This window comes from Triturus cristatus, chromosome 12 (assembly GCF_964204655.1).
Source record: "Triturus cristatus chromosome 12, aTriCri1.1, whole genome shotgun sequence".
Lineage (NCBI taxonomy): Eukaryota > Metazoa > Chordata > Amphibia > Caudata > Salamandridae > Triturus > Triturus cristatus.
In genome coordinates, this window is record NC_140595.1 from 859,034,678 (window position 1) to 859,156,573 (window position 121,896).

Consider the following 121,896-nt stretch of genomic DNA (forward strand, 5'->3'; position numbering starts at 1 on the left):
CTGGAGTGGCACGGGGTACAAAGCGCGGGGCTCCCGGACGGGTCAGACGTGACCGGGGAGCTCCGCTGGCCTCACTGGGGGTTCTGGGGATCTTCTTGCGGCTGCAGGGGTCCGCGCTCGCAGCCGCCAATGGCAGGGCGGTCTGCGGGGGCGCGGCCCTATCCACCAATGGCGCTGCGGCGGGGGCGGCGTTTGGCAGTCCGCCCCCGTCAGGTGATGCGAGTGCTTGGCCTCAGGCCTACGCGGCCGCGGCGAGACGCCTGGGCCCAACGAGGCCTTCCCGGTGCCGGGGATCGCGATTCTTTGGCTGCGACGGCAGCGGCGGGGCCCCGGGCTTCTCCGCGGGCCCCGGTGATGACAGGGGGGCAGTTTCCCGGCCCCGGGCCGCAGCGGTGAGTGCGCCTCGAATTCCCCAGGCAGGGGGGCTGAAATTAAGCGGCGACTTCGGCGACCAGCGCCTGGCACAGGACTGACTAGGGGGATCCCAGGCAAGGTCGGGGAGCGCAGGGGTCACAGCGCTAGTACCTGGTTGATCCCCCAGCAGTCCAGCAGGGAATTTTGAAGAGAAAGTTCCAAGATTAAGTTTCAGCAGGAATTTCAGAAGTAGGTCTTTGCAGTCTTGGTGGCGCAGTTGGTTCTCGCGCCCTTAAAAGTTCTGTTCCTTGGGGGGGGGGGTGAGCTGGTGACTAGTTCCCTCCTAGTCAGGCTTGGCAGGTCATTCCGGGGTCTCCCTATCGCTGGGCCAGATCAGTGGGTAGTACAGGATCCCTCACTCACTTAAAGGGCAGTGCCTAAACCCTGTCACCTTCAGAGGCATAAGTCCCTGTCTAGGCCCTACCGCCTAAAACTCCTGCGTGGGTTCCCCAGGTCTGCTTTACCCCAACTAACTAGAAAAAGTTCCCTCCCTCTGTTAAGTAGCCCTAGGTCAGGTGACCACCTCCCAAGGCGGCAAAAGTAAAACCCCACCCTTCTTCCAGAAGGTTCCAGCACATTCCAGGAGCTTCCCCACTCTAGGTATAGGACAAAAAAGGCGGGCTGGTGTCGCAACATTGTTGTGGGGTTCCAGCCAGCTCCTGGCAGCTAGGGTGCTACTATGACAGGCCACTCCGCAGTAGCAGGGGCCTGTGGCAGCCATCTTGGGTGAAGGGAGCACCTGCCCCTTAACACTACAAAAACGAAAAAAATGAGGGAAAAAGGGCCAAGTCCAACAGATGGACTCCATATTCCATCACCACGGAGGTTCAGGAAGTGAAGGACCATACTTTATTGACAGGTAATCATTTTTATACAATAGGCATTACAGTGAAACAGATGCAGGAGGCGTAACAATTGATAGCAAAGATAAAACATACATGCGTAACTAAAATGGGTGTAACTGGGCGTAACTAAAGAACGTCATCAGGTATGATGTCATAAATGGGTGGTTTCATAAAGGAATTTCGCAATGTCAGCAGAAATACTTGGCAGAAATGCGCGCGCAGCAGCATGACGTGTGATTGACGTGCAACTAGGGGGTGAAGGGGACTTGACATTTAGCTCTACATGTGGAGACAGAAGTCTGGGGGGTCAAGTCAACCTAATCCCAAATCATATCTAACATCCTATGTTTAAAGAACTATGTTATCCAAAAAGAAAGGTCTTTCGAACAAAATCTATTCTATACTGACTATGAGTGCGTGTACAAGCGTCTAAGTGTCTACACTAGATGCGAGGGCAGAAATCTTCCATAGTAACAGGGCTATGAATTATTTGCATAAAGACAGAGAAGCCGGGTCCTTTGCTCGGTAGCTGGAAGAATGTTTACTTAAACTACTAGACAGGAATGCATTGGATAGGGAGCGGAGCAGATAATTTCGAAGGTGAAATACAGTTTTTGGCAGCCAACAGGCTGGAGTCAGGCACCGTTTAGCCGCGCAGGGAGTAGGACAAAGTTCATGGATACAGATGCGAGCTCAGACTGGAGCTTTCAGAGGCAGAAGGCAGGAAAAGGCTTAATGGCAGAATCAGGGCCTACTCGCCTGGACTGTAAAATGGGATAAATGAACCATATAAAGCCGGTGGCCTTTCATACTTAGGAATGGAATATCCGACCCATTCATGGCGGATCCGAAAGAGGACATGTTGACGGTGGACGCACATGTGTTTGCGTCTTCATAACTGGAACTGGAGGAAACATACATGTACTGGTGATTTATACATGAAACCGTTGGGGTCCAAGATAGGGGACATAACTGATCATAAAAATCCATATTTCCACATTCCCTCCTTGTCCCCTACTTGCCCTTAAGAGATATCAATCTTCATCAATCCGTTGATCTGTTCATATAGCATCATTTGTTCTTCTTTCTTCTTCCGTGATGAATGAAATCTTGATGGTGGAATACACGATGTGGCACACAGACCACAAATCGCTGGTCCACATTGTAGGCATAGACAGCAACTGAATAATATGAGAAAGCCAATACCTAGGAAGGATAGGACCCTCCATCCAAAGGTAGACAATACACCCCAAAACCAACCGGACCAAGTCCAGGTGCCTGGATTCTGGTGTATCTGGCTTACAATCTTATGAAGGCGAGTTATGGCTTTATATACAGATGGCGAATTTTCTGGTATGAAAATGCAACAGCTTGATCCGATGACCCTACAAGCTCCGCCCCTATCGGCCAGGATGACGTCAAGGACAAGACAATTTTGAAGCACAACAATCCGCATAGCAGACTGCTCTTCTGTTAAATTGCCTAAGGCGGAAATAGTTTCGTTCACTACTGCTTCAAGGGTTCTGGTTAATCTACGTATCAGCTTACTATTGGTAACTGTACCTATATAGGGAAAGAGACCTTTATTGAAATCTGTGTATTTTTCCCATGCTGTCTCAGTGTAATCGACTATTGGGAGATCTCTCCGTTCTCTATTGTGTACTAAATGAGTATTTCTATGATAATCAGGAGGAGCTAGGAAAACAGGTGGCAAAAGGAATCCGATGTAGCAGGTACCATCCCAATCTAGAGGCAAACGTATATATGCAGTCTGACCACATATGAAGTAGGAATGGCGAGAAGCTCTAAATGTAGACTTGCCTTGATCACTGAATTCTATTACAGTGGTGCATCTACTATGGCCCATATGTATGGAACCATTCTTTCTTACACATAATTCACCTTTAACTGGAAATACTGACATAGCGGGCAAAATTGGTGCAGCTTCGGATTCGACATTCAGGATCATGAGATTAAGCGTAAAATTACCTAATCCATATACTTCATTTTCTAGATCAGTTCCTGTTCTTTTGGGAAGTCCCTCCTTGTTAGGGTAACAGACTTTGAGTAAAACTAAGTTCAGGTTTCCCCATACCCAGTTGTCTTGATAAACTGCAGAATTCGAATCTAGGGAATTAATCAAACTAAACCATGCTCCACAGGAGCCATTGTGTGTGAACGGGTATGGAAAGAGAGGCAGAATTCCCTTATAGTTCTGATAGGGAGGGAGTCGGCCACATATCCAACAATTTGTAGCATTGCTAACCTGATGGGAATGATGTAACATACTAATAAAAGTGTTATTGCGCAGCGCAAATCTATAGGACAACTCATGTGGGGGTAATTCACTAAAAGAATGTTCAGCAGTAACATTGTAAATATGTTTAGAAATAGGATAATATATGTGCAACAATATACTTGCAGCGATTATTAAAAGACTTAAGAAAAACAAAATTAATAACGTCACTGTGCAATGACTACGCAGTGATTTACAGTACGCATGTTGTTTCAACTGTATTTTTCGGTTTCTTTCTCTATTCAGGTCTAGAGGATACATGTCAGAGACAAATTCGACCGATTCACCTTGGAGAGGACTTAAACAATCAAATTGCCTGACTTGTTAGACCGTAGTTTTAGTTTATATTGTTCCTTGTCATTCAGTTCAACCAAAGGAAGCTTTGAGTCACTCGGTGAAGACACGCGAGGTGTGTCGTTTACATCGGACGGTAGTCCATGAAATTTCTTGATATGACTTGAATGTATCCAGCCTTTTCGACCTTCGATCTTCACGGCTGTCCTCGTGGTTAACAGTACGAGTTGAGGCGATTTCCACCTAGGATCCAGCTGAGACTTCCGGTCAAAGTTCCTCACTAACACCAAGTCCCCGGGAATTACGTCATGGGGTTTCACCTCGGTGTTGTCGGGAAAGGCTGCAGCTACCTGTGAACGACAAGATTGTAGTGCAGACATCAAGGAAGCCAAGTAATCTGTCAGCATATTACAGTCAACATCAGTTATTTTGCGTGGTATAGGCGTCCCCCACATATTTGGTGGTCTACCGAAGATCACCTCATAAGGGGATAGCCCTGTTCGAGAGTGCGCTACCATTCTCATGTAAAAGAGTGCAACTGGTAAGGCTACTACCCAGTCGACACCTTTCTCTCTACATATTTTGGACAATCTAATTTTCAGAGTTTGATTATGTCGTTCCACGAGACCTGCTGCCTCGGGGTGTCGGACACAGTGAAATCTCCATTGATAGCCTAACAACAGTGAAACGTGTTTCATTAGTTCGGATGAGAACGGCTGGCCGTTATCTGAGTAGACAACACGTGGTAAACCGTACCGTGGGAAGAATTCTCGAACCAACTGTTTGGCAGTAGTCGGGGCAGTGTAATCTGAAACCGGGTATGCCTCTGTCCAACGGGAAAGAGCACAGACAACTACGAGAACATATTTGAATCCTCGACATCGTTCCATCTGGATATAATCCATCTGGAGGACTTCAAAAGGGTGATCAGGAGGCTGAAATCCACCTTGTTCTACGGGAATGCTTTTACCTGGGTTAAACTGACAACAGATCATACAGGTACGAACTTTTTGTTTAGCTGCTGCTCGTAAATGTTTGTTGAACCAAATGTGTTGAATGCTGTCTAGCATAGCTTTTTCTCCTAGGTGCGCTGGACTATGTACAGTATTAATGATAACTTGGACCATCGAATCAGGAAGGAACCATACAGATTTTTCCTTCGTCATCCATCCTTGATCCGTTTGGATCCCTCCTAATTCAGTCCATTTCTTTATTTCCTCTGGTGTAGCATGTGTCTGTATGTCAATTACGTCAAGAGCGGGATCCTTAACCATCATGCAATGTGTTGGTGTCGGGACTATTGTCTTTGTCATGTCAGATGTTTGAATTTGAGCAGTCTGTTTAGCTGTTCTGTCAGCTAGATCATTGCCTTGGGAAATGATATCAGTAACTTTCGTATGAGCTTTACATTTCATAATTGATATTGCAGTGGGTAGATGTATTGCATCTAATAAGGCATGAATGAGGGGTCCGTGCTGAATGTGGGCACCGTGAGAAGTTAAATAACCTCTCTCTCGCCACAGCACGCCGAAGTCATGTACAACTCCGAATGCATAACGTGAATCAGTGTATATGTTGACTTTTTTATTTGTGGCTTGAATACAGGCTTGTGTCAGAGCGATGAGCTCTGCGGCTTGAGCTGACAAGGTATTTATGCGATTTGTTTCAATGACTTCAGTGTCTGTTGTGACTGCGTAAGCGGCCACTAGCTCTCCTGTATTTGTTCTCATACATGAACCATCTACATACAACGTCAGGTCTGGGTCTGACAATGGGACGTCTGTCAAGTCTTGTCTGGGTTTCGTCGTGATAGTGATAACTTCAATACAATCATGTGCAAGTGGGTCTGTTCCATTTACTGGTAACAGTGTGGCAGGATTCAATGTACTACAACGTCTGATTTCTATGTGTGGCTGAAATAATGTTAATTCGTAACCAGTGAGTCTTGCTATAGTCAAGTGTTGTGTTTGTGTGCGGTTCAAGAGAACCTCTACTGCATGTGGTACTTGTACTGTCAATGGATGTCCTAACACTATGGCATCGCTTTGTCTGATTGCTAAAGCTGTCGCTGCCACTGATTTCAGGCACGCAGGCAGAGCCTGAGCTACGGGATCTAATGTACTAGAAAAATAAGCACATGGTTTGTATGAACCTGCTTGTTCCTGTGTGAGTACTGACAAGGCAGTACCTTCGCGTTCTGTAACAAAGAGTGTAAACTGTTTATTGTAACATGGTGTTGCTAAAACAGGTGCTTGGCATAAAGCTTTCTTTAGGCTTTCAAAAGCTTGTGTATGTTCCTGAGTCCAAGGGAGGACAGTCGCTGTGGCTGCCTCCTGTGTTGTCAACTGAATGAGTGGTTTTGCTAGAAATGCATACTGCGGGATCCACTGCCTACAATATGAAGTGAGGCCTATGAAAGCCTGCACCTCCTTTTGTGTCTTGGGTATTGGCATGTTAGCAATTAACTGGATGCGATCGGGTGTAAGCTGCCTTCCCTCCTTGGACAGCGAGTGCCCAAGGTAAACAACTCGCTGGACACAGAATTGCAGCTTAGAAGGGGACACCTTGTGCCCCTTTTCGGCCAAAAATTGTAAAACCGTCAGTGAGGCTTTTTCACATTCAGGTTCGCTTCTAGCGGTGATCAGCAGATCATCAACATATTGAAGCAGGGCAGTGTTGACTGGCATGTGGATACTGTCGAGTTCTCGTTTCAGTGCTTGGCTATAGATGCTGGGGCTTTCTGTGAATCCTTGAGGTGCGCGTGTGAATTTAAAGCTTCGTCCATTTAAACTAAATCCGAACAAGTATTGACTTTCCGGATCTATTGGGACGCTGAAGAAGGCATTCTAGAGATCAATTACAGTAAAGAATGTTGCTTCGGAATCAATGGCTGTCAGTAATGAAGAAATGTCTGGGACTACGGGGTATTGTGGTACAATACATTTGTTTAATTCGCGCAGATCAATAACCAATCGATATACTGGCGGGGCTGTTGGATCAGTTCGTTTAAGAATCGGAATTATCGGTGAATTACATACATTGGAGTCGGTTTCCACAACCACTCCTTGGGTAATAAGCTCGTCAATGATTTGCAGTAAAGCCACTACAGCATCTGGGGGTAACTTGTATTGTCGCATTCGTGGTAGTACCACTCCTGCCTTTAGTGTGACTCGATATGGTGTAATGTTCATGCAACCAACATCTGTAGGGCCTTGTGCCCATAAATGTGTGGGTAAAGTCTGCAGTCGGTCATCCATGTCTCGGGACACATAGTGCCCTTTGAAATCACGTAAAAACAATCTTACTCCTTCCGGAGAACAACATATTATAGCTCCTAGAGCTTTCAAAGTTTTTATGCCTAACAGGTTTTCTGGACATGATTTAGTAAGCAATAAATCTGTAGTTCGTGTCAAGGGACCAATCGTAAGTGGAAGAGGCTGTGATACTTCGTTAATGATAGGTTTTCCTGAAAAGCCAAGGGAAATATTCTGTGAGCCTGAGAGGGGTGCCCCTGGAACTTCACTACGTTTTATTGTTGTTCGGCTTGCCCCTGTATCAAGTAAAAATGTTCTATCTTGGCCTAATAGTTCACTGTGTACATAAGGTCCTTCTTGATCTACAGGGACCTCAATAAGGGGTAAGCCAACTTCCCTCTCTAGGCTGTTTCATGAGTATCGTTGATAATCAGGATAGTCATACTGTGCGGTCTGGTACATCTGTCGTGTCGTTGTTTGTGTGGCAGCAATAGGCTGCGGTGGTGGAGCTGGCATAGACTGTTGCGGAGCCGGCATGGACTGTGCATGCTGCGGGGCTCCTTGTTGGTTCTGATCCTGTCTAAGTGGCCGTGGTCTTTCTTTTGTATTACCTATGGCGATATTATGTTTTAAAACTGGACAATCGTGTACATAATGACCTGGCTGTTTACAATAGTTGCATGTCCCTTTTACAGGACCTGTTGTAACACTGGACTGTGTTATACCCTTTTTATGACCGTCAGCTGGAACTGTCTGGGAAACTAACATTTTCATTTTCGTGTCTTTCATGCGTCTTTGTTCATGTTCTTGTTCCTCTCTAATTCTATTGTGATGGTACTGTAGCATTTGTAACATTTGTGACGGAGTGTTACCTTGCCAGGTACTCTCGAATTTCAATACTCTATTCTTAACTTGGGGCAAGGAATTTTCAACTAATTTTGTCACAAACAGATGTGGATACGATTCGCTACTTGCTTTTATTCCACTATTTATACCAAAACATTTTTCGAATCGGGCATAGAAATCACTAGTGTCCTCATCTGGTTTTTGTTTACAGGCTGATATTGCACCCCAGTCTTCCTTTTTCGTAGTTAATAAACGTGGCAGTACCTGTACTAGTAAACCTGGTAGTGTTTTGGTCTTTTCCCCAAGCCCTGCACCTGGACCTCGAGCTTTTTCTTCGTTTTCTAATGCTGTCCAATCTATCTTTTGGTCTCCCACCTCCCAATCCTTTTCCTTGAGTTTTTCGTAAATGCCCGCAGGCATTAATACCTTCAATATTGTCATAATGTCGGGATAGGTATATTCTCCCATAAGCAACATGTCTTTAATTTCACGGTGGAAACCCGCTGGGTCTTTGTCATGACTGGGTACCACTTTCTTCATTTCTAATAGTTCTATTTTAGATATGGGTGTGTATACAAACACACGTTTAAACTGATTGTCCTCACCTTTTATCGGGTGAACTTCGCGTAAGGGATTCTGTCTATCCATTCTTCCTGTCTGAGCGCTTTTTCTGTACGTCTATATGATTCTTTACGCCATAATTCAATGGCATCTTTCTGTGACTGTCTAGCTTTCTTTTTCCATAATTCTTCCTCTACTTTCATGATGCAATCTGCATCCCAGGTCCCAGCTGCGGGCCACCTCTGACTTTCTGGTAATTCCTTGGTGTAGTCTACCCATAAATCCAGAAATAATATGGCGTCTAGGCCATGTTTATGATACATGAAGTACCCTGGAGTGTCCCTAGGAGGAATGGGAACAGCTTCTTCGAGTACCCCTTTTCTAGTTTTGATCTGTCTTAATTTCGAAAAGAGCGGCATATTGAGAACTGATCTGATACCTAATTTTGAACACGTTTAATACCACAAAACACAATAATGAACAGTCATTCACACCACAATATGCAGAACGTATTTAAAACATTTTAACATTTAACATTTAATGAACAACAATGATGGCCATTTAGGGAACTAGTCACTAAGCATAATACTCGGTACTAACTAGATAATTCTGAATTATATACTAGACATCCTTGATATACTGCTAAACAGTACAGATACACTGCTGAAACAGTGCAGACCGGATTTGTGTACCCAAACCCGTCTTGACCGGCACAAACTATGTGCACGTCAGAACGCCTCCCCGACAATGGTACTCACCGGGTAGCTCGGAACGGAAGGCCTCGGAACTGAACTGAACTGGACTTGAACCGGACTGGACTCGACTCGAAACTTCGGAAACTTCGGAAACTGGTGGGCCTCTGTATACCTCGGATCTTGCTCTCTCAGCTAGGCTCTGGTCGGGATACTTCGCACTTCTCACCGCCTCGTCTGGGTGTTGATCGCAGCCTCAGTTACCCCCGCTCGGCAGGAGGGAGATACAGGAAATCCTGTGGGTACGCGTTGTTGTCCGTCCAGCTGTGACAGGAGACCGGGCCTGCAACGCACCTCCGGCGCGTGAGATGAGAAAGTGTCCCTGTTCGGGCGCCATATATGTGGTAAATAATTTAATTACCGGTTCTTAATTTGATGCGGAAAATCTATAGTAATAGCTCAGTAAAATAAGAGGCAGAATCCGTGGTATTAGAGGTTCGGAACGGGCTTTATTCCAAAATCAATTCGAATTGATGGACTCCATATTCCATCACCACGGAGGTTCAGGAAGTGAAGGACCATACTTTATTGACAGGTAATCATTTTTATACAATAGGCATTACAGTGAAACAGATGCAGGAGGCGTAACAATTGATAGCAAAGATAAAACATACATGCGTAACTAAAATGGGTGTAACTGGGCGTAACTAAAGAACGTCATCAGGTATGATGTCATAAATGGGTGGTTTCATAAAGGAATTTCGCAATGTCAGCAGAAATACTTGGCAGAAATGCGCGCGCAGCAGCATGACGTGTGATTGACGTGCAACTAGGGGGTGAAGGGGACTTGACATTTAGCTCTACATGTGGAGACAGAAGTCTGGGGGGTCAAGTCAACCTAATCCCAAATCATATCTAACATCCTATGTTTAAAGAACTATGTTATCCAAAAAGAAAGGTCTTTCGAACAAAATCTATTCTATACTGACTATGAGTGCGTGTACAAGCGTCTAAGTGTCTACACTAGATGCGAGGGCAGAAATCTTCCATAGTAACAGGGCTATGAATTATTTGCATAAAGACAGAGAAGCCGGGTCCTTTGCTCGGTAGCTGGAAGAATGTTTACTTAAACTACTAGACAGGAATGCATTGGATAGGGAGCGGAGCAGATAATTTCGAAGGTGAAATACAGTTTTTGGCAGCCAACAGGCTGGAGTCAGGCACCGTTTAGCCGCGCAGGGAGTAGGACAAAGTTCATGGATACAGATGCGAGCTCAGACTGGAGCTTTCAGAGGCAGAAGGCAGGAAAAGGCTTAATGGCAGAATCAGGGCCTACTCGCCTGGACTGTAAAATGGGATAAATGAACCATATAAAGCCGGTGGCCTTTCATACTTAGGAATGGAATATCCGACCCATTCATGGCGGATCCGAAAGAGGACATGTTGACGGTGGACGCACATGTGTTTGCGTCTTCATAACTGGAACTGGAGGAAACATACATGTACTGGTGATTTATACATGAAACCGTTGGGGTCCAAGATAGGGGACATAACTGATCATAAAAATCCATATTTCCACAGTTCGCCAACGAGGGAAAACAGCGCGCCTGGGAATTTGGCTCTCAAGGAAATTAAGGTACCAGACAACCTACTATTCCATAGGGTTTGGTAAGTTCAAATGGAGGTTCGAAATGGGACAAGTGACGAGCCTCTCACAAAGAGACTCACAAAGCTACTTCGAACGGAACACCCATCCGGGTTCCACCAACGAAGTAGCGGGGATGGCGGCCCCTCGCCTCGCCACAATACCAAAGCTGAGCGAGTTCGCAGAAAAGAAGCGTGGAGCTAAAAGCACCCTTACCAGCCTCCTCAGCGTTCTAGCGCAGCTCCCGGCATGGAGTAAGCGGCACTCTGACGGTGCCCCGGAACCTCTTTGTGCGCACCGTGCCCTTGCGTCCTGACGTCACGGCCGTCGGGGAATCGCAGAGGCTCTTGGGGGTTGTAGTTCCAGCCCCTACCAGCGCGCTCGGGCGCGTTTTGTCAGTGTTCCGCGTGCCCCACTCTTATGGGACTTGACACTGGGGATGGGATGGGCATCAGTCCTAGTGACTGCATTGAGACCCCTGTAGTCTACACAAAACATCATTTCTCTCTTGCCACCACTGGTGTGAGGTTTAGGTACCAGGACTACTGGACTAGCCCAAGGGCTAACTGAGGGTTCAATCACACCCAGATCCAACATCTTTTGGACTTCAGTCCTTATACAGTCCCTGACATGGTCAGGGTGCCTGTAGATCTTATTTTTCACAGGTAGACTGTCCCCACTGTCCACTTCATGAGTGCACCAGTTGGTCTGACTTGGAGTCAGAGAAAACATATTTCTAAACTGGCTGAGAAGGTTTCTGCAGCCAGTTTGCTGCTGGGCAGTGAGGCTGGCTGCCTGCCAAGGCTACACCATCTACTGACCCATCATCAGGGTTCTGTGAAAGCAGGTTAGGGAGTGGGTCACTCTCTTCCTCCTGTCCTTCATCAGTAGCCATGAGCAAACCCATGTCTGCCCAGTCAACATATGGTTTAAGTCTTTTGACATGAAGTACCCTGTGGGGACTACTAAGGGTTCCAAGGTCTACCAAGTAGGTAACCTCCCCTTTTTGTTCAACAATAGTGTGGGGTCCACTCCACTTGTCCTGGAGAGCTGCTGGGGCCACAGGCTCCAACACCCACACTTTCTGTCCTGGCTGGTAAACAGTCAGTACAGCCTTTTGGTCATGCCAGGCTTTTTGCAGTTCCTGGCTAGCCTCAAGATTTTTGTTTGCTTTTTTCATGTACTCAGCCATCCTGGAGTGGAAACCAAGTACATAGTCCACTATGTCTTGCTTTGGGGGCTTGAGAGGTAACTCCCATCCTTCCTTCACCAAACACAATGGACCCCTGACAGGCTGATCTAACAAAAGTTCAAATGGGCTGTAGCCAACCCCCTTTTGAGGCACCTCCCTGTATGCAAATAAAAGGCAGGGCAAGAGAAGGTCCCATTTTCGCTTAAGCTTCACTGGCAGTCCTTTAATCATGCCCTTTAAGGTTTTGTTGAATCTCTCAACTAAACCATTGCATTGTGGGTGATAGGGTGTGGTAAACTTGTAGTTCACTCCACACTCCTTCCACATAGCAGTCAAGTAACTAGACAAGAAGTTTGCATCCCTGTCAGATATTACCTCCTTGGGAAAGCCTACTCCTGAGAATACACTCAAGAGAGCTCTTGCCACTACAGGTGCTGTAGTGGTCCTTAGGGGAATTGCTTCTGGGTACCTGGTGGCATGATCCACTACCACCAGTATAAACCTGTGCCCAGATGCTGTTTGGGGATCCATGGTACCATAAATGTCAATCCCTACCCTTTCAAAGGGCACCCCTACCACAGGTAGTGGTATCAGGAGGTCCTTTGTAGTACCACCTGCTTTGCCACTGGCTTGGCAGGTTACACAGGAGCGACAAAACTCCTTGGTGTCTTCAGACATGTGAGGCCAGTGATAGTGAGGAACAATTCTGTCCCAAGTCTTGTTTTGGCCTAGGTGTCCTGCTAGGGGAATATCATGGGCTAGTGTCAATAGGAAGCCCCTAAACTTCAGAGGTATAACCAACCTCCTGGATGCACCAGGATTGGGGTCTCTACTCTCTGAATATAGGAGTCCATCATCCCAATAAACGTTATGGGTGCCACTAGCATTCCCTGCAGCCTCATCAGCAGCTTGCTGTCTGAGGGTTTCAAGAGAGGGGCAGGTTTTCTGCTCCTGGCTCAGATCAGACCTGGAAGGGCCCCCTGTTCCCAAGAACTCAACCTGGTCAGGTTCAAGCTCCTCTGGGACAGTTCCTTCTTCAGGCTCAAGATCATCTCCCTGAGGAGACTGATCAGCATTCTGTCAGATGGGCAGGCTCTGCCTTGAACCTACTGCTCCTCCTCTTGTGAGGCACCTGGTCCATTATTCCAGAATCCAGGGCCTGTCAAGTATTAGACATTTTAGCTTGTGACCTGGTCACAGCAAAGACATGTGCAGGGATCCCTAACATTTCTGCATGTGCCCTGAGCTCCACTTCAGCCCAAGCTGAAGTTTCTAGATCATTGCCAAGAAAGCACTGTACTGGTAGGTCTGCACTTACCACAACCTTCTTAAGGCCAGTTACCCCTCCCCAGGAGAAGTTAACAACTGCCAGAGAATGGTCTGTTCTGACATTGCTAGCATTGGTCACTTGGTATATTTCATCAAGTATAATCTGCCCAGGATCCACAAGATCGTGTGTCACCATTGTGACACTTGCTCCTGTATCCCTGAATCCCCATGCTTCTACTCCATTTATTAAAGGCTGCTGTCTGTATTTGCCTAAATTACCGGGACTCACAAAGGGGGACATATCCATGCCCCCATCACAGACAAGCACAGCCTGAGTTTGTACTCCGACTAGGCCAGAGTCCATCTCAGAACCCAGGACCATCCCTATTACACCCTTATTTTGTGTACTCCCACCACCAATTGTAACTGCACTAGGGGGAGCAGGTGCCTTAGGGGCATTGGTGGGGACTAGAGTATTTTCTTTAGCCTTGGTGCAGTCACTAGTCCAGTGAATTTTCTGTTTACAGATTTTGCACCAAGGTTTCTTTTGGCCTTTTCCCTTTCCTGACTGTGAATCCCCACCTGAAAAAGATTTTTGGGGCCCTTGAGAAGACTTCTGGCCTTTACCCTTGTCCCCACCCTTGTCAGAGTTTTTGGAATCTTGCTTCTTTGGGTAACCACCTTGGTTCTGTACCTTCTGCCTCACCCTGGTTCCGGCCCATTTGTCTGCCTTCTTTCCCAATTCCTGGGAAGAGGTCAGATCAGAGTCTACCAGGTACTGGTGCAACAGCCGATTTTAACAGTTATTAAGAATCTGCTCCCTCATTATCAGATTGTACAATCCTTTGAAGTCACACACTTTACTGCCCAATAACCAACCTTCCAGAGCCTTAGCACACAGTCAACAAAGTCAAGCCAGTCTTGATTTTGTGCTTTTTGGGTGTCTCTAAACTTTAACCTGTATTGTTCAGTGGTTAGGCCAAACCCATCTATCGGTGCACTTTTCAAGACCTGGTAATCATCAGCATCCTCTTCTCGTACAGTGAGGAGCTTGTCTTTACCTTTATCTGCAAAGGAGAGCCATAAGATTGCTGTGATCTGACCTTGAGGGACCTTCTGTACTTTACAGGCCCTCTCCAAGGAAGTAATCCATTTGTGGATGTCATCCCCACTCTGGTAGGGAGGGACAATATTACTTAGGTTTCTATGGTCATAAGACCTCCCCCTATCTCTAGGGAAACTGCTGCCACCAAGGGACTCTAGTGCCTCCTTTTTACTAGCTCTGTAGAGCTCTAGGGCTTCCCTATCTAAGGCCATTTGCTGCTTTCTGAGGTTGAACTTGTCTTGCTCATACTTCAGCAGTCTCTCTCTCCTCTCCTGGGAGGTTTCCCTCCCTCTGTAAGAAGAGACAGAGGTCCCTATAGAGGAGTTAGACTGGACAGATCCCCTTGACAGAGATCTATCCCTTCTAGCCCTATTGTCAGGCCTACCTGGAGGAATACATGAAGGAGCATTATTGTCATCCTCCTCATCCTGGAGGTCTGTGTTCACCAGAGTCTGGTCATTGTCACCAGTCTGGTCAGCATTAGAGGTAGGGTCAGGGGAATTGCTACCCCCAGGCCCACCCTCACCTGCTGCCCCACCCACACTGTCTACCCCATCAGGCCCACTAGGCCCTGTGATATCATCCAGCTTATGTATCTTTATGAGATACTGGGTGGATGGACTTTTGCCTGTCTTCTGCTTCCTAATGGAACATAAGGACCTAAGCTGAGCAAAGGAGTGATCCTCATATTTATAGGGAAGGGGCTCACTGGTTCCTGGTAGGGACCCATTGGTTCCTGGCTGGTTAGACATTACTAATGTGGTGTGGTGTCTTGCACTACCTACACTAGTGTGGCCTACTAAACTCCCTTGAGATGTAGAAAGGGCGTGCTATCCCTTAACACACAACTCTAAGTTCAGTAGAACTTACTGTAGCTAAACTTGATATTAAATGTACCTCAGGTACCTTTAGTGGTTTTCAGTTGATCAATTCAATTGAGATTATCTGGTAAAACAATAGCAAGCTGGAATCCCACCGCTGCCACCACTGTGAGAAGGTGGCCTGATATATGCTGTCCACTAGTTCTAGTGGGCACCTTGTATCACTCCAAACAACCCCTTATGGTGATTGGTTAAAGACAACCTTTATTGAAAGCTATCCTAGTGGTAGCTATGGAGAGCAGCTTTCTGGCTAAGTCTTGAAGGAATGTAAAGCAGCTTGTTTTACCAGTCTATAATCTCTTGAATGATCAAATGAAGAGACAACCACACCAGGTATATATTTAAAATACATGTATTTGAGATAAAACACACCCCTCTAGTCTCTTTATGAGACTGGAGTTCGAAGTACCTAAGTTACAAGTGAGCAATCATCAGTAAAAGCACAAATACACGTTTGGGCCCTAGGGGCGTACCAAACCATATACCAAAAAAGTGGTATAAGAACCACGACTGAACTAGACACAAGGCCTAGAGCCTGTAGAATCGCTGGGACCCCCAAGGTAGTGACACAGGGGACCCACGGGGACTGTATGCAGTGTGAGAACACAACCGTGGATTCCCGTTATCTTCTATGGGCAATGTTGCGGTTGGAAATTTAAAGATTAGGGACACTTCTAATCGAGTCTGGACCAAACCCTTTTGGACTTTAGAAGTTCTAGGGCTAGCACCCACGGGAGCACCAGAGTACTCGAGTTACCTCACCCAGGGAAGCCGGGTGCATAGGTGTCTTTTGGTGTCGGGTCACGTCATCGATTTCAATGGGAGCCTGCAAAGAACTGCTGCTGCCGTGAAGAGGAGGTGTCCGAAGAGATCCAAGACTGGATCTAGGATGGAAGGAACCTGAAAGCAGAGGGGACAGAGTCTGGGTCACTAGTGAGTGACCGAGGGCAGGATGGACCAATGCCCACAGATGTCGGGTGCTTCAGGTGAGTTGACGGGTGTCTTGACTCTTCAGCCACGAGGTCCAGGAGGCGTCGACGAAGTCCAAGAGCCGGATTCTAACTGTCCCACAAAGTCTGTCGAGTGCTGCGGTGTCGGCGACCAGAATGGACCCAACAAGCCTTGGCAACGGCAAGTCACTAGAATTCAGAGAAAGGACTGCAGTGCAGACCAGCAAGGTCTGAGAGACTCACCCAGCGAAGGTAAATCAGGGCACGTCTGGAGCAACCAGGAAAGCACAAGTAGAAAAAAAGTTGCCTTCGTGGGGACCTGCTAGCCAACGGGGTAGTGATCGCGAAGGAGCCTCGAGCGGTCGCAGTTGAAACTGGCCCACGGGTCACTCGTGGAGTGGAGGCCAGCAATCTTCAGTGCAGGAGGTGCTCAAGGCTGGGGCTACTCGGAGCCCAAAGCACAACTTCAAGGAAGCCCAGGAAGATGCTGTTGCTGCAAAAGATCACGGTGTCCAGGAGTCACGGTTCCCCGTCATCCACGATAGCGACGTGCCTCAGCTTTGCTGTGGACTCAGGGTAGCCTCGAGGAAGTCTGGAAATCCATCTCTGGTGATGCAAAGACTTCGGTGTCCGGCGGGAACTTCAGCGATGCAGACCGGTCAGTTGCTTCTTTGGTGCCTGCCAAGCAGGGGAGTCACTCCTTGACCCCAAGGGAGATTTCTTCCGACTTCTAGTCGTGATAGAAAGTCGAAGGTCCAGGATATATGTTGCAGAGTTTCGTCCAGGGTAATCTAAAGTCTCAAGGACTGGGTATCCATACTTATACTAAGGTTGGGGGTTGGACATACTCTAGGGACCCACCTATGGGAGGGTTTGGAAAGAGGGGTGGTTACACCCATTTCCGTTGTCCAGTTTCGCGCCAGAGCAGGGGCAGGTAGCCCCTGCAACCGTTTTTAACTGGACTATGCACAGGGACACCAAGTGTGCCCTCAGTGCAGGACTTAAAAGCACCAGAGAGTGCTCCCGCCCAGCCCCAATACACATCTGCCTGTCTGGGGGAGGTGGTTACACCTCCCTTCGACAGGAAACCTATTGTCCAGGCCTTCCCTGCCGGAGTTTCGGTCAGCAGCAGGAGGCCAGACCCGTGTCTGTGGCAGAGGCATCCATTTTGTGATGCCAGGGCTCAGGAAAGTCCTACCGGGTTAGACCAGTGTGAACATGTCTCTCCCTCTATAAGGGTGGAATGCTACCCCCGCCGCCAGAATTGGCAGGGGGGGGGGTAGTATTCCAAAGCGTTTGACACCGAACACGACATGTTTTGATGCAGCCATTCCAAAGTTAGCATTTATAATGCACTTAAGAGTATATGGTATGGCTATATCACAGAACATTGTTCAGAAAAGGGAATGCACACCAATCGAATATCACTTGTTTGTCCCGTTTCTTATAACAAACTGTATGGATGTGATCTTCCGCCGAACTTGTGGAAAAAACGACCTCCGCACTGTTCCTTCTTAGCTCGGGACAAACAAGTGATATTCGATTAATGTTTATTCTATTTTGCAACATGAATAGTGGAATTTGAAGAGCATTTGATATTATATTTTTTTGCGAGTCCTTGCATCATCACACCAAAATGTTTCTGTTTAGTGAACATTGGTATAGCCATGTTTTTGACGTTCCAATTGCTGAATTGTGGGAGTTGTAGTGTTAAGGTTAGGAGGGAGGGGTGTTTTAAATAGAGAAATCTGCAGCAGGTGGTATCAATCAATTGACGGTGAACATGGGAGGGATTACAGCAACACAGTGAGTTTAAAAACGAAGGGTGAACAACAACGTTAACAATTCCTTTGAAAAAAATAGATGAAAAGGGTTGATTCACGGCAGGTACGTGTTGCAAAGAGGTTCAAATGCGGCAGGCTTTTGTAACATTTAGCTTACTGAGAACAATGGGGGCTTTGTAAATCGGCAATGCGTTATGTTTACAACAATGTGTGAGGGTGAAGGTGTGCACCACAGGGCCTAGTTTAAATGTTTTAAAGGAGGCGGATATTTAGGTGCAAGGAGCGTGACAGAGCAGAAAGAGAGAGAACATCAGAGCAGCACTAGCTGTGAATGTTTAAAAGCTGGGGAGGTAAATGAGTACGAAAGAATCAGGAAGAGGGCTGAGTGTTAAAAAAGAAGCATTTCAAGGGGAGTCAAAGGCAGAAGAAAGCTGTGTTTCTTAAATTCAGAACGGAAAGGATTAATTTGTATGGTGCCAGAGGCTGTGCAACGAAGGTTGGGGACCTCAGGGTTCAGTGTATGGATATAGTTAGAACAGTAAGCAGGTAGTGATCAGCTAGGGGTTCAGCGATTGGTATTCAGTTTTATTAACATTTATTAACATTAGAGTTTCAAAAAATGATTGTGCAACTAATATGTGTTTTCATTATTACTTGTAGAGACCCCTGACGAAGGGCTCGAGCAGCCCGAAATGCATTGGGTATTTTAATTAAAGCTGTCTTTGGATGAATTTAATGCGTCAGTACGTGTTATTGCAAAGAGGTCCGGATGGGCACATCAATGGCATTAGAAATTTGGAAAATTGACATGACACTGCACTTGTGGATCAAACGGGAGTTAAGAGAGAAAAATGAGCAAGCAAATGATTACACGTTATAAAATATGATTAATTGGTCTAAATATAAATTGAGGATTCAAGGACTTGAGCGCTGTGCCTTTGGTTGGGGCGTATGTCGCCCCAAATTGTTATTCATGTATCACAGAACAGCCATAAGGAAGGATTTCCGAAAGCTGCAGAGGGACGCAGCTCATGCTTGGGCACCCTCTCACACAAAACCAAGCACTCTGCCTTCAGGATTGTCAAGGCCTGCCATAGGAGTGACTTATAGGTTTATAGGTTTCTGTATATATATGTGGATATAGGTAGCCTATACCGCAATAAGAGGTGCAAGCACACCCTTACCCAGGCTGCAGCAGCGGAACTGTGGCGCCATTTTGGAGTGCTTCCCAGGGGTGGCATAATACATGCTTCAGACCCTAGTAGGCCTCTGAGGTACCTATGCCCTAGGTACATAGTATACCCTATACTAGGGGCTTATAAGGCACTCCAGAATCCAATTAGATATGTACCTAATGTACATGCAAACCATTTTAGTGAGCAAGCAGCTAGGCTGTGGTCCTGGTTAGCAGGGCCACAGCCAGACTAAGGTCAAAAAACAGTGAAACACCAGCAAAAAGTGGGGGTAACCATGTGAAGCAGATCCTACTCTCCTACAGACATGTGGATGGATCACAGGATTCTACCTGCTGAGGACTGGTGGACATGTGGAAGGTTCGCAGGACCCTGCCCGCTGAGGACCAATGGACATGTGGAAGGTTCGCAAGACCCTGCCCGCTGAGGACCAGTGGACATGTAGAAGGATCTCAGGACCCTTTCTGCTGCGGATAGGTGGACATGTGGAAGAATTGCAGGACCCTGCCCCCGGAGGACTGGTGGACATGTGGAAGGATCGTAGGAACCTGTCTGCTGAGGACCGGTGGACATGTGCAAGGATCGCAGGACCATGTCAGCTGAGGACCGGTAGACATGTGGAAGGATCGTAGGACCCTGTAAGCTTAGGACCTTTGGACAAGTGGCAGGATCGCAGGACCCTGCCCACTGAGGACATGTGGAAGGATCACAGGACCCAGCCCGCTGAGGACCGGTGGACATGTGGAAGGTAGCAGACAGCACTGCAGGCCACTCTTCAGAATGCGTTCTGCACCAACAGATCTGTAAACTGTAGGAAAATACTTCTGGAATTTTCTCGGACACCTCTTATTTAAGTTAATTAATTCAGATTTTTATACAAATCCATTAATCCAACATCACCAGTCATATATTTATTAAAAAATAATGCACAAATAGAAGTCAACACATCTCAATAGTGGTAATATTTATTATATATTCATTATTTAATTGGTTTAGTGAGTAGATCTTATTACCAATCTTTATGAACCCCTAATTTGTTTATTAGTGAAATATCACAGCTCACTTCTTTTACGGTCGATGGCCATTGGTAACTCGAACAGCCAAAGTGTGTCCAAGTACTCGAGCTTGCCAGTGTCTGCTGAAGTGGCTGCGATTCTGCACAAGCAGCAGCACAGACTACAGCCCTTCCAATGTAATAGTGTGCAGTAATTTATAAGCCTCGCTTTCTACAGTACTTTAAAGGAAGAGCACTCTTGCCCCAGTTCTATCACCAACTACCTAGAGTTTTACACACATAAACTTACCTCATATCTTTAAACTTTTATTAAACCTTTGACTGCTGAGATGAACTGCTGTTTTTTCCCCTCAATGGGAAAGGTAACCTTTTCTCATCCAAAAGCTGCTTCTATAGAATGAAGCATGTATTTGCACTGGGATAAGCCGTATGCCAGGTGTCTCCAACCTTTTCTGTAATAGGAGCGACTTTTGTCCAATGAAAATCATAACGACCTACTAGTACTGGGTTGCAGTAATGATCACATCAGACAAGATTACCTTTATGGCGACCCTATGCAGGATTACCAGCAGTGATCACCTCCATGCATCAGGCAGGGTCACCAGCAGCGATCACCTCCATGCATCAGGCAGTCACCAGCAGTGATCACCGACGTGCATCAGGCAGAGTCGCCACCAGTGATCACCTCCGTGCATCAAGCAGGGTCGCCAGCAGTGATCACCGCCTTGCATCAGGCAGGGTCACCAGCAGTGATCACCTCCATGCATCAGGCAGGGTCGCCAGCAGCGATCGCCTCCATGCATCAGGCAGGGTCACCAGCAGCGATCGCCTCCATGCATCAGGCAGGGTCACCAGCGGCGATCACCTCCATGCATCAGGCAGGGTCGCCAGCAGTGATCACCTTGGTGCATCAGGCAGGGTTGCCAGCAGTGATCACTGCCATGCATTGGGCAGAGTCGCCAGCAGTGATCACCGCCGTGCATCAGGCAGAGTCGCCACCATTGATCACCTCCATGCATCAGGCAGGGTCGCGAGCAGCGATCACCTCCATGCATCAGGCAGGGTCGCCACCAGTGATCACCTCCATGCATCAGGCAGGGTCACCAGCAGCGATCACCTCCATGAATCAGGCAGGGTCGTCAGCAGCGATCACCTCCATGCATCAGGCAGGGTCGCCACCAGTGATCACCTCCATGCATCAGGCAGGGTCACCAGCAGCGATCACCTCCATGAATCAGGCAGGGTCGCCAGCAGCGATCACCTCCATGTATAAGGCAGGGTCGCCAGCAGTGATTACCACCATGCATCAGGCAGAGTCGCCACCAGTGATCACCTCCATGCATCAGGCAGGGTCGCCAGCAATAATGTAAAAGAGGATTTGTCTATTTAGAAAGCGTTCACGTGAACAGCCATAACTACAATGCCCCAGGCACCTAAGCAATAATATTAGTAATAACTCTCCCCATCACCACATCATTTATCACTCATTTATCTGTTTTAAATGCATAAAGGAAAGTCAACCATTTTTCTACAATCATCAGATTTGGAGTTCTGGAAATACACAATTTTTTGTCTCAAATACACACTTCTCAATATTGGTATTTGTATATTAATTCAGCCAACCAAAAACTTCTATTTTAGTAGGCTGGGCTGCACACAGGAGAGCTACTTACTGGTAGGTTTGACCATGCATACTTGATTAAAATGTATATCGGCCAGTGCATGTGAACAAGTGTGTCCTCGCTAACATGACCACAAGTACATGCCATCTGTGTTCTTCTGGCTTGTATTTCCGAAAACAATAAAACCCACATTTTGTGTTTTAGAGAATTAACCACCAAAGACACTGGATGCATGGTCTTAAAATATCCCCAAGCCCCTTGATGTGCAGTGCCTCCATTACGATAATCTTGTGTGCGATCCTTGATGCTTCCGCATGTTTGTTGCCCGATTGAAGCGCTTTCCGCACTCCGAGCACTCGTAGGGCTTCACCCCAGTGTGGATCATCTGATGTCTCATCAGATCCGAGCTCTGGGTGAAGGTCTTCAAACACTGGGTGCAGCAGTATGGTCGACCTCCCCCATGGGACCGCAGATGCTGCTTCAGGGTTGATGCCTCCCTAAAGTAACTCCCACATTCCGTGCACTCAAGAGGCTTCTCCCCACCATGGACTTTTTGGTGCCGTTTTAGGTCCGAGGAGTGAATAAAACGTTTATCACACTTCATACATTGGTATGGTCTCTCCCCAGTGTGGCATTTTTGGTGATCAATTAGTTGTGATGTCTGGCGAAAGCACTTCCCACACTCCATGCACTCAAACGGTTTCTCCCTTGTGTGGATCCATTCGTGCTTGCAGAGATCAGCCTTCTGGGTAAAGCTCTTCGCACACTGCGTGCACTGGAAGGGTTTCTCCCCAGTGTGGATCTGGTGGTGCCGGTAAAGTTCAGATCTGCGAGTGAAACTTTTCTCACACTGCGTACACCGATACTTCCTCACCCCGGTGTGGGCCCTCTGATGCTCCCTTAGGGTTGACATCTGACTGAAGTGCCTCCCACAGTCGGTGCATTCGTAGGGCTTCTCTCCAGTATGGATCACTCGATGCTTGACCAGATCTGCCTTGGAAGAGAAGCCTTTATGGCACTCCACACACTGGAAAGGCTTCTCCCCGGTATGAACCTTCTGATGGTTCAGGAGAGCCGAACTCCAAGTGAAGCTTTTATCGCACTCTGGACACTGGTGTGGCTTCACCTCAGCATGCCTTCTTCGATGGCGATTCAAATTTGCTGCACTCCAAAACTTTTCTCCACATTCCATACACTCTAAGATCTCCCCTGTTGGATGCGTATCCTGATGTCTTCTTAGTGTTGAGGGGTGACTAAAGCTTTTCTCACAGTTGGGGCACTTGTACGGCCTCTCTCCAGTATGCGTCATCTGATGTTTGTCCAGATACCACTTTCGAGAGTAGGATTTCTCGCACTGTGTACACTGAAACGGTCTCTCACCCGTGTGAGATCTCTGATGATATATCAGGTATGAAGGATGTTTAAAATGCTTGCCGCATTCTGTACAATCATAAACCTTCTTCGGGCTGCGGCTACCCTGAAGACCATACAGATCTGTACTAAGAGTGAAGTTTTTCACACAGTCCACACACTTGTTTCGCCTCTCTCCCTCAGGCAGTCCCTCATATGTAACTAGACTCGGGGTGTAAGTGTAACATTTGCCACAGTAACTGCAGGCTATAGAAGTGCCTTCTGTGTGTATCTTTAGATGTTTCAAGAGAAGTGAGTGTTGGATGAAACTAGATTCACAGAAGGTGCAGTTATGGGATTTCTCTATAATGGGACAGCTTTGCGGCACAAGGATGCCACCAGGATCCAGCGAGGTTTCCCCACAGTCTGTAAATGTGGGAGGCATTGGGCTGTCGTCTTCTGAGGGTCTCTCCTTGACCTGTCTGTCTTCTGTGGCTTGTTTGTTCTCCTGGTGGGTCTCCCTTGCTCTATGGGGTAGCTGCAGACCCTCGGATTTGGTAAGAGATAAATTCTCTGTTGAAGGAAATAGAGGTTCCAGATATTAGTTTAAGGCATCAGACAGCCCAAGAGTTAAGCATATAACATTGAACTGTGCATGCCACTCCTTTGCCAATTAGCAACATGAGATTCATTAGCAATCTATGGTCTCTCCATCCCTTGATAAAAGCAAAGCTAGAGTCTCTTATGAATATACTTTTCAAATCTAAACTAAAACATTAGATTATTTCTAAACTTTGCAAAATGCAATTATTATCGAATCCTCTGCTTGCAGGATCAGCTTACAGCGCTTGAACAATTAAACAGGGCTAAAGGCTGCAAAGCACGTTCCTTTCTCTGCTCCCCACTGGAGTGCACGTCACATGACGAAAAATCTTCCTCTACAACCACCAACTCCAAGAGTCAAACATATAAGAGGTTGAGAGGCTTCTAATGCCCACTTTTGTAACAGAAGGCCTGGCATAAATACTTTGAGCTCCTTCCCAATGGCATTCATTTTTAAAGCAACAAATATTTCAGGATTCGCTTTGCCCAGTTCCCTCTTACTGCAAATTAATGACTATGTTCTACCATGTAACGACACATGAGACTCGTAGATATGCAAGTTTATTTCTGAAAATCAAAAACAAATGCTGAGCAGGTGCTACAAGATCATGGATGACTGGACGGCCAGTTGCTGTTCAGTCTGACTGATGCACTGGCGTCAGTACTTTTGGCAAAATGATCCCCGCTGGCATAGCTGGGATCTCTCAATTTGGTAAGACGTCTCCCACTGGGAGTGCTGGTCGAGGCCTCAAAACCACTCCGAAGTCTTTCTAAGTTCCACATAGGGAAGGAGTGAAGCCGTTGTAAAATCACCTATGGTGGCTTTCATTGCAATGTAATATAAACAGAATTTATAGAGCCCACAGTTACCAACAAGGCATCCTCACGCTATAAGGGATCATCTGGTACTGTATTTCTCTAGATTAGTAAAACACTGTCGCTATTATAAAGTCTACAATAAACAAGTTATTCTCGATACTGAAGAGCAGAAATTCACATGGGCTGCGCAAGATGTTGGTTCAAATACTGGCACTGCTATTTGGTGAACATAAAAAAATGCACACAAACATTTCATAAATTGTAAGGTAATCGTTGGGTTCTAACTGTGACAAGTCATCTGGGGAAAGAGTAGATCACACTGCAGAGTAAAGTAAGCATGTATCTGCCCTCAAACTACCCTAGGGGTAGCAATGTCCATCCAGAATACACTCTACCCTGCCAAGGGGGCAGAGCTCACCAGACACCAGTATTATACGGACATACCATCACCTTCCCTGGAATCATTACCTGGTTAACAGCGCTGAAAATATCTTCTATATGTTGGGTTGCGACTAAGCACATTTCCCAGTTCTCTGTGTTGGGCTTTCGAAGGGAGGCGCTGAGCTGGGACAGCTGCAGTCCTTCATGTCTGGATGCTGCACAGTGAGGGCTGGTGTGATGGCAAAGCCATAAGGGCTGGGTCTCACTGGCATTTAGCAAAGGACCATGGTGTCACCATTTCCTCAGCCTGAGTTGGGCTCAACTATTATAGGTTTTAGTTTTGGGCTGCAGAGTAACAGAACTTCTGTTATTAGCGTCAGACTCTTGACTGACAATACCTCAGCTATCCGTCTCCTGCTGTGGACTGACAGCGCCTCAGTTATCAGTATCAGGCTCTAGAGAGGCAGCGCCTCAGTTATCAGTCTCAGGATCTGGACTGGCAACGCTTCAGTTATCAGTCTCAGGCTCTGGACTGGTAACGCCTCAGTTATCAGTATCAGGCTCTGGACTGGTAATGCCTCAGTTATCAGTATCTGGACTGGTAACGCCTCAGTTATCAGTATCAGTCTCTGGACTGGCAGTGCCTCAGTTATCAAGCTTTAGGCTGGCAGCGCCTCAGTTATCAGTATCAGGCTCTAGACTGGCAGCGCCTTGTTATCAGTCTCAGGCTCTGGACTGGTAACGCCTCAGTTATCAGTGTCAGGCTCTGGACTGGTAACGCCTCAGTTATCAGTGTCAGGCTCTGGACTAGCAGCGCCTCAGTTATCAGTATCAGGCACTAGCCTGGCAGTGCCTCGTTATCAGTCTTAGGTTCTGGACTGGTAACGCCTCAGTTATCAGTATCAGGCTCTAGACTGGCAGCACCTCAGTTATCAGTCTCAGGCTCTGGACTGGCAGCGCATAAGTTATCAGTGTCAGGCTCTAGACTGGCAGTGCCTCAGTTTTCAGTCTCAGGCTCTGATCTGGTAACAACTCAGTTATCAGTATCAGGCTCTTGACTGGCAGCGCCTCAGTTATCAGTGTCAGGCTCTAGACTGACAGCGCCTCAGTTATCAGTATCAGGCTCTGGACTGGTAACGCCTCAGTCATCAGTATCAGGCACTAGACTGGCAACCCCTCAGTTATCAGTGTCAGGCTCTAGACTAGCAGTGACTCAGTTATCAGACTCAGACTCTAGAATGATAACGCCTCAGGTATCAGTATCAGGCTCTGGACTGGCAATGGCTCAGTTATCAGGCTCTAGACTGGCAGCGCCTCAGTTATCAGAATCAGTCTCTGGACTGGCAGTGCCTCAGTTATCAGTGTCAGGCTCTAGACTGGCAGCGCCTCGTTATCAGTCTCAGGCTCTGGACTGGTAACGCCTCAGTTATCAGTATCAGGCTCTGAACTGGTAACGCCTCACTTATCAGTATCAGGCTCTAGACTGGCAGCGCCTCAGTTATCAGTGTCAGGCTCTAGACTGGCAGTGCCTCAGTTGTCAGTATCAGTCTCTAGCCTCGCAGCGCCTCAGTTACGAGTGTGGATCTCTGTAAATTCATCTAAGAGGCACTGACAGTTGTGTGTTGAAAAGTATAAAAAATGAATCATGGAACCGGTTGGTGAAAGAGCCAAATTCCAGATTTTCTACATGAACCATTCATTGGAAATGATAGTAACGGAAATGTTATAAGTGAAGTGACCTTTCCCTCGCGCCCTCCAATCGGGGACCTTCTTGTCATCTTTTCATTAGGTTTAGAGTCCCTCAGGGGTAGGGATCTTTCAAGGGGACAGAGGTTTACATCCTAGTGTCTTCTCAGCAGTAAGGGAGGCATTTGGGCAGTAATGGTGGAACTCAGGCACCTGGCTGGTCAGAGGCCTCAAAGATGAGCAGCGGCCGAGTCATCACATGAGGGCAGTCTTAGGTGCACTGGGGATAAATATGACTACTTGGAGTGACCAGGTCCTGTACATAATGAGAGGCCGATCTCTGGTGTGACGCGTGCGCTGGCAGGACAGCGGGTGTCGCTTCAGATGTAGAATCATTGGGCAGACATATCTGGCTTACCAGACGGCCTGCTGAACAAATCTGCAAGGAATCCCCTGGCCCCAGCACTTGCCGTACTGAAATAATCTGCAGGGACCAACTACAGAAATCCAGTCAGCGCTGACATTAGGGACACTACAGAGCGCTGAAGCTAGCCTTACTGCCCACTTGTTCCTGACAGAGCACTTACACCATCCTAGACAGATGTGATCCAGGCAGGCTGATAGATTTAAACACTTTATTGGTGTTTAATAAGAAGACATTAAAGCCATTCCATTCCTGGCCCCTCGGTGTGGAAAGGGACGGAGTAACCCGGGCAGGATCGATCCATTGCACAATCTGTGGATGTAGAGGGGACAGTTTGAAGGACAGTGGATGTTAGTGGTAAAAGTCCTTCAAATAGAACTGGTCACCCTTGCAGAGAACATCTAAGTCAGAACATCTAAGTCATAACCTCTTGGAGACGCGTAAACTGTGTTTTTTGATACGTCAGATCTGAGACAAGTGAACTCAACAGGTCCTGGTTTTTGGAATCAAGTAAAACTGACACTTAAGAGATGACATTGAAGAAAAGGGAAAGGATAAGAGAGGTCACATGATGCTAATGCGATGCTTCCAAACAAGCGACGGAAGCAGACTTGGAGGGACTGACTGCCTGATGAGCTCTTGATGGGGAAACTGAAATCTCAGTCTTCAAAAGCTGCTCTTCAGCCATCCCAGGCTTGATTCAACTACCCCAGACACATCAGGCAGCATTAAGACACCTCTTGCTACACAACCACCTGTGCGTACAGAACGCATGTGTAGGGAATGTGAAAGAGAGGGAGAAATCTTCAAGAAGTTCTGAGACATTGCTTCCACCTTTGTTTTCGGGAATTGTGGATTTTACATTCCTTCCCTGTAAAGAATTATGTGCCCGGGAGAAGTCCTGCTAAGCAAAGTGTCCTGGACCCCCGGGGGGCACCTTCTGTCCTGCTCAGGACCCCCTTGAACTCGCCAGGCTATAACTTCCACCTCATCTCTGTGGATTGTTCTGACCCGACAGAACCCTTCAGTGATAGTTAGCACCCATCTGTCTCTACCTTTCATACATTATAAACCTTATACTTGGCACGTCTGCGACTCTCCCCGTCTCTTCTCTCTAAAGACTTTAGCTGACTCCTATGAGCGCAGGGTGATCCAACCGGTTATTAAGAATCTTTTCATAGAATCCCCTCTCAATCTAAATTACTATCTGGCATTAAGGAGCACCCCTGGGGAGCTCGAGCCGTAGAGGGGGGGGTAGGGGGCACGATGACTGCAGAACTCCCAGATAGCTTATGTTCTGCAGGAAATCCCTTCTCAGTAACATACTCCTCTCAAAATGAAATTCACTAATACAATGCAAGCACAAAATAAAGCTAAAAACCTTAATAATCTCATTTTAAAAAGGAGACAACTGTTACCTGAGGAGACCGACAATTCACACCCCCCTTCTTGGGTGCAGGAGTTCTGCTGTTTGTCCTCTGCCATTTCCTGTTCACTGCCAACTGTGTCTGAAAAGATATAGAGCACATTCAGAATATTAGGAGTCTGCAGTGTCAGCACCTCCCCTTTATGCACATCAGGCCTGACAGTTGCCTGATACAGAGCACATCAAAAACAACCCCTTCACAACTCCATTCATGTCACTGCAGCCAGAAAAGATTAAACTCAGCTTTTCAATCCCACCAGTGTCACTGCAGCCAGAGCACATCACACTCAGCTCTACAAGCCCACCAGTGTCACTGCAGCCAGAGCACATCACACTCAGCTCTACAAGCCCACCAGTGTCACTGCAGCCAGAGCACATCACACTCAGCTCTTTAATCCCACCAGTGTCACTGCAGCCAGAACACATCATACTCAGCTCTTCAATCCCACCAGTGTCACTGCAGCCAGAGCACATCACACTCAGCTCTACAAGCCCACCAGTGTCACTGCAACCAGAACACATCACACACAGGTCTTTAATGCTACCACTGTCACTGCAGCCAGAACACATCACACTCAGGTCTTTAATCCTACCAGTGTCACTGCAGCCAGAACACATCACACTCCGCTCTTCAATCCCACCAGTGTCACTGCAGCCAGAACACATCACACTCAGGTCTTTAATCCTACCAGTGTCACTGCAGCCAGAACACATCACACTCCGCTCTTCAATCCCACCAGTGTCACTGCAGCCAGAGCACACACTCAACTCTTCAATCCCACCAGTGTCACTGCAGCCAGAACACATCATACTCAGCTCTTCAATCCCACCAGTGTCACTGCAGACAGAACATATCACACTCCGCTCTTCAATCCCACCAGTGTCACTGCAGCCAGAGCACACACTCAACTCTTCAATCCCACCAGTGTCACTGCAGACAGAACACATCATACTCAGCTCTTCAATCCCACCAGTGTCACTGCAGCCAGAACATATCACACTCCGCTCTTCAATCCCACCAGTGTCACCGCAGCCAGAGCACACACTCAACTCTTCATCCCACCAGTGTCACTGCAGCCAGAACACATCACACACAGGTCTTTAATGCTACCACTGTCACTGCAGCCAGAACACATCACACTCAGGTCTTTAATCCTACCAGTGTCACTGCAGCCAGAACACATCACACTCCGCTCTTCAATCCCACCAGTGTCACTGCAGCCAGAACACATCACACTCAGGTCTTTAATCCTACCAGTGTCACTGCAGCCAGAACACATCACACTCCGCTCTTCAATCCCACCAGTGTCACTGCAGCCAGAACACATCACACTCCGCTCTTCAATCCCACCAGTGTCACTGCAGCCAGAGCACACACTCAACTCTTCAATCCCACCAGTGTCACTGCAGCCAGAACACATCATACTCAGCTCTTCAATCCCACCAGTGTCACTGCAGCCAGAACATATCACACTCCGCTCTTCCATCCCACCAGTGTCACTGCAGCCAGAGCACACACTCAACTCTTCAATCCCACCAGTGTCACTGCAGCCAGAACACATCACACACAGGTATTTAATGCTACCACTGTCACTGCGGTTCAGTGACTAAATATCGATGGACAAAATATAGACTATACAAAAAATCGACACTATAATATCGAGGGACAGAATATCGACTCCCTATCTACAAACAGGTAAGTACTAAAATATCGATTCCAAAATATAGACTGTCAAAATATAGTTGGCCAAAATATCGAATTTTTTTAATGTATTAAAAATAATATAAAATTAATTAAATATTAAAATCAATTAAATAAAACATATATAATATAATATGAAATAGCTTAAAATGTAAACATAATATAAGTAATTTAAAAAAAGTCGAGATTTTGTTGGATACTGAGAGCGTAAAAATTACTATTCCCACTCCAGTGAGTGCAACAGTAGGGAAAGCGTTGGATAGCGTAGGGGTAAAAATTACTATTCCCACTCCAGTGAGTGCACCAGTAGGGAAAACGTTGGATAGCGTAGGGGTAAAAATTACTATTCCCACTCCAGAGAGTGCAACAGTAGGGAAAGCGTTGGATAGCGTAGAGGTAAAAATTACTATTCCCACTCCAGTGAGTGCAACAGTAGGGAAAACGTTGGATAGCGTAGGGGTAAAAATTACTATTCCCACTCCAGAGAGTGCAACAGTAGGGAAAGAGTTGGATAGCGTAGGGGTAAAAATTACTATTCCCATTCCAGTGAGTGCAACAGTAGGGAAAACGTTGGATAGCGTAGGGGCAAAAATTACTATTCCCACTCCAGAGAGGGCAACAGTAGGGAAAGCGTTGGATAGCGTAGGGGTAAAAATTACTATTCCCACTCCAGTGAGTGCAACAGTAGGGAAAACGTTGGATAGCGTAGGGGTAAAAATTACTATTCCCACTCCAGAGAGTGCAACAGTAGGGAAAGCGTTGGATAGCGTAGAGGTAAAAATTACTATTCCCACTCCAGTGAGTGCAACAGTAGGGAAAACGTTGGATAGCGTAGGGGTAAAAATTACTATTCCAACTCCAAACGGTGCAACAGTAGGGAAAGCGTTGGATAGCGTAGAGGTAAAAATTACTATTCCCACTCCAGAGAGTGCAAAAGTAGGGAAAGTAATGATTTAAATTAAATATAAAATGACATTAATTATCAATACTGATAAAAAGAAAATTAAAAATAATTACCAATTCATAACAATTAATTACCATTTAAAAATATTAATTATCAATTGATAAAAATTTCATACCAACTAATAATAATTAATTACCAATTACAAATTAATCAATTATCAATACACATAAATAAAAAATTTATTATTTACTTTATTACAATTAATTTACTTCCCACCCAATTCCCCTACAAACCCACAACCCGCTCCTATTAATAACAAATACAATTAACATAATTATCAATTAATCAATTACTATAAATTAATTACCAATTAATAAAAATAAATTACCAATTAATAATTAATTATTAAATAATTAATTATCAAAACATATAAATATAATTAACATTTAATTAACCATAATTAAATCACTTCCCACCCTATTCCCCTATAAACCCACAACCCGCTACGGAATTAAATGACGCAATAATTAAATTACATAACATTCATTTGTTTAAATAAATTAAACATACATTACAACAATAATACATCATTTTAACACATATACCACCATACATAACACAAAAAGAAATCCGATATTATGGTAATCTATATTTTAAAATTCGATATTATGGTATTCGATATTTTTAAGGTCTATATTTTGGTAATCTATATTTTTAAGGTCTATATTTTGGTAATCGATATTTTGTACCCCAATTTCGATATTCTGACCTATCTATATTTTGTAGAGTCGATATTCTGTCCACTCTATATTTTAACTTCGATATTCTGGGCAGTAGATATTTTAGAATCGATATTTTGGGTGTTTACCGTCACTGCAGCCAGAACACATCACACTCAGGTCTTTAATCCTACCAGTGTCACTGCAGCCAGAACACATCACACTCCGCTCTTCAATCCCACCAGTGTCACTGCAGCCAGAACACATCACACTCCGCTCTTTAATCCCACCAGTGTCACTGCAGCCAGAGCACACACTCAGTTCTTTGATCCCACCAGTGTCACTGCAGTCAGAACCCATCAAACTCAGCTCTTCAATCCCACCAGTGTCACTGCAGCCAGAATAAGAAAGATTACACTCAGTTCTTCAATCCAACCAGTGTCACTGCAGCCAGAACACATCACACTCAGATCTTCAATCCCTCAAGTGCCACGGCAGCCAGAACACATCCCACTCGGCTCTTTATTCCCACCAGTGTCACTGCAGGTACAACACATCACACTCAGCTCTTTATTCCCACCAGTGTAACTGCAGCCAGAACACAACATACTCAGATCTTCAATCACTCCAGTGTCACTGCAGCCAGAACACACCACACTCAGATCTTCAATCCCTCCAGTGTCACTGCAGCCAGAACACATCACACTCAGCTCTTCAATCCCGGAAGTGTCACTGTAGCCAGAACACATCATACTCAGCTCTTTATTCCCACCAGTGTCACTGCAGCCAGAACATATCACACTCAGCTCTTTATTCCCACCAGAGTCACTGCAGCCAGAACACAACATACTCAGATCTTCAATCACTCCAGTGTCACTGCAGCCAGAACACATCACACTCAGGTCTTCAATCCCTCCAGTGTCACTGCAGCCAGAACACATCACACTCAGCTCTTCAATGCCAAAGTGTCACTGCAGCCATAGCACACACTCAACTCTTCAATCCCACCAGTGTCACTGCAGCCAGAACACATCACACTCAGCTCCTCAATCCCACCAGTGTCGCTGCAGCCAGAACACATCACACTCAGCCCTTCAATCCCGCCAGTGTCACTGCAGCCAGAACACATCACACTAAGCTCTTCAATCCTGCCAGTGTCACTGCAGCCACAGCACACCACACTCAGCTATTCTATCCCAAGTGTCAATGCAGCCAGAGCACATCACACTCAGCTCTTAAATTCCACCAGTGTCATTGCAGCCAGAACACATCACACTCAGCTCTTTATTCCCACCAGTGTCATTGCAGCCAGAACACATCACACTAAGCTCTTAATTCCCACCAGTGTCATTGCAGCCAGAACACATCACACTCAGCTCTTCAATCCCACCAGTGTCACTGCAGCCAGAACACATCACACTCAGCTCTTCAATCCCACCAGTGTCATTGCAGCCAGAACACATCACACTCGGCTCTTTATCCCCACCAGTGTCACTGCAGGTACAACACATCACACTCAGCTCTTTATTCCCACCAGTGTAACTGCAGCCAGAACACATCACACTCCGCTCTTCAATCCCACCAGTGTCAGTGCAGCCAGAACACATCACACTCAGCTCTTCAATCCCACCAGTGTCACTGCAGCCAGAACACATCACACTCAGCTCTTCAATCCCACCAGTGTCACTGCAGCCAGAACACATCACACTCAGCTCTTCAATCCCACCAGTGTCATTGCAGCCAGAACACATCACACTCAGCTCTTCAATCCCACCAGTGTCACTGCAGCCAGAACACATCACACTCAGCTCTTCAATGCCACCAGTGTCACTGCAGCCAGAACACATCACACTCAGCTCTTCAATCCTGGAAGTGTCACTGTAGCCAGAACACATCATACTCAGCTCTTTATTCCCACCGGTGTCACTGCTGTCAGAACACATCACACTCAGCTCTTTATTCCCACCAGAGTCACTGCAGTCAGAACACAACATACTCAGACCTTCAATCACTCCAGTGTCACTGCAGCCAGAACACATCACACTCAGGTCTTCAATCCCTCCAGTGTCACTGCAGCCAGAACACATCACACTCAACTCTTCAATGCCACCAGTGTCACTGCAGCCAGAGCACACACTCAACTCTTCAATGCCACCAGTGTCACTGCAGCCAGAGCACACACTCAACTCTTCAATCCCTCCAGTGTCACTGCAGCCAGAACACATAACACTCCGCTCTTCAATCCCACCAGTGTCACTGCAGCCAGAACACATCACACTCAGCTCTTCAATCCCACTAGTGTCACTGCAGCCAGAACACATCACACTCAGCTCTTCAATCCCACCAGTGTCATTGCAGCCAGAACACATCACACTCAGCTCTTCAATCCCACCACTGTCACTGCAGCCAGAGCACATCCCACTCAGCTCTTCAATCCCACCACTGTCACTGCAGCCAGAGCACATCACACTCAGCTCTTTCAATCCTGCCAGTGTCACTGCAACCACAGCAAATCGCACCCAACTCTTTAATCCCACCAGTGTCACTGCAGCCAGAACACATCACACTCAGCTCTTCAATCCCAGAAGTGTCACTGCAGCCAGAACACATCATACTCAGCTCTTTATTCCCACCAGTGTCACTGCAGCCAGAACACATCACACTCAGCTCTTTATTCCCACCAGTCACTGCAGCCAGAACACAACATACTCAGATCTTCAATCACTCCAGTGTCACTGCTGCCAGAGCACACACTCAACTCTTTAATCCCACCAGTGTCACTGCAGCCAGAACACATCACACTCCGCTCTTCAATCCCACCAGTGTCACTGCAGCCAGAGCACACACTCAGTTCTTCAATCCCACCAGTGTCACTGCAGTCAGAACCCATCAAACTCAGCTCTTCAATTCCACCAGTGTCACTGCAGCTAGAATAAGAAAGATTACACTCAGATCTTCAATCCCTCCAGTGTCACGGCAGCCAGAACACATCACACTCAGATCTTCAATCCCACCAGTGTCACTGCAGCCAGAACACATCACACTCAGTTCTTCAATCCTGCCAGTGTCACTGCAGCCAGAACACATCACACTCCGCTCTTCAATCCCGCCAGTGTCACTGCAGCCAGAACACATCACACTCCGCTCTTCAATCCCACCAGTGTCACTGCAGCCAGAACACGTCAAAATCAGGTCTTCAGTCTCATCACTGTCACTGCAGCCAGAACATATCACACTCAGCTCTTCAATCCCACCAGTGTCACTGCAGCCAGAGCACATCAAATTCAGCTCTTCAATCCCACCAGAGTCACTGCAGCCAGAGCACATCACACTCAGTGTGAGAAGGTGGCCTGATATAGGCTGTCCACTAGTTCTAGTGGGCACCTTGTATCAGTCCAAACCATTATGGTGATAGGTTAAAGACAACCTTTATTGAAAGCTATACTAGTGGTAGCTATGGAGAGCAGCCTTCAGGCTAAGTCTTGAAGGAATGTAAAGCAGCTTGTTTTACCAGTCTATAATCTCTTGAATGGTCAAATGAAAAGACAAGAACACCAGGTATATATTCAAAATATATGTTTCTAAGATAAAACACACCACTCTAGTCTCTTTATGAGACTGGACTTCGATGTGCTTAGTTTACAAGTAAGCAAGCATCAGTAAAAGCACAAATACACGTTGGGCCCTAGGGGTGTACCAAACCATATACCAAAAAAGTGGTATAAGAACCACAACTGGAATAGGCACTAGGCCTACTGCCTCTAGAATCGCTGGGACCCCAAGGAACCACCCAAGGTAGTGACACAGGGGACCCACAGGGACTGTATGCTGTGTGTAAACACAACCGCGGGCTCCTATTATCTTCTATGGGCAATGTCGCGGTTGGAATTTTGAAGATTAGGGACACTTCTAATCGAGTCAGGACCAAACCCTTTTGGACTTAAGAGGTTCTAGGGCTAGCACCCACGAGAGCACCGGAGTACTCGCGTTACCTTACCCAGGGAAGCCGGGTGCATAGGTGTCTTTTGGTGTCGGGTTGCGTCGTCTATTTCAATGGAAGCCTGCAAGGAACTGCTGTTGCCGTGAAGAGGAGAAGTGTCCGGAGAGATCCAAGCCTGGATCTGTGATGTAAGGAACCTGAAAGCAGAGGGGACAGAGTCTGGGTCACTTGCCAGTGACCTAGGGCAGGATGGACAAATGCCCACAGATGTCGGGTGCTTCAGGTGAGTGGATAGGTGTCTTGACTCTTCAGCCACGAGGTCCAGGAGGCGTCGACGAATTCCACGAGGCGGATTCGACCTATCCCACGAAGTCTGTCGAGTGCTGCGGTGTCGGCGACCAGAATGGACTCAACAAGCCTTGGAAACGGCAAGTCACTGGAATTCAGAGAAAGGACTGCGGTGCAGACCAGCAAGGTCTGAGGGACTCAACCAGTGAGGGTAAGTGAGGGTACGTCTGGAGCAAACAGGTAAGTCCAATCAGAAAAGGAGTCGCCTTTGTGGGGACCTGCTAGCCAACGGGCTAGTGATCACAAAGGAGCCTCGAGCGGTCGCACTTGAAGCTGGCCCACGGGTCACTCGTGGAGTGGAGGCCAACAATCTTCGGTGCACGAGGTGCTCAAGGCTGGGGCTACTGGGAGCCCAAAGCACAACTTCGAGGAGGACCAGGAAGATGGTGTTGCTGCAAAAGTTCACGGTGTCCAGGAGTCACGGTTCCACATCACCCACGATAGCCACAGGCCTCAGCTTTGCTGTGGACTCAGGGAAGCCACGGGGAAGGCTGGAAATCCACCTCTGGGGATGCAGAGACTTCGGCGTCCGGCGGGAGCTTCAGAATGGCAGACCGGTCAGTTGCTTCTTTGGTGCCTGCCAAGCAGGGGAGTCACTCCTTGACCCCAAGGGAGATCTCTTCAGTCTTCTAGTCAGGATAGAACGTCGAAGGTCCAGGATGTACGTTGCAGAGTTTCGTCCAGGTAATCTAAATCCCTAGGGACTGGATTCCTATACTTATAGTGAGTTTAGGGGATAGACTAACTCTAAGGCCCCACCTATGGGTGGGCCAGGAAAGATGGGTGGTTACACCCATTTCCTTTGTCCAGTTTCGCGACAGAGCAGGGGCAGGTAGCCCCTGCAACCGGTTTGAACTGGAGTATGTACAGGGACACCAAGTGTGCCCCCAGTGCAGGACTTCAAAGCACCAGAGAGTGCTCCCGCCCAGCCCCAATACACATCAGCCTGTCTGGGTTGGTGGTTACACCGCCCCTCGACAGGAAACCTATTGTCCAGGCCTTCCCTGCCGGAGTTTAGGACAGCAGCAGGAGGCCAGACCCATGTCTGTCGCAGAGGCATCCATTTTGTGATGCCAGGGCTCAGGAAAGTCCTAATGGGTTTAGCCAGTGTGAACATGTCTCTCCCTACAGAAGGGTGGAATGCTACCCCCGCCGCCAGAACTGGCGGGGGAGGGGGGGGGATAGTGTTCCAAAGCGTTTGACACCAAACACGACATGTTTTGATGCAGCCATCCCAAAGTTATCATTTACCGCGAGGTTATAATGCACTTAAGAGTATATGGTATGGCTGTATCACAGAACAGTCATAAAGAATTATTTCCAAAAGCTGCAGAGAGGCTCAGCTCATGCTTGGGCGCCCTCTCACATAAAACCAAGCAGTCTGCCTTCAGGATTGTCAAGGCCTGCCATAGGAGTGGCGGAGTGGCTTATAGGTTTATATGTGTCTGTATAGGGTAGTGATATAGGTAGCCTATACCACAGTAAGGGGTGCAAGCACACCCTTACCCAGGCTGCAGTAGCAGACCTGTGGTGTCATTTTGGAGTGCTTCCCGGGGGGGCATAATATATGCTGCAGACCCTGGTAGGCCTCTGAGGTACCTATGCCCTAGGTACATAGTATACCATATACTAGGGGCTTGTAAGGCACTCCAGAATCAAATTAGATATGTACCTAGTGTACATGGAAAACATTTTAGAGAGGAAGCAGCTAGGCTGTGGTCCTGATTAGCAGGGCCACAGCCAGACTGAGGTCGAAATACAGTGAAACACCAGCAAAAAGTGGGGGTACCCATGTGAAGCAGATCCTACTCGCCTACACTCAGCTCCTCAATCCCACCAGTGTCACTGCAGCCAGAACACATCACACTCAGGTCTTCAATCCAACCAGTGTCACTGCAGCCAGAACACATCACACTTCGCTCTTCAATCCCACCAGTGTCACTGCAGCCAGAGCACACACTGAGCTCTTCGATCCCACCATTGTCACTGCAGCCAGACGAAAGATTACACTCAGCTCTTCAATCCAACCAGTGTCACTGCAGCTAGAACACATCACACTCAGATCTTCAATCCCTCCAGTGTCACTGCACACAGAACACATCACACTCAGCTCTTTAATCCCACCAGGGTCACTGCAGCCAGACCATATCACACTCAGCTCTTCAATCCCACCAGTGTCACTGCAGCCAGAGCACATCACACCCAGCTCTTCAATCCCGCCAGTGTCACTGCAGCCAGAACACATCACACTCAGCTCTTCAATCCCGCCAGTGTCAACGCAGCCAGAACCCATCACACTCAGCTCTTCAATCCCACCAGTGTCACTGCAGCCACAGCACACCACACTCAGCTCTTCAATCCCACCAGTGTCGCTGCAGCCAGAGCACATCACACTCAGCTCTTCAATCCCACCAGTGTCACTGCAGCCAGAACACATCACACTCAGCTCTTCAATCCCGCCAGTGTCACTGCAGCCAGAACCCATCACACTCAGCTCTTCAATCCCGCCAGTGTCACTGCAGCCAGAACACATCACACTCAGCTCTTCAATCCCTCCAGTGTCACTGCAGCCAGAACACATCACACTCAGCTCTTCAATCCTGCCAGTGTCACTGCAGCCAGAACCCATCACACTCAGCTCTTCAATCCCGCCAGTGTCACTGCAGCCACAACACATCACTCAGCTCTTCAATCCTGCCAGTGTCACTGCAGCCACAGCACATCACATTCAGCTCTTCAATCCCACCAGTGTCATTCAGCCAAAACCCATCACACTCAGCTTTTCAATCCCACCAGTGTCACTGCAGCCAGAACACATCACACTCAGCTCCTTATTCCCACCAGTGTCACTGCAGTCAAAACACATCACATTCAGCTCTTTATTCCCACAAGTGTCACTGCAGTCAGAACACATCACACTCAGCTCTTTATTCCCACCAGTGTCACTGCAGCCAGAACACATCACATTCAGCTCTTTATTCCCACAAGTGTCACTGCAGTCAAAACACATCACACTCAGCTCTTTATTCCCACCAGTGTCACTGCAGCCAGAACACATCACAATCAGCTCTTTATTCCCACCAGTGTCAATGTAGCCAGAACACATCACACTCAGCTCTTCAATCCCGCCAATGTCACTGCAGCCAGAAAACATCACACTCAGCTCTTCAATCCCACCAGTGTCACTGCAGCCAGAACACATCACACTCAGCTCTTCAATCCCGCCACTGTAGCCAGAACACATCACACTCAGCTCTTTATTCCCACCACTGTCAATGCAACCAGAACACATCACACTCAGCTCTTCAATCCCGCCAGTTTCACTGCAGCCAGAGCATATCACACTCAGCTCTTCAATCCCACCAGTGTCACTGTAGCCAGAGCAAATCACACTCAGCTCTTCAATCCTGCCAGTGTCACTGCAGCCACAGCACATCGCACTCAACTCTTTAATCCCACCAGTGTCACTACAGCCAGAACACATCACACTCGGCTCTTTATTCCCGCCAGTGTCACTGCAGCCAGAACACATCACACTCAGCTCTTCAATCCCACCAGTGTCACTGCAGCCAGAACACATCACACTCAGCTCTTCAATCCCGCCAGTGTCACTGCAGCCAGAACACATCACACTCAGCTCTTCAATCCCACCAGTGTCACTGCAGCCACAGCACACCACACTCAGCTCTTCAATCCCACCAGTGTCACTGCAGCCAGAGCACATCACACTCAGCTCTTCAATCCCACCAGTGTCACTGCAGCAAGAACCCATCACACTCAGCTCTTCAATCCCGCCAGTGTCACTGCAGCCAGAACCCATCACACTCAGCTCTTCAATCCCACCAGTGTCACTGCAGCCAGAACACATCACACTCAGCTCTTCAATCCTGCCAGTGTCACTGCAGCCACAGCACATCACATTCAGCTCTTCAATCCCACCAGTGTCATTCAGCCAAAACCCATCACACTCAGCTTTTCAATCCCACCAGTGTCACTGCAGCCAGAACACATCACACTCAGCTCCTTATTCCCACCAGTGTCACTGCAGTCAGAACACATCACATTCAGCTCTATATTCCCACAAGTGTCACTGCAGCCAGAACACATCACACTCAGCTCTTTATTCCCACCAGTGTCACTGCAGCCAGAACACATCACATTCAGCTCTTTATTCCCACAAGTGTCACTGCAGTCAGAACACATCACACTCAGCTCTTTATTCCCACCAGTGTCACTGCAGCCAGAACACATCACAATCAGCTCTTTATTCCCACAAGTGTCAATGTAGCCAGAACACATCACACTCAGCTCTTCAATCCCGCCAGTGTCACTGCAGTCAGAACACATCACACTCAGCTCTTTATTCCCACCAGTGTCACTGCAGCCAGAACACATCACAATCAGCTCTTTATTCCCACCAGTGTCAATGTAGCCAGAACACATCACACTCAGCTCTTCAATCCCGCCAATGTCACTGCAGCCAGAAAACATCACACTCAGCTCTTCAATCCCACCAGTGTCACTGCAGCCAGAACACATCACACTCAGCTCTTCAATCCCGCCACTGTAGCCAGAACACATCACACTCAGCTCTTTATTCCCACCACTGTCAATGCAACCAGAACACATCACACTCAGCTCTTTATTCCCACCAGTGTCAATGCAGCCAGAACACATCACACTCAGCTCTTCAATCCCGCCAGTTTCACTGCAGCCAGAGCATATCACACTCAGCTCTTCAATCCCACCAGTGTCACTGTAGCCAGAGCAAATCACACTCAGCTCTTCAATCCTGCCAGTGTCACTGCAGCCACAGCACATCGCACTCAACTCTTTAATCCCACCAGTGTCACTACAGCCAGAACACATCACACTCGGCTCTTTATTCCCGCCAGTGTCACTGCAGCCAGAACACATCACACTCAGCTCTTCAATCCCGCCAGTGTCACTGCAGCCAGAACACATCACACTCAGCTCTTCAATCCCGCCAGTGTCACTGCAGCCAGAACACATCACACTCAGCTCTTCAATCCTGCCAGTGTCACTGCAGCCACAGCACATCGCACTCAACTCTTTAATCGCACCAGTGTCACTGCAGCCAGAACACATCACACTCGGCTCTTTATTCCCGCCAGTGTCACTGCAGCCAGAGCACATCACACTCAGCTTTTCAATCCCACCAGTGTCACTGCAGCTAGAACACATCACACTTCGCTCTTCAATCCCCACCAGTGTCACTGCAGCCAGAAACACCACATTCAGCTCTTCAATCCCACCAGTGTCACTGCAGCCAGAATACATCACACTCAGCTCTTTAATCCCACCAGTGTCTCTGCAGCCAGAGCACATCACACACAGCTCCTCAATCCCACCAGTGTCACTGCAGCCAGAACACATCACACTCAGCTCTTCAATCCCACCAGTGTCACTGCAGCCAGAGCACATCAAATTCAGCTCTTCAATCCCTCCAGGGTCACTGCAGCCAGAGCACATCACACTCAGCTCTTCAGTCCCACCAGTGTCAATGCAGCCAGAGCACATCACACTCAGAACTTCAATCCCACCAGTGTCATTGCAGCCACAGCACATCAGTCAGCTCTTCAATCCCACCAGTGTCACTGCAGCCAGAACACATCACACTCAGCTCTTCAATCCCGCCGGTGTCACTGCAGCCAGAACACATCACACTCAGCTCTTCAATCCTGCCAGTGTCACTGCAGCCACAGCACATCACACTCAGCTCGTCAATCCCACCAGTGTCAATGCAGCCAGAACACATCACACTCAGGTCTTCAATCCCGCCAGTGTCACTGCAGCCAGAACACATCACACTCAGCTCTTTATTCCCACCAGTATCACTGCAGCCAGAACACATAACACTCAGCTCTTCAATCCCGCCAGTGTCACTGCAGCCGCAGCACATCACACTCAGTTCTTCAATCCCGCCAGTGTCACTGCAGCCAGAACACATCACACTCAGCTCTTCAATCCCGCCAGTGTCACTGCAGCCAGAACACATCACAATCAGCTCTTCAATCCTGCCAGTGTCACTGCAACCAGAACACATCACACTCAGCTCTTCAATCCCGCCAGTGTCACTGCAGCCAGAACACATCACACTCAGCTCTTTAATCCCTCCAGTGTCACTGCAGCCAGACCACATCACTCAGATCTTCAATCCCGCCAAGTGTCACTGCAGCCAGAACACATCACACTCAGCACTTTATTCCCACCAGTGTCACTGCAGCCAGAACACATCACACTCAGATCTTCAATCCCGCCAAGTGTCACTGCAGCCAGAACACATCACACTCAGCTCTTCAATCCCTCCAGTGTCACTGCAGCCAGAACACATCACACTCAGCTCTTTAATCCCGCCGGTGTCACTGCAGCCAGAACACATCACACTCAGCTCTTCAAACCCGCCAAGTGCCACTGCAGCCAGAACACATCACACTCAGTTCTTCAATCCCTCCAGTGTCACTGCAGCCAGACCACTCACACTCAGATCTTTAATCCCGCCAAGTGTCACTGCAGCCAGAACACATCACTCTCAGCACTTTATTCCGACCAGTGTCACTGCAGCCAGAACCCATCACACTCAGATCTTCAATCCCGCCAAGTGTCACTGCACCCAGAACACATCACACTCAACTCTTTTTTCCCACCAGTGTCACTGCAGCCAGACACATCACACTCCGCTCTTCAATCCCACCAGTGTCACTGCAGTCAGAACCCATCACACTCAGCTCTTTATTCCCGCCAGTGTCACTGCAGCCAGACACATCACACTCCGCTCTTCAATCCCACCAGTGTCACTGCAGTCAGAACCCATCACACTCAGCTCTTTATTCCCGCCAGTGTCACTGCAGCCAGAACACATCACACTCCGCTCTTCAATCCCGCCAGTGTCACTGCAGACAGAACACATCATACTCAGCTCTTCAATCCCGCCAAGTGTCACTGCAGCCAGAACACATCACACTCAGTTCTTCAATCCCTCCAGTGTCACTGCAGCCAGACCACTCACACTCAGATCTTTAATCCCGCCAAGTGTCACTGCAGCCAGAACACATCACTCTCAGCACTTTATTCCCACCAGTGTCACTGCAGCCAGAACACATCACACTCAGATCTTCAATCCTGCCAAGTGTCACTGCAGCCAGAACACATCACACTCAGCTCTTCAATCCCTCCAGTGTCACTGCAGCCAGAACACATCACACTCAGATCTTCAATCCCGCCAAGTGTCACTGCAGCCAGAACACATCACACTCAACTCTTTTTTCCCACCAGTGTCACTGCAGCCAGACACATCACACTCCGTTCTTCAATCCCACCAGTGTCACTGCAGCCAGAACCCATCACACTCAGCTCTTTATTCCCACAAGTGTCACTGCAGTCAGAACACATCACACTCAGCTCTTTATTCCCACCAGTGTCAATGTAGCCAGAACACATCACACTCAGCTCTTCAATCCCGCCAATGTCACTGCAGCCAGAAAACATCACACTCAGCTCTTCAATCCCACCAGTGTCAGTGCAGCCAGAACACATCACACTCAGCTCTTCAATCCCACCAGTGTCACTGCAGCCACAGCACACCACACTCAGCTCTTCAATCCCACCAGTGTCGCTGCAGCCAGAGCACATCACACTCAGCTCTTCAATCCCACCAGTGTCACTGCAGCCAGAACACATCACACTCAGCTCTTCAATCCCGCCAGTGTCACTGCAGCCAGAACCCATCACACTCAGCTCTTCAATCCCGCCAGTGTCACTGCATCCAGAACACATCACACTCAGCTCTTCAATCCCTCCAGTGTCACTGCAGCCAGAACACATCACACTCAGCTCTTCAATCCTGCCAGTGTCACTGCAGCCAGAACCCATCACACTCAGCTCTTCAATCCCGCCAGTGTCACTGCAGCCAGAACACATCACTCAGCTCTTCAATCCTGCCAGTGTCACTGCAGCCACAGCACATCACATTCAGCTCTTCAATCCCACCAGTGTCATTCAGCCAAAACCCATCACACTCAGCTTTTCAATCCCACCAGTGTCACTGCAGCCAGAACACATCACACTCAGCTCCTTATTCCCACCAGTGTCACTGCAGTCAGAACACATCACATTCAGCTCTTTATTCCCACAAGTGTCACTGCAGTCAGAACACATCACACTCAGCTCTTTATTCCCACAAGTGTCACTGCAGTCAAAACACATCACACTCAGCTCTTTATTCCCACCAGTGTCACTGCAGCCAGAACACATCACAATCAGCTCTTTATTCCCACCAGTGTCAATGTAGCCAGAACACATCACACTCAGCTCTTCAATCCCGCCAATGTCACTGCAGCCAGAAAACATCACACTCAGCTCTTCAATCCCACCAGTGTCACTGCAGCCAGAACACATCACACTCAGCTCTTCAATCCCGCCACTGTAGCCAGAACACATCACACTCAGCTCTTTATTCCCACCACTGTCAATGCACCCAGAACACATCACACTCAGCTCTTCAATCCCGTCAGTGTCACTGCAGCCAGAGCACATCACACTCAGCTCTTTATTCCCACCAGTGTCAATGCAGCCAGAACACATCACACTCAGCTCTTCAATCCCGCCAGTTTTACTGCAGCCAGAGCATATCACACTCAGCTCTTCAATCCCACCAGTGTCACTGTAGCCAGAGCAAATCACACTCAGCTCTTCAATCCTGCCAGTGTCACTGCAGCCACAGCACATCGCACTCAACTCTTTAATCCCACCAGTGTCACTGCAGCCAGAGCACATCACACTCAGCTTTTCAATCCCACCAGTGTCACTGCAGCTAGAACACATCACACTTCGCTCTTCAATCCCCACCAGTGTCACTGCAGCCAGAAACACCACATTCAGCTCTTCAATCCCACCAGTGTCACTGCAGCCAGAATACATCACACTCAGCTCTTTAATCCCACCAGTGTCTCTGCAGCCAGAGCACATCACACACAGCTCCTCAATCCCACCAGTGTCACTGCAGCCAGAACACATCACACTCAGCTCTTCAATCCCACCAGTGTCACTGCAGCCAGAACACATCACACTCAGCTCTTTATTCTCGCCAGTGTAACTGCAGCCAGAACAATTCACACTCAGCTCTTTAATCCCACCACTGTCACCGCAGCCAGAGCATATCACACTCAGCTCTGCAATCCCACCAGTGTCACTGCAGCCAGAGCACATCAAATTCCGCTCTTCAATCCCTCCAGGGTCACTGCAGCCAGAGCACATCACACTCAGCTCTTCAGTCCCACCAGTGTCAATGCAGCCAGAGCACATCACACTCAGATCTTCAATCCCACCAGTGTCATTGCAGCCACAGCACATCAGTCAGCTCTTCAATCCCACCAGTGTCACTGCAGCCAGAACACATCACACTCAGCTCTTCAATCCCGCCGGTGTCACTGCAGCCAGAACACATCACACTCAGCTCTTCAATCCTGCCAGTGTCACTGCAGCCACAGCACATCACACTCAGCTCGTCAATCCCACCAGTGTCAATGCAGCCAGAACACATCACACTCAGGTCTTCAATCCCGCCAGTGTCACTGCAGCCAGAACACATCACACTCAGCTCTTTATTCCCACCAGTATCACTGCAGCCAGAACACATAACACTCAGCTCTTCAATCCCGCCAGTGTCACTGCAGCCGCAGCACATCACACTCAGTTCTTCAATCCTGCCAGTGTCACTGCAGCCAGAACACATCACACTCAGCTCTTCAATCCCGCCAGTGTCACTGCAGCCAGAACACATCACAATCAGCTCTTCAATCCTGCCAGTGTCACTGCAACCAGAACACATCACACTCAGCTCTTCAATCCCGCCAGTGTCACTGCAGCCAGAACACATCACACTCAGCTCTTTAATCCCTCCAGTGTCACTGCAGCCAGACCACATCACTCAGATCTTCAATCCCGCCAAGTGTCACTGCAGCCAGAACACATCACACTCAGCACTTTATTCCCACCAGTGTCACTGCAGCCAGAACACATCACACTCAGATCTTCAATCGCGCCAAGTGTCACTGCAGCCAGAACACATCACACTCAGCTCTTCAATCCCTCCAGTGTCACTGCAGCCAGAACACATCACACTCAGCTCTTTAATCCCGCCGGTGTCACTGCAGCCAGAACACATCACACTCAGCTCTTCAAACCCGCCAAGTGCCACTGCAGCCAGAACACATCACACTCAGTTCTTCAATCCCTCCAGTGTCACTGCAGCCAGACCACTCACACTCAGATCTTTAATCCCGCCAAGTGTCACTGCAGCCAGAACACATCACTCTCAGCACTTTATTCCGACCAGTGTCACTGCAGCCAGAACCCATCACACTCAGATCTTCAATCCCGCCAAGTGTCACTGCACCCAGAACACATCACACTCAACTCTTTTTTCCCACCAGTGTCACTGCAGCCAGACACATCACACTCCGCTCTTCAATCCCACCAGTGTCACTGCAGTCAGAACCCATCACACTCAGCTCTTTATTCCCGCCAGTGTCACTGCAGCCAGACACATCACACTCCGCTCTTCAATCCCACCAGTGTCACTGCAGTCAGAACCCATCACACTCAGCTCTTTATTCCCGCCAGTGTCACTGCAGCCAGAACACATCACACTCCGCTCTTCAATCCCGCCAGTGTCACTGCAGACAGAACACATCATACTCAGCTCTTCAATCCCGCCAAGTGTCACTGCAGCCAGAACACATCACACTCAGTTCTTCAATCCCTCCAGTGTCACTGCAGCCAGACCACTCACACTCAGATCTTTAATCCCGCCAAGTGTCACTGCAGCCAGAACACATCACTCTCAGCACTTTATTCCCACCAGTGTCACTGCAGCCAGAACACATCACACTCAGATCTTCAATCCTGCCAAGTGTCACTGCAGCCAGAACACATCACACTCAGCTCTTCAATCCCTCCAGTGTCACTGCAGCCAGAACACATCACACTCAGATCTTCAATCCCGCCAAGTGTCACTGCAGCCAGAACACATCACACTCAACTCTTTTTTCCCACCAGTGTCACTGCAGCCAGACACATCACACTCCGCTCTTCAATCCCACCAGTGTCACTGCAGCCAGAACCCATCACACTCAGCTCTTTATTCCCACAAGTGTCACTGCAGTCAGAACACATCACACTCAGCTCTTTATTCCCACCAGTGTCAATGTAGCCAGAACACATCACACTCAGCTCTTCAATCCCGCCAATGTCACTGCAGCCAGAAAACATCACACTCAGCTCTTCAATCCCACCAGTGTCAGTGCAGCCAGAACACATCACACTCAGCTCTTCAATCCCACCAGTGTCACTGCAGCCACAGCACACCACACTCAGCTCTTCAATCCCACCAGTGTCGCTGCAGCCAGAGCACATCACACTCAGCTCTTCAATCCCACCAGTGTCACTGCAGCCAGAACACATCACACTCAGCTCTTCAATCCCGCCAGTGTCACTGCAGCCAGAACCCATCACACTCAGCTCTTCAATCCCGCCAGTGTCACTGCATCCAGAACACATCACACTCAGCTCTTCAATCCCTCCAGTGTCACTGCAGCCAGAACACATCACACTCAGCTCTTCAATCCTGCCAGTGTCACTGCAGCCAGAACCCATCACACTCAGCTCTTCAATCCCGCCAGTGTCACTGCAGCCAGAACACATCACTCAGCTCTTCAATCCTCCCAGTGTCACTGCAGCCACAGCACATCACATTCAGCTCTTCAATCCCACCAGTGTCATTCAGCCAAAACCCATCACACTCAGCTTTTCAATCCCACCAGTGTCACTGCAGCCAGAACACATCACACTCAGCTCCTTATTCCCACCAGTGTCACTGCAGTCAGAACACATCACATTCAGCTCTTTATTCCCACAAGTGTCACTGCAGTCAGAACACATCACACTCAGCTCTTTATTCCCACCAGTGTCACTGCAGCCAGAACACATCACATTCAGCTCTTTATTCCCACAAGTGTCACTGCAGTCAAAACACATCACACTCAGCTCTTTATTCCCACCAGTGTCACTGCAGCCAGAACACATCACAATCAGCTCTTTATTCCCACCAGTGTCAATGTAGCCAGAACACATCACACTCAGCTCTTCAATCCCGCCAATGTCACTGCAGCCAGAAAACATCACACTCAGCTCTTCAATCCCACCAGTGTCACTGCAGCCAGAACACATCACACTCAGCTCTTCAATCCCGCCACTGTAGCCAGAACACATCACACTCAGCTCTTTATTCCCACCACTGTCAATGCAACCAGAACACATCACACTCAGCTCTTCAATCCCGTCAGTGTCACTGCAGCCAGAGCACATCACACTCAGCTCTTTATTCCCACCAGTGTCAATGCAGCCAGAACACATCACACTCAGCTCTTCAATCCCGCCAGTTTTACTGCAGCCAGAGCATATCACACTCAGCTCTTCAATCCCACCAGTGTCACTGTAGCCAGAGCAAATCACACTCAGCTCTTCAATCCTGCCAGTGTCACTGCAGCCACAGCACATCGCACTCAACTCTTTAATCCCACCAGTGTCACTACAGCCAGAACACATCACACTCAGCTCTTCAATCCCGCCAGTGTCACTGCAGCCAGAACACATCACACTCAGCTCTTCAATCCCACCAGTGTCACTGCAGCCACAGCACACCACACTCAGCTCTTCAATCCCACCAGTGTCACTGCAGCCAGAGCACATCACACTCAGCTCTTCAATCCCACCAGTGTCACTGCAGCCAGAACCCATCACACTCAGCTCTTCAATCCCGCCAGTGTCACTGCAGCCAGAACCCATCACACTCAGCTCTTCAATCCCGCCAGTGTCACTGCAGCCAGAACACATCACACTCAGCTCTTCAATCCTGCCAGTGTCACTGCAGCCACAGCACATCACATTCAGCTCTTCAATCCCACCAGTGTCATTCAGCCAAAACCCATCACACTCAGCTTTTCAATCCCACCAGTGTCACTGCAGCCAGAACACATCACACTCAGCTCCTTATTCCCACCAGTGTCACTGCAGTCAGAACACATCACATTCAGCTCTTTATTCCCACAAGTGTCACTGCAGCCAGAACACATCACACTCAGCTCTTTATTCCCACCAGTGTCACTGCAGCCAGAACACATCACATTCAGCTCTTTATTCCCACAAGTGTCACTGCAGTCAGAACACATCACACTCAGCTCTTTATTCCCACCAGTGTCACTGCAGCCAGAACACATCACAATCAGCTCTTTATTCCCACCAGTGTCAATGTAGCCAGAACACATCACACTCAGCTCTTCAATCCCGCCAATGTCACTGCAGCCAGAAAACATCACACTCAGCTCTTCAATCCCACCAGTGTCACTGCAGCCAGAACACATCACACTCAGCTCTTCAATCCCGCCACTGTAGCCAGAACACATCATACTCAGCTCTTTATTCCCACCACTGTCAATGCAACCAGAACACATCACACTCAGCTCTTTATTCCCACCAGTGTCAATGCAGCCAGAACACATCACACTCAGCTCTTCAATCCCGCCAGTTTCACTGCAGCCAGAGCATATCACACTCAGCTCTTCAATCCCACCAGTGTCACTGTAGCCAGAGCAAATCACACTCAGCTCTTCAATCCTGCCAGTGTCACTGCAGCCACAGCACATCGCACTCAACTCTTTAATCCCACCAGTGTCACTACAGCCAGAACACATCACACTCGGCTCTTTATTCCCGCCAGTGTCACTGCAGCCAGAACACATCACACTCAGCTCTTCAATCCCGCCAGTGTCACTGCAGCCAGAACACATCACACTCAGCTCTTCAATCCCGCCAGTGTCACTGCAGCCAGAACACATCACACTCAGCTCTTCAATCCTGCCAGTGTCACTGCAGCCACAGCACATCGCACTCAACTCTTTAATCGCACCAGTGTCACTGCAGCCAGAACACATCACACTCGGCTCTTTATTCCCGCCAGTGTCACTGCAGCCAGAGCACATCACACTCAGCTTTTCAATCCCACCAGTGTCACTGCAGCTAGAACACATCACACTTCGCTCTTCAATCCCCACAAGTGTCACTGCAGCCAGAAACACCACATTCAGCTCTTCAATCCCACCAGTGTCACTGCAGCCAGAATACATCACACTCAGCTCTTTAATCCCACCAGTGTCAATGCAGCCAGAACACATCACACTCAGGTCGTCAATCCCGCCAGTGTCACTGCAGCCAGAACAATTCACACTCAGCTCTTTAATCCCACCACTGTCACCGCAGCCAGAGCATATCACACTCAGCTCTGCAATCCCACCAGTGTCACTGCAGCCAGAGCACATCAAATTCAGCTCTTCAATCCATCCAGGGTCACTGCAGCCAGAGCACATCACACTCAGCTCTTCAGTCCCACCAGTGTCAATGCAGCCAGAGCACATCACACTCAGATCTTCAATCCCACCAGTGTCATTGCAGCCACAGCACATCAGTCAGCTCTTCAATCCCACCAGTGTCACTGCAGCCAGAACACATCACACTCAGCTCTTTATTCCCACCAGTATCACTGCAGCCAGAGCACACACTCAACTCTTCAATCCCACCAGTGTCACTGCAGCCAGAACACATCACACTCAGCTCTTCAATCCAGCCGGTGTCACTGCAGCCAGAACACATCACACTCAGCTCTTCAATCCTGCCAGTGTCACTGCAGCCACAGCACATCACACTCAGCTCGTCAATCCCACCAGTGTCAATGCAGCCAGAACACATCACACTCAGGTCGTCAATCCCGCCAGTGTCACTGCAGCCAGAACACATCACACTCAGCTCTTTATTCCCACCAGTATCACTGCAGCCAGAACACATAACACTCAGCTCTTCAATCCCGCCAGTGTCACTGCAGCCGCAGCACATCACACTCAGTTCTTCAATCCCGCCAGTGTCACTGCAGCCAGAACACATCACACTCAGCTCTTCAATCCCGCCAGTGTCACTGCAGCCAGAACACATCACAATCAGCTCTTCAATCCTGCCAGTGTCACTGCAACCAGAACACATCACACTCAGCTCTTCAATCCCGCCAGTGTCACTGCAGCCAGAACACATCACACTCAGCTCTTTAATCTCTCCAGTGTCACTGCAGCCAGACCACATCACTCAGATCTTCAATCCCGCCAAGTGTCACTGCAGCCAGAACACATCACACTCAGCTCTTTATTCCCACCAGTGTCACTGCAGCCAGAACACATCACACTCAGATCTTCAATCCCGCCAAGTGTCACTGCAGCCAGAACACATCACACTCAGTTCTTCAATCCCACCAGTGTCACTGCAGCCAGACACATCACACTCCGCTCTTCAATCCCACCAGTGTCACTGCAGTCAGAACCCATCACACTCAGCTCTTTATTCCCGCCAGTGTCACTGCAGCCACACATCACACTCCGCTCTTCAATCCCACCAGTATCACTGCAGTCAGAACCCATCACACTCAGCTCTTTATTCCCGCCAGTGTCACTGCAGCCAGAACACATCACACTCCGCTCTTCAATCCCGCCAGTGTCACTGCAGACAGAACACATCATACTCAGCTCTTCAATCCCGCCAAGTGTCACTGCAGCCAGAACACATCACACTCAGTTCTTCAATCCCTCCAGTGTCACTGCAGCCAGACCACTCACACTCAGATCTTTAATCCCGCCAAGTGTCACTGCAGCCAGAACACATCACTCTCAGCACTTTATTCCCACCAGTGTCACTGCAGCCAGAACACATCACACTCAGATCTTCAATCCTGCCAAGTGTCACTGCAGCCAGAACACATCACACTCAGCTCTTCAATCCCTCCAGTGTCACTGCAGCCAGAACACATCACACTCAGATCTTCAATCCCGCCAAGTGTCACTGCAGCCAGAACACATCACACTCAACTCTTTTTTCCCACCAGTGTCACTGCAGCCAGACACATCACACTCCGCTCTTCAATCCCACCAGTGTCACTGCAGCCAGAACCCATCACACTCAGCTCTTTATTCCCACAAGTGTCACTGCAGTCAGAACACATCACACTCAGCTCTTTATTCCCACCAGTGTCAATGTAGCCAGAACACATCACACTCAGCTCTTCAATCCCGCCAATGTCACTGCAGCCAGAAAACATCACACTCAGCTCTTCAATCCCACCAGTGTCAGTGCAGCCAGAACACATCACACTCAGCTCTTCAATCCTGCCAGTGTCACTGCAGCCAGAACCCATCACACTCAGCTCTTCAATCCCGCCAGTGTCACTGCAGCCAGAACACATCACTCAGCTCTTCAATCCTGCCAGTGTCACTGCAGCCACAGCACATCACATTCAGCTCTTCAATCCCGCCACTGTAGCCAGAACACATCACACTCAGCTCTTTATTCCCACCACTGTCAATGCAACCAGAACACATCACACTCAGCTCTTCAATCCCGTCAGTGTCACTGCAGCCAGAGCACATCACACTCAGCTCTTTATTCCCACCAGTGTCAATGCAGCCAGAACACATCACACTCAGCTCTTCAATCCCGTCAGTGTCACTGCAGCCAGAGCATATCACACTCAGCTCTTCAATCCCACCAGTGTCACTGTAGCCAGAGCAAATCACACTCAGCTCTTCAATCCTGCCAGTGTCACTGCAGCCACAGCACATCGCACTCAACTCTTTAATCCCACCAGTGTCACTACAGCCAGAACACATCACACTCGGCTCTTTATTCCCGCCAGTGTCACTGCAGCCAGAACACATCACACTCAGCTCTTCAATCCCACCAGTGTCACTGCAGCCAGAACACATCACACTCAGCTCTTCAATCCCGCCAGTGTCACTGCAGCCAGAACACATCACACTCAGCTCTTCAATCCCGCCAGTGTCAACGCAGCCAGAACATATCACACTCAGCTCTTCAATCCCGCCAGTGTCACTGCAGCCAGAACCCATCACACTCAGCTCTTCAATCCCACCAGTGTCACTGCAGCCACAGCACACCACACTCAGCTCTTCAATCCCACCAGTGTCACTGCAGCCAGAGCACATCACACTCAGCTCTTCAATCCCACCAGTGTCACTGCAGCCAGAACACATCACACTCAGCTCTTCAATCCCGCCAGTGTCACTGCAGCCAGAACCCATCACACTCAGCTCTTCAATCCCGCCAGTGTCACTGCAGCCAGAACACATCACACTCAGCTCTTTAATCCCACCACTGTCACCGCAGCCAGAGCATATCACACTCAGCTCTGCAATCCCACCAGTGTCACTGCAGCCAGAGCACATCAAATTCAGCTCTTCAATCCCTCCAGGGTCACTGCAGCCAGAGCACATCACACTCAGCTCTTCAGTCCCACCAGTGTCAATGCAGCCAGAGCACATCACACTCAGATCTTCAATCCCACCAGTGTCATTGCAGCCACAGCACATCAGTCAGCTCTTCAATCCCACCAGTGTCACTGCAGCCAGAACACATCACACTCAGCTCTTTATTCCCACCAGTATCACTGCAGCCAGAGCACACACTCAACTCTTCAATCCCACCAGTGTCACTGCAGCCAGAACACATCACACTCAGCTCTTCAATCCAGCCGGTGTCACTGCAGCCAGAACACATCACACTCAGCTCTTCAATCCTGCCAGTGTCACTGCAGCCACAGCACATCACACTCAGCTCGTCAATCCCACCAGTGTCAATGCAGCCAGAACACATCACACTCAGGTCGTCAATCCCGCCAGTGTCACTGCAGCCAGAACACATCACACTCAGCTCTTTATTCCCACCAGTATCACTGCAGCCAGAACACATAACACTCAGCTCTTCAATCCCGCCAGTGTCACTGCAGCCGCAGCACATCACACTCAGTTCTTCAATCCCGCCAGTGTCACTGCAGCCAGAACACATCACACTCAGCTCTTCAATCCCGCCAGTGTCACTGCAGCCAGAACACATCACAATCAGCTCTTCAATCCTGCCAGTGTCACTGCAACCAGAACACATCACACTCAGCTCTTCAATCCCGCCAGTGTCACTGCAGCCAGAACACATCACACTCAGCTCTTTAATCTCTCCAGTGTCACTGCAGCCAGACCACATCACTCAGATCTTCAATCCCGCCAAGTGTCACTGCAGCCAGAACACATCACACTCAGCTCTTTATTCCCACCAGTGTCACTGCAGCCAGAACACATCACACTCAGATCTTCAATCCCGCCAAGTGTCACTGCAGCCAGAACACATCACACTCAGTTCTTCAATCCCACCAGTGTCACTGCAGCCAGACACATCACACTCCGCTCTTCAATCCCACCAGTGTCACTGCAGTCAGAACCCATCACACTCAGCTCTTTATTCCCGCCAGTGTCACTGCAGCCACACATCACACTCCGCTCTTCAATCCCACCAGTATCACTGCAGTCAGAACCCATCACACTCAGCTCTTTATTCCCGCCAGTGTCACTGCAGCCAGAACACATCACACTCCGCTCTTCAATCCCGCCAGTGTCACTGCAGACAGAACACATCATACTCAGCTCTTCAATCCCGCCAAGTGTCACTGCAGCCAGAACACATCACACTCAGTTCTTCAATCCCTCCAGTGTCACTGCAGCCAGACCACTCACACTCAGATCTTTAATCCCGCCAAGTGTCACTGCAGCCAGAACACATCACTCTCAGCACTTTATTCCCACCAGTGTCACTGCAGCCAGAACACATCACACTCAGATCTTCAATCCTGCCAAGTGTCACTGCAGCCAGAACACATCACACTCAGCTCTTCAATCCCTCCAGTGTCACTGCAGCCAGAACACATCACACTCAGATCTTCAATCCCGCCAAGTGTCACTGCAGCCAGAACACATCACACTCAACTCTTTTTTCCCACCAGTGTCACTGCAGCCAGACACATCACACTCCGCTCTTCAATCCCACCAGTGTCACTGCAGCCAGAACCCATCACACTCAGCTCTTTATTCCCACAAGTGTCACTGCAGTCAGAACACATCACACTCAGCTCTTTATTCCCACCAGTGTCAATGTAGCCAGAACACATCACACTCAGCTCTTCAATCCCGCCAATGTCACTGCAGCCAGAAAACATCACACTCAGCTCTTCAATCCCACCAGTGTCAGTGCAGCCAGAACACATCACACTCAGCTCTTCAATCCTGCCAGTGTCACTGCAGCCAGAACCCATCACACTCAGCTCTTCAATCCCGCCAGTGTCACTGCAGCCAGAACACATCACTCAGCTCTTCAATCCTGCCAGTGTCACTGCAGCCACAGCACATCACATTCAGCTCTTCAATCCCGCCACTGTAGCCAGAACACATCACACTCAGCTCTTTATTCCCACCACTGTCAATGCAACCAGAACACATCACACTCAGCTCTTCAATCCCGTCAGTGTCACTGCAGCCAGAGCACATCACACTCAGCTCTTTATTCCCACCAGTGTCAATGCAGCCAGAACACATCACACTCAGCTCTTCAATCCCGTCAGTGTCACTGCAGCCAGAGCATATCACACTCAGCTCTTCAATCCCACCAGTGTCACTGTAGCCAGAGCAAATCACACTCAGCTCTTCAATCCTGCCAGTGTCACTGCAGCCACAGCACATCGCACTCAACTCTTTAATCCCACCAGTGTCACTACAGCCAGAACACATCACACTCGGCTCTTTATTCCCGCCAGTGTCACTGCAGCCAGAACACATCACACTCAGCTCTTCAATCCCACCAGTGTCACTGCAGCCAGAACACATCACACTCAGCTCTTCAATCCCGCCAGTGTCAACGCAGCCAGAACATATCACACTCAGCTCTTCAATCCCGCCAGTGTCACTGCAGCCAGAACCCATCACACTCAGCTCTTCAATCCCACCAGTGTCACTGCAGCCACAGCACACCACACTCAGCTCTTCAATCCCACCAGTGTCACTGCAGCCAGAGCACATCACACTCAGCTCTTCAATCCCACCAGTGTCACTGCAGCCAGAACACATCACACTCAGCTCTTCAATCCCGCCAGTGTCACTGCAGCCAGAACCCATCACACTCAGCTCTTCAATCCCGCCAGTGTCACTGCAGCCAGAACACATCACACTCAGCTCTTCAATCCCTCCAGTGTCACTGCAGCCAGAACACATCACACTCAGCTCTTCAATCCTGCCAGTGTCACTGCAGCCAGAACCCATCACACTCAGCTCTTCAATCCCGCCAGTGTCACTGCAGCCAGAACACATTACTCAGCTCTTCAATCCTGCCAGTGTCACTGCAGCCACAGCACATCACATTCAGCTCTTCAATCCCACCAGTGTCATTCAGCCAAAACCCATCACACTCAGCTTTTCAATCCCACCAGTGTCACTGCAGCCAGAACACATCACATTCAGCTCCTTATTCCCACCAGTGTCACTGCAGTCAGAACACATCACATTCAGCTCTTTATTCCCACAAGTGTCACTGCAGCCAGAACACATCACATTCAGCTCTTTATTCCCACAAGTGTCACTGCAGTCAGAACACATCACACTCAGCTCTTTATTCCCACCAGTGTCACTGCAGCCAGAACACATCACAATCAGCTCTTTATTCCCACCAGTGTCAATGTAGCCAGAACACATCACACTCAGCCCTTCAATCCCGCCAATGTCACTGCAGCCAGAAAACATCACACTCAGCTCTTCAATCCCACCAGTGTCACTGCAGCCAGAACACATCACACTCAGCTCTTCAATCCCGCCACTGTAGCCAGAACACATCACACTCAGCTCTTTATTCCCACCACTGTCAATGCAACCAGAACACATCACACTCAGCTCTTCAATCCCGTCAGTGTCACTGCAGCCAGAGCACATCACACTCAGCTCTTTATTCCCACCAGTGTCAATGCAGCCAGAACACATCACACTCAGCTCTTCAATCCCGCCAGTTTCACTGCAGCCAGAGCATATCACACTCAGCTCTTCAATCCTGCCAGTGTCACTGCAGCCACAGCACATCACACTGAACTCTTTAATCCCACCAGTGTCACTACAGCCAGAACACATCACACTCGGCTCTTTATTCCCGCCAGTGTAACTGCAGCCAGAACACATCACACTCAGCTCTTCAATCCGGCCAGTGTCACTGCAGCCAGAACACATCACACTCAGCTCTTCAATCCCGCCAGTGTCACTGCAGCCAGAACACATCACACTCAGCTCTTCAATCCCGCCAGTGTCACTGCAGCCAGAACAAATCACACTCAGCTCTTCAATCCCGCCAGTGTCACTGCAGCCAGAACACATCACACTCAGCTCTTCAATCCCGCCAGTGTCACTGCAGCCAGAACACATCATACTCAGCTCTTCAATCCCGCCAGTGTCACTGCAGCCAGAACACATCACACTTCGCTCTTCAATCCCGCCAGTCTCACTGCAGCCAGAGCACATCACACTCAGCTTTTCAATCCCACCAGTGTCACTGCAGCTAGAACACATCACACTTCGCTCTTCAATCCCCACCAGTGTCACTGCAGCCAGAACACACCACACTCCGCTCTTCAATCCTACCAGTGTCACTGCAGCCAGAACACATCACACTCAGCTCTTTAATCCCACCAGTGTCTCTGCAGCCAGAGCACATCACACACAGCTCCTCAATCCCACCAGTGTCACTGCAGCCAGAACACATCACACTCAGCTCTTCAATCCCACCAGTGTCACTGCAGCCAGAACACATCACACTCAGCTCTTTATTCTCGCCAGTGTAACTGCAGCCAGAACAATTCACACTCAGCTCTTTGATCCCGCCAGTGTCACTGCAGCCAGAACAAATCACACTCAGCTCTTCAATCCCGCCAGTGTCACTGCAGCCAGAACACATCACACTCAGCTCTTCAATCCCGTCAGTGTCACTGCAGCCAGAACACATCATACTCAGCTCTTCAATCCCGCCAGTGTCACTGCAGCCAGAACACATCACACTTCGCTCTTCAATCCCGCCAGTCTCACTGCAGCCAGAGCACATCACACTCAGCTTTTCAATCCCACCAGTGTCACTGCAGCTAGAACACATCACACTTCGCTCTTCAATCCCCACCAGTGTCACTGCAGCCAGAACACACCACACTCCGCTCTTCAATCCCACCAGTGTCACTGCAGCCAGAACACATCACACTCAGATCTTCAATCCTGCCAAGTGTCACTGCAGCCAGAACACATCACACTCAGCTCTTCAATCCCTCCAGTGTCACTGCAGCCAGAACACATCACACTCAGATCTTCAATCCCGCCAAGTGTCACTGCAGCCAGAACACATCACACTCAACTCTTTTTTCCCACCAGTGTCACTGCAGCCAGACACATCACACTCCGCTCTTCAATCCCACCAGTGTCACTGCAGCCAGAACCCATCACACTCAGCTCTTTATTCCCACAAGTGTCACTGCAGTCAGAACACATCACACTCAGCTCTTTATTCCCACCAGTGTCAATGTAGCCAGAACACATCACACTCAGCTCTTCAATCCCGCCAATGTCACTGCAGCCAGAAAACATCACACTCAGCTCTTCAATCCCACCAGTGTCAGTGCAGCCAGAACACATCACACTCAGCTCTTCAATCCTGCCAGTGTCACTGCAGCCAGAACCCATCACACTCAGCTCTTCAATCCCGCCAGTGTCACTGCAGCCAGAACACATCACTCAGCTCTTCAATCCTGCCAGTGTCACTGCAGCCACAGCACATCACATTCAGCTCTTCAATCCCGCCACTGTAGCCAGAACACATCACACTCAGCTCTTTATTCCCACCACTGTCAATGCAACCAGAACACATCACACTCAGCTCTTCAATCCCGTCAGTGTCACTGCAGCCAGAGCACATCACACTCAGCTCTTTATTCCCACCAGTGTCAATGCAGCCAGAACACATCACACTCAGCTCTTCAATCCCGTCAGTGTCACTGCAGCCAGAGCATATCACACTCAGCTCTTCAATCCCACCAGTGTCACTGTAGCCAGAGCAAATCACACTCAGCTCTTCAATCCTGCCAGTGTCACTGCAGCCACAGCACATCGCACTCAACTCTTTAATCCCACCAGTGTCACTACAGCCAGAACACATCACACTCGGCTCTTTATTCCCGCCAGTGTCACTGCAGCCAGAACACATCACACTCAGCTCTTCAATCCCACCAGTGTCACTGCAGCCAGAACACATCACACTCAGCTCTTCAATCCCGCCAGTGTCACTGCAGCCAGAACACATCACACTCAGCTCTTCAATCCCGCCAGTGTCAACGCAGCCAGAACATATCACACTCAGCTCTTCAATCCCGCCAGTGTCACTGCAGCCAGAACCCATCACACTCAGCTCTTCAATCCCACCAGTGTCACTGCAGCCACAGCACACCACACTCAGCTCTTCAATCCCACCAGTGTCACTGCAGCCAGAGCACATCACACTCAGCTCTTCAATCCCACCAGTGTCACTGCAGCCAGAACACATCACACTCAGCTCTTCAATCCCGCCAGTGTCACTGCGGCCAGAACCCATCACACTCAGCTCTTCAATCCCGCCAGTGTCACTGCAGCCAGAACACATCACACTCAGCTCTTCAATCCCTCCAGTGTCACTGCAGCCAGAACACATCACACTCAGCTCTTCAATCCTGCCAGTGTCACTGCAGCCAGAACCCATCACACTCAGCTCTTCAATCCCGCCAGTGTCACTGCAGCCAGAACACATTACTCAGCTCTTCAATCCTGCCAGTGTCACTGCAGCCACAGCACATCACATTCAGCTCTTCAATCCCACCAGTGTCATTCAGCCAAAACCCATCACACTCAGCTTTTCAATCCCACCAGTGTCACTGCAGCCAGAACACATCACATTCAGCTCCTTATTCCCACCAGTGTCACTGCAGTCAGAACACATCACATTCAGCTCTTTATTCCCACAAGTGTCACTGCAGCCAGAACACATCACATTCAGCTCTTTATTCCCACAAGTGTCACTGCAGTCAGAACACATCACACTCAGCTCTTTATTCCCACCAGTGTCACTGCAGCCAGAACACATCACAATCAGCTCTTTATTCCCACCAGTGTCAATGTAGCCAGAACACATCACACTCAGCCCTTCAATCCCGCCAATGTCACTGCAGCCAGAAAACATCACACTCAGCTCTTCAATCCCACCAGTGTCACTGCAGCCAGAACACATCACACTCAGCTCTTCAATCCCGCCACTGTAGCCAGAACACATCACACTCAGCTCTTTATTCCCACCACTGTCAATGCAACCAGAACACATCACACTCAGCTCTTCAATCCCGTCAGTGTCACTGCAGCCAGAGCACATCACACTCAGCTCTTTATTCCCACCAGTGTCAATGCAGCCAGAACACATCACACTCAGCTCTTCAATCCCGCCAGTTTCACTGCAGCCAGAGCATATCACACTCAGCTCTTCAATCCTGCCAGTGTCACTGCAGCCACAGCACATCACACTGAACTCTTTAATCCCACCAGTGTCACTACAGCCAGAACACATCACACTCGGCTCTTTATTCCCGCCAGTGTAACTGCAGCCAGAACACATCACACTCAGCTCTTCAATCCGGCCAGTGTCACTGCAGCCAGAACACATCACACTCAGCTCTTCAATCCCGCCAGTGTCACTGCAGCCAGAACACATCACACTCAGCTCTTCAATCCCGCCAGTGTCACTGCAGCCAGAACAAATCACACTCAGCTCTTCAATCCCGCCAGTGTCACTGCAGCCAGAACACATCACACTCAGCTCTTCAATCCCGCCAGTGTCACTGCAGCCAGAACACATCATACTCAGCTCTTCAATCCCGCCAGTGTCACTGCAGCCAGAACACATCACACTTCGCTCTTCAATCCCGCCAGTCTCACTGCAGCCAGAGCACATCACACTCAGCTTTTCAATCCCACCAGTGTCACTGCAGCTAGAACACATCACACTTCGCTCTTCAATCCCCACCAGTGTCACTGCAGCCAGAACACACCACACTCCGCTCTTCAATCCTACCAGTGTCACTGCAGCCAGAACACATCACACTCAGCTCTTTAATCCCACCAGTGTCTCTGCAGCCAGAGCACATCACACACAGCTCCTCAATCCCACCAGTGTCACTGCAGCCAGAACACATCACACTCAGCTCTTCAATCCCACCAGTGTCACTGCAGCCAGAACACATCACACTCAGCTCTTTATTCTCGCCAGTGTAACTGCAGCCAGAACAATTCACACTCAGCTCTTTGATCCCGCCAGTGTCACTGCAGCCAGAACAAATCACACTCAGCTCTTCAATCCCGCCAGTGTCACTGCAGCCAGAACACATCACACTCAGCTCTTCAATCCCGTCAGTGTCACTGCAGCCAGAACACATCATACTCAGCTCTTCAATCCCGCCAGTGTCACTGCAGCCAGAACACATCACACTTCGCTCTTCAATCCCGCCAGTCTCACTGCAGCCAGAGCACATCACACTCAGCTTTTCAATCCCACCAGTGTCACTGCAGCTAGAACACATCACACTTCGCTCTTCAATCCCCACCAGTGTCACTGCAGCCAGAACACACCACACTCCGCTCTTCAATCCCACCAGTGTCACTGCAGCCAGAACACATCACACTCAGCTCTTTAATCCCACCAGTGTCTCTGCAGCCAGAGCACATCACACACAGCTCCTCAATCCCACCAGTGTCACTGCAGCCAGAACACATCACACTCAGCTCTTCAATCCCACCAGTGTCACTGCAGCCAGAACACATCACACTCAGCTCTTTATTCTCGCCAGTGTAACTGCAGCCAGAACAATTCACACTCAGCTCTTTAATCCCACCACTGTCACCGCAGCCAGAGCATATAACACTCAGATCTGCAATCCCACCAGTGTCACTGCAGCCAGAGCACATCAAATTCAGCTCTTCAATCCCTCCAGTGTCACTGCAGCCAGAGCACATCACACTCAGCTCTTCAGTCCCACCAGTGTCAATGCAGCCAGAGCACATCACACTCAGCTCTTTATTCCCACCAGTGTCACTGCAGCCAGAGCACACACTCAACTCTTCAATCCCGCCGGTGTCACTGCAGCCAGAACACATCACACTCAGCTCTTCAATCCTGCCAGTGTCACTGCAGCCACAGCACATCACACTCAGCTCTTCAATTCCACCAGTGTCACTGCAGCCAGAACACATCACACTCAGCTCTTCAATCCCACCAGTGTCACTGCAGCCAGAACACATCACACTCAGCTCTTCAATCCCGGAAGTGTCACTGTAGCCAGAACACATCATACTCAGCTCTTTATTCCCACCATTGTCACTGCTGCCAGAACACATCACACTCAGCTCTTCAATCCCACCAGTGTCACTGCAGCCAGAACACATCACACTCAGCTCTTCAATCCCACTAGTGTCACTGCAGCCAGAGCACACACTCAACTCTTCAATGCCACCAGTGTCACTGCAGCCAGAGCACACACTCAACTCTTCAATCCCTCCAGTGTCACTGCAGCCAGAACACACCACACTCCGCTCTTCAATCCCACCAGTGTCACTGCAGCCAGAACACATCACACTCAGCTCTTCAATCCCACCAGTGTCACTGCAGCCAGAACACATCACACTCAGCTCTTCAATCCCACTAGTGTCACTGCAGCCATAACACATCACACTCAGCTCTTCAATCCCACCAGTGTCATTGCAGCCAGAACACATCACACTCAGCTCTTCAATCCCACTAGTGTCACTGCAGCCATAACACATCACACTCAGCTCTTCAATCCCACCAGTGTCACTGCAGCCAGAACACATCACACCCAACTCTTTAATCCCACCAGTGTCACTGCAGCCAGAACACATCACACTCAGCTCTTCAATCCCGGAAGTGTCACTGCAGCCAGAACACATCATACTCAGCTCTTTATTCCCACCAGTGTCACTGCAGCCAGAACACATCACACTCAGCTCTTTATTCCCACCAGTCACTGCAGCCAGAACACAACATACTCAGATCTTCAATCACTCCAGTGTCACTGCAGCCAGAACACATCACACTCAGGTCTTCAATGCCACCAGTGTCACTGCAGCCAGAGCACACACTCAACTCTTTAATCCCACCAGTGTCACTGCAGCCAGAACACATCACACTCCGCTCTTCAATCCCACCAGTGTCACTGCAGCCAGAGCACACACTCAGTTCTTCGATCCCACCAGTGTCACTGCAGTCAGAACCCATCAAACTCAGCTCTTCAATTCCACCAGTGTCACTGCAGCTAGAATAAGAAAGATTACACTCAGCTCTTCAATCAAACCAGTGTCACTGAAGCCAGAACACATCACACTCAGATCTTCAATCCCTCCAGTGTCACGGCAGCCAGAACACATCACACTCAGATCTTCAATCCCACCAGTGTCACTGCAGCCAGAACACATCACACTCAGTTCTTCAATCCTGCCAGTGTCACTGCAGCCAGAACACATCACACTCCGCTCTTCAATCCCGCCAGTGTCACTGCAGCCAGAACACGTCAAAATCAGGTCTTCAGTCTCATCACTGTCACTGCAGCCAGAACATATCAAACTCAGCTCTTCAATCCCACCAGTGTCACTGCAGCCAGAGCACATCAAATTCAGCTCTTCAATCCCACCAGAGTCACTGCAGCCAGAGCACATCACACTCAGTGTGAGAAGGTGGCCTGATATATGCTGTCCACTAGTTCTAGTGGGCACCTTGTATCAGTCCAAACCATTATGGTGATAGGTTAAAGACAACCTTTATTGAAAGCTATCCTAGAGGTAGCTATGGAGAGCAGCCTTCAGGCTAAGTCTTGAAGGAATGTAAAGCAGCTTGTTTTACCAGTCTATAATCTCTTGAATGATCAAATGAAAAGACAACAACACCAGGTATATATTCAATCAATCAATCAATCAATCAGTCTTTATTCGATTTAAAAATACAATCATAAAAGACACAAACATAGTACCTACAAACATACATTTCAATAAATACATTAAAATACCTTATTAAAAGTACCTTGTTAAAAAAACATTAAACAATTCAATAGACTGACATATAGTAGTAAAAAGATTTTTTGGGTTAAAATTGTCCCTGGTGCAACTTAAAAGTGGGGAAAACCCGAACGCTGGATTCATTAGGGACCATCAAGGGAGCGCTTAATTGATTTTCTCCGCAATGCCCATGCCCAGCCCAGGCACTTTGCCAATGCGATGGAGACCAATATCAAAGAGCTAGTGCGCAAAATACGTAAGGCTACAGTGCTGCTCCTTGTGCCGAGAGATCTACACATTGGTGTAAGCCAAACACGCCTTGGAATAGCAAGTGCCGGGCAGACAAACAGAAAGTGGGGAGATGTTTCCATCGCAGCCCCACATGCAGGACAATGCATTTCCGTGTTCGCGGCCCACCTTCCAGTCAAAGATCTAAGGGGCAAAGAACCAGCTCTAAACTGGAAATAGAGTTTCCTGTCACCCACATTAGTCACCACATCCCAGTATTGTTCCAGATAGGGGGATTCTTTGAACTCCAAAAATTTCCCAGACATCCCGGTTGCTTTATTCAGTACCTGGGAATCTATTCTTTCCCAGTATGCTATTTTAAGAGAACTTTTTGATGGAAACTGGGCAGGAGCTGGGTCGGTCCACAACCCTTCCATACCCATGTCTTTTAAAGACGCATGTAAGTTCTTCAGCCACTCAATTTTGTGAAAAACATCAGATTTTATAATGTCATTCAGGCCCTTGGCATAGTGGGAAAGGTCAGGAGTAGTCCAAAGCCTCCGCCAGTATAAAACCGGACGGAGTCTTGCAATATCCTTAATGGACCTCCTACCCAGATCATACCTAAGTGGGATCAGAGGGGTGCTCTGAGGAAGACCAGTAATTCTATGCAGGAATTTGTGCTCCACATTTATCAAAGCGTTACAACAAACAAATGATGGACGGAATGCTGACAATGCAGACATTCTCCCCCAGTCAAGAGATCTGGGTTAAATCCATCGTTCTTTTGCCCACTACACCACCCCAGTTTAGACATGGCCATATGCAAATCAGTCTTGACCCTGTGCCTCATGGGAACAGTCCAGCCCGAACTGCCAAGCCATGTCTTCCCTGGACCGGAATCAAGCATTCTAGGACCGGTTTCTGGCTATCAGCCGTCATCAGCCAGGATAGCTTGACTCCAGTGGCGTAGTGAGCACGGGTCCCACGTCTGGGAATACCCATCCCACTTAGGGTGAAAAGCGTTACAACAAACAAATGATGGACGGAATGCTGACAATGCAGACATTCTCCCCCAGTCAAGAGATCTGGGTTAAATCCATCGTTCTTTTGCCCACTACACCACCCCAGTTTAGACATGGCCATATGCAAATCAGTCTTGACCCTGTGCCTCATGGGAACAGTCCAGCCCGAACTGCCAAGCCATGTCTTCCCTGGACCGGAATCAAGCATTCTAGGACCGGTTTCTGGCTATCAGCCGTCATCAGCCAGGATAGCTTGACTCCAGTGGCGTAGTGAGCACGGGTCCCACGTCTGGGAATACCCATCCCACTTAGGGTGAAAAGCGTTACAACAAACAAATGATGGACGGAATGCTGACAATGCAGACATTCTCCCCCAGTCAAGAGATCTGGGTTAAATCCATCGTTCTTTTGCCCACTACACCACCCCAGTTTAGACATGGCCATATGCAAATCAGTCTTGACCCTGTGCCTCATGGGAACAGTCCAGCCCGAACTGCCAAGCCATGTCTTCCCTGGACCGGAATCAAGCATTCTAGGACCGGTTTCTGGCTATCAGCCGTCATCAGCCAGGATAGCTTGACTCCAGTGGCGTAGTGAGCACGGGTCCCACGTCTGGGAATACCCATCCCACTTAGGGTGAAAAGCGTTACAACAAACAAATGATGGACGGAATGCTGACAATGCAGACATTCTCCCCCAGTCAAGAGATCTGGGTTAAATCCATCGTTCTTTTGCCCACTACACCACCCCAGTTTAGACATGGCCATATGCAAATCAGTCTTGACCCTGTGCCTCATGGGAACAGTCCAGCCCGAACTGCCAAGCCATGTCTTCCCTGGACCGGAATCAAGCATTCTAGGACCGGTTTCTGGCTATCAGCCGTCATCAGCCAGGATAGCTTGACTCCAGTGGCGTAGTGAGCACGGGTCCCACGTCTGGAAATACCCATCCCACTTAGGGTGAAAAGCGTTACAACAAACAAATGATGGACGGAATGCTGACAATGCAGACATTCTCCCCCAGTCAAGAGATCTGGGTTAAATCCATCGTTCTTTTGCCCACTACACCACCCCAGTTTAGACATGGCCATATGCAAATCAGTCTTGACCCTGTGCCTCATGGGAACAGTCCAGCCCGAACTGCCAAGCCATGTCTTCCCTGGACCGGAATCAAGCATTCTAGGACCGGTTTCTGGCTATCAGCCGTCATCAGCCAGGATAGCTTGACTCCAGTGGCGTAGTGAGCACGGGTCCCACGTCTGGGAATACCCATCCCACTTAGGGTGAAAAGCGTTACAACAAACAAATGATGGACGGAATGCTGACAATGCAGACATTCTCCCCCAGTCAAGAGATCTGGGTTAAATCCATCGTTCTTTTGCCCACTACACCACCCCAGTTTAGACATGGCCATATGCAAATCAGTCTTGACCCTGTGCCTCATGGGAACAGTCCAGCCCGAACTGCCAAGCCATGTCTTCCCTGGACCGGAATCAAGCATTCTAGGACCGGTTTCTGGCTATCAGCCGTCATCAGCCAGGATAGCTTGACTCCAGTGGCGTAGTGAGCACGGGTCCCACGTCTGGGAATACCCATCCCACTTAGGGTGAAAAGCGTTACAACAAACAAATGATGGACGGAATGCTGACAATGCAGACATTCTCCCCCAGTCAAGAGATCTGGGTTAAATCCATCGTTCTTTTGCCCACTACACCACCCCAGTTTAGACATGGCCATATGCAAATCAGTCTTGACCCTGTGCCTCATGGGAACAGTCCAGCCCGAACTGCCAAGCCATGTCTTCCCTGGATGGGTATTCCCAGACGTGGGACCCGTGCTCACTACGCCACTGGAGTCAAGCTATCCTGGCTGATGATGGCTGATAGCCAGATACCGGTCCTAGGATGCTTGATTCCGGTCCAGGGAAGACATGGCTTGGCAGTTCGGGCTGGACTGTTCCCATGAGGCACAGGGTCAAGACTGATTTGCATATGGCCATGTCTAAACTGGGGTGGTGTAGTGGGCAAAAGAACGATGGATTTAACCCAGATCTCTTGACTGGGGGAGAATGTATGCATCGTCAGCATTCCGTCCATCATTTGTTTGTTGTAACGCTTTTCGCCCTAAGTGGGATGGGTATTCCCAGACGTGGGACCCGTGCTCGCTACGCCACTGGAGTCAAGCTATCCTGGCTGATGATGGCTGATAGCCAGAAACCGGTCCTAGGATGCTTGATTCCGGTCCAGGGAAGACATGGCTTGGCAGTTCGGGCTGGACTGTTCCCATGAGGCACAGGGTCAAGACTGATTTGCATATGGCCATGTCTAAACTGGGGTGGTGTAGTGGGCAAAAGAACGATGGATTTAACCCAGATCTCTTGACTGGGGGAGAATGTATGCATCGTCAGCATTCCGTCCATCATTTGTTTGTTGTAACGCTTTTCGCCCTAAGTGGGATGGGTATTCCCAGACGTGGGACCCGTGCTCACTACGCCACTGGAGTCAAGCTATCCTGGCTGATGATGGCTGATAGCCAGAAACCGGTCCTAGGATGCTTGATTCCGGTCCAGGGAAGACATGGCTTGGCAGTTCGGGCTGGACTGTTCCCATGAGGCACAGGGTCAAGACTGATTTGCATATGGCCATGTCTAAACTGGGGTGGTGTAGTGGGCAAAAGAACGATGGATTTAACCCAGATCTCTTGACTGGGGGAGAATGTATGCATCGTCAGCATTCCGTCCATCATTTGTTTGTTGTAACGCTTTTCGCCCTAAGTGGGATGGGTATTCCCAGACGTGGGACCCGTGCTCACTACGCCACTGGAGTCAAGCTATCCTGGCTGATGATGGCTGATAGCCAGAAACCGGTCCTAGGATGCTTGATTCCGGTCCAGGGAAGACATGGCTTGGCAGTTCGGGCTGGACTGTTCCCATGAGGCACAGGGTCAAGACTGATTTGCATATGGCCATGTCTAAACTGGGGTGGTGTAGTGGGCAAAAGAACGATGGATTTAACCCAGATCTCTTGACTGGGGGAGAATGTATGCATCGTCAGCATTCCGTCCATCATTTGTTTGTTGTAACGCTTTTCGCCCTAAGTGGGATGGGTATTCCCAGACGTGGGACCCGTGCTCACTACGCCACTGGAGTCAAGCTATCCTGGCTGATGATGGCTGATAGCCAGAAACCGGTCCTAGGATGCTTGATTCCGGTCCAGGGAAGACATGGCTTGGCAGTTCGGGCTGGACTGTTCCCATGAGGCACAGGGTCAAGACTGATTTGCATATGGCCATGTCTAAACTGGGGTGGTGTAGTGGGCAAAAGAACGATGGATTTAACCCAGATCTCTTGACTGGGGGAGAATGTATGCATCGTCAGCATTCCGTCCATCATTTGTTTGTTGTAACCACATTTATCAAAGTCGCTAGTTGTTCAAAGCCCCAGAGTTCCGCCCCATAGAGGACAGAGTTTAGGGCCTTAGCTTCATAAACTTGCAAAACCGGGCTTATAGGTTTCGTGAATGACCTACTAAATTCTCTGGTCAAAGCACCAGTAATCTGCTTAAATCTTAGGGAGGCCATTTCCAGATGTCTGCGCCAATTATTTTTATTTGAGATTTGCAACCCAAGATACGTAAAACTGGTCACTAATTCTAAGGGTTGCCTATTCATAAATACTCTTTTCCCTTGGAAACTGCTATGAGGGTTAAAGGCCATAAACTTCGTTTTTGCCACATTAACCTCTAAACCATGATCAAGGCAAAACTCATCAAACAGGCGAAGGGCTTTTTGCAGACCATTAGATGTTCTGGATACGATAAGCGTATCGTCTGCAAACAATAATATGGGGATGGAAACACCAGCCAACCTTGGAGCGTCGGTATTAGCAGAAAGCATAAGTTCAACTATCCCATTAATATAAAGTGAGAAGAGCGTGGGTGCCATAGTACAACCCTGTCTCACACCACGCTCGACTGGGAACTCAGATGTGTCTTCACCCGCTCCACCCCACTGAATCCTAGCATAGTTAGACTCGTGCAGACGCATCACCATAGTCAGAATTTCTTTCGGGAGTCCTAGCCTCTCTAGGACTGCCCACAGCCGGTGTCGTGGTACAAGATCAAAGGCAGCCCTTAAATATAAATATATGTTTCTAAGATAAAACACACCACTCTAGTCTCTTTATGAGACTGGACTTCGATGTACTTAGTTTAAAAGTGAGCAAGCATCAGTAAAAGCACAAATACACGTTGGGCCCTAGGGGTGTACCAAACCATATACCAAAAAAGCGGTATAAGAACCACGACTGGAATAGGCACTAGGCCTACTGCCTCTAGAATCGCTGGGACCCCAAGGAACCACCCAAGGTAGTGACACAGGGGACCCACAGGGACTGTATGCTGTGTGTAAACACAACCGCGGGCTCCTATTATCTTCTATGGGCAATGTCGCGGTTGGAATTTTGAAGATTAGGGACACTTCTAATCGAGTCAGGACCAAACCCTTTTGGACTTAAGAGGTTCTAGGGCTAGCACCCACGAGAGAACCGGAGTACTCGCGTTACCTTACCCAGGGAAGCCGGGTGCATAGGTGTCTTTTGGTGTCGGGTTGCGTCGTCTATTTCAATGGAAGCCTGCAAGGAACTGCTGTTGCCGTGAAGAGGAGAAGTGTCCGGAGAGATCCAAGCCTGGATCTGTGATGTAAGGAACCTGAAAGCAGAGGGGACAGAGTCTGGGTCACTTGCCAGTGACCTAGGGCAGGATGGACAAATGCCCACAGATGTCGGGTGCTTCAGGTGAGTGGATAGGTGTCTTGACTCTTCAGCCACGAGGTCCAGGAGGCGTCGACGAATTCCACGAGGCGGATTCGACCTATCCCACGAAGTCTGTCGAGTGCTGCGGTGTCGGCGACCAGAATGGACTCAACAAGCCTTGGAAACGGCAAGTCACTGGAATTCAGAGAAAGGACTGCGGTGCAGACCAGCAAGGTCTGAGGGACTCACCCAGTGAGGGTAAGTGAGGGTACGTCTGGAGCAAACCGGTAAGCCCAATCAGAAAAGGAGTCGCCTTTGTGGGGACATGCTAGCCAACGGGCTAGTGATCACAAAGGAGCCTCGAGCGGTCGCACTTGAAGCTGGCCCACGGGCCACTCGTGGAGTGGAGGCCAACAATCTTCGGTGCACGAGGTGCTCAAGGCTGGGGCTACTGGGAGCCCAAAGCACAACTTAGAGGAGGACCAGGAAGATGGTGTTGCTGCAAAAGTTCACGGTGTCCAGGAGTCACGGTTCCACGTCACCCACGATAGCCACAGGCCTCAGCTTTGCCGTGGACTCAGGGTAGCCTCGGGGAAGGCTGGAAATCCACCTCTGGGGATGCAGAGACTTCGGCGTCCGGCGGGAGCTTCAGAATGGCAGACCGGTCAGTTGCTTCTTTGGTGCCTGCCAAGCAGGGGAGTCACTCCTTGACCCCAAGGGAGATCTCTTCAGTCTTCTAGTCAGGATAGAACGTCGAAGGTCCAGGATGTACGTTGCAGAGTTTCGTCCAGGTAATCTAAATCCCTAGGGACTGGATTCCTATACTTATAGTGAGTTTAGGGGATAGACTAACTCTAAGGCCCCACCTATGGGTGGGCCAGGAAAGATGGGTGGTTACACCCATTTCCTTTGTCCAGTTTCGCGACAGAGCAGGGGCAGGTAGCCCCTGCAACCGGTTTGAACTGGAGTATGTACAGGGACACCAAGTGTGCCCCCAGTGCAGGACTTCAAAGCACCAGAGAGTGCTCCCGCCCAGCCCCAAAACACATCAGCCTGTCTGGGTTGGTGGTTACACCGCCCCTCGACAGGAAACCTATTGTCCAGGCCTTCCCTGCCGGAGTTTAGGACAGCAGCAGGAGGCCAGACCCATGTCTGTCGCAGAGGCATCCATTTTGTGATGCCAGGGCTCAGGAAAGTCCTAACGGGTTTAGCCAGTGTGAACATGTCTCTCCCTACAGAAGGGTGGAATGCTACCCCCGCCGCCAGAACTGGCGGGGGAGGGGGGGGGGATAGTGTTCCAAAGCGTTTGACACCAAACACGACATGTTTTGATGCAGCCATTCCAAAGTTATCATTTACCGCGAGGTTATAATGCACTTAAGAGTATATGGTATGGCTGTATCACAGAACAGTCATAAGGAATTATTTCCAAAAGCTGCAGAGGGGCTCAGCTCATGCTTGGGCGCCCTCTCACATAAAACCAAGCAGTCTGCCTTCAGGATTGTCAAGGCCTGCCATAGGAGTGGCGGAGTGGCTTATAGGTTTATATGTGTCTGTATAGGGTAGTGATATAGGTAGCCTATACCACAGTAAGGGGTGCAAGCACACCCTTACCCAGGCTGCAGTAGCAGACCTGTGGTGTCATTTTGAAGTGCTTCCCGGGGGGGCATAATATATGCTGCAGACCCTGGTAGGCCTCTGAGGTACCTATGCCCTAGGTACATAGTATACCATATACTAGGGGCTTGTAAGGCACTCCAGAATCCAATTAGATATGTACCTAGTGTACATGGAAAACATTTTAGAGAGGAAGCAGCTAGGCTGTGGTCCTGATTAGCAGGGCCACAGCCAGACTAAGGTCGAAATACAGTGAAACACCAGCAAAACGTGGGGGTACCCACGTGAAGCAGATCCTACTCGCCTACACTCAGCTCCTCAATCCCACCAGTGTCACTGCAGCCAGAACACATCACACTCAGGTCTTCAATCCAACCAGTGTCACTGCAGCCAGAACACATCACACTTCGCTCTTCAATCCCACCAGTGTCACTGCAGCCAGAATAAAGATTACACTCAGCTCTTCAATCAAACCAGTGTCACTGCAGCTAGAACACATCACACTCAGATCTTCAATCCCTCCAGTGTCACTGCACCCAGAACACATCACACTCAGCTCTTTAATCCCACCAGGGTCACTGCAGCCAGACCATATCACACTCAGCTCTTCAATCCCACCAGTGTCACTGCAGCCAGAGCACATCACACTCAGCTCTTCAATCCCGCCAGTGTCACTGCAGCCAGAACACATCACACTCAGCTCTTCAATCCCGCCAGTGTCAACGCAGACAGAACATATCACACTCAGCTCTTCAATCCCGCCAGTGTCACTGCAGCCAGAACACATCACACTCAGCTCTTCAATCCCACCAGTGTCACTGCAGCCACAGCACACCACACTCAGCTCTTCAATCCCACCAGTGTCACTGCAGCCAGAGCACATCACACTCAGCTCTTCAATCCCACCAGTGTCACTGCAGCCAGAACACATCACACTCAGCTCTTCAATCCCGCCAGTGTCACTGCAGCCAGAACACATCACACTCAGCTCTTCAATCCCTCCAGTGTCACTGCAGCCAGAACACATCACACTCAGCTCTTCAATCCTGCCAGTGTCACTGCAGCCAGAACCCATCACACTCAGCTCTTCAATCCCGCCAGTGTCACTGCAGCCAGAACACATCACATTCAGCTCTTCAATCCCACCAGTGTCATTCAGCCAAAACCCATCACACTCAGCTTTTCAATCCCACCAGTGTCACTGCAGCCAGAACACATCACACTCAGCTCCTTATTCCCACCAGTGTCACTGCAGTCAGAACACATCACATTCAGCTCTTTATTCCCACAAGTGTCACTGCAGTCAGAACACATCACACTCAGCTCTTTATTCCCACCAGTGTCACTGCAGCCAGAACACATCACAATCAGCTCTTTATTCCCACCAGTGTCAATGTAGCCAGAACACATCACACTCAGCTCTTCAATCCCGCCAATGTCACTGCAGCCAGAAAACATCACACTCAGCTCTTCAATCCCACCAGTGTCACTGCAGCCAGAACACATCACACTCAGCTCTTCAATCCCGCCACTGTAGCCAGAACACATCACACTCAGCTCTTTATTCCCACCACTGTCAATGCAACCAGAACACATCACACTCAGCTCTTCAATCCCGTCAGTGTCACTGCAGCCAGAGCACATCACACTCAGCTCTTTATTCCCACCAGTGTCAATGCAGCCAGAAAACATCACACTCAGTTCTTCAATCCCGCCAGTTTCACTGCAGCCAGAGCATATCACACTCAGCTCTTCAATCCCACCAGTGTCACTGTAGCCAGAGCAAATCACACTCAGCTCTTCAATCCTGCCAGTGTCACTGCAGCCACAGCACATCGCACTCAACTCTTTAATCCCACCAGTGTCACTACAGCCAGAACACATCACACTCGGCTCTTTATTCCCGCCAGTGTCACTGCAGCCAGAACACATCACACTCAGCTCTTCAATCCCACCAGTGTCAACGCAGCCAGAACATATCACACTCAGCTCTTCAATCCCGCCAGTGTCACTGCAGCCAGAACCCATCACACTCAGCTCTTCAATCCCACCAGTGTCACTGCAGCCACAGCACACCACACTCAGCTCTTCAATCCCACCAGTGTCACTGCAGCCAGAGCACATCACACTCAGCTCTTCAATCTCACCAGTGTCACTGCAGCCAGAACCCATCACACTCAGCTCTTCAATCCCGCCAGTGTCACTGCAGCCAGAACACATCACACTCAGCTCTTCAATCCTGCCAGTGTCACTGCAGCCACAGCACATCACATTCAGCTCTTCAATCCCACCAGTGTCATTCAGCCAAAACCCATCACACTCAGCTTTTTAATCCCACCAGTGTCACTGCAGCCAGAACACATCACACTCAGCTCCTTATTCCCACCAGTGTCACTGCAGTCAGAACACATCACATTCAGCTCTTTATTCCCACAAGTGTCACTGCAGCCAGAACACATCACACTCAGCTCTTTATTCCCACCAGTGTCACTGCAGCCAGAACACATCACATTCAGCTCTTTATTCCCACAAGTGTCACTGCAGTCAGAACACATCACACTCAGCTCTTTATTCCCACCAGTGTCACTGCAGCCAGAACACATCACAATCAGCTCTTCAATTCCACCAGTGTCACTGCAGCTAGAATAAGAAAGATTACACTCAGCTCTTCAATCAAACCAGTGTCACTGAAGCCAGAACACATCACACTCAGATCTTCAATCCCTCCAGTGTCACGGCAGCCAGAACACATCACACTCAGATCTTCAATCCCACCAGTGTCACTGCAGCCAGAACACATCACACTCAGTTCTTCAATCCTGCCAGTGTCACTGCAGCCAGAACACATCACACTCCGCTCTTCAATCCCGCCAGTGTCACTGCAGCCAGAACACGTCAAAATCAGGTCTTCAGTCTCATCACTGTCACTGCAGCCAGAACATATCAAACTCAGCTCTTCAATCCCACCAGTGTCACTGCAGCCAGAGCACATCAAATTCAGCTCTTCAATCCCACCAGAGTCACTGCAGCCAGAGCACATCACACTCAGTGTGAGAAGGTGGCCTGATATATGCTGTCCACTAGTTCTAGTGGGCACCTTGTATCAGTCCAAACCATTATGGTGATAGGTTAAAGACAACCTTTATTGAAAGCTATCCTAGAGGTAGCTATGGAGAGCAGCCTTCAGGCTAAGTCTTGAAGGAATGTAAAGCAGCTTGTTTTACCAGTCTATAATCTCTTGAATGATCAAATGAAAAGACAACAACACCAGGTATATATTCAAAATATATGTTTCTAAGATAAAACACACCACTCTAGTCTCTTTATGAGACTGGACTTCGATGTACTTAGTTTAAAAGTGAGCAAGCATCAGTAAAAGCACAAATACACGTTGGGCCCTAGGGGTGTACCAAACCATATACCAAAAAAGCGGTATAAGAACCACGACTGGAATAGGCACTAGGCCTACTGCCTCTAGAATCGCTGGGACCCCAAGGAACCACCCAAGGTAGTGACACAGGGGACCCACAGGGACTGTATGCTGTGTGTAAACACAACCGCGGGCTCCTATTATCTTCTATGGGCAATGTCGCGGTTGGAATTTTGAAGATTAGGGACACTTCTAATCGAGTCAGGACCAAACCCTTTTGGACTTAAGAGGTTCTAGGGCTAGCACCCACGAGAGAACCGGAGTACTCGCGTTACCTTACCCAGGGAAGCCGGGTGCATAGGTGTCTTTTGGTGTCGGGTTGCGTCGTCTATTTCAATGGAAGCCTGCAAGGAACTGCTGTTGCCGTGAAGAGGAGAAGTGTCCGGAGAGATCCAAGCCTGGATCTGTGATGTAAGGAACCTGAAAGCAGAGGGGACAGAGTCTGGGTCACTTGCCAGTGACCTAGGGCAGGATGGACAAATGCCCACAGATGTCGGGTGCTTCAGGTGAGTGGATAGGTGTCTTGACTCTTCAGCCACGAGGTCCAGGAGGCGTCGACGAATTCCACGAGGCGGATTCGACCTATCCCACGAAGTCTGTCGAGTGCTGCGGTGTCGGCGACCAGAATGGACTCAACAAGCCTTGGAAACGGCAAGTCACTGGAATTCAGAGAAAGGACTGCGGTGCAGACCAGCAAGGTCTGAGGGACTCACCCAGTGAGGGTAAGTGAGGGTACGTCTGGAGCAAACCGGTAAGCCCAATCAGAAAAGGAGTCGCCTTTGTGGGGACATGCTAGCCAACGGGCTAGTGATCACAAAGGAGCCTCGAGCGGTCGCACTTGAAGCTGGCCCACGGGCCACTCGTGGAGTGGAGGCCAACAATCTTCGGTGCACGAGGTGCTCAAGGCTGGGGCTACTGGGAGCCCAAAGCACAACTTAGAGGAGGACCAGGAAGATGGTGTTGCTGCAAAAGTTCACGGTGTCCAGGAGTCACGGTTCCACGTCACCCACGATAGCCACAGGCCTCAGCTTTGCCGTGGACTCAGGGTAGCCTCGGGGAAGGCTGGAAATCCACCTCTGGGGATGCAGAGACTTCGGCGTCCGGCGGGAGCTTCAGAATGGCAGACCGGTCAGTTGCTTCTTTGGTGCCTGCCAAGCAGGGGAGTCACTCCTTGACCCCAAGGGAGATCTCTTCAGTCTTCTAGTCAGGATAGAACGTCGAAGGTCCAGGATGTACGTTGCAGAGTTTCGTCCAGGTAATCTAAATCCCTAGGGACTGGATTCCTATACTTATAGTGAGTTTAGGGGATAGACTAACTCTAAGGCCCCACCTATGGGTGGGCCAGGAAAGATGGGTGGTTACACCCATTTCCTTTGTCCAGTTTCGCGACAGAGCAGGGGCAGGTAGCCCCTGCAACCGGTTTGAACTGGAGTATGTACAGGGACACCAAGTGTGCCCCCAGTGCAGGACTTCAAAGCACCAGAGAGTGCTCCCGCCCAGCCCCAAAACACATCAGCCTGTCTGGGTTGGTGGTTACACCGCCCCTCGACAGGAAACCTATTGTCCAGGCCTTCCCTGCCGGAGTTTAGGACAGCAGCAGGAGGCCAGACCCATGTCTGTCGCAGAGGCATCCATTTTGTGATGCCAGGGCTCAGGAAAGTCCTAACGGGTTTAGCCAGTGTGAACATGTCTCTCCCTACAGAAGGGTGGAATGCTACCCCCGCCGCCAGAACTGGCGGGGGAGGGGGGGGGGATAGTGTTCCAAAGCGTTTGACACCAAACACGACATGTTTTGATGCAGCCATTCCAAAGTTATCATTTACCGCGAGGTTATAATGCACTTAAGAGTATATGGTATGGCTGTTTCACAGAACAGTCATAAGGAATTATTTCCAAAAGCTGCAGAGGGGCTCAGCTCATGCTTGGGCGCCCTCTCACATAAAACCAAGCAGTCTGCCTTCAGGATTGTCAAGGCCTGCCATAGGAGTGGCGGAGTGGCTTATAGGTTTATATGTGTCTGTATAGGGTAGTGATATAGGTAGCCTATACCACAGTAAGGGGTGCAAGCACACCCTTACCCAGGCTGCAGTAGCAGACCTGTGGTGTCATTTTGAAGTGCTTCCCGGGGGGGCATAATATATGCTGCAGACCCTGGTAGGCCTCTGAGGTACCTATGCCCTAGGTACATAGTATACCATATACTAGGGGCTTGTAAGGCACTCCAGAATCCAATTAGATATGTACCTAGTGTACATGGAAAACATTTTAGAGAGGAAGCAGCTAGGCTGTGGTCCTGATTAGCAGGGCCACAGCCAGACTAAGGTCGAAATACAGTGAAACACCAGCAAAACGTGGGGGTACCCACGTGAAGCAGATCCTACTCGCCTACACTCAGCTCCTCAATCCCACCAGTGTCACTGCAGCCAGAACACATCACACTCAGGTCTTCAATCCAACCAGTGTCACTGCAGCCAGAACACATCACACTTCGCTCTTCAATCCCACCAGTGTCACTGCAGCCAGAATAAAGATTACACTCAGCTCTTCAATCAAACCAGTGTCACTGCAGCTAGAACACATCACACTCAGATCTTCAATCCCTCCAGTGTCACTGCACCCAGAACACATCACACTCAGCTCTTTAATCCCACCAGGGTCACTGCAGCCAGACCATATCACACTCAGCTCTTCAATCCCACCAGTGTCACTGCAGCCAGAGCACATCACACTCAGCTCTTCAATCCCGCCAGTGTCACTGCAGCCAGAACACATCACACTCAGCTCTTCAATCCCGCCAGTGTCAACGCAGACAGAACATATCACACTCAGCTCTTCAATCCCGCCAGTGTCACTGCAGCCAGAACACATCACACTCAGCTCTTCAATCCCACCAGTGTCACTGCAGCCACAGCACACCACACTCAGCTCTTCAATCCCACCAGTGTCACTGCAGCCAGAGCACATCACACTCAGCTCTTCAATCCCACCAGTGTCACTGCAGCCAGAACACATCACACTCAGCTCTTCAATCCCGCCAGTGTCACTGCAGCCAGAACACATCACACTCAGCTCTTCAATCCCTCCAGTGTCACTGCAGCCAGAACACATCACACTCAGCTCTTCAATCCTGCCAGTGTCACTGCAGCCAGAACCCATCACACTCAGCTCTTCAATCCCGCCAGTGTCACTGCAGCCAGAACACATCACATTCAGCTCTTCAATCCCACCAGTGTCATTCAGCCAAAACCCATCACACTCAGCTTTTCAATCCCACCAGTGTCACTGCAGCCAGAACACATCACACTCAGCTCCTTATTCCCACCAGTGTCACTGCAGTCAGAACACATCACATTCAGCTCTTTATTCCCACAAGTGTCACTGCAGTCAGAACACATCACACTCAGCTCTTTATTCCCACCAGTGTCACTGCAGCCAGAACACATCACAATCAGCTCTTTATTCCCACCAGTGTCAATGTAGCCAGAACACATCACACTCAGCTCTTCAATCCCGCCAATGTCACTGCAGCCAGAAAACATCACACTCAGCTCTTCAATCCCACCAGTGTCACTGCAGCCAGAACACATCACACTCAGCTCTTCAATCCCGCCACTGTAGCCAGAACACATCACACTCAGCTCTTTATTCCCACCACTGTCAATGCAACCAGAACACATCACACTCAGCTCTTCAATCCCGTCAGTGTCACTGCAGCCAGAGCACATCACACTCAGCTCTTTATTCCCACCAGTGTCAATGCAGCCAGAAAACATCACACTCAGTTCTTCAATCCCGCCAGTTTCACTGCAGCCAGAGCATATCACACTCAGCTCTTCAATCCCACCAGTGTCACTGTAGCCAGAGCAAATCACACTCAGCTCTTCAATCCTGCCAGTGTCACTGCAGCCACAGCACATCGCACTCAACTCTTTAATCCCACCAGTGTCACTACAGCCAGAACACATCACACTCGGCTCTTTATTCCCGCCAGTGTCACTGCAGCCAGAACACATCACACTCAGCTCTTCAATCCCACCAGTGTCAACGCAGCCAGAACATATCACACTCAGCTCTTCAATCCCGCCAGTGTCACTGCAGCCAGAACCCATCACACTCAGCTCTTCAATCCCACCAGTGTCACTGCAGCCACAGCACACCACACTCAGCTCTTCAATCCCACCAGTGTCACTGCAGCCAGAGCACATCACACTCAGCTCTTCAATCTCACCAGTGTCACTGCAGCCAGAACCCATCACACTCAGCTCTTCAATCCCGCCAGTGTCACTGCAGCCAGAACACATCACACTCAGCTCTTCAATCCTGCCAGTGTCACTGCAGCCACAGCACATCACATTCAGCTCTTCAATCCCACCAGTGTCATTCAGCCAAAACCCATCACACTCAGCTTTTTAATCCCACCAGTGTCACTGCAGCCAGAACACATCACACTCAGCTCCTTATTCCCACCAGTGTCACTGCAGTCAGAACACATCACATTCAGCTCTTTATTCCCACAAGTGTCACTGCAGCCAGAACACATCACACTCAGCTCTTTATTCCCACCAGTGTCACTGCAGCCAGAACACATCACATTCAGCTCTTTATTCCCACAAGTGTCACTGCAGTCAGAACACATCACACTCAGCTCTTTATTCCCACCAGTGTCACTGCAGCCAGAACACATCACAATCAGCTCTTCAATTCCACCAGTGTCACTGCAGCTAGAATAAGAAAGATTACACTCAGCTCTTCAATCAAACCAGTGTCACTGAAGCCAGAACACATCACACTCAGATCTTCAATCCCTCCAGTGTCACGGCAGCCAGAACACATCACACTCAGATCTTCAATCCCACCAGTGTCACTGCAGCCAGAACACATCACACTCAGTTCTTCAATCCTGCCAGTGTCACTGCAGCCAGAACACATCACACTCCGCTCTTCAATCCCGCCAGTGTCACTGCAGCCAGAACACGTCAAAATCAGGTCTTCAGTCTCATCACTGTCACTGCAGCCAGAACATATCAAACTCAGCTCTTCAATCCCACCAGTGTCACTGCAGCCAGAGCACATCAAATTCAGCTCTTCAATCCCACCAGAGTCACTGCAGCCAGAGCACATCACACTCAGTGTGAGAAGGTGGCCTGATATATGCTGTCCACTAGTTCTAGTGGGCACCTTGTATCAGTCCAAACCATTATGGTGATAGGTTAAAGACAACCTTTATTGAAAGCTATCCTAGAGGTAGCTATGGAGAGCAGCCTTCAGGCTAAGTCTTGAAGGAATGTAAAGCAGCTTGTTTTACCAGTCTATAATCTCTTGAATGATCAAATGAAAAGACAACAACACCAGGTATATATTCAAAATATATGTTTCTAAGATAAAACACACCACTCTAGTCTCTTTATGAGACTGGACTTCGATGTACTTAGTTTAAAAGTGAGCAAGCATCAGTAAAAGCACAAATACACGTTGGGCCCTAGGGGTGTACCAAACCATATACCAAAAAAGCGGTATAAGAACCACGACTGGAATAGGCACTAGGCCTACTGCCTCTAGAATCGCTGGGACCCCAAGGAACCACCCAAGGTAGTGACACAGGGGACCCACAGGGACTGTATGCTGTGTGTAAACACAACCGCGGGCTCCTATTATCTTCTATGGGCAATGTCGCGGTTGGAATTTTGAAGATTAGGGACACTTCTAATCGAGTCAGGACCAAACCCTTTTGGACTTAAGAGGTTCTAGGGCTAGCACCCACGAGAGAACCGGAGTACTCGCGTTACCTTACCCAGGGAAGCCGGGTGCATAGGTGTCTTTTGGTGTCGGGTTGCGTCGTCTATTTCAATGGAAGCCTGCAAGGAACTGCTGTTGCCGTGAAGAGGAGAAGTGTCCGGAGAGATCCAAGCCTGGATCTGTGATGTAAGGAACCTGAAAGCAGAGGGGACAGAGTCTGGGTCACTTGCCAGTGACCTAGGGCAGGATGGACAAATGCCCACAGATGTCGGGTGCTTCAGGTGAGTGGATAGGTGTCTTGACTCTTCAGCCACGAGGTCCAGGAGGCGTCGACGAATTCCACGAGGCGGATTCGACCTATCCCACGAAGTCTGTCGAGTGCTGCGGTGTCGGCGACCAGAATGGACTCAACAAGCCTTGGAAACGGCAAGTCACTGGAATTCAGAGAAAGGACTGCAGTGCAGACCAGCAAGGTCTGAGGGACTCACCCAGTGAGGGTAAGTGAGGGTACGTCTGGAGCAAACAGGTAAGCCCAATCAGAAAAGGAGTCGCCTTTGTGGGGACATGCTAGCCAACGGGCTAGTGATCACAAAGGAGCCTCGAGCGGTCGCACTTGAAGCTGGCCCACGGGTCACTCGTGGAGTGGAGGCCAACAATCTTCGGTGCACGAGGTGCTCAAGGCTGGGGCTACTGGGAGCCCAAAGCACAACTTCGAGGAGGACCAGGAAGATGGTGTTGCTGCAAAAGTTCACGGTGTCCAGGAGTCACGGTTCCACGTCACCCACGATAGCCACAGGCCTCAGCTTTGCCGTGGACTCAGGGTAGCCTCGGGGAAGGCTGGAAATCCACCTCTGGGGATGCAGAGACTTCGGCGTCCGGCGGGAGCTTCAGAATGGCAGACCGGTCAGTTGCTTCTTTGGTGCCTGCCAAGCAGGGGAGTCACTCCTTGACCCCAAGGGAGATCTCTTCAGTCTTCTAGTCAGGATAGAACGTCGAAGGTCCAGGATGTACGTTGCAGAGTTTCGTCCAGGTAATCTAAATCCCTAGGGACTGGATTCCTATACTTATAGTGAGTTTAGGGGATAGACTAACTCTAAGGCCCCACCTATGGGTGGGCCAGGAAAGATGGGTGGTTACACCCATTTCCTTTGTCCAGTTTCGCGACAGAGCAGGGGCAGGTAGCCCCTGCAACCGGTTTGAACTGGAGTATGTACAGGGACACCAAGTGTGCCCCCAGTGCAGGACTTCAAAGCACCAGAGAGTGCTCCCGCCCAGCCCCAAAACACATCAGCCTGTCTGGGTTGGTGGTTACACCGCCCCTCGACAGGAAACCTATTGTCCAGGCCTTCCCTGCCGGAGTTTAGGACAGCAGCAGGAGGCCAGACCCATGTCTGTCGCAGAGGCATCCATTTTGTGATGCCAGGGCTCAGGAAAGTCCTAACGGGTTTAGCCAGTGTGAACATGTCTCTCCCTACAGAAGGGTGGAATGCTACCCCCGCCGCCAGAACTGGCGGGGGAGGGGGGGGGGATAGTGTTCCAAAGCGTTTGACACCAAACACGACATGTTTTGATGCAGCCATCCCAAAGTTATCATTTACCGCGAGGTTATAATGCACTTAAGAGTATATGGTATGGCTGTATCACAGAACAGTCATAAGGAATTATTTCCAAAAGCTGCAGAGGGGCTCAGCTCATGGTTGGGCGCCCTCTCACATAAAACCAAGCAGTCTGCCTTCAGGATTGTCAAGGCCTGCCATAGGAGTGGCGGAGTGGCTTATAGGTTTATATGTGTCTGTATAGGATAGTGATATAGGTAGCCTATACCACAGTAAGGGGTGCAAGCACACCCTTACCCAGGCTGCAGTAGCAGACCTGTGGTGTCATTTTGAAGTGCTTCCCGGGGGGGCATAATATATGCTGCAGACCCTGGTAGGCCTCTGAGGTACCTATGCCCTAGGTACATAGTATACCATATACTAGGGGCTTGTAAGGCACTCCAGAATCCAATTAGATATGTACCTAGTGTACATGGAAAACATTTTAGAGAGGAAGCAGCTAGGCTGTGGTCCCGATTAGCAGGGCCACAGCCAGACTAAGGTCGAAATACAGTGAAACACCAGCAAAACGTGGGGGTACCCATGTGAAGCAGATCCTACTCGCCTACACTCAGCTCCTCAATCCCACCAGTGTCACTGCAGCCAGAACACATCACACTCAGGTCTTCAATCCAACCAGTGTCACTGCAGCCAGAACACATCACACTTCGCTCTTCAATCCCACCAGTGTCACTGCAGCCAGAATAAAGATTACACTCAGCTCTTCAATCAAACCAGTGTTACTGCAGCTAGAACACATCACACTCAGATCTTCAATCCCTCCAGTGTCACTGCACCCAGAACACATCACACTCAGCTCTTTAATCCCACCAGGGTCACTGCAGCCAGACCATATCACACTCAGCTCTTCAATCCCACCAGTGTCACTGCAGCCAGAGCACATCACACTCAGCTCTTCAATCCCGCCAGTGTCACTGCAGCAAGAACACATCACACTCAGCTCTTCAATCCCGCCAGTGTCAACGCAGACAGAACATATCACACTCAGCTCTTCAATCCCGCCAGTGTCACTGCAGCCAGAACACATCACACTCAGCTCTTCAATCCCACCAGTGTCACTGCAGCCACAGCACACCACACTCAGCTCTTCAATCCCACCAGTGTCACTGCAGCCAGAGCACATCACACTCAGCTCTTCAATCCCACCAGTGTCACTGCAGCCAGAACACATCACACTCAGCTCTTCAATCCCGCCAGTGTCACTGCAGCCAGAACACATCACACTCAGCTCTTCAATCCCTCCAGTGTCACTGCAGCCAGAGCATATCACACTCAGCTCTTCAATCCCACCAGTGTCACTGTAGCCAGAGCAAATCACACTCAGCTCTTCAATCCTGCCAGTGTCACTGCAGCCAGAACCCATCACACTCAGCTCTTCAATCCCGCCAGTGTCACTGCAGCCAGAACACATCACTCAGCTCTTCAATCCTGCCAGTGTCACTGCAGCCACAGCACATCACATTCAGCTCTTCAATCCCACCAGTGTCATTCAGCCAAAACCCATCACACTCAGCTTTTCAATCCCACCAGTGTCACTGCAGCCAGAACACATCACACTCGGCTCCTTATTCCCACCAGTGTCACTGCAGTCAGAACACATCACATTCAGCTCTTTATTCCCACAAGTGTCACTGCAGTCAGAACACATCACACTCAGCTCTTTATTCCCACCAGTGTCACTGCAGCCAGAACACATTACAATCAGCTCTTTATTCCCACCAGTGTCAATGTAGCCAGAACACATCACACTCAGCTCTTCAATCCCGCCAATGTCACTGCAGCCAGAAAACATCACACTCAGCTCTTCAATCCCACCAGTATCACTGCAGCCAGAACACATCACACTCAGCTCTTCAATCCCGCCACTGTAGCCAGAACACATCACACTCAGCTCTTTATTCCCACCACTGTCAATGCAACCAGAACACATCACACTCAGCTCTTCAATCCCGTCAGTGTCACTGCAGCCAGAGCACATCACACTCAGCTCTTTATTCCCACCAGTGTCAATGCAGCCAGAAAACATCACACTCAGTTCTTCAATCCCGCCAGTTTCACTGCAGCCAGAGCATATCACACTCAGCTCTTCAATCCCACCAGTGTCACTGTAGCCAGAGCAAATCACACTCAGCTCTTCAATCCTGCCAGTGTCACTGCAGCCACAGCACATCGCACTCAACTCTTTAATCCCACCAGTGTCACTACAGCCAGAACACATCACACTCGGCTCTTTATTCCCGCCAGTGTCACTGCAGCCAGAACACATCACACTCAGCTCTTCAATCCCACCAGTGTCAACGCAGCCAGAACATATCACACTCAGCTCTTCAATCCCGCCAGTGTCACTGCAGCCAGAACCCATCACACTCAGCTCTTCAATCCCACCAGTGTCACTGCAGCCACAGCACACCACACTCAGCTCTTCAATCCCACCAGTGTCACTGCAGCCAGAGCACATCACACTCAGCTCTTCAATCTCACCAGTGTCACTGCAGCCAGAACCCATCACACTCAGCTCTTCAATCCCGCCAGTGTCACTGCAGCCAGAACACATCACACTCAGCTCTTCAATCCTGCCAGTGTCACTGCAGCCACAGCACATCACATTCAGCTCTTCAATCCCACCAGTGTCATTCAGCCAAAACCCATCACACTCAGCTTTTTAATCCCACCAGTGTCACTGCAGCCAGAACACATCACACTCAGCTCCTTATTCCCACCAGTGTCACTGCAGTCAGAACACATCACATTCAGCTCTTTATTCCCACAAGTGTCACTGCAGCCAGAACACATCACACTCAGCTCTTTATTCCCACCAGTGTCACTGCAGCCAGAACACATCACATTCAGCTCTTTATTCCCACAAGTGTCACTGCAGTCAGAACACATCACACTCAGCTCTTTATTCCCACCAGTGTCACTGCAGCCAGAACACATCACAATCAGCTCTTTATTCCCACCAGTGTCAATGTAGCCAGAACACATCACACTCAGCTCTTCAATCCCGCCAATGTCACTGCAGCCAGAAAACATCACACTCAGCTCTTCAATCCCACCAGTGTCACTGCAGCCAGAACACATCACACTCAGCTCTTCAATCCCGCCACTGTAGCCAGAACACATCACACTCAGCTCTTTATTCCCACCACTGTCAATGCAACCAGAACACATCACACTCAGCTCTTCAATCCCGCCAGTTTCACTGCAGCCAGAGCATATCACACTCAGCTCTTCAATCCCACCAGTGTCACTATAGCCAGAGCAAATCACACTCAGCTCTTCAATCCTGCCAGTGTCACTGCAGCCACAGCACATCGCACTCAACTCTTTAATCCCACCAGTGTCACTACAGCCAGAACACATCACACTCGGCTCTTTATTCCCGCCAGTGTCACTGCAGCCAGAACACATCACACTCAGCTCTTCAATCCCGCCAGTGTCACTGCAGCCAGAACACATCACACTCAGCTCTTCAATCCCGCCAGTGTCACTGCAGCCAGAACACATCACACTCAGCTCTTCAATCCTGCCAGTGTCACTGCAGCCACAGCACATCGCACTCAACTCTTTAATCGCACCAGTGTCACTGCAGCCAGAACACATCACACTCGGCTCTTTATTCCCGCCAGTGTCACTGCAGCCAGAGCACATCACACTCAGCTTTTCAATCCCACCAGTGTCACTGCAGCTAGAACACATCACACTCAGCTCTTTAATCCCGCCGGTGTCACTGCAGCCAGAACACATCACACTCAGCTCTTCAAACCCGCCAAGTGCCACTGCAGCCAGAACACATCACACTCAGTTCTTCAATCCCTCCAGTGTCACTGCAGCCAGACCACTCACACTCAGATCTTTAATCCCGCCAAGTGTCACTGCAGCCAGAACACATCACTCTCAGCACTTTATTCCCACCAGTGTCACTGCAGCCAGAACCCATCACACTCAGCTCTTTATTCCCACCAGTGTCACTGCAGCCAGAACACATCACACTCAGATCTTCAATCCCGCCAAGTGTCACTGCACCCAAAACACATCACACTCAACTCTTTTTTCCCACCAGTGTCACTGCAGCCAGACACATCACACTCCGCTCTTCAATCCCACCAGTGTCACTGCAGTCAGAACCCATCACACTCAGCTCTTTATTCCCGCCAGTGTCACTGCAGCCAGACACATCACACTCCGCTCTTCAATCCCACCAGTGTCACTGCAGTCAGAACCCATCACACTCAGCTCTTTATTCCCGCCAGTGTCACTGCAGCCAGAACACATCACACTCCGCTCTTCAATCCCGCCAGTGTCACTGCAGACAGAACACATCATACTCAGCTCTTCAACCCCGCCAAGTGTCACTGCAGCCAGAACACATCACACTCAGTTCTTCAATCCCTCCAGTGTCACTGCAGCCAGACCACTCACACTCAGATCTTTAATCCCGCCAAGTGTCACTGCAGCCAGAACACATCACTCTCAGCACTTTATTCCCACCAGTGTCACTGCAGCCAGAACACATCACACTCAGATCTTCAATCCTGCCAAGTGTCACTGCAGCCAGAACACATCACACTCAGCTCTTCAATCCCTCCAGTGTCACTGCAGCCAGAACACATCACACTCAGATCTTCAATCCCGCCAAATGTCACTGCAGCCAGAACACATCACACTCAACTCTTTTGTCCCACCAGTGTCACTGCAGCCAGACACATCACACTCCGCTCTTCAATCCCACCAGTGTCACTGCAGCCAGAACCCATCACACTCAGCTCTTTATTCCCACAAGTGTCACTGCAGTCAGAACACATCACACTCAGCTCTTTATTCCCACCAGTGTCACTGCAGCCAGAACACATCACAATCAGCTCTTTATTCCCACCAGTGTCAATGTAGCCAGAACACATCACACTCAGCTCTTCAATCCCGCCAATGTCACTGCAGCCAGAAAACATCACACTCAGCTCTTCAATCCCACCAGTGTCACTGCAGCCAGAACACATCACACTCAGCTCTTCAATCCCGCCACTGTAGCCAGAACACATCACACTCAGCTCTTTATTCCCACCACTGTCAATGCAGCCAGAACACATCACACTCAGCTCTTCAATCCCGCCAGTTTCACTGCAGCCAGAGCATATCACACTCAGCTCTTCAATCCCACCAGTGTCACTGTAGCCAGAGCAAATCAGACTCAGCTCTTCAATCCTGCCAGTGTCACTGCAGCCACAGCACATCGCACTCAACTCTTTAATCCCACCAGTGTCACTACAGCCAGAACACATCACACTCGGCTCTTTATTCCCGCCAGTGTCACTGCAGCCAGAACCCATCACACTCAGCTCTTCAATCCCACCAGTGTCACTGCAGCCAGAACACATCACACTCAGCTCTTCAATCCCGCCAGTGTCACTGCAGCCAGAACACATCACACTCAGCTCTTCAATCCCGCCAGTGTCAACGCAGCCAGAACATATCACACTCAGCTCTTCAATCCCGCCAGTGTCACTGCAGCCAGAACCCATCACACTCAGCTCTTCAATCCCACCAGTGTCACTGCAGCCACAGCACACCACACTCAGCTCTTCAATCCCACCAGTGTCACTGCAGCCAGTGCACATCACACTCAGCTCTTCAATCCCACCAGTGTCAATGCAGCCAGAGCATATCACACTCAGCTCTTCAATCCTGCCAGTGTCACTGCAGCCACAGCACATCACACTCAACTCTTTAATCCCACCAGTGTCACTACAGCCAGAACACATCACACTCGGATCTTTATTCCCGCCAGTGTCACTGCAGCCAGAACACATCACACTCAGCTCTTCAATCCCGCCAGTGTCACTGCAGCCAGAACACATCACACTCAGCTCTTCAATCCCGCCAGTGTCACTGCAGCCAGAACACATCACACTCAGCTCTTCAATCCCGCCAGTGTCACTGCAGCCAGAACACATCACACTCAGCTCTTCAATCCCGCCAGTGTCACTGCAGCCACAACACATCGCACTCAACTCTTTAATCGCACCAGTGTCACTGCAGCCAGAACACATCACACTCGGCTCTTTATTCCCGCCAGTGTCACTGCAGCCAGAACACATCACACTCAGCTCTTCAATCCCGCCAGTGTCACTGCAGCCAGAACAAATCACACTCAGCTCTTCAATCCCGCCAGTGTCACTGCAGCCAGAACACATCACACTCAGCTCTTCAATCCCGCCAGTGTCACTGCAGCCAGAACACATCATACTCAGCTCTTCAATCCCGCCAGTGTCACTGCAGCCAGAACACATCACACTTCGCTCTTCAATCCCGCCAGTCTCACTGCAGCCAGAGCACATCACACTCAGCTCTTTAATCCCACCAGTGTCTCTGCAGCCAGAGCACATCACACACAGCTCCTCAATCCCACCAGTGTCACTGCAGCCAGAACACATCACACTCAGCTCTTTATTCTCGCCAGTGTAACTGCAGCCAGAACAATTCACACTCAGCTCTTTAATCCCACCACTGTCACCGCAGCCAGAGCATATCACACTCAGCTCTGCAATCCCACCAGTGTCACTGCAGCCAGAGCACATCAAATTCAGCTCTTCAATCCCTCCAGTGTCACTGCAGCCAGAGCACATCACACTCAGCTCTTCAATCCCACCAGTGTCAATGCAGCCAGAGCACATCACACTCAGATCTTCAATCCCACCAGTGTCATTGCAGCCACAGCACATCAGTCAGCTCTTCAATCCCACCAGTGTCACTGCAGCCAGAACACATCACACTCAGCTCTTTATTCCCACCAGTATCACTGCAGCCAGAGCACACACTCAACTCTTCAATCCCACCAGTGTCACTGCAGCCAGAACACATCACACTCAGCTCTTCAATCCCACCAGTGTCACTGCAGCCACAACACATCACACTCAGCTCTTTATTCCCACCAGTGTCAATGCAGCCAGAACACATCACACTCAGCTCTTCAATCCCGCCACTGTAGCCAGAACACATCACACTCAGCTCTTTATTCCCACCACTGTCAATGCAACCAGAACACATCACACTCAGCTCTTCAATCCCGCCAGTTTCACTGCAGCCACAGCACATCGCACTCAACTCTTTAATCCCACCAGTGTCACTACAGCCAGAACACATCACACTCGGCTCTTTATTCCCGCCAGTGTCACTGCAGCCAGAACACATCACACTCAGCTCTTCAATCCCGCCAGTGTCACTGCAGCCAGAACACATCACACTCAGCTCTTCAATCCCGCCAGTGTCACTGCAGCCAGAACACATCACACTCAGCTCTTCAATCCTGCCAGTGTCACTGCAGCCACAGCACATCGCACTCAACTCTTTAATCGCACCAGTGTCACTGCAGCCAGAACACATCACACTCGGCTCTTTATTCCCGCCAGTGTCACTGCAGCCAGAGCACATCACACTCAGCTTTTCAATCCCACCAGTGTCACTGCAGCTAGAACACATCACACTTCGCTCTTCAATCCCCACCAGTGTCACTGCAGCCAGAACACACCACATTCAGCTCTTCAATCCCACCAGTGTCACTGCAGCCAGAACACATCACACTCAGCTCTTTAATCCCACCAGTGTCTCTGCAGCCAGAGCACATCACACACAGCTCCTCAATCCCACCAGTGTCACTGCAGCCAGAACACATCACACTCAGCTCTTCAATCCCACCAGTGTCACTGCAGCCAGAACACATCACACTCAGCTCTTTATTCTCGCCAGTGTAACTGCAGCCAGAACAATTCACACTCAGCTCTTTATTCCCACCACTGTCACCGCAGCCAGAGCATATCACACTCAGCTCTGCAATCCCACCAGTGTCACTGCAGCCAGAGCACATCAAATTCAGCTCTTCAATCCCTCCAGGGTCACTGCAGCCAGAGCACATCACACTCAGCTCTTCAGTCCCACCAGTGTCAATGCAGCCAGAGCACATCACACTCAGATCTTCAATCCCACCAGTGTCATTGCAGCCACAGCACATCAGTCAGCTCTTCAATCCCACCAGTGTCACTGCAGCCAGAACACATCACACTCAGCTCTTTATTCCCACCAGTATCACTGCAGCCAGAGCACACACTCAACTCTTCAATCCCACCAGTGTCACTGCAGCCAGAACACATCACACTCAGCTCTTCAATCCCACCAGTGTCACTGCAGCCAGAACACATCACACTCAGCTCTTTATTCCCACCAGTGTCACTGCAGCCAGAGCGCACACACAACTCTTCAATCCCGCCGGTGTCACTGCAGCCAGAACACATCACACTCAGCTCTTCAATCCTGCCAGTGTCACTGCAGCCACAGCACATCACACTCAGCTCGTCAATCCCACCAGTGTCAATGCAGCCACAGCACATCAGTCAGCTCTTCAATCCCACCAGTGTCACTGCAGCCAGAACACATCACACTCAGCTCTTTATTCCCACCAGTATCACTGCAGCCAGAGCACACACTCAACTCTTCAATCCCACCAGTGTCACTGCAGCCAGAACACATCACACTCAGCTCTTCAATCCCACCAGTGTCACTGCAGCCAGAACACATCACACTCAGCTCTTTATTCCCACCAGTGTCACTGCAGCCAGAGCGCACACACAACTCTTCAATCCCGCCGGTGTCACTGCAGCCAGAACACATCACACTCAGCTCTTCAATCCTGCCAGTGTCACTGCAGCCACAGCACATCACACTCAGATCTTCAATCCCACCAGTGTCATTGCAGCCACAGCACATCAGTCAGCTCTTCAATCCCACCAGTGTCACTGCAGCCAGAACACATCACACTCAGCTCTTTATTCCCACCAGTATCACTGCAGCCAGAGCACACACTCAACTCTTCAATCCCACCAGTGTCACTGCAGCCAGAACACATCACACTCAGCTCTTCAATCCCACCAGTGTCACTGCAGCCACAGCACATCACACTCAGATCTTCAATCCCACCAGTGTCACTGTAGCCAGAGCAAATCAGACTCAGCTCTTCAATCCTGCCAGTGTCACTGCAGCCACAGCACATCGCACTCAACTCTTTAATCCCACCAGTGTCACTACAGCCAGAACACATCACACTCGGCTCTTTATTCCCGCCAGTGTCACTGCAGCCAGAACCCATCACACTCAGCTCTTCAATCCCACCAGTGTCACTGCAGCCAGAACACATCACACTCAGCTCTTCAATCCCGCCAGTGTCACTGCAGCCAGAACACATCACACTCAGCTCTTCAATCCCGCCAGTGTCAACGCAGCCAGAACATATCACACTCAGCTCTTCAATCCCGCCAGTGTCACTGCAGCCAGAACCCATCACACTCAGCTCTTCAATCCCACCAGTGTCACTGCAGCCACAGCACACCACACTCAGCTCTTCAATCCCACCAGTGTCACTGCAGCCAGTGCACATCACACTCAGCTCTTCAATCCCACCAGTGTCAATGCAGCCAGAGCATATCACACTCAGCTCTTCAATCCTGCCAGTGTCACTGCAGCCACAGCACATCACACTCAACTCTTTAATCCCACCAGTGTCACTACAGCCAGAACACATCACACTCGGATCTTTATTCCCGCCAGTGTCACTGCAGCCAGAACACATCACACTCAGCTCTTCAATCCCGCCAGTGTCACTGCAGCCAGAACACATCACACTCAGCTCTTCAATCCCGCCAGTGTCACTGCAGCCAGAACACATCACACTCAGCTCTTCAATCCCGCCAGTGTCACTGCAGCCAGAACACATCACACTCAGCTCTTCAATCCCGCCAGTGTCACTGCAGCCACAACACATCGCACTCAACTCTTTAATCGCACCAGTGTCACTGCAGCCAGAACACATCACACTCGGCTCTTTATTCCCGCCAGTGTCACTGCAGCCAGAACACATCACACTCAGCTCTTCAATCCCGCCAGTGTCACTGCAGCCAGAACAAATCACACTCAGCTCTTCAATCCCGCCAGTGTCACTGCAGCCAGAACACATCACACTCAGCTCTTCAATCCCGCCAGTGTCACTGCAGCCAGAACACATCATACTCAGCTCTTCAATCCCGCCAGTGTCACTGCAGCCAGAACACATCACACTTCGCTCTTCAATCCCGCCAGTCTCACTGCAGCCAGAGCACATCACACTCAGCTCTTTAATCCCACCAGTGTCTCTGCAGCCAGAGCACATCACACACAGCTCCTCAATCCCACCAGTGTCACTGCAGCCAGAACACATCACACTCAGCTCTTTATTCTCGCCAGTGTAACTGCAGCCAGAACAATTCACACTCAGCTCTTTAATCCCACCACTGTCACCGCAGCCAGAGCATATCACACTCAGCTCTGCAATCCCACCAGTGTCACTGCAGCCAGAGCACATCAAATTCAGCTCTTCAATCCCTCCAGTGTCACTGCAGCCAGAGCACATCACACTCAGCTCTTCAATCCCACCAGTGTCAATGCAGCCAGAGCACATCACACTCAGATCTTCAATCCCACCAGTGTCATTGCAGCCACAGCACATCAGTCAGCTCTTCAATCCCACCAGTGTCACTGCAGCCAGAACACATCACACTCAGCTCTTTATTCCCACCAGTATCACTGCAGCCAGAGCACACACTCAACTCTTCAATCCCACCAGTGTCACTGCAGCCAGAACACATCACACTCAGCTCTTCAATCCCACCAGTGTCACTGCAGCCACAACACATCACACTCAGCTCTTTATTCCCACCAGTGTCAATGCAGCCAGAACACATCACACTCAGCTCTTCAATCCCGCCACTGTAGCCAGAACACATCACACTCAGCTCTTTATTCCCACCACTGTCAATGCAACCAGAACACATCACACTCAGCTCTTCAATCCCGCCAGTTTCACTGCAGCCACAGCACATCGCACTCAACTCTTTAATCCCACCAGTGTCACTACAGCCAGAACACATCACACTCGGCTCTTTATTCCCGCCAGTGTCACTGCAGCCAGAACACATCACACTCAGCTCTTCAATCCCGCCAGTGTCACTGCAGCCAGAACACATCACACTCAGCTCTTCAATCCCGCCAGTGTCACTGCAGCCAGAACACATCACACTCAGCTCTTCAATCCTGCCAGTGTCACTGCAGCCACAGCACATCGCACTCAACTCTTTAATCGCACCAGTGTCACTGCAGCCAGAACACATCACACTCGGCTCTTTATTCCCGCCAGTGTCACTGCAGCCAGAGCACATCACACTCAGCTTTTCAATCCCACCAGTGTCACTGCAGCTAGAACACATCACACTTCGCTCTTCAATCCCCACCAGTGTCACTGCAGCCAGAACACACCACATTCAGCTCTTCAATCCCACCAGTGTCACTGCAGCCAGAACACATCACACTCAGCTCTTTAATCCCACCAGTGTCTCTGCAGCCAGAGCACATCACACACAGCTCCTCAATCCCACCAGTGTCACTGCAGCCAGAACACATCACACTCAGCTCTTCAATCCCACCAGTGTCACTGCAGCCAGAACACATCACACTCAGCTCTTTATTCTCGCCAGTGTAACTGCAGCCAGAACAATTCACACTCAGCTCTTTATTCCCACCACTGTCACCGCAGCCAGAGCATATCACACTCAGCTCTGCAATCCCACCAGTGTCACTGCAGCCAGAGCACATCAAATTCAGCTCTTCAATCCCTCCAGGGTCACTGCAGCCAGAGCACATCACACTCAGCTCTTCAGTCCCACCAGTGTCAATGCAGCCAGAGCACATCACACTCAGATCTTCAATCCCACCAGTGTCATTGCAGCCACAGCACATCAGTCAGCTCTTCAATCCCACCAGTGTCACTGCAGCCAGAACACATCACACTCAGCTCTTTATTCCCACCAGTATCACTGCAGCCAGAGCACACACTCAACTCTTCAATCCCACCAGTGTCACTGCAGCCAGAACACATCACACTCAGCTCTTCAATCCCACCAGTGTCACTGCAGCCAGAACACATCACACTCAGCTCTTTATTCCCACCAGTGTCACTGCAGCCAGAGCGCACACACAACTCTTCAATCCCGCCGGTGTCACTGCAGCCAGAACACATCACACTCAGCTCTTCAATCCTGCCAGTGTCACTGCAGCCACAGCACATCACACTCAGCTCGTCAATCCCACCAGTGTCAATGCAGCCACAGCACATCAGTCAGCTCTTCAATCCCACCAGTGTCACTGCAGCCAGAACACATCACACTCAGCTCTTTATTCCCACCAGTATCACTGCAGCCAGAGCACACACTCAACTCTTCAATCCCACCAGTGTCACTGCAGCCAGAACACATCACACTCAGCTCTTCAATCCCACCAGTGTCACTGCAGCCAGAACACATCACACTCAGCTCTTTATTCCCACCAGTGTCACTGCAGCCAGAGCGCACACACAACTCTTCAATCCCGCCGGTGTCACTGCAGCCAGAACACATCACACTCAGCTCTTCAATCCTGCCAGTGTCACTGCAGCCACAGCACATCACACTCAGATCTTCAATCCCACCAGTGTCATTGCAGCCACAGCACATCAGTCAGCTCTTCAATCCCACCAGTGTCACTGCAGCCAGAACACATCACACTCAGCTCTTTATTCCCACCAGTATCACTGCAGCCAGAGCACACACTCAACTCTTCAATCCCACCAGTGTCACTGCAGCCAGAACACATCACACTCAGCTCTTCAATCCCACCAGTGTCACTGCAGCCACAGCACATCACACTCAGATCTTCAATCCCGCCAGTGTCACTGCAGCCGCAGCACATCACACTCAGCTCTTCAATCCCGCCAGTGTCACTGCAGCCAGAACACATCACACTCAGCTCTTCAATCCCGCCAGTGTCACTGCAGCCAGAACACATCACAATCAGCTCTTCAATCCTGCCAGTGTCACTGCAACCAGAACACATCACACTCAGCTCTTCAATCCCACCAGTGTCACTGCAGCCAGAACACATCACACTCAGCTCTTTAATCCCTCCAGTGTCACTGCAGCCAGACCACATCACTCAGATCTTCAATCCCGCCAAGTGTCACTGCAGCCAGAACACATCACACTCAGCACTTTATTCCCACCAGTGTCACTGCAGCCAGAACACATCACACTCAGATCTTCAATCCCGCCAAGTGTCACTGCAGCCAGAACACATCACACTCAGCTCTTCAATCCCTCCAGTGTCACTGCAGCCAGAACACATCACACTCAGCTCTTTAATCCCGCCGGTGTCACTGCAGCCAGAACACATCACACTCAGCTCTTCAAACCCGCCAAGTGCCACTGCAGCCAGAACACATCACACTCAGTTCTTCAATCCCTCCAGTGTCACTGCAGCCAGACCACTCACACTCAGATCTTTAATCCCGCCAAGTGTCACTGCAGCCAGAACACATCACTCTCAGCACTTTATTCCCACCAGTGTCACTGCAGCCAGAACCCATCACACTCAGCTCTTTATTCCCACCAGTGTCACTGCAGCCAGAACACATCACACTCAGATCTTCAATCCCGCCAAGTGTCACTGCACCCAAAACACATCACACTCAACTCTTTTTTCCCACCAGTGTCACTGCAGCCAGACACATCACACTCCGCTCTTCAATCCCACCAGTGTCACTGCAGTCAGAACCCATCACACTCAGCTCTTTATTCCCGCCAGTGTCACTGCAGCCAGACACATCACACTCCGCTCTTCAATCCCACCAGTGTCACTGCAGTCAGAACCCATCACACTCAGCTCTTTATTCCCGCCAGTGTCACTGCAGCCAGAACACATCACACTCCGCTCTTCAATCCCGCCAGTGTCACTGCAGACAGAACACATCATACTCAGCTCTTCAACCCCGCCAAGTGTCACTGCAGCCAGAACACATCACACTCAGTTCTTCAATCCCTCCAGTGTCACTGCAGCCAGACCACTCACACTCAGATCTTTAATCCCGCCAAGTGTCACTGCAGCCAGAACACATCACTCTCAGCACTTTATTCCCACCAGTGTCACTGCAGCCAGAACACATCACACTCAGATCTTCAATCCTGCCAAGTGTCACTGCAGCCAGAACACATCACACTCAGCTCTTCAATCCCTCCAGTGTCACTGCAGCCAGAACACATCACACTCAGATCTTCAATCCCGCCAAGTGTCACTGCAGCCAGAACACATCACACTCAACTCTTTTGTCCCACCAGTGTCACTGCAGCCAGACACATCACACTCCGCTCTTCAATCCCACCAGTGTCACTGCAGCCAGAACCCATCACACTCAGCTCTTTATTCCCACAAGTGTCACTGCAGTCAGAACACATCACACTCAGCTCTTTATTCCCACCAGTGTCACTGCAGCCAGAACACATCACAATCAGCTCTTTATTCCCACCAGTGTCAATGTAGCCAGAACACATCACACTCAGCTCTTCAATCCCGCCAATGTCACTGCAGCCAGAAAACATCACACTCAGCTCTTCAATCCCACCAGTGTCACTGCAGCCAGAACACATCACACTCAGCTCTTCAATCCCGCCACTGTAGCCAGAACACATCACACTCAGCTCTTTATTCCCACCACTGTCAATGCAGCCAGAACACATCACACTCAGCTCTTCAATCCCGCCAGTTTCACTGCAGCCAGAGCATATCACACTCAGCTCTTCAATCCCACCAGTGTCACTGTAGCCAGAACACATCACACTCAGCTCTTCAATCCCGCCAGTGTCACTGCAGCCACAACACATCGCACTCAACTCTTTAATCGCACCAGTGTCACTGCAGCCAGAACACATCACACTCAGCTCTTTATTCCCAACACTGTCAATGCAGCCAGAACACATCACACTCAGCTCTTCAATCCCGCCAGTTTCACTGCAGCCAGAGCATATCACACTCAGCTCTTCAATCCCACCAGTGTCACTGTAGCCAGAGCAAATCAGACTCAGCTCTTCAATCCTGCCAGTGTCACTGCAGCCACAGAACATCGCACTCAACTCTTTAATCCCACCAGTGTCACTACAGCCAGAACACATCACACTCGGCTCTTTATTCCCGCCAGTGTCACTGCAGCCAGAACCCATCACACTCAGCTCTTCAATCCCACCAGTGTCACTGCAGCCAGAACACATCACACTCAGCTCTTCAATCCCGCCAGTGTCAACGCAGCCAGAACATATCACACTCAGCTCTTCAATCCCGCCAGTGTCACTGCAGCCAGAACCCATCACACTCAGCTCTTCAATCCCACCAGTGTCACTGCAGCCACAGCACACCACACTCAGCTCTTCAATCCCACCAGTGTCACTGCAGCCAGTGCACATCACACTCAGCTCTTCAATCCCACCAGTGTCACTGCAGCCAGAACACATCACACTCAGCTCTTCAATCCCGCCAGTGTCACTGCAGCCAGAACCCATCACACTCAGCTCTTCAATCCCGCCAGTGTCACTGCAGCCAGAACACATCACACTCAGCTCTTCAATCCCTCCAGTGTCACTGCAGCCAGAACACATCACACTCAGCTCTTCAATCCTGCCAGTGTCACTGCAGCCAGAACCCATCACACTCAGCTCTTCAATCCCGCCAGTGTCACTGCAGCCAGAACACATTACTCAGCTCTTCAATCCTGCCAGTGTCACTGCAGCCACAGCACATCACATTCAGCTCTTCAATCCCACCAGTGTCATTCAGCCAAAACCCATCACACTCAGCTTTTAAATCCCACCAGTGTCACTGCAGCCAGAACACATCACATTCAGCTCTTTATTCCCACAAGTGTCACTGCAGCCAGAACACATCACATTCAGCTCTTTATTCCCACAAGTGTCACTGCAGTCAGAACACATCACACTCAGCTCTTTATTCCCACAAGTGTCACTGCAGTCAGAACACATCACACTCAGCTCTTTATTCCCACCAGTGTCACTGCAGCCAGAACACATCACAATCAGCTCTTTATTCACCAGTGTCAATGTAGCCAGAACACATCACACTCAGCTCTTCAATCCCGCCAATGTCACTGCAGCCAGAAAACATCACACTCAGCTCTTCAATCCCACCAGTGTCACTGCAGCCAGAACACATCACACTCAGCTCTTCAATCCCGCCACTGTAGCCAGAACACATCACACTCAGCTCTTTATTCCGACCACTGTCAATGCAACCAGAACACATCACACTCAGCTCTTCAATCCCGTCAGTGTCACTGCAGCCAGAGCACATCACACTCAGCTCTTTATTCCCACCAGTGTCAATGCAGCCAGAGCATATCACACTCAGCTCTTCAATCCTGCCAGTGTCACTGCAGCCACAGCACATCACACTCAACTCTTTAATCCCACCAGTGTCACTACAGCCAGAACACATCACACTCGGCTCTTTATTCCCGCCAGTGTCACTGCAGCCAGAACACATCACACTCAGCTCTTCAATCCCGCCAGTGTCACTGCAGCCAGAACACATCACACTCAGCTCTTCAATCCCGCCAGTGTCACTGCAGCCAGAACACATCACACTCAGCTCTTCAATCCCGCCAGTGTCACTGCAGCCACAACACATCGCACTCAACTCTTTAATCGCACCAGTGTCACTGCAGCCAGAACACATCACACTCGGCTCTTTATTCCCGCCAGTGTCACTGCAGCCAGAACACATCACACTCAGCTCTTCAATCCCGCCAGTGTCACTGCAGCCAGAACAAATCACACTCAGCTCTTCAATCCCGCAAGTGTCACTGCAGCCAGAACACATCACACTCAGCTCTTCAATCCCGCCAGTGTCACTGCAGCCAGAACACATCATACTCAGCTCTTCAATCCCGCCAGTGTCACTGCAGCCAGAACACATCACACTTCGCTCTTCAATCCCGCCAGTCTCACTGCAGCCAGAGCACATCACACTCAGCTCTTTAATCCCACCAGTGTCTCTGCAGCCAGAGCACATCACACACAGCTCCTCAATCCCACCAGTGTCACTGCAGCCAGAACACATCACACTCAGCTCTTTATTCTCGCCAGTGTAACTGCAGCCAGAACAATTCACACTCAGCTCTTTAATCCCACCAGTGTCACTGCAGCCAGAGCACATCAAATTCAGCTCTTCAATCCCTCCAGTGTCACTGCAGCCAGAGCACATCACACTCAGCTCTTCAGTCCCACCAGTGTCAATGCAGCCAGAGCACATCACACTCAGATCTTCAATCCCACCAGTGTCATTGCAGCCACAGCACATCAGTCAGCTCTTCAATCCCACCAGTGTCACTGCAGCCAGAACACATCACACTCAGCTCTTTATTCCCACCAGTATCACTGCAGCCAGAGCACACACTCAACTCTTCAATCCCACCAGTGTCACTGCAGCCAGAACACATCACACTCAGCTCTTCAATCCCACCAGTGTCACTGCAGCCACAACACATCACACTCAGCTCTTTATTCCCACCAGTGTCACTGCAGCCAGAGCACACACTCAACTCTTCAATCCCGCCGGTGTCACTGCAGCCAGAACACATCACACTCAGCTCTTCAATCCCGCCACTGTAGCCAGAACACATCACACTCAGCTCTTTATTCCCACCACTGTCAATGCAACCAGAACACATCACACTCAGCTCTTCAATCCCGTCAGTGTCACTGCAGCCAGAGCACATCACACTCAGCTCTTTATTCCCACCAGTGTCAATGCAGCCAGAACACATCACACTCAGCTCTTCAATCCCGCCAGTTTCACTGCAGCCAGAGCATATCACACTCAGCTCTTCAATCCTGCCAGTGTCACTGCAGCCACAGCACATCACACTCAACTCTTTAATCCCACCAGTGTCACTACAGCCAGAACACATCACACTCGGCTCTTTATTCCCGCCAGTGTCACTGCAGCCAGAACACATCACACTCAGCTCTTCAATCCCGCCAGTGTCACTGCAGCCAGAACACATCACACTCAGCTCTTCAATCCCGCCAGTGTCACTGCAGCCAGAACACATCACACTCAGCTCTTCAATCCTGCCAGTATCACTGCAGCCACAGCACATCGCACTCAACTCTTTAATCGCACCAGTGTCACTGCAGCCAGAACACATCACACTCGGCTCTTTATTCCAGCCAGTGTCACTGCAGCCAGAACACATCACACTCAGCTCTTCAATCCCGCCAGTGTCACTGCAGCCAGAACACATCACACTCAGCTCTTCAATCCCGCCAGTGTCACTGCAGCCAGAACACATCACACTTCGCTCTTCAATCCCGCCAGTCTCACTGCAGCCAGAGCACATAACACTCAGCTTTTCAATCCCGCCAGTGTCACTGCAGCTAGAACACATCACACTTCGCTCTTCAATCCCCACCAGTGTCACTGCAGCCAGAACACATCACACTCAGCTCTTCAATCCCACCAGTGTCACTGCAGCCAGAACACATCACACTCAGCTCTTTAATCCCACCAGTGTCTCTGCAGCCAGAACACATCACACTCAGCTCTTTAATCCCGCCGGTGTCACAGCAGCCAGAACACATCACACTCAGCTCTTCAATCCCGCCAGTGTCACAGCAGCCAGAACACATCACAATCAGCTCTTCAATCCTGCCAGTGTCACTGCAACCAGAACACATCACACTCAGCTCTTCAATCCCGCCAGTCTCACTGCAGCCAGAGCACATCACACTCAGCTCTTTAATCCCACCAGTGTCTCTGCAGCCAGAGCACATCACACACAGCTCCTCAATCCCACCAGTGTCACTGCAGCCAGAACACATCACACTCAGCTCTTTATTCTCGCCAGTGTAACTGCAGCCAGAACAATTCACACTCAGCTCTTTAATCCCACCACTGTCACCGCAGCCAGAGCATATCACACTCAGCTCTGCAATCCCACCAGTGTCACTGCAGCCAGAGCACATCAAATTCAGCTCTTCAATCCCTCCAGTGTCACTGCAGCCAGAGCACATCACACTCAGCTCTTCAGTCCCACCAGTGTCAATGCAGCCAGAGCACATCACACTCAGATCTTCAATCCCACCAGTGTCATTGCAGCCACAGCACATCAGTCAGCTCTTCAATCCCACCAGTGTCACTGCAGCCAGAACACATCACACTCAGCTCTTTATTCCCACCAGTATCACTGCAGCCAGAGCACACACTCAACTCTTCAATCCCACCAGTGTCGCTGCAGCCAGAACACATCACACTCAGCTCTTCAATCCCACCAGTGTCACTGCAGCCACAACACATCACACTCAGCTCTTTATTCCCACCAGTGTCACTGCAGCCAGAGCACACACTCAACTCTTCAATCCCGCCGGTGTCACTGCAGCCAGAACACATCACACTCAGTTCTTCAATCCCGCCACTGTAGCCAGAACACATCACACTCAGCTCTTTATTCCCACCACTGTCAATGCAACCAGAACACATCACACTCAGCTCTTCAATCCCGTCAGTGTCACTGCAGCCAGAGCACATCACACTCAGCTCTTTATTCCCACCAGTGTCAATGCAGCCAGAACACATCACACTCAGCTCTTCAATCCCGCCAGTTTCACTGCAGCCAGAGCATATCACACTCAGCTCTTCAATCCTGCCAGTGTCACTGCAGCCACAGCAAATCACACTCAACTCTTTAATCCCACCAGTGTCACTACAGCCAGAACACATCACACTCGGCTCTTTATTCCCGCCAGTGTCACTGCAGCCAGAACACATCACACTCAGCTCTTCAATCCCGCCAGTGTCACTGCAGCCAGAACACATCACACTCAGCTCTTCAATCCCGCCAGTGTCACTGCAGCCAGAACACATCACACTCAGCTCTTCAATCCTGCCAGTATCACTGCAGCCACAGCACATCATACTCAGCTCTTCAATCCCGCCAGTGTCACTGCAGCCAGAACACATCACACTTCGCTCTTCAATCCCGCCAGTCTCACTGCAGCCAGAGCACATCACACTCAGCTTTTCAATCCCGCCAGTGTCACTGCAGCTAGAACACATCACACTTCGCTCTTCAATCCCCACCAGTGTCACTGCAGCCAGAACACATCACACTCAGCTCTTCAATCCCACCAGTGTCACTGCAGCCAGAACACATCACACTCAGCTCTTTAATCCCACCAGTGTCTCTGCAGCCAGAACACATCACACTCAGCTCTTTAATCCCTCCGGTGTCACAGCAGCCAGAACACATCACACTCAGCTCTTTAATCCCTCCGGTGTAACAGCAGCCAGAACACATCACACTCAGCTCTTCAATCCCACCAGTGTCACTGCAGCCAGAACACATCACACTCAGATCTTCAATCCCGCCAAGTGTCACTGCAGCCAGAACACATCACACTCAGCTCTTCAATCCCTCCAGTGTCACTGCAGCCAGAACACATCACACTCAGCTCTTTAATCCCGCCGGTGTCACTGCAGCCAGAACACATCACACTCAGCTCTTCAATCTCGCCAAGTGCCACTGCAGCCAGAACACATCACACTCAGTTCTTCAATCCCTCCAGTGTCACTGCAGCCAGACGACTCACACTCAGATCTTTAATCCCACCAAGTGTCACTGCAGCCAGAACACATCACTCTCAGCACTTTATTCCCACCAGTGTCACTGCAGCCAGAACCCATCACACTCAGCTCTTTATTCCCACCAGTGTCACTGCATCCAGAACACATCAAACTCAGATCTTCAATCCCGCCAAGTGTCACTGCAGCCAGAACACATCACACTCAACTCTTTTTTCCCACCAGTGTCACTGCAGCCAGACACATCACACTCCGCTCTTCAATCCCACCAGTGTCACTGCAGTCAGAACCCATCACACTCAGCTCTTTATTCCCGCCAGTGTCACTGCAGCCAGAACACATCACACAACTCTTTTTTCCCACCAGTGTCACTGCAGCCAGACACATCACACTCCGCTCTTCAATCCCGCCAGTGTCACTGCAGACAGAACACATCATACTCAGCTCTTCAATCCCGCCAAGTGTCACTGCAGCCAGAACACATCACGCTCAGTTCTTCAATCCCTCCAGTGTCACTGCAGCCAGACACATCACACTCAGCTCTTCAAAGGTAAAAGGAGAGCGTCGTTTAAAGGCATCACGGGGGATAAGGGGGGGCGGGGGGGGGGGGGGAGGTCATGCTACCAACGAGTTATTGCTGAGCAGCACCGCCCATCCCCCCTCAGGGGAGCTCTCAGCATAGGGGGGGGGCGACGGTTGCATAGCGCCCAGCACACAGACCCCTGAGTCTCGGCGCTACCCGTCCCCGCAGCCTGGGCCTGGCTGGAGCTGCACAGTGCCCTCAGCACAGTCTTCGAGGCGCTGCGTGGCACCCCCCAGTGGGCACTACAAGCCCGCGCCCTCAGGTGAGGCGCTGCAGCGAGTCCTCTGCATTGTGGCGGGGCCTGGCTGGAGCTGCACAGCGCTCAGGGCCTCGCGGCGCTGCATGACCGTCCCCCCCGCCTGTCTGCTGAGGGGCCACTCCCGGGGGTCCCTCCCCCCGGCGCACGCGCAGCGCGTGAGACCCCACTCACCCGTCCACACGCACGCAGCTCTGACGTACACTGACGGCTCGGGCGGGCCCGCCTCCTCCGGATCCTGCTCTCCACTTCCGGGTCAGCGGGAGCAGAGTCAGGATCGGAAGCGAACTTCACAGGACCCCGCCTCTTCCGCCGTGTCATGGATTCCATTTCCGGATCCCCACCGGCAAGGCTCATTACCGTTTCTACTTCCTCTTTGCGTCCGGTCGATTCCAGAGCTCTTGTCCCTCTGTCCAGGAGAAAAGAGCCTGCGTCCGTCTGTCCAAGAGAAAAACCTCCCATCTGTCCAGGAAGAAGTAACCCCTGTCTGTGTGTCCAGGGTAAACAGTTCCTGTCTTGTCCAGGAGGGAGGAGCCCCTGCCCGTCTGTCTGTCCAGGAGGAAGGGCACCCCCCTGTCTGCCTAGTAGGAAGGAGCCCTGTTTCTCTCTCCAGGTGCAACGAGCCCCTGTCTCTATCCAGGCGCCTGTCTGTCTGTCCAGAAGGAAGGAGCCCCTGCCTCACTGTACAAGAGGAAAGAAGGAGCCTCTTTCCGTCTGTCCTGAACGAGAACCCTGTCTGTGCAGAAGGAGGTAGTAAGCTGCTCTGTGTCAGGAGGTAGGACCCCTTTCTGCAGTAGGAAGGACCCCCTGTCTGTCTGTCTGTACTGGAGAAAAGACCCCTGACAGAAAGTAATCGTCTTAAAAATATATTTTCTTGTCTTTGTAGCAGAGTAGTGCTACCAAAGTCCCAAACTGCGGCTCCATACTTCGCTGCTGAAATGCATTTGGTTTTTATCAAGGACCAATATTTCTTGTCAGTGGACTGCTCACTTCCTTCCACAAGTTTGCCTGGTAGGTGCTGCCCCCGAGCTACCTGCTGCCTACCATCTGACCCTCTGGTCAGTGGTTCAAGGTCCTTCTCCACCAGCCTCATCCCTGATGGTCTAGTGGTAGAGCATATCTGCTTTGCTGCTGGGCTGCCCGATTTCTCTCTTTTCTGCCTTTCTGTGATTCTTTTCTGTCCTTTCACCCTTTTTAGGTCGATCCTAGAACAGCGCTTGCGCTGTTGCTCGACTTTTAGTAAAGGGTATTTTCAAAGTGCTGCCCACATGGTTTTGCTGGCTACAAGCTTGAGTGTACGATGCGTTCACGTGCACACAGCAGCTCCCCGCATTCCCCCCTCCCTTCTCGCCCATCGCATTCACCCCTCCCTTCTCGCCCAGCCCTTTGATGCTCTGCTTGCATCTCCCCCCTCCCTTTTCGTCACTTGCTCCTCGCATTCACCCCTCCCTTCTCGCCCAGCCCTTTGATGCTCTGCTCGCATCTCCCTCCTCCCTTTTCGTTAATTGTTTTAAGTCAGCATAAATACGCTGTCACCAAACACGATGAACTCCTCGGGAAAGTTTGGGAAGTCACCCCAACTTTGAAACCACTTGCTGTTGCAGAGTGTGTGCTGTACACATGGCAATACCTTGAAACAGCAGACTGTTGTTAGGAATGCTTTGAGCCTCGGAGGCTGACAGACCTCAGTCTGTGCATTAGTTCACCCTGTCTTGGCGCTGCATGAAAACAGGATGCCCACTGTCCAGCATGAAGTGAGACATTGTGATCGGGGCTGGAGATGCTATTTTGCAATCTGCTTAGAACATTGTGTTTCTTTTATGTCATTAAACATAAAGGAGCACTGGCAATGCTGATAAAATGGATTTCATTTTCAGTAGTGACTAAAACTTTTAAAAAGCCTGCAGTATTGAAACAAGCATTTGCAATGCAATAGGTCTCGCTTTTGCAAAAGTTTAAGCTATTGGCATTGTTCATGACAATGCCTTTTTTTTATCTATTTTATAAAACAAACACATAAATAAATGCCATTATCATTTACAATGCCAATAGCTAGTGTTGCATTATTATTTGCAATGCCAACTGCTCACACTTTTATAATGCGAGACCTATTGCATTGCAAATGATTGCTTGCACTTTTTTCCTGTTCTTTTGCACATTTTTTTGCCTCTTTTGCCCCTGCAATCCCTCACGCCCGCCCCCTTCCAGTGCCACTTTACCTCTCTCCACATTTCTGGCTTTCCAGCCCCCATGCACACTATTTAATGGCAGCCACTGTGTGGCCGCGCCACTGGCGCGCCAAAGGTAAGCCCATCTGTGCCTGGACTGTGCCCAGCACCACAAATCGTAGTCCTCGGACCTGATACTGTTACTACGGCAGCACCCTCCGCTCTGTCAACCCCAAACACAACACCGGCTGCTGCCCTGGAGCCCCTTCTTTTGACGCTACTGCTGCCGCACCCTCACCTACCTCTGCGCTCCAGCTCCTCCCACCGCTGGATCGCCCCACAACGTACCTGACCGTCTCAGCTACATCCTCCTCAACAATCACCTACTCCACAAACACGCTGCAGAAATCTGGGACCTCCTCGACTCCATCTCTCCCGACATCGCCTTCCACATGGAAACCTGAATGGACCCCAGCTCAGCCTTGTATTTCGCCACACCATTCCTGACAGATACAAGATAAGCCACAAGGACCGAACCAACAAACCAGGAGGGGGCATCGCCATCGTCCAGTAAAACACCCTCCACTTGACCACACACTCAGACGAACCAGTGGCCAGAGTGGAAAACCCCCACTTCCAGGTCCAGACAAACCCCAATGCCACCCTCCGAGGCACTCTCATCTACAGACTTCCGGGCCCCGCCCTTCACCGATGCCATCAGCAACCTCAACGCACCCCAGGCTGTCACATCCACCAACTACGGTCTACTAGGCAACTTCAATTTCCACCTGGACAACCCCACCGACCTGAAGACTACATCCCTTCTGGAGAACCTTGCCTGCGTAGGACTCTATCAGCTAGTCAGCTCTCCTTCCCATTCAGCAGCACACACGCTCGACTCCATCTGCTCCTCCAGCGAAAACATCCCCTCCAGCCATACCTCGAACTCCTCTGGACCGATCACCACTGCGTCCATTTCGCTTTCAACAAACCCACCGTACCCCACCCCACCCACCACCCCCCCACGAAAGCTGGAACAAGGTCACCGAAGAATATCTCATTGCCTCCTTTAGCACAACCCCTCAGCACGTAACCTCCACCAATGGATCTCTAGCTGTTGCAAAATTCTGGCACCTCTCCAGAAAGCCCCCGGCAAGCCACACTCCAAGAAAGCCAGCTGGTTCACTCCCATCCTTCAGGAGTCCAGATGCACCTGTACACGGCTCAAGAAGAGCTGGAGGAATAACAAAACCCTGGAAGCCCACAAAGCCTTCAAAGGCGCTGTCACCGCACATTACGTGCTCCTCAAAACCAAGAAAACGCCTCTCAAAGACCGAATCAACTCCAACGCACACAACAACAAAGAAATCTTTGCCATCGTCAAGGAGTTTGCCAAACCCATCAGCGAGACCACAGATGCCCTACCCTCCCAAGACCTCTGCAACAAACTCTGCACCTATTTCCACCACAAGATCAGGCAGATCTTCGACCGCTTCTACGCCCAAGATGCTCCCACCATGCCTGCCACCATGGCACCCAACATATCCTGCTCAACTGGACCCCGCTCACCACGGATGACACTCGCAAGACCATGAAGAGCATCCACTCCAGTGCCCCCTCAGACCCCTGCCAGCACCACATCTTCCATAGAGCCGCCACCTCTATCGCCCCTGAGCTACGCCGCACCATCAGCTGCACCATCAACTGCTCCCTCAAGGCCGCCACCTTCCCCGATGACTGGAAACATGCAGAGATCAACTCCCTGCTGAAGAAGCTACCCGCTGACCCAACAGACATCAAGAATTTCAGACCCATCTCTCTGCTCCCCTTCCCAGCTAAGGTCATCGAGAAGGTCGTCCGCGCCCAACTCTGAGAGTACATCGAAGCCAAGCACGTCCTGGAAACTCCCAGTCCTGCTTCTGAATCAACCACCGCTCCGAGACCTCCTTCCCCGCAGCCACCGATGGCAGTCGCTCCCCCCTCGATCAGGGCAAAATAGCATCCCTCATCCTTCTGGGCCTCTGAGCTGCTTTCAACACCATTCCCCACCGCACCCTAATCATGAAACTCCACAACGCCCGCTTCCGCGACAAGGCAGTGGACTGGATCTACTCCTTTCTCACCAGTCGAACACAGCGGGTCAAACTACCGCCGTTCCTCTCAGAACCCACAGAGATCAGCTGCGGAGTGCTCCAGGGCTCTTCCCTGAGCCTCACCCTCTTCAACATTTACATGGCCCCACTCGCAGCCATTGTCAGGAACCATGGACTGACCACCGTCTTCTACGCCGAGGACACCCAGCTGATCCTTTCCCTCACCAACGAACCCACAGACGCCAGAAACAACTTCCACAATGGTATGAAGGCGTTGCCACCTGAACGAGAGACAGTTGCCTCAAATTCAACTCGGACAAGAGCAAAGTCCTCATCCTGGGCCCGCCCCTTCAGCTTGGGACGTCTCCTGGTGGAGAATCCAGTGTTGTAAAAATGTACCAGGTAATACATTCAAGGTTCAATAGTATTTTGGGCCCAGGGCACCAATGATTTGTCTATGGTTGTTACATTTGTAGTCCAGTAGCCTCTGACCTCTCCGGGACCCTGGGAACAAGGTCTCACATGTATATGTGCATTTCCTAAGCATGTCCAACTTTGAATGGATTTTATGGGGCTATAGATAGTGGGCGCCTGCTGAAACGGAGAACTAAACAGGACTGATGAGTAACTATTGACTTTACTTTTTTTTTATTTGAGGTGGAATTGTTTATTTTCCACGTGTTTGGGTCCTAGCAGCATAGATCTAGTTGCGCTGGGGCTGAAGTTTGGGTGGGTTATTTAATTTTATACGGTACGTGGATGGCTAGATATCTTGACCTGATGTACTGGGGCTGAATGTATATATAGCAAGAAATGCAGTGATAGTGCAGAATACAAACCAGCAGTAGTTGATTGATGCATTGTACAAAGATACTGCTTTGTGAAAAGTGATCAACGAAACAAAATACGAGATGTAGACATGTTACATTGTATTGTTTCATGAGACCCAGACGTACAGTTTAGTTATTCTGTGGGTGTTTAGGTATCCTCTGTCGGCTCTCAAGTGTACCTTTCTGGTGATGGTCAGCATTACATTTTTTAATCAAAGGGATAAAGGGCCCAATGATGCACATTATAAGGACATTACAAGCCTCCCTGAATTCCGAGACCACCTAGACGAACGAGCTGAAGGCCAAGTTTCTGTCTAGTGTCACTGAAGTCCTAGGTGCTTGTAATTACCTTTCACCAGGCAGTCTTTTATTCCTTATCATACGTGAGCACAATATTTATTACCCTTTCCCCAATAAGCTTAAACCCATGCCTTCTTTCTCCTTTTCATAAACAACTATAGTTGCAAGTCTGTTGAATAGACATAATGAGAAATTAAACATACTTTGATACAAATAGTAATTTGAGGAGATGTCACTTTTAAAAATCAACTCTTGTTAATAACGTGTGGTAACATTCTAAGAGATTCCTTCTTTCGTGTAATCAACTGCAGCAGCGCATAAAATAAACACATTGCCATATTTGAAGCCTTTTTTGTTAATCTCAGAAAAATAATAAAACTGATTTTAGGAGTGCTGAGGAGGGAGTTCTCTTTACCCTGTTTAAATATCCATTGTAATTCTGCTCTGTGACCTGCCTCTGGCACTGTGATGTCAGAATTCAACTGTAATTACTGATTATAGTTGACCAGCTGCGTCGTTTTCTTATCACAGGTGACTGGTGATTGCACTATTAGTCTGTAATAAGGACATTTAGAGACCAGCTTTTATAAAGATTGCAGGCCCAACGTATTATACTGGAATAACCACACTCTCCTGTTTAAATCACATCAGCATTTATTATTATTAGTCACACGTATCAAATATCACAGCTGTGCACGTGTAGTGATAGAAATAATTAGGTGGGAAATTGGGTTGCCCAATTAAACCTGATTCTGTGGCGTAGGTAAACTGCCTCAAGCATCCAATTGGGAGCCGGCTTACATCTTCCGATTTCCGAACCAGAAATAAATGTGGTACCTTGCTGTGTACTGATGGTGCTGCTCGCCAGATAGGATTCGTCTGATGCTGGCAAATGGCAGCGAGGTAGCGAAGGAGAAACACAGATGGGATTTTCACAGTATCATACAGGGTAGCATACAGGGCAGCGAGAAGAGCAGCATACAGGGCAGCGCAGAGATATTGTCGTAACCCAGACGAAACAAAATAAAGCCAACTGAAAGTTAGATATATTTGGATTGATCTCATTGGAAGAACGAAGTCTGTGGAAGTAAAGGCAGTGTAACATTAGCATTCTGGATGGGGATTTAAAGCGAAAGTGTGTGAATGCAAAAGGTTGAAGTATGTGCAGCCTGTTGCGACACTGGTCTTATTTTGAGAACTGTCTAATGCAAAACAAAGAGCACAGTGATGTTGTAGTATCTTGTATAAATATTTATCCATCTCTCCTGTTCCTTTCTCCCTAGCTGCTCAGCCAGTGTGAATGTGCTGGGTGGAACGTTGGAGTGGTGATGATGAGTGGGATGTTTGGATGACTGTGGTGAGGTGGGACAGATGGAGGATGGATTGAGCAGCAGGCAGGCTTCACCTGGTGGGGCTGCTCTACATGAATTTACCAAGCTACAGCTAAGTCTAAATAAGCCTTCTTAAACTACACCTCGGCTACTGGATTTTCATCATTACATTTTTGGCGACGATTTGGAGCACAAACTAGGTGTAGAAAGCAGTGTGAAGTAACTATTCATGGAACTACTCAGAAGACACTATGCAAGGAAAATTAAGGAGCCTGCAACAAACTTAAGCACGCCTGGCAGCCCCATCAGTGTCCTTTTCATCAGACAGCCCCAGCCAAGACGTGCTTCATTTACTTACAGGTTTTGACTTTTATGCTACTGTAACAATTTTAACAAGTGGATCCGATCTATTCAAGGAGCTGTCAGCATTGACATGGACAATACTGACAGAGTTTATTTGACATAGAGTGGCAATGTTGCCGGTCTACTATTTTGTGTAAGATGCAGGTAGAACTTTGAATTAAGGAGAAGTCACTGTTATGAGGTCGAGCAGCATCAAGTATTCTGTGTCCATATAACTGCCAGCGGTATAAACATTAGTGTGATCACTGATTATGTTGAGTTTACGTTACTATAACATGATACCAAGTTATTTATAACTCCCGGTCGTGTGTTCAACAAGTTTGTCACAACAGCAGCTATTCAGCACTGGTGCGCGAGGATTTAACTATTTGGGCGGTTGTTACTGTGTGAGTACACTGCTTCATTTATAGTCTGTGATCGTTAAGAGACACAGTTATGGCAGTACAAGGTTTGCACAAGGCTTACCTCATTCAGTATAGCCACATGATGCCGTTAGTTACAGAAGAGCCTCGGTCCGCATCCCCTCACTGTTTCCATGGGGGGCGCAAGATGGTGGGAACTCGTGCTGCACTGCAACGTTTGATGAACGCACGAGCCTGGAGGCTCCCAGCGCTCTTCCTCTGTGCGTGCCGCTATCTTTGCTTGCCATCACTGTTTCCAGTGCTCCTCGTCCTCTCCAAGTGCTGCACAGCGGGACTGATATAGTCAGATATAGTCATCAGGACTACGCCGTGGATGTCACACATTTGCCTGTTTGGAGCGAGCAGTCGTTAGCACGCCATCCATCTGTAGGGGTAATCAACTGAGGTAATGTTGCCCCTTTCACATCTTTTGGCAGTCATGTGGAAATCAGTGTATTCATCTGAATGATTAGTCTGCATGCGGTCATCAAGACAATGCCATGGCAGTAGGTGTCGCCTTCTACTCCAGTTTCAAAAGGGAGTAATGTCAAGTTGCCAATTCTGTGTCCAGCCTGGGATGGAGAAGGTTCTCTGAACGTTCTTTTGAGGTGTTTACAAGACAAGATTTTGGCCAGTGTGGCAGTAGACGGGTGAGAAGTTGCTCACCAGCGTAGTGTTTTGTTGATGTGGACTCGTAGTTTTATGTGCCTTGCTATGCCATTCATTACTGCTGCATATCTTAGTTTCATGCTGGGCTAATGTGGGTTTTGTGCTATTGTGTTTTGTTGAATACATGCATGCAGTGTGTGTGAGATGTCTCACCAGTGACTTTTGGAGACAGGTTTGCCCCGTTCCTAATTAACTTTGGTGTGATTAGGTGTTCAGGGTGTTTACATTTGCAACCTAATTCCCATTTTATTAGAATTTGGTATTTCCTAGTGTGCACAAGTTTCATTTACAGATGCTGAGCTGTTGTAGTGAAATTTATTTCTGGTCTGGAAAATTTATTTTGGCATGTAAGGTTTAGAGAGTCACCACTTGTAGTGCAACTGGAAATTGTAGCTATACAACATTTCTACATTGTGCATCACGTATCCTTTACACGTGGGAATGCTCGATGGGTGGGGATTACCCATTTCCTTAATTTAGCCTTTGTGCCCTTACGTGAGGGATGACTAAGTGGGTGGGAGTCGCCCATTTCTATGTTAGTTGGTAAATGCTTTTATATGAGGGATGGAAATGGGTGAAAGTCCCATTTCTACAATTTAAATTGCAGATCCTTCCATGAGGGATGTCTGTATGGATTATAGTCCAATTTCTACCGTTTATGTTGCAAACCCTTACATGAGGGATGTCTAAATGGTTGCATGCCCCATTTCTATAGTTTACGTTTCATATCCTACCTTGAGGGATGACTGGACGGTGTGTAAGTCACCTTGTGCTACACGTTTTGTTTGCTGCACTTACATGAGGAGTGGCTGTATAGGTGGGAGTCACTCATTGTTACAGTTTTTGCTACATGTCCTTACTTGAAAGATGTTAGTTGGGTGTGAGTGTGACCTGTTGCTACAGGTTACTCTAATCTCCCTTGTTCGTGGTAGGTTTGGTCGGGTGTACTTCACACATTACTTCTACGTTAGGACGTGTGTGTGTTCTAACAGTTAGTTTATATCGTGCTATGGTGTGTCATCTCTCATGCTTGTCTGGCCAGTGGGTGTGGTTGGTGGTGATCACAGGTGCAATTGTGTTTGCTACATAATATTTTGTTCCTTCTGCCATATTTTTATAAAGGGGGAGGATGTGTGATATTTTATCTTGTATATTATCTAAGCATCTTCATTTTCTCATGTATATTTACCTATGCATCTTCATATTTTTTCACTGCTATATTGTGGTTCTTCATTGTAAATATATCGACCTATCTTCTTTTTTTCCTCCATGTTTTATTCTGGTTCTTCTGTGAATGCTTTATTCCTTCTTGCATTTTTGTACTTTGGTTCTTCATGTCTTTTCTTTATTCCATTTTGAAGTTTCATTATTTTTGTGTTATATAAAGGGGGATGATATGTAGTATCTTGTATAGGTATTTATCCTTTTCTCCTGTTCCTTTCTCGCTAGCTGCTCAGCCAGTGTGAATGTGCTGCGTGGAATGTTGGAGAGGTGATGACGAAAGGAATGTTTGGGGTCCTGTGAGGTGAGGTGAGGTGTGGCAGCTGGAATATGGACTCAGCAGCAGGCAGGCTGCTCCTGGTGGGGCTGCTCTACATGAACGTACCAAGCTACAGCTAAGACTAAGTAAGCCTTCTTAAACTACACCTCGGCTACTGGATTTTCATCACAGATGTGTATGCAGATAGGATGCCGCGATTAAAAGTTCACATGACCTGGTTAACCATCCCATCGTCTGCTTGGTAATAAATTGACTAGTGAAAGTCTTTGTATTCTTACTGTGAAACTGTTGTACATTATTAAACATAAAATGTCTATTTGAAATTCAGAATCTTGCATTTCATATTTTATGGTAGGAAATGTATTTACTATGCAACGATGGCTTTAGGGAAATAAGTCAAGTGAAATGTGTAAAATGTGCGGTTCCACTGGGAGAGCTGCCAGGACGTTGAAAGATCACTGCCCGTGTGTGTGTGTGTGTCTGTCTGTCTACGTATTGCACAGAACTTGCCAGGAGGCCTATTCCCAGGTGTCCCCCGCTGGCTTCCGTCCACACCCTGGATGGTACTGGAATATTCAGAGGAAACTCGGCTGCTGCAAGTGCACTGAAGCCAGGTGGGTAGTCGTTTCAGATGCAGCTTTTCAGAGGGGATGTGGTGCTAAACTGCACATATGCTGGCTGTGCATGCCCGACCTCGCAGGATTTAATTAACTCTGGTTGCAGCCAGTGGCATCAAGATAAGCGCAGCCTTCTGGTCTCTGGATAAACTATTGCTGCATGAAGGAATTTGTTAGCATTTCCAGTGAATCCTGACTAAGGTCATGGTGCCCATTTTGTAGATGAAGGGGAGTGTTCTGCTTCCCCTGCTCTGAGACGCCACTGGTGTTGTAGCGTACTCTCTATCCCTTGTATGGCGCTAAATACTATTCTCCTGCACACTTGTGCTTGTAAACAAAATGCTACTACCACTGCTATGACCTTGTTAGCAGTAATATTAATGAACACGGAAGATGTGCATGGCTGCCTGACTTGCAGATTGAGACTCGCAAGCCTTAGTGAAATCATGGCTTTTCTGGGAGAAACGTTGTAACGCGAGGTTGTAAACCTTGGTGTGAAATATTGCCGAACACAGCTATAAATGGCCCAGGTTTCGCACTGTCTGTGTGAATGTAGAAGGCGGTAAAAAGAGAGGCCAAGCAGATTGCCAAACAATTGACGCTTTAAACGGCAGCTTGTTTTGTTCTGTATGAACCTTTTACTTTGCTTCAGCCAGTTACAGAATCAACCTATAAGAGCGAAGAACACATGACAAACTGTTCTTTTTAATGATATATCTATGCGGATTATTTCTGCCAGTGCTGTCATCAACTGCACAGCATCTGCTATGTGTGCGTAGAGAACAAGAGCGTTAGAGAAACATGCCAGATGTGGTTTCTCCCTTAGTGTGCCCCTTGAGACGGCTGCACACATAGCTTGGTTGCTGTAGTATTGGTCTCATTACTGCTGGTAGGCAAACAGATGGAAAGCACGGAGTACGCCTCAAATGCAGCCCATATATTTTGCCTATTAAAACAAGCCCTCTCCACTATAGACCGGGGTCTCAGACAGTACATCTCGCCTTGGTTCTGGCTATATTGTCTGAAGCAAGGCTACATGAGCACCAAGACACCCTCTCGCCCAGGGGTGGCAGTACATGCAGGTGCTGCCATTGTGAAACTAAAAGCGGGCGCCGTGCTGAAACATTAAACGTGGGTAAGGGTGGAGAATTTTACCCCCCAAAAAATTGGCCAAATGCAAGAGATTTATGCTGCAGCCAATAGAACTGCAGGGAAAGTAAGTGACTCACACATAAACCAATGAAAAGCCAGGACAGAGAGGGGGCATGATGTAAAATATTCGCATGTTATACCTAAAAAACAATCCCAATCCTCCGTAAAAGGAAGCCCAAACCAAGCAAATATCCTACAAAAAAACCCAAATGAAGGTGGAGACCAAAAAGTGCAAAAAGCCTTATAAAAAAATACAAGCAAGGAGCAGGAGCTACGGTGGGGGCGGCGGCAGTAACAAAAAACAAGCATTTGCCATGCAATAGGTCTCGCAGTTGTTAGAGTTTGAGCTATTGGCACTATAAATGGCAATGCCTTTTATTTATGTGTTGGTTTTTAAAACATAAATAAAAGGCATTGTCATTTACAATGCCAATAGGTTAAACTCTCGCAAATGCGAGACCTATTGCATTGCAAATGCTTGTTGTCTTTGCATTCTGGGATTTATAGTCCTGTTGGCCGCGTGTTTAGATCAGGGCTGCAAGTGCCAGAATAGAGAAAAACACGACACGACTGCATTAACTGTTCATGCAAACAAATGGAAAAGCTCAGAGCTCTGTGCGGGTACAATGAAAAGTCTGTATTTGACACCTTAAAAGAATCAGATTTTCGCTCCGCAAAGAGGGATCCTATGTATGTAGGTAATCTCCCAGGTGCCTTCAGGCGGCAGGTATAACGTAATCAGCAAGGGTTTGCACTATAGCTGGGTGCACAGCCGGGGTGCGCACACTAGCAGCACTTAAGAAGTCTGGCAGGAAAAGTATTTCTGGGTCATACACTTTCTCCCTCGCTATGCGGGGAACCCAGACTCTGCCAACAAAGTCATGCACGACAACTAAGACCAGTCCAAAACAAAACAAACCCGCGAAACACATTTCGAGGAACCAAACAAAAGTACAAAAACATGTTAAAGGGTAAAACAATGACGAATCATTGCCTTCAAAGTGCCTCACTGAATGTTTCCGTCCCATTTCATAGGACGACATTGATTTGAAAACACAGTTTGTGGCATTTTGTAATGCTCAGTGAATGCATGCCTTTTGGCGTGGCACGCTTTTGTTTTGGTATGTGAAGGTATGTTTTGAGCTCCCTGTCACGCTTGCTGTGCCGCAATCGCAGGTCAGGATGCTCTCGGAAATAACTTCTGTGACGTATGTACACATCACTGTGAAAAATGCTATATGTGGCGAAGTGAATACAAAAAAAAAAAATCGGCTCAGCTGTTTAAAGTGAGCATGAGAGCAGCCCGGTCAATTAGTAATAGAGTTCCAGTCTGATCAAGGCTCGCGCAGCCATTCATCCTTCCAAGGTCGGAAAATAAGTACCAATTTTTGTGGGTGGCAACTACTGTGCCACCGTATATCACACAGACACCTATGACAAGGTATGAAGCGCTACAGAAGTAAAAGCCAACAAAGCGATAAAGAATAGTACGATTTTGCATCAGGTCAGAAGTTTGAGGGAGGGCTCTCTGTCCTTTTTGAGCCCTCCCGTTACTTATAGATTTACTTTATTTGTTGCATAAGCAGGACTACATTACCCAGTATCCACCTCCACAAATATGACTGGATGAACTCTTCACACCTGCAAGGATACATCTTGGGATCACTAATGCATTACGAATGTTATGAAAGTTCTCGGGTACAAACGGGTATGATTCAGATCTGCTGGGTCTTCTGTAATTTGTCCCCCAAGCTCCCCAGCACTCTCCCATCCCCCAACCCTCACACAAAAACTCACCAGCATCCCCATCACATCGGTCCAGAGCCTGGAAATGCCATTGGACATGCCCGTCACCTCCTGGGGCTCTGGACAGGCCGCTTGGTCCTCACCTCCATGGCTGCTCCCCCGCCTCAGCAGTGCATCAGCCCGGCTGGGTCAACAACCCTTTGCCCCGGACAGTACCCTGGGGTGCTGCGTTTTTTAAATACTTCTCGGCGGTCCTGGGGCGGCTTTACCATGCTCTTCAATCTCTGCTTAATCTACCTCAAAGCGGAGCCCCTGAATTGTCCCTTGGGACGGTGGGTATTGGGCAGGTCGGATTCCGTTCCCTCATTGCGTTCCTGCCGGCTGCAGAGCGCTGGACGGTGGAGTTGACAGTCCTTCGAAAACTTTTCATAGCTAGACGAGGGTGCTACGGGCACACTCCAGCTGAAGCCTGGACTGCACCACAGAGGGGCGCTCCAGGGGAGTCTTTAATGTTGCTCACATGACTCATTCTCCTGGAAGGCTTTGCAGAACGCAACACCCCCGAAAAAATATATATTTCACAAGTCAGTTTTGCACGAGGAGATGAAAGCTAAGAGGTAGCAAGAAGCACAGAGGATCACTTACAGATTCCCCTTTCTCCTGAAACGGACTCTCCCGACTTCACATGACTGCTCACACTGTCTGTCCACCAGCTAAGGCTTTCAGCAACAAAAGGTGCTGTGATGTCAGTCAGGCTCTGCGCATGGAAATGCGCTGCAGACAAGGGGAGTGATATGCCTGTTGGAAGGGGGGGACCCTAGCCGCTTTACCAGCACAAGGAACCCCCGGCAGACACATTGTTTCAATGGTAGAGAACTGTTTACTGCAGAAATCGAGCTGAGTGAACAGAACAGGATGAAAGGGATCTCGTGAGGACATGTAATAGTTGCCCCATGTCAGGTGCTAGTTGTTCGTTCACCCTCACATGCTTTTTTATTGCATTTTGCATCTTTCTCGTTTTGGTTGTTTAATTCAAAATGCACTAATACAAGTGCGGAACCCAAAAGTAAAAAAAAAAAGTAAATAAAACGAGTTACTCGAGCCTCTTCCGCCAGAAAGCAGCTCCACATCCGGGCCGAGGAGGAGACCTGGGAGGGCGAGGGCTGCCCGCGCTGTAACTGGAACTTTCGCGTGGTCTGCCACTGCGGCTCGTGCCCAGTGGCGGCGGCGCATGTGGATTTCAAAAGCCGCCGTACTTTAATGAGTGCTGCATCGTGCGGCCCAGGGAGGGGGCCGCCAAAGCGGCCAAGGCAAAAAAAGAAAAGCAGAGAGCCCACCCCGCCTTCGTGAATGCCGCATGGTGCGGCCAAAGCAGGATTTCAGGCGGGGCTCCTGTGAGCAAGACGGAGCCCCGCGTGGTGCTGCAGTGAGACGCTGAAGACACGAGACTAGTCGGAGTCCCCACAAGAGCTGGTAAGTGGGGCATGCTGTACGTTTAAAGCGCACCGCTCTTGGAGCACGCATGTGCATTTTAAAAAAAAGAAATTGCATGTTGTACATTTAAAGCGTGCGTGCGCATTTAAAAAAATAAAAATACATGAGGCTGGTGAGGACGGAAGGGGGACAGGAGATGTGCACATCGCGCATGTTCACGGGCGCGTTCACAGGCTCCAATCGCCAATCGCCCTGCGCGTGCCCATCTCCTGTCCCACTTCCGAGGCAAGTCAGCAACAATAGATCTCGCTGGCGACAGCGCCTTCGCGCTGCGTTCGCCAGGCGAGACCTAAAAAGCAGCAGTAACAAGTGTGAAAAAAGGAGACAGCAGATCACGTGAGCTCTAGTCAGGTGCCCAAAAGACCCACAAAAAGAAACCCAAAAGAAGTCCCTAGAAACAGGGCGTAGCCAAGACACCTGCTACCACGAGGGTCACGTTGGGCGCCACATGCCAGGGTCTACAGGTTTACACACTTCACCTCAGGGCACATTGCAACCACCAGCAGCACTCAAATAGCAACACGCCCCCTCATTACACATTGTCCTGTGCAGCTGTAAGTGAATAGACACCGCCCGAACGAATAGCGCCCCCCATGCACACACTAGGAGAGAAGGGCTGGCGACACCCAAAGAACCCTAGCTAAAATTGATACTATCCTAATGTTCACAAGATCTCCCTGTAAAAATCCTTCACCAGTCCGACACCCAATTAGGTACCGAGAGGGGGGAGGCCTAAAAACTCATACCAAACTGATGCGCTACCCACTCTTTAACATAGACCGTCAAAAATAGATATACCATACTGGTGTCACCGTCCGGAGCATCACTTTTTTATTCTCGCGTCGATTTATTGTAGAATTGCCGTTTGTATTTCTATCTTATTGCATGCTAACCTTACTTCCATCTTGCATGCAACACGCTTGACACGCTTCCCCTGTCTGCTGGGGCATTCCGTGCCGAATGAGCGGAGGGAAGTGGAACCTCTTCAATTTGGGAAAGCAGAACTTCTAGCTGAGTTAGCAGCCTAGTGCATCAAGCAATGCCCATAAATTTGGCATGTTTGGGAGGATGCATGCAGCAGGCGCGCCGCTGATGCACCAAAGGCAAGCTGTCTGCGCCCATCTGCTACTGGACTTGCGCCGTGCACCAGGACCCCTGGTTCTGGCACCAGGGAAAAGCTAAATAAACTCACATACTCTGAAAATCATCTTCTTAACTTACGGGGACAGGGACATACTGCCTATTTGTTTCCCCCTGAGCCTGGAACTACTCTCGACTGACAACATCACTCCCTTTAAACCGGGCTTGACTACAGCTCTGGGTATCCCAAATCGGCTCCAGTGAAAACACACTCTCTGGGTTTTTGGTCCATGCTAGATCATTGATTTAAAAACAAAACTGAGTTTTTCAACTTTATCTCTCATCAGGGCCCAGACTGGGTGTTTGTCACAGAAACCTGCTCTAAGGACTCTTCGGGTCCTGACCTGGTTGATGCTAATCCGCAGGGGATACACCCTCTCCTGACTTGATAGAATAAGAAAAGGTGGGGGTGAGTTAGCCAACATCCATATGGTTTCCTATACTTGCTTTATCGAGCCACTATCTAAAGGCGCTTGTGAAGCATTATTCTTCCCGCTAAAAGTAAACTTTTGCTGGAGTCCTAACTTACCGAGACCTAGGCCCTCTTATGATGGAGTTTGCTAACCTTACAGAACCATACCTGGGGAAACAAAACATCACCCTTTTGAGAGATTTTAATTTTCATCTTGCCCGTGCTTCCTGTAAAGTCTTGCAAACTTTTAAAGGAATGTTGCTTTGCTGCGGTCTTGCCGATTTAGTAAAGACAGCCACCCATGGTCATTTAGTAAAGACAGCCACCCATGATGCAGGACACATTCTTGATGGCATTTTCTCTAATGATCATTGTCTTAAGGTGGACAAACCTCTACCCCTTTCTTGGTCTGACCATCACGCTGTTCTTTATTCCCTTTCGTTCCCAGAAATACTTTAAGCCGCCCCTAAGGGGACTAATAAGGTGCTTAAAAGAAATTATAAGCGCATAAGCAAGGAATTGCTTCTTTGGGCCTCTAATAACCAACATTGGACTGAACATAATTTCTCTAATCTGGCAGCCGCAGAGTACTCAAACTGGCTCACGCCTGGCATTGATTTTCTTGCTCCCCTTAAAGAGCTCTATGTAGGTAGAAAAAAGCCCATGGCTCCTTGGTACTCAGGGAAGCTTAGAACACTCAGACACGCCTGGCGCCGCCAAAGAACAAATCGGAAGGCTAAGTTGGCAGAATATAAATCAGCCATTAAATCCGAGAAATCATCATCGTGCAATCAGAAGATGGCATCACTCAAGCCCCCCAGTGATCTATTTAAACGGATCAATGTATTCTCCATATCACCTGTTCCATCATATAATGAGAGTTCGCAGGATTTCTGTGACGGCATGGCTAAATATTTTCACTCTGAAATTCTTCAGATTTACTCTTCTTTGGACAGTCTTAATTCTGAACTCTCGATCTCTGCCCAAAAGATTAATTCCACAGCCCCATGTCCTCCCCAGAGAAGAGGAATGTCTGCTTGCCTGCTTGCCTCTCTCTCTATCATATGAACAAACCAACCAGCTTCTACGAGGGATCAAATCAGGCTCCTACTGGAACCTTGCTCCCCGAATCTGATAAAGTTGGGAAGGGGCACCATTATTCTCCACCTTACATCCACTTTAAATCTGGCCATTGCCTCTGGATCCTAATCTCAAAGTTGGAAAACAGCACTGGCTAAGCCTCTGCTTAAAATACAACAACCTCGATCCATCTGAATTTAAAAACAATCAGCCCATTTCCTTACTACTTGTTCCCGCCAAGATCTTGGAGAAACACCTAAATACCTAGCTGATGACTTATTTGGAATACCAGCATCGGCGTGCCTCCTCTCAGTATGGATTTAGGAGTTGCCACGGGACTGAGTCTGCACTAATATCTGCAGTTAACAGCGTCCGTTCCATGGCTGATGCTGGGCAGACTGCAGGGCTGATTCTTTTGGACATATCCGCGGCCTTTGACACCGTCTCTCTGAGAAGGCTGATTGGCCGCCTTCAGCAAATTGGGGTGACAGACTCTTCCTTGAAGCTTCTGTCTGCCTTCCTTCCTGATGGCTAGGTCACAGACAGTAAAGGTGAACC

At 49.4% G+C, this 121,896-nt stretch overlaps 1 protein-coding gene across 1 annotated transcript; it reads right to left on the reverse strand.

Moving 5' to 3' along the window:
- Positions 1–21,712: 21,712 nt before the first annotated feature.
- On the reverse strand, positions 21,713–104,295 carry LOC146783116 (uncharacterized). Its single transcript, XM_085637720.1, has 3 exons — positions 104,216–104,295; positions 28,540–28,629; positions 21,713–23,781 (listed from the first exon to the last, which is right to left on the reverse strand). The coding sequence occupies exons 2-3, from the start codon at positions 28,604–28,606 to the stop codon at positions 22,136–22,138; spliced, it is 1,713 nt and encodes a 570-aa protein (XP_085493846.1). The 5' UTR covers positions 28,607–28,629; positions 104,216–104,295; the 3' UTR covers positions 21,713–22,135.
- Positions 104,296–121,896: the final 17,601 nt, after the last annotated feature.

Coding starts and splice junctions, on each gene's coding strand:
- LOC146783116 (XM_085637720.1), bottom strand. CDS start 28,606: ATGGCAGAGGACAAACAGCAGAACTCCTGCACCCAAGAAGGGGGGTGT. Junction 23,782..28,539: donor TGAATTGTCGGTCTCCTCAG/GTAACAGTTGTC, acceptor TTCCTTCAACAG/AGAATTTATCTCTTACCAAA.